General features: G+C 40.1%; 2 protein-coding genes and 1 long non-coding RNA gene across 6 annotated transcripts; 2 read left to right on the top strand and 1 right to left on the bottom strand.

Moving 5' to 3' along the window:
• Positions 1 to 32,591: 32,591 nt before the first annotated feature.
• ZC2HC1A (zinc finger C2HC-type containing 1A) lies at positions 32,592 to 69,203 on the top strand. Of its 4 annotated transcripts, none has more exons than XM_075743842.1 (10): positions 32,592 to 32,858; positions 45,403 to 45,476; positions 46,734 to 46,850; positions 47,061 to 47,196; positions 50,532 to 50,680; positions 51,683 to 51,782; positions 52,710 to 52,818; positions 62,084 to 62,203; positions 66,825 to 66,932; positions 67,587 to 69,203. In XM_075743842.1, exons 1-10 carry the CDS (start codon positions 32,675 to 32,677, stop codon positions 67,771 to 67,773), a joined length of 1,284 nt encoding a protein of 427 aa, XP_075599957.1. In that variant the 5' UTR covers positions 32,592 to 32,674; the 3' UTR covers positions 67,774 to 69,203. The 4 variants fall into 4 exon arrangements, with proteins under 4 accessions (XP_075599957.1, XP_075599958.1, XP_075599960.1 ...); XM_075743845.1 differs by lacking the exon at positions 32,592 to 32,858 and adding an exon at positions 33,013 to 33,196; XM_075743843.1 differs by lacking the exon at positions 62,084 to 62,203.
• A 9,289-nt stretch (positions 69,204 to 78,492) lies between these two features.
• IL7 (interleukin 7) lies at positions 78,493 to 89,495 on the bottom strand. Its single transcript, XM_075743841.1, has 5 exons — positions 88,881 to 89,495; positions 85,582 to 85,724; positions 81,959 to 82,045; positions 81,045 to 81,197; positions 78,493 to 79,596 (listed from the first exon to the last, which is right to left on the bottom strand). The coding sequence occupies exons 1-5, from the start codon at positions 88,888 to 88,890 to the stop codon at positions 79,453 to 79,455; spliced, it is 537 nt and encodes a 178-aa protein (XP_075599956.1). The 5' UTR covers positions 88,891 to 89,495; the 3' UTR covers positions 78,493 to 79,452.
• A 6,526-nt stretch (positions 89,496 to 96,021) lies between these two features.
• On the top strand, positions 96,022 to 102,120 carry LOC142600344 (uncharacterized). The gene is made up of 3 exons (XR_012833782.1): positions 96,022 to 98,594; positions 100,837 to 101,007; positions 101,943 to 102,120. It is a non-coding gene; the product is annotated as an uncharacterized LOC142600344 (long non-coding RNA).
• The last annotated feature ends 15,698 nt before the right edge of the window (positions 102,121 to 117,818 follow it).

The raw sequence follows: 117,818 nt of genomic DNA, 5'->3' as shown, positions 1-117,818 counted from the left end.
TCTCTTTATTTGGGGTGTTTCTATAGCATCTATAACCTCACTTTATGTAAATGTGTGGTTAGTCTGTGCCAAATCACAGCACTGTATCTTGAGTACTATTATTACCCAACCAATTACAAAAGAGCTAGTTGAGTATAGTCACACCTTTATTTCTGTGTAATTGCATCATATAACAAGGGACACTGATGGCAGAATCAGACTTTGACTTGGGTTATTTTTGTCTTTGCTAGTTACCTTTTTCAGTAAGCCTGCCACTCTGGTTTCTGTTCCAGTATCTTTATATTTTCTCCTTCTCATGATAGGTAAAATATTTAAATGTTTGTTTAATCCAGGATTATCTTAAAAAAAACCTCTCCAAAAGCTATATAAACTCAACAAAGTTAGGTCTGGACTATCAGCTTAATAGAATACTCTTTAAAGGTTTGGGTTTGGTGGGTGGTTTTTGTTTGTTTTACTGTCTTTTTAGTTGTATGTTTCAGTGCTTCATTCACCCTGCCAGCCCCGTCACTTAAAAAAATAGTCTCTGTACCCATGTTCTTGTTGCCCATAAAGTCTATGACTATGTTCGCAAGCATTGCACTTGCAGGGTTTAGATTCTCCATATATATTTGAAACACAAAGAATATAGAACTGGAATTGGACAGAGATAATGGCATTTCTTTCTTCTGCTTATTTCCCTTAATGTTGTCCATGTGCTTCAAAAAGCTTCTATTAAAATACAGCAGCAAACATGCACATACCATTATTTCATCAAACTATCTTTTTAAGCCAAAAGTTCACTATGACCTTCCATACAACAATTATTAAATATGACAAAATCAGTATACCTGCTATTCGTGCCTGCTATTTCCATTGCCATGTTTTTTCCACAATTGTAAAGTGTGGAAAAGTGTATCCTGGTATGAGTGACAGGTCCTGAGGAGTTAGATTGCATGCAAATGGGTAATGAAATTATCTGGTGTCCAGAAGGAGGGAGCAACTACCCAAGTGGTTAAGCTGGAACTTCTATGCTATGAATGCCTTCCTCAACTAAACAGTGAAGAATTTCAGGTGTGCTTGATGTTTATATTTTATGTTTCAGAAAAATCAATGAATTTTTACAAAGGAAAGGCTGAGAGCTGCTGTTGAGACCGAGCACAGTAATGTAACCTTTACTTTGACAAAGTCTGCCTTACCTCAAGCAGCTATTCCAATGTTAAACTGCTGTATTTTTGCCCCGACTTGTTTCTTTGTTTTGCTCTGCCTCTCTTGCTGGCTGGTTTATTTTCTGTCCTGTGCTTCCCTCATGTAAAATAATACCCCAGAAATATATGGATATGGGGTGCAGTATTGGATTTTCTCTATATTTAACTGACTAAAGTCTTGTAGTGGAAAGGTTGCATCTCTTCATCTTTTTGATCCATGCACAAAGGGGCATCTGCTTCAAAGTTCTCAGCACGAGAGAAGCAATAGAGCCAGGAAGGAAGTGTGAATTCAAGAAGATAGGCCAATAATAGAAGGAGGATAGCTTTTCTTAATAGTAAGGCAGGCGGAGCTCAATGCAGAAAATAGCTTCCCCCATCACATGATGGACAGTCAGGCTCTGCTGGTCTTAGCTAAAAAGAAGAAAAATTGTTCAACTTGGGTGATATTTTGACTTCAGAACCAGCTTCAGGTTTTCAACAAGGCTCTAGAACAGAAACATGCATAAATTAAAGCATAGCCCTTACCCTTGAGACAAATGGGAATCACCAGGTTCCAATGAAAGAGAATGAGAGATTTCTTAGATAACTTAGAGGACACGATAGTCTCTGAAAAGCAGAAACTTTTAACAGCTAGGGAAATGATAGAAATTAAGGTAGCAGCAGGAATGTTCTTACTGTTCTCTGTAGGCTCAGGCTGAACTCTCTTCTTTCCTGCTCTTTTTGTCATGAGCAGGGATACTAAACTGAATGAAAGAGAATAAGGACAGAGATGGTCAATATGAATGTTTGGTACATTTCCACTATTATTTTATTTATGTAATGTACTGCCAATATCTGCCTTGAGAGAAAATAATGGTCAAACAATGATCTGGACAAATAGGATAACAGGGTACTGAATCAGTTCCTATTGTTGTATGTGACTAATAAATCTAATTGTGAGTATGAACATATCTTAAAAGCAGAGAGTAAAGCTAAAGACAAATATAGTGCACTCATGCTGACAAGAAGCATCCTCTGAAAGCAGCAGGACTTCACGCTCTACCCTTCTATATTGATTCTTACATTATGGCTTAGAGGACCTGCTGGTTTAGGATGGAGCGCAGGATAGACTTGTCAACTCATGACATCTGTGTGTACAAATGATCTCTCGATATTTTCAGGCAACACGTTATGCTTCAGTACCCTGAAACCAAGTGTTTATGAAAAGACCAGTGCTAGTGATGACTTGCTGATGAGTACGTAAGTAAGAGTATAGTGTAAGAGGTGATAGCCCGATACAGGCTTGACGAAGGCAGATCCTCTTGACTGCTCCCAAAATGTCTTGAGACAAAAATGTTGGCAAGAAATCCACACTACCTTCTCGCACTAGCAAAGACAGATGATAAGTGTTTTGTATTTGTTAAATAATAAACCCATTTATTGTGGTTTTACCCCAGCCGGCAGCTGAGCACCACGCAGCCGCTCGCCCGCCGCCCCCTCCCATCGGGATGGGGGAGAGAATTGGAAAAGTTAAAGTGAGAAAACTCATGGGTTGAGATAAAGACAGTTTAACAGGTAAAGCAAAAGCTGCACACACAAGCAAAGCAAAGCAAGGAATTCATTCACCACTTCCCATGGGCAGGCAGGTGTTCAGCCATCTCCAGGAAAGCAGGGCTCCGTCACGTGTAACGGTTACTTGGGAAGACAAACGCCATTGCTCCAAACACTGCCCCTCCCCCGCCCCCCCCCCCCCCTTCCCCCCAGCTCCTTATAAACTGAGCATGACGTCATATGGTATGGAATATCCCTTTGGTCAGTTTGGGTCACCTGTCCTGTCTGTGTCTCCTCCCAACTTCTTGTGCACCCCCAGCCATCCCGCTGGCAGGGCAGTGCAAGAAGCAGAAAAGGTCTTGGCCCCGTGTAAACACTGCTCAACAATAGGTCCATGGAACAAAAACATCTCTATATTATCAATGCTGTCTCCAGCACAAATCCAAAACATATCCCCACACTAGCTACTATGAAGAAAATCAACCCTCTCGGCTGAAACCAGGACACCATTGTATCAATGGTTAACCAGTTAATGCTTAAATCTACTTCCATGAAAAAAAACCCTTTTGATCCTGAAAAAATAATCCATTTTTAACATACAAAAGGATGAGAGATGAAATCAAAGTAACTAACTCAGCAGTAATTTATAGGAAATAGTGACGTATCATCTGAGAGCTGGATGGGAGGTATTTGTAGGGAGATCAAATCTTGAGCAGCTCTGCAAACCGCTATCAGGGGATTAAAGCTACCTGTCCTTCAATTAATACTAGTGTGGCCCAAATAATACATTTGTTAGCAGGTGAGTTGATGTATTCTGCATCTCTTTTGTTGCATTAGCATGTAAATTAAGTCTCATTGTGCTCATCAAACATGGATATTGCAAACAGATAACACAGAAGCAGTTTTTAAGTATCAACACATAAATAGTGGCTTCCAAGGCAGCAAAGGAGAAAATAAGATATTTTTTTTTTTTTTTACTATGTAGCATGCTGACAGACCCATTTCATTACTAGTATGTTTACATTTGTATGTCCCTTTTCTCACTAAAAGGAGAACAACACAGGTGTGATTGTGCAAAGAAATTCAGTATTGCAATGTGCACATCAGCAAAACTGTGCAGTTGTCTTAACAGAGTTCTGTTATCGCTTGGGACCTCAAATGACAAGTATCTAGCCAATGTCTTAGCCATATCTTTGACGTGGGAATGTTTTATCATTCATTTTCAGTGGCATTTCACTGTGTTTCCTACTAGTTCAGTTGACTCACCTTTAAAATTATTTCTGCTGTCCGCGTTCTTCTCAGTTCAGTGAGTTAGCTGGCTGCTGATGTAAGAACGTGTACTGTGAATGTTAAAAACTCCTGTACAGTAATGATGCCTATCTGCTGCTGTAATATTTCTCTTTATCAATCAAACAGGACATATATGAGTCATTGGGATCAGAAACTACTTGGAAACATCCTGGGACTGCAGTCACTGGTGGGAACCCAGTAATTGCTCCTGCAGGAGGCCATGCTAGGTTTTTGGTGGAATGGTGTGATAGTTACAGACGAATATAAAAGACCTAGACTACGGGTAAATGGGTGGGGGGAGGTTAAGCTTGCAGTTTTACACAGGTAGCCTGAAAACCATATCCTCAGTGAAATGTGACTACCAAATTAGATTACACAAACTTAAAAATCTCTTAATGTTTTAAGAAATTTGGTCATAACCCATATAACACATCATTGTATTTGGAAATCTTTTTCAGTCAAATGATTTCTCCTCAACAAGGATGGCACAAACTTTATCAAAACACGCATTGACTGCAAGATGCAATAGAAAGCAGAAATAGTCAATCTGACTGTACAGCTATGAAAAAAGTGTCACTCCTGCACATTGCCCTCCCTCACACACAGCATCTGCAGGTGGTGCTTGTGACTGTTGCAGCATACTGAATTTTAATTTGGTTGGAACAGGACTTTCAAGACACCCTACTATTGTACATTATATCACCAGGCGGGACTGATCATGTTTTATCAACTAATTATTTCTTCCTATCTGATGTTCAAATGAAATCAGATTTACTATTCATTCTAATGTATGCTTCTGAATATCCATGTGGTAATAATATACAGTACTACTTTAGGCTGTAGTGTAATAGGATGTCTTGTAGTCATTTATAATGTCCTATGAATCACTATGGATCTGTACATATTTTATGCCTATATTTACACTGAAAATACACTAGATATTTTCCAATTAAATATCACAGACCAAATGGGAATATGCAACATAAAAATACTGTGTGATATTGAGCTTTCTGGAGTATAGGCTTATCTCTTTTTACTAATCCTGGAAGTTATACACAAGTGCAAATAGGACACAACTTACATGTTTCAGTAAAAGATCTTCGTTTCCACAGCCGCCTCTTTGATCCTGCAATGCAGTCAAAATGTAGACTATGTAACATCTCATTATACTCATCATTTCCCTAGCAACAGACTGATATTCTCAATACATTATACAGTATACTTCAGAGAACAGGGCACGCTGTAAGGGAAGAAGATGGATGACTTAACAGGGCTTTTTCATCTATAATTCTTCTCATCCAGGGAAAGAATTAAGAACTCTCTCCGGGCACAATCACAACATCCTCATTTGTTTGGAATTGCAAACACCAACGCTATATAATAATAATGATCTTCTAGAAACTGCTATCACTGTGGTGGTGGTATGGAGCCCTCCCATAAAAAAAAAAAAAACCAAAACAAAACCAAACACCAAGGACCCCGGGAAATAACCGATAAATAGCACACGGACACCTCCTGGTGGCACTGGATAGTATTTTAAATAGAAGAAAAAAAGACCTGTAGAAACAAAGGTCCAAACAGCCACGGTGGATCTGGGCTGATTAAGATGTTGAGAATATTCTTTGGAAATTATGAGAGCAAAGTATTATAAATACATCTTTCACATGATTGAATTACAGGCTTGGCTTTTGTCCTTAATCTCCTAAAATGCCTATTATTTTTCAGAGCTTCCCCAAGATCTGCATCCATGCCTGTGTTGGGTTTGCGTGGGAAGGTTTTGGTAGCGGGGAGGGGCTACAGGGGTGGCTTCTGTGAGAAGCTGCTAGAAGCTTCCCCTGTGTCTGACAGAGCCAATGCCAGCCGGCTCCAAGATGGACCCGCTGCTGGCCAAGGCCGAGCCAATCAGCGCCTCTGTGATAACATATTTAAGTAGGAAAAAAAACCAGTTAGGGAGAGAGCTTTTGCAGCCAGAGAGAGGAGTGAGAAGATGTAAGAAACTCTGCAGACACCAAGGTCAGTGCAGAAGGAGGGGCAGGAGGTGCTCCAGGCGCCGGAGCAAGATCCCCCTGCAGCCCGTGGTGAAGACCATGGTGAAGCAGGCTGTCCCCCTGCAGCCCATGGAGGAAGGATGAGGGGGTGTAGAGATTCCACCTGCAGCCCGTGGAGGACCCCACGCCGGAGCAGGTGGAGGCACCTGAAGGAGGCTGTGGCCCCGTGGGAAGCCCGTGCTGGAGCAAGCTCCTGGCTGGACCTGTGGCCCCGTGGAGAGAGGAGCCCACGCTGGAGCAGGTTTGCTGACAGGACTTGTGACCCCGTGGGGGACCCATGCTGGAGCAGTTTGCTCCTGAAGGTCTGCACCCCATGGAAGAGACCCATGCTGGAGCAGTTCGTGAAAGACTGTAGCCCGTGGGAGAGACTCACGTTGGAGAAGGTCGTGAAGGACTGTCTCCCGTGAGAGGGACTCCATGCTGGAGCAGGGGAATGATGAGAGGAGTCCTCCCCCTGAGGATGAAGAAGCGGCAGAAACACCGTGTGATGAACTGACCGTAACCCCCACTCCCCGTCCCCCTGTGCCGCTGAGGGGGGCGGAGGTTGAAGCTGGGAGTGAAGTTGAGCCCAGGAAGATGGGAGGGGTGGGGGGAGGTGTTTTAAGGTTTGATTTCATTTCTCATTCCTCTACTCTGTTTTGCTTGGTAATAAATCAGATGAATTCCCTCTCTAAGTTTGGTCTGTTTTGCTCGTGACAATAATTAGTGCATGATCTCTCCCTGTCCTTATCTCGATCCATAAGCTTTTTTTTTTCGTTATACCTTTTCTCCCCTGTCTAGTGAATGAGGGGAGTGATAGAGCGGCTCTGGTGGGCACCTGGCCCCCAGCCAGGGTCAACCCACCACAATACTCCACAAATAAGATCTCCATAACTGCTGGAAATGAAACTGAGGTTTTAAAGTGGGCCTTGCAACTAATTCCAGTAGATTAACTGAAATCAGAAATGCATTATTCTCTTGACTTCCTAGAAAATCTGATTGATAAGGATTTACCAGTCTGACAACACAATCAAAACACTGTACCCTCCTGGTGATCTTTACTATCAGAAAATTAAGAACCTGAGTATATCAAATAGGCTTTCAATTAAAATAAGGCATCATAGGAAAACCAAAGAATACTCTTCTGAGGTTGTGGGAAGTTTGTGCTTCCTGGAATTCCTGAAAAAAAACCCAAACAAAAGCAACCAACCCAGAAATGTCATCAAGGCAAATTCAGAGGAAGAAGAAGGGATATTCCAAAGCATTACAGGGTGTTCATGACAGACCTCTCTTTCCTGGTGCTAATCCCGTGATCCGGGCCAAGCAACTAGATGTTAAAGAGACCAATAATGAAGGGATTTGGTGGCCCAAGATGTTTCAAAGAGAAAAGGAACACAAGAGAGCAGCTTTTTGGTGCAGAAAAGAAGAGAACATATGGAAAGGTGGATGATAAACCACTTCATTTTAGTAATCTTTTAAACAAGCCTGCTGCTATTTCCTCACAGAGAGGTTTAGTGTTGGAAGATATGAATGGACACAGTGTGCTACTGAACTGTAACACTAATCCCAGGCACAACACCAGGAAAGGCTGGTAAAACATACTTACGTGTTACTATGCTATACAAGTGCAGAAGTCTCAGAAAGCTGCTTTTCAGAAGATTAACAATACCATGCAGCGATTAGAGTCCTACCACCTCTTCCACCTCGCCTGCCAAATTGTGACCTGTTGCTGACAGACAGACTCACATCTAGGCTTTAGTTTTTAATTTCTTCAAAGAAACACAAGTTTTCAATATGTTTTTTACAAAAGACCTGAAGAGTCCTGAGATAGGATGTCAATCTCAATGCCTAAAATAGATCTGACACTTTAAAAATCTCAGAGAGAACCTTCTTCACTCCACCAACACTTGTGCATGTTTATATACATACAGCTAAGATGGAAGCTTTCTACTGTCTCCAGTCCAAAATAGCGCTCTAGGGGATCACTCTTAATCCATGATATTCTGTTATTGCTTCTCTCTCTGTTTCAGTGCTAATTCCACCACAATTCAGGAAGGTTTGGCAGGTCTTAGAAGCTCTGGAAAAGTCCGCAATCCAAAATACTTGCCTTTATAAAGGCAATACTTGCCAAACTAAAATTTGCCAGTGAAAGGATTGTCCATTCACCTCAACCTTATAATGTTTGCTTATGATAACATGTAATCAATATTGCCACAACTTGGGTGAGTAAACTGAGTTTCTACCTTCTTTCCTGATGTCTGAAAAGTGACCTAGTGCTACAGTGAGTCCCATGTTAGGCAATGTTAGTGTCAGAAATTCCATTTTATATCAACAAATTTCTCATTACACCATGTATAACATCTTCCTTCTTCAAAATCAAGTCTTTAGACCAATCATTTTTAGGATTATGAAATAGTTCTGCATGAGACAAAGCCACACAGAGAAATTACATTCTTTTCAAAGTAGCCTATCTACGCTTTCACAAATTCAGGATCCACATAATATTGGAATATGATTATGCCAGTGACGGTAAGTCCTTGTACAATGGTACTCCCAAACATAGCAAAAATGTTATGCTTTTATCACTCAAAAAGTAGAAATTGCTATTTAACTATTCCAAGCCCAGTGCTGCCACATGCACAGCTCTCTGCAGTGGAGTTACTGGTGTACCTAAATGTGTCTAGCCACTGTGAATCTGTACATTCAGTTTCTTTTGTTTGGGAACACATCCTTCCCTAAAACTTCCTTGTTTTTAAAAGCTGAAAATGATAAATCTCCCTCATGAAAACTATGTACATTCCTGATATATATATATATATACACACGAATATTGAAGGAGTGGAAAAAATAGGCAGACATTCCTTTCTTCAGTATGTTTTGTACTATTTACTGACCCATGAAAATCAAAGCAAACCACGTTCCCATATTTAACATTACAGAAAAATCCACACCCTTTACTAAGTAGCATTCTTCTACCAAATTTTGGCCATAAGAGATCTCATGTTAATGTCAGCTCCTTGCATTGTCCCTTGCATTGGAGACACTGTTGTTTCAAAAGCCAAAGTACCTTATTTATTCTACCGTGGTGGTTTTGCCATCAGTTATGCAGATGCAAAACTTGTACACAGATGCATCAACATAATTTTTTTATCAGCATTTGACCTGCAGGAGACCTGCTTTCATGTCAGCTACCCGCAAGGTGCTTCAACAGCTTCCTAAAAGCTCACAACCTCTTTTTGGTCCCTGTCTCTTCAGGCTTCGTTCTCTGAAGCATTACTCCGTTTCTTTAAAATACTTCAGTGATTGTTACTCATATGTTGTGAAGTTATAAAAAATATTTAGAACTTACTACTTTTATCTCCCATATTGAAACATTGTTATTTTTTCTCTGCTGTTTATATTTCTTTATTTTTTATTTGAAGGCAAGTGAGACTGTTCAGTAGCTATTCCAGTTTCCTAAACATTTTCACAGTAATACTGAATGTTAAGTGAATGAAAAGAACTGAGTAGTTAACTTCAAGCTAGAAAAGAAGCAAGTAACTACTTTGAGGTTTACAACACACTACAAATACACAAATAATTAGACTGTGCTCAGTTCCTTCAGCAAAAATAACTTTTTTTTTTTTTTTTTTTTAAAGGGGGATCTGATTTATACAGATTATAGAGCAACCTCATAAAAACTCACGTCACTGCAGACCATAGACTTGGACGAGTATAAAATTCATGCGAAGGAACACTTGGACTACCAGAAGCAGATTCAGCTGACACATTTTTGGTGACAGTTTCAAGCACAAGGAGAATTAATAGAGTATTTTTTTGCCCTGAGGTTTCATTAAATAAATTGACCCAATTTAAAACCAATGATTCTTATTCCCTATCTAACCAAGTGTACTGCTGGGATAAAGTTAAGTTTCCAGGTGCATAGTCAATACAGAGAGAAGCTTCTCCAGAGGCTGATTAAGACAGACAATCTAGTTTAGATTGTCTGAGTTGCCCTCTATGAAAAGCGTTTAGGGCGACAACCTGGCTTAGTTACACAGACAATTCCCTTCAGTTTCTAGCATGAATATTTCCTTACACCTATACACTGGAGAATCAGAACTCACAAGCCTGTCTTTTCATCTAATTTTCTGTTCATTTTGTCCTTTCTCATGAAATGAGAGAGCAAGGACTCATATCCAAAGTGGATCAACTATTCAAAAAATCTGTTCCAGTTTCACTATAGTCACCATTATGTTTTAGGAACCCCTTGAATTTGTAAAATATTTAAATCAGTAATTTAATCTTAAAAATTTAATCAGTAAACTGATTTCCATTTTTTACTGGTTATGCACCATATACTGACATTTCTCTCTGACCTTTGTTTTGCCACTTTCTAAAGACTGCATACATTGCTTGTTTGAGCCTAAGACATCTACTTTTAATACTTTGAAGATTAGCCCATTTAGGCCTCTTTGAGTAAAATAAAAAAGCTTTTCAAACATTTTTACATAGGACACATGCAGCTTCAGAGAAGCATGTGCACTCTGTAGCTAACAGCTTTGAGGTGAAAATTCAGGTTTTGTTATTTTGCTGGTTTGTCTACAGCAGAGAACAATTAGGAAGGGTTTCAGAAAGATCCTCATGAGGTTTTTTCATAATATGGAGGCATACTGACTAAGAAAATCAATCCATCCCACAACTCAGCCAGAGTAATAGATTTGCCCACTTAAAATCTGAATGAGTTCAGACCAGTGAAAAGCTCTCTTACTACTTGTTTCTTGAATGACGCAGTTCATCAATAAAATAGCTGTATCTATATCTATACCTATACCTATATATATTTATATCTATATCTACATCTAATCATATGAATTAGATATAGCTATATGGAGACACACTAACTACATTTCTGAAGCTATAATCATATAGATATATAGACATAGTATAGATATATATTACATTATTACATATCTCTATATTCTATCATGAGTAGAACAGTACAGTTTCCCCAAGCAGAAAAATCACTTGACTAACCAACTACAATCACATGGCAGTTCAGTCATTATTTTTTTCAGTTTCAGCAACAGGAAAAGCAGAACACTTTTCTTCACGAGCATTGTAATACCTGACTAGTCCAGTGTGTTGGTTTTGCGTGGCAAGGTTTTGGTAGCGGGGGGGCTACAGGGGTGGCTTCTGTGAGAAGCTGCTAGAAGCTACCCCTGTGTCTGATAGAGCCAATGCCAGCCGGCTCCTAGACGGACCCGCCGCTGGCCAAGGCCAAGCCAATCAGCGCCTCTGTGATAACATATTTAAGAAAGACAAAAACAGTTAGAGAGCGCTTTTTGCAGCCAGAGAGAGGAGTGAGAAGATGTAAGAACATCTGCAGACACCAAGGTCAGTGAAGAAGGAGGGGGAGGAGGTGCTCCAGGCGCCGGAGCAAGATCCCCCTGCAGCCCATGGTGAAGACCATGGTGAAGCAGGCTGTTCCCCTGCAGCCCATGGAGGGAGGATGAGGGGGTGTAGAGATTCCACCTGCAGCCCGTGGAGGACCCCACGCCGGAGCAGGTGGAGACACCTGAAGGAGGCTGTGACCCCGTGGGAAGCCCGCGCTGGAGCAAGCTCCTGGCAGGACCTGTGGATCCGTGGAGAGAGGAGCCCACGCCAGAGCAGGTTTGCTGGCAGGACTTGTGACCCCGTGGGGGACCCACGCTGGAGCAGTTTGCTCCTGAAGGTCTGCACCCCGTGGAGGAGACTCACGTTGGAGAAGGCCGTGAAGGACTGTCTCCCGTGAGAGGGACTCCATGCTGGAGCAGGGGAATGATGAGAGGAGTCCTCCCCCTGAGGATGAAGAAGCGGCAGAAACACCGCATGATGAACTGACCGTAACCCCCACTCCCCGTCCCCCTGTGCCGCTGAGGGGGGCGGAGGTTGAAGCCGGGAGTGAAGTTGAGCCCGGGAAGATGGGAGGGGTGGGGGGAGGTGTTTTTAAGATTTGGTTTTATTTCTCATTCCTCTACTCTGTTTTGCTTAGTAATAAATAAGATGAATTCCCTCTCTAAGTTCGGTCTGTTTTGCTCATGATGATAATTAGAGAATGATCTCTCCCTGTCCTTATCTCGACCCGTAAGTTTTTTTTCATTGTACCTTTTCTCCCCTGTCTAATGAAAGAGGGGAGTGATAGAGCGGCTCTGGTGGGCACCTGGCCCTCAGCCAGGGTCAACCCACCACATCCAGGCAGGCTGAGATTATGTTTGTCTTTGTTCAAATAGATGAACTATTTAATTCAAAGCTCTGTGCTTGATCACATGTACATTATGGAGATGTAATGGCACGTTAGCATTTAAATTCTAGTAAAGATAGTACACCAGGCCTTTTGCAGATACATTACAGGAAAAGTAAGCAATTTGATCTTAAAAGCTTTCATGCTTTAGTTTGACAGCTTGGGCTTTGAGATCTGTGATTTCTATGAACCAGTCTGTCAAGCTGCATCACAAGGAAGTGCAACTACACTGTACATGAAGCAAAGGTGCAGCACACAATCTTGAAGCTTCACACATGAAAAAGGTTAGCCCTTTCTTTCAGTTATCATCTTTTAGCTGTAAGCTGATATGCTCACTCATCCTTACCAGAAGGCTGAAATAAATGTTGGAGAGAAGGGTTGTCCCACAGAGATTGCTTTTGACTAAGCTCATTTATGGCTCTGAATATGACAGCCACTGAGTATGAGTACTGAGGCCAGAACTGCCTCCTAAAGCCTTCATTCTTCCAGAATGTTGGGTTCCTTCTCTTACAGACAGCTATTCATCACTTTTGCCAGCTGATCTTTTAAAGTCAAAACTCAAAACCTTAAATAAGAGACCTAAATATAGCTCAGGGTCTAGATGTTGTGCCCTGTTGTGGTTGAAGGTGAGATCTCTTCCCCTTTCCTGTTGAAAGCCACAGAAACTTTGGGGCATTTTATTCTTTAAAGAAAGTACCTCAAGCATACTTGAAGCAAAACAAGGGCCAGATGATCATGACAGTACACTGTGTCTTTGTCTAACATCTAGTCTTCCCAGGACACCACTTTATCAAAGGATGTAACAACAGCACCTGTTTCCCCAACAGTCTGAAGATTAAAGCTTTGATCCATGACATCAAAGGTTCAAAATAAATCCCATCCTTTGTCTGAGGCTTTGAATCTCCATCATCTACCTTCTAGGCAAGAAAGTATTCTGGTGCTGAGACTCTCAAGCCTTCCTTTTAAAGTGTTTCCCCACTGTGTAAAAAGAAATTGAAGGGCTTACCTTCTCCCAGGTGAATGCCCTAACCACTAGAGGACTTGACAATGGGTCCAAAACTACTCTGTTTTCTTTAAGGAAAAGTAGTAGGATTGATAAGCTCATCTTCAAAGGAAACTACTCAAAGGAATTTACATGCTTAATAAGAGCAGTCAAGCCAAAGAAGAGAAAGGTACCCCCTAGCCCAAAGGGAGAGATTTACCCCCTTGACAAGCAGGTCTTAAACACCACCTTGTGCTATTCTTTACAGGCTTATGTACAGGCACATGACTTCTGTAGATCCCATTTCTATGCCCATAACCCAGATCAGTCTAGGCATCCTCAAAGGACAGACAATTGCAACAGTTGCATCCTCCTCATGAACGCAGTCCAACGTTTATGAACTCTCTTCAGCTCTCACACAAGAGATCACAAACCATGACTGATCTGAAATCTAGATATAACCAACATTTTCTATCCAACAAGAAGAATAATAAAACCTCCTTGAACTATAACTATTCAACCAATCAGCAGCACCTAGGAGCATATTTCATTCTGGCATTAATATTCCAGGCTAATTTTGGGAGAGGCTAGTGACAAACAGCTGCTTTTGAAGCTGTCGGTTAACCACTGCTTCCCCATCCTAGAGTCTTTGCATTTAGCACACAACCTGCCTTTCTCATGTATGACGTTGCTAGTTCATAAAAAATCCCAAACCATCATTTATCAAGAGACGCGTACAACTGGGTGAATATAATTTGGGGATGGAGGAAGAAAAAAACCTACAAAATCATTGGAGTTAGTCCTTTCCTGACCTGGGGAGTTGCTTTTACAGTATTCTGAACAAATAACTTGACAAGACATTTATAAATAAAGACCTATTCTTCACTAAGAAAATATACTTCAAACAAACAGAAAAAACCAATAGAGCTTATACTGCTGCGTTTAACAGAAAAGTGTATCTGGTGTGCATAGAAATAGGAATCTATATGACAGAAAAGTACATCATAAATCTATAACTATGACTAGAGAAATTGATGAAGTCAGACACTGAAATTGAGTGGTCATCTGAAAAAGAAAATTACAAGTGGGAGTTTTCCCTTGACTCCAACTCTCTGTAATGCATTGTCCCTGAGTAGATGTGAGACTGCTGGGGCAAATTCAGTTCCTATGATATAAATCTAGAGTTACAGTGCTGAAGTGAATATTACACTTATTTATAAGCTTTGAGAGCAGGAATCAACTGTACCCTATAATTTCTGCATCAAGCCCATGCTGTAAATCAGCATCATATTTTAGCGATTTAAATCTCTGTATAGATGTATTTATTTCTAGGGCATGTTTGCTGCATAATTGCTAGTCCAGGTCCACCGGGGGGGTTACATCATTGGACTGGAGTTCCTTTTATGCAAAATGTCTTTATCCTAAAAAATGATCCTTAACGGAATCCAGCAAAGATATTTCAGAGCTCGGCTCTTTCTTTGAGCATATGAATACATTATTGTTACTCCTTATAGCGTTAGAGCCTGTGTTGGTTTTGCGTGGGAAGGTTTTGGTAGCAGGGGGGGCTACAGGGGTGGCTTCTGTGAGAAGCTGCTAGAAGCTTCCCCTGTGCCTGACAGAGCCAATGCCAGCCGGCTCCAAGACGGACCTGCCGCTGGCCAAGGCCAAGCCCATCAGCGCCTCTGTGATAACATATTTAAGTAGGAAAAAAAACCAGTTAGGGAGAGAGCTTTTGCAGCCAGAGAGAGGAGTGAGAAGATGTAAGAAACTCTGCAGACACCAAGGTCAGTGCAGAAGGAGGGGGAGGAGGTGCTCCAGGCGCCAGAGCAAGATTCCCCTGCAGCCCGTGGTGAAGACCATGGTGAGGCAGGCTGTTCCCCTGCAGCCCATGGAGGAAGGATGAGGGGGTGTAGAGATTCCACCTGCAGCCCGTGGAGGACCCCACGCTGGAGCAGGTGGAGGCACCTGAAGGAGGCTGTGACCCTGTGGGAAGCCCATGGTGGAGCAAGCTCCTGGCAGGACCTGTGGCCCCGTGGAGAGAGGAGCCCACGCCAGAGCAGGTTTGCTGACAGGACTTGTGACCCCGTGGGGGACCCCACGCTGGAGCAGTTTGCTCCTGAAGGTCTGCACCCCATGGGAGAGACCCACGCTGGAGCAGTTCATGAAGGACTGTAGCCCGTGGGAAGGACTCACGTTGGAGAAGGTCGTGAAGGACTGTCCCCCGTGAGAGGGACCCCACGCTGGAGCAGGGGAACGATGAGAGGAGTCCTCCCCCTGAGGATGAAGAAGCGGCAGAAACACCGTGTGATGAACTGACCGTAACCCCCACTCCCCGTCCCCCTGTGCCGCTGAGGGGGGCGGAGGTTGAAGCCGGGAGTGAAGTTGAGCCCGGGAAGATGGGAGGGGTGGGGGGAGGTGTTTTAAGATTTGGGTTTATTTCTCATTCCTCTACTCTGTTTTGCTTAGTAATAAATAAGATGAATTCCCTCTCTAAGTTCAGTCTGTTTTGCTCGTGATGATAATTAGAGAATGATCACTCCCTGTCCTTATCTCGACCCATAAGTTTTTTTTTTGTTGTACCTTTTCTCCCCTGTCTAATGAAAGAGGGGAGTGATAGAGCAGCTCTGGTGGGCACCTGGCCCCCAGCCAGGGTCAACCCACCACAGAGCCGCATGGCACTGTCTGAGGATAGCATATGGTTTTGAAAGTCCAGAAGACCAAACAATAAATTGGAAACACAAACAAAAAAGCAATCCTTCAGACAAAACCTTGATTATTTTTATCCCCCTCATATTTATTTGCCATTCAGCTTTAAGACTTTATTTGAGGAGTCATGAAGAGGGAAAATAATAATAATAATAATAATAATAATAATAACAACAACAACAACAACAACAACAACAACAGCAACAACATGGAGGTATAAAAATAAAATACTGATTTCATTTTTTTTCATCATAGCTTGACTTTGCAAGACTTTCTTACAAAATAGTCACCCAAATAGAAACATGATGTCATCCATATAAGGGTAAAAAATAAAATCACTGCATGTATATATTTAATACATGGCAAGTAATTAATTGAATGATCTCTCCCTGTCCTTTGTCTCGACCCACAAGCTTTTCGTTATACTTTTTCTCCCATCTAGTGAATGAGGGGAGTGATAGAGCGGCTCGGTGGGCACCTGGCCTCCAGCCAGGGTCAACCCACCACAGCAGTACACCTGATTTTCTCATTGTCCAAAACAGAAACTTTTTAGGCCAGCAGATGCAATTTCCTTCTCATGGAAATCATTAGAGTGGGTGGGAACAGTGAGTTGATACAATTTTTAGTTCCCTGTGGGGCTGAGGGGCACAAGGGCACAAGCGTGGGTCGTCCAATTTAGATGTTTGGTGCTGTATTCTTGGAGGGTTCATCCCATGCTTGCTAGACCCTACAGACCAGATCCTCTCTAAGATATGATGCCTGGTACATTGTGGAACATTTTTTCTTCACTCAAAGTATGTAAAGAGAAAGGTAACTTTGTCAATACCGTACACTGCACAATTAAACATAATTATAGTAATACGTGTGAGATCTGCTGGAGGAATTCTTCATGGTTTAAATGCTTTCAGAGAGATGACAGAGGATGTTTGGAAATTAAAACATTTACAAGGGCAGAGAACACAGTAGACAGCATGCACAGTGATCTGGAAAACCTGATGCTCACCACGCTTCTGGTTCCATTTACAGCAGTATTTTTAAGGGTAGAGTAGGACAGTTAGATTTCTTCTGCAAGGAAATGTCTTATTCACCTATAATACCTTTCCTCAGACTTTCCCAGCTGGTTCTTCTTCTTGAAGTGTGTCATTAGCAACTCCAGTTCTAGAAATGCTGAGCTTTATCTCCAGCCCTGCCGGTCACAGAATGCACAAACAATGTAGGAACAGAAGACTGTGGCAATCCCTTCATGCACTACTAAAAATCTCTGGAGTGAATGCCTTTGTTGTTTAATATAATAGTATAATAGCTTGCATAAGAAGGAAAAGGAGTACTGTACCAGGGCCTGCCTAGAATTTTAGGAGAGTTGTTAGGTAAATAGCATTAATATTTTCAAAATGGCATTTGACCACATCACTATGTTTCACTCTCTACTCTTACTTATAATTATGTTTCCTAACTGACCTGAACCTTCAGAACTTTAGGAATTCATCTCTGAATAAAGCATAGGGCATTTTTGCACAACTCCTTCAGGCAAAATCCTCTTTGAAATGAAGGAGACGTTGCATAGTAACTATAAGAAGAAAGAATAATGTAAGAAACTGTAAGAATGTGAGGTCAGATCTTAGGCTGATGGTTTTGGATGCACATACTGAACACATGAAAGGATAAAAGAGCTTTAGCATCTACTAATAACAAAGGATCGCATTTTTTCTACACCAATTACGTGGGTGTAACCTCCTTTAGCTAGAAAGTCAAGCACTGAGGTCAACACCTTTTAAAGAACAATATCACCCTTTCAGTTATTAATAAGAGGAAAAAAAGATCACATCTTGCAAAATTAAAGGCAGAGCCAAATAATAGATCAATATTCTCATTCACCTCTTTAGAAAGTGAAATTAAAAAAACCCCTCTAACAAATATATTTACCAAACTCCACAGCATTTCTGTATCAGTCACAATATGTATATAAACATACTTGGTTCTTTTGTACAGAGCTAACATAATGCCATTACAAAAAGAGCTAATTTTATGAAAAAAAAAATTATTTTTCAGTCTGTTTTTCTGCCTTGTAGTAGATAGATGAATAGCCGTAAACAGAAAGATCAAACCATATAAAACTGGCATTTCTCACCTAGTCTCAAGCATGGAGAAAAATCTACATCCTTTTATTATTAATATTCCAGAAATTATGGAGTTGCTGTGAGAAAAAGGCAGGATAAGCTTGTTTTGTTGTTCTGATATTCAATGACAGTGCTTGCCCATATGGAGTCCCTAGTGTTGCTTCATAGTTGGACAGTATTTTTCAGTCTTTATTATTTAGCATCCAGCTGGACTAGGAAGTGCTTCCATTCACAAAAAAAGAACTTCCATTCACATTTAAAAGAACTGTAGCTAAAAATGAGTACTGGAAAAGGAAGAATCTATCTTTCTGAAAATGAAGCCAAAACAGTTTCCTTGCCAAGTCCTACAGTCAGATCCTCTTGCATGGTTTCCTACACCTGTAGAAGACCTTGTTTCTGTCAAAATAACTCCCCAAAGAATTACTGATAGCGGGATAAGGACATCAGTCTCCTGTTACACAGCAGCAAACAAATACAGCCTCTCTGCTCTTTTCGTACTGTTTCAATCACCTGTAGGAGTACTGTGGATGTTTCATAACTAAACAACATTTTCTATTAAAATGGTGTTTGCTCAAACTAGGAACGGCTGGAGTTTTAGAGCTGCAAACACAAACCTTGTGATGGGACCTGGAAAGAAATATGTTCTCTTAAGCAAACAAAAATGGGGAGAATTTGCCTTGCAAGGTGTGCATATGCTATTTTGACAGCAAGCACAGGTGTCCGAATTCACAGTGCAAATAGGAAAAATGCAGAGATCCTGTAAATTACTGTATCAAGTAGAATACTGCATGCTGATCCACATCTCCATAGATATGAAACAGGGACCTCAGCCCTTCTACTAGAACTGAAAAATCTGTTATATACAAAAATAGCATACAGTAATTGTACATCATTGGCAAGAAAAAACCAATTACCTCAAAGAATGTCAGTGGCAACATTTGCTTCTAATTTTTGTTTCTGTTTATGGAAAAAATAATAATCATTTTGTTAGAAATTACCAGATGTTTATGCATCAAGCATATTAACTGAACTGGCATATACACAACTATAGGATAAAATACACAAAAGATGACTGATTACGAAAATGGACGATTAAACACATAGAATCATAGAATGGTTTGGGTTGGAAGGGACCTCAAAGACCATCTAGTTCCAACCCCACTGCCATGGGCAGGGACACCCTCCACTAGACCAGGTTGCCCAAAGCCCCATCCAACCTGGCCTTGAACACTTCCAGGGATGGGGCATCCACAGCTTCTCTGGGCAACCTGTGCCAGTGCCTCACCACTCTCACAGTAAAGAGTTTCTTGCTAATATCTAATCTACATCTACCCTCCTTCAGTTTAAAGCCATTACCCCTTGTCCTATCAAAGGATATACCCTTGTAAACAGTCCCTCTCCAGCTTTTAATCAGCTGATGGAAATTACATTTGAGATTTCTATGGAGGACTTACAGGGGAGCACAGAACTGGGAAGAGCTAAAATGGTAGTTCAAATCCAACCCAAGGTCCAAAAAGTTTGGGGTCTGAATGTAGGGAAACTGAAAGACCTAAGAAAAATCTCTTCATGCATAATACATTGTAGTTCTAACATGGAAATAATAGTGCAAGGGGATGTTCAGACTCTGCCAGGAACTGTGCTGAACTTGTATGTTTGGAATGAATTACAGAATCACAGAATGGTAGGAAGGGACCTCTGCAGGTCATCTGATCCAACCTCCTGCTGAAGCAGGGCCACCTAGAGCCAATTGCCCAGGACTGTATCCAGATGGCTTTCCAAGATCTCCAAGGACTGAGACTCCGCAACCTCCCTGGACAGCCTGTGCCAGTGCTCCGTCACCCTCACAGAGAAAAAAGTGTTTCCTGATGCTCAGAGGGAACATCCTGTGTTTCAGTGTGTGTCTGTTGCCTCTGGTCCTGTCACTGGACACCACTGAGAAGAGCCTGGTTTCACCCTCTTTGTACCCTCCTTTCAGGTATTTCTACACATTGATGAGATCCCCTGAGCCTTGTCTTCTCCAGGCTGAACAATCCCAGCTCTCTCAGCTTCTCCTCATAGGAAAGGTGCTTCAGCCCCTTCATGTCCCAGTATGTGCAGTATGTCCATGTCTCTCCTGTACTGGGGTGTCCAGAACTGGACACAGCACTTCAGGTGTGACCTCACCAGTGCTGAATAGAGCAGCAGTATTACCTTCCTTGACCTGCTGGCAATGCTTTGTCTCATGCAGCCCAGGACATCATTTGCCTTCTTTGCTGCAAGAACAAATGCACCAAGCCTTAAGGTAACTTGAGGTTGTAGGTCTGGTCAGTAGGGAGGGTATGTCTGTGTTTAAATATGGGCTAAAGGCTAAATTCAGCAGGTACACAGATTGCTGACTTGTAAGACACAAATGGGGCTTGCTTTACAGTGACTCAGCCGTCATGCCCTAAGGAAAACTCCGCGTTTGTCTGCATACGCTGCATTTAGTCACATATTTATCTGAAGTGCAAAGAGCCCTAGCTCTCAAAGCCTGGCTGAACGGCTTCCATCTATCCCAACTGCATACGGTGATTTATTTCTGATACTGGACAGACATAAGATCCTGGAGTACTTTGAGGTGCCCAAGAATCTCCTTTTACAAAGTCTAATCACATTTGTATGCAGCTTTAGCTTACGCATGCAGGAAAAAGGAGGTACAAGCAGTCACGTCTCTACTGACTCTGCTTTCTCGAATTTTGTTTATGGTGTATAAATTGTGTACAAGGGATAATATAGACATAGTCATCCAAGCCAGATCAGAGATGCAAATGAGGAGCTGGCCTCATTTGGTTCTACTTACAGCACAGAAATCAGTGAGGGGGAATAAGAACCAGAGGGAGGCAATAACCAGGAACAGAAACTGAGGTGGCAGAAGGAATTCTTGTAAGCAAAGCTTTGGAGGAAAAGGACAGAGGACATCATAGGAAATAGCACAGTCTGAAAGATTCAGAGAAAGTCAAGCCAATACAAGAGATTGATTTTAAGGTATTCAAAGGAGTAATAGAATTCAATGGGGCTTCTTCCTGAACTGCTGGTTACAAGACATTGCTAAGCAGTGTCTATTCTGTTCTATTGCTAAAGAATATAGGCCCACAAAAAGCAAGAAGTTAATTCTGGTGGAAAATGGATGAAGTGGTCCCCACATCAGAGGGAGGCAGCTGAAGCTGCACCAAAGAGAATACTGTATTGCGAACATTTGAGGAGCTGCAACAAGTCAGTATCCTAGAGCTGTAAAAGATTTGTGCTGGCTTAGTGCCAGTTGGATGCACACAAAAATCATATTCAAAAATGTCAATTTTGGCTTGAAGGTCAGTTTGATTTCCTTGTTTCTCCTTTTCAGTTTTAACCAGACCTTTCAAAGAATCAGTTCTCCAAAAGCATGTAAAGAAAAAGCAAAGGAAGGAATCAACAAGGAGGGGGAAAACCAGCAGTGCCTGCCAGCAAAACACCCATTTTTTTTCTCTCATTACTGTTTATGGTTGACCTCTGAGAAACTCCTTTGCATTTTAGTTGACAATACTTGTCACCATATGATACATTTAAGTTCTAAATGGCCTTCCCAAATGGACATAAAAAGCTACTAAACAGGGTACTTAAAATATGTTCATTGGCTAAAGACTAAGAAGAGTCACATAAGACATGTGGATGTACATACACACACAAAAAAATTTTATTTGAGGAATTTGCCATTTTATCTTAACCTTATTTTATATATTATTTGTTGAGAAAATGAAATTGAATCACATTTAAAATCAACAAACTCCTCAAAAATTGCATGAAAGTGGTATAAGGAAAACAAAAAAACCCCAAATGCATACTGCAGTCATAAAGAGTGTTGTAATCAGTGTGGAATACTGTCTTCTCAAAATCTCCTTTGGTACCCAGTATGAATTGAAAGCCAAACTCACATATTTAAATTTTTATTTTGCAAGTATTTATCTTCCTTTGTGCAAAAGGAAGGTGGTTGTGAGTAAGAGTCAGGGGACATAATTTCAACTCTTCATTCTGCTTGTGATTTTTTGTGTGATTTCACTTCCCCCTTCCATGTCTTACACTGCCAGTGTCAGTAACAGTTTGAGATCAAAAGATTTCCTTAGTTGCTGGCCATTATTTTCATAAGTAATAGCTTCTCTCTCCAAATAGGTTTTTTCAGGCTGAGTCTCTTAGAGCAAAGATCAGCTTAATTCAGGCTCTGAGTTCAAAGTGGGTCTCATACTATTGGATAAAAACAGAAACCTTCAATTTCAGTTTTAAGACAATGTATGTAAATCTTTTAAATCAATATGAAATTTCACAATTAACCAAAGAAGAGATTGAAACATTAAGGTATATCTAATTAAATACGCTCCAGTGAATCAAATAATCAAAGATTTTCACACTTCTAAATTCTACAGTTTGATCAAATAACACAAAATACGTAAGTATATATTGTGAGAATTATTCTGAACTAGCATGTGTCCCCTGTATTTTTGATTTCTGTGATTAAAAAAAGGAAGTATGCCACAGCCCAACTGTTGAATTAGTTCAGTATGATGCCATCAGTATGACAGGCCCATTGCTCAAAGTGAAAGCATTGACTAATATTTCTGTGTTTCTTGTTGGAGCCCATATATATTTGGTGACTTTTTATAAAGACGTGGAAAAGAAAACTTCACGCCAGATGGTAAATCCAAATTAAAAATAAAATGCAGCATTGTATTAGTTCTTTATATTAGAACTTACAGTAATTACTGAAGTCACTCATGAGCAACTATTCATCACCATGAATAAGGATTTACAATCTAGCCTGTGCCAAATGTGTCATGACTCTTCCGTAAGTATTCACATGAATCAGGAAGTATCAGTGGAGTTGTATCTTACGGCAAAATTACTTTTTTCTCTAATTACACAGCAAAGCCAACTTGTACAGAGAAAGCCATCTCAGAGTTGCTCAGACTGAGAGCCACCACATTTACCACAATAACTTTCAGTTTGTTGGTAATGTTCGGTACAGTGATCTATACCTAAGATGGCATTTATTGCAGTACCCTGTTGAGTTGGGTGTTAGAGAGGCTGAAGAGCCAATTTTCACCCCGCACCATACATAGGTGTAATCACTGATATTTCTTTGTACTGCAAAATCAACATGGGGCATGCAGATATCTGGCATTTAGAAAAAAAAAAAAAATCACAAATCATTACGAGACTGAGGGAATTCTCACCATGGCCATGCATTGCTGGTAAGAGGAGATAGAAGGAGAAAGGGCAAAGACATACAGAGTGAGGTTGTGGCTTTGGAAGGAAAAATACTGAAAGACAGTCACTGGGAGATCAGCTACAACTAGAACAGGCCTGAGGAATCCACTGACTGGGCTCTTTTTGTTTAACTTAAGGAAAACACATCCAATTTAATGGCACTTGGATCAGATGAAACTAAATGTTCATATAAAACTAGATGAAACTTTAACGTTTCCGTTCTTTGCTATGTAAAATATGCACTGTACTATATAAAATGCTTTGTTTTAAGAAGGGGTTTTACCACCATATCCATGACTACATATTCCCAAAGAGAACTGCAAATGTGCAAATTTAGTCACATATTGCAAGGTGGTAAGAGATGATACACACTGCATAATCTGTCTAGGTTTTTGTCTAAGAATAGAAGAATCACAAGATCACATTCTGGGACACAAAATGCCAAGAATCTGAGTATCTTAAGTAGTAAATAAAAAGAAAACCAATATATCAAAATATTTTATTCTTAAACAAAATCTAAGTTCAGTCAATAAATTCTACTCTTTCTACAATTTAATATAACCTTTTCCTCTGCATAGTGAAGAAAATCACTAAAAAATTACAAATTAGTATAAATGTAAATTAAATTGCAATGCCATTTTAATTTCTCAATTAAAGAAAAAAATCTCCTAGAAGGGTGAAATCACATCACCTCATCCCCAGGACCACAGTACATATGAAGAATTTTAATTTTAATTGCCATACAAGGCATTTGGAGAATTCCAGACGAGTAGAATATTTCACCAGCTGTGTGGCCAATTTGTACAATACACAGATGCAACCAATTTTTACATGCCTACCCAGCAAAGTCCATCTTCTAAGCAAGCGCTTAGGGAAAAGAAACACATAAAGTGCTTTGTGGAACTCCCTCATATAAAACGGCTCTGCAAAATCAGCTTTGTAGCATTGCTTTGTTTCTCAGTAATCTCTCAGCTCTGGTTTGTGCCATGCCTTAGAAAACAAGATCACGTCCTAAACCAACAAGCTGAAGAGTGTAAGTGTGTTGGAAATGAAACACAAACAGTGCAGGGGATTTACTAAACGTCAGTCTGTTTGGCTGACATACTCTGTACTGTGACTTTCCCACTCAGTTTTAAGAACTACCCTGCTAGTAGAACTGTGAAAACCAACACCCCAACATTTGAAGACTGTTATATAGGTTGCAGATGCCAATATATGGAAATAAGAAAGCAGCAGAGGTACTACATGATGTAGTACTACTTTATGTCTCTAATCAGGACTTGGAAGATTATATAGAAAAATTATGCGTATTGTGTAATTTGACTCCACCATAAAAATGTGGAGTCAGAAAAGACCAGAATTTCATGCTCAATGCATAAATTTGGAATTATCAAATTGGTCTTGCAAAGTAAATAAAGCTTCTTCAGATAGAAAGGTGCAGCTGGGGCAGTGTGGGGGTGATACACAGGCAATCCTGTTTTAAAAGAGAAAATGTAAGCAAATATGTAAAATGTAAGGAATATGTAAGCAAAGAACTTAATAAGCCTCCTGTTTTTTCAATCCTGAAACTTCAGCTTATCAGTACTGGCTTTACAGATACCACAAGCATACCTCAGTTTGCAGAAGCAAGCTGTTATCCTAACGAGAGGAGACTGACACCATACCCTGAACAAGAAGGATTCAGTCTCACTCTCTTCTAGAGCTCTGGTTTCTCCCTTCTGCTGCAGTACGGGCAGTACGGTGAACTTTGGCGGGTGGAAAAAAGCTGCTGGGAGAACATGTCTGGCAGAAGCACAAACAATTTGGGAAAACAACTTCTCCAGCAGTTCCTACTGTTCCAACAGTTTAGCGTTTTCCACAGCTGCTATTTTGGTCCAGTCTCTAAATATTCATCTATCTGAGGGAGAAAAATGTCAGGATTTCTTGAAAACACAAGGAAGAAGAAAGGGTAACAGGCAACAGTTCATATTTCAGCCAGACTGAAAAGCAACAACCAGGATTGCCAGCTTTCCTTGTTTTGTCCCTTCTATTTTTGAAATGGCTGCTACAAAATCATGAAAGGATTTGAGCTCATTCAAAGAATAAACAAAATTTGCTCCTGTGAGACTTGCGTAATGGACCCATTAGGGTTTCACATAGCACCTTAGAGACAGCACAACCCAATCCTGCATACTGGGCTGTATTTTAAGTGCCAGGGTTTTGCCCTTCTGGATCAGAAAAAGACGAGGCATTTTAATAGGCATGGAATATTAAAACAAAAGAAAACAAAACAACAAAAAACCCCAACCCAACAACAAAAAAACAAAATCAGAGATCAGGGAGGATATTTAACATCAAAGATGGGAGATTAGAAGCCTGCAATCTTTTTGCAAATCTTCAGGTTTATTGCTGGAGAAAAACCTCCATATTTTGTCATTGTGTCCAACAGGCTGAGCTGAATTGACTCTCAATTTTATCTGCTCTTTAAACCAACACAATCTACCAATGGAAGTGTCCGTTCTGTCTTCCTCAAAGACTCTGGCTACTCAGTCTGATTCTGATGCAGACATCCTTCCCTGTGCTGGCACACAGCTGCTCACATAGCCAGAAAGATGCACAGATCAGATAGGGGGATGCTGGAGCTGGGAAGTCCCCAAACCACCTGAGCACGTGAACATCTAGGCCAGCACAACGAGGAGGAGAAGCATGTCAGAGTGAAGAACTGAGAAACCATGGTCATCAGAGAAAGACAACTGGGTTTGGTGGTGATGATGATGATCATGATCAAAAAGGTATAGCATCGCTCCAGCAGTAGAGTATCATCTGATGATGGAAAAAATAGTCTTTCTTTTGTTGTTTGTGTGTTGGTTTTGCGTGGCAAAGTTTTGGTAGCGGGGGGGGCTACAGGGGTGGCTTCTGTGAGAAGCTGCTAGAAGCTTCCCCTGTGTCTGACAGAGCCAATGCCAGCCGGCTCCAAGATGGACCCGCTGCTGGCCAAGGCCAAGCCAATCAGCGCCTCTGTGATAACATATTTAAGAAAGAGAAAAACCAGTTAGGGAGAGAGCTTTTGCAGCCAGAGAGAGGAGTGAGAAGATGTAAGAACATCTGCAGACACCAAGGTCAGTGCAGAAGGAGGGGCAGGAGGTGCTCCAGGCACCCCAGAGCAGAGATCCCCCTGCAGCCCGTGGTGAAGACCATGGTGAAGCAGGCTGTCCCCCTGCAGCCCATGGAGGAAGGATGAGGGGGTGTAGAGATTCCACCTGCAGCCCGTGGAGGACCCCACGCCGGAGCAGGTGGAGGCACCTGAAGGAGGCTGTGGCCCCATGGGAAGCCCGCGCTGGAGCAAGCTCCTGGCAGGACCTGTGGCCCCGTGGAGAGAGGAGCCCATGCCAGAGCAGGTTTGCTGGCAGGACTTGTGACCCTGTGGGGGACCCACGCTGGAGCAGTTTGCTCCTGAAGGTCTGCACCCCGTGGAGGAGACTCACATTGGAGAAGGTCGTGAAGGACTGTCCCCCATGAGAGGGACTCCACGCTGGAGCAGGGGAACGATGAGAGGAGTCCTCCCCCTGAGGATGAAGAAGCGGCAGAAACACCGTGTGATGAACTGACCGTAACCCCCACTCCCCGTCCCCCTGTGCCGCTGAGGGGGGCGGAGGTTGAAGCCGGGAGTGAAGTTGAGCCCGGGAAGATGGGAGGGGTGGGGGGAGGTATTTTTAAGATTTGGGTTTATTTCTCATTCCTCTACTCTGTTTTGCTTAGTAATAAATTAGATGAATTCCCTCTCTAAGTTTGGTCTGTTTTGCTCGTGATGATAATTAGAGAATGATCTCTCCCTGTCCTTATCTCGACCCACAAGCTTTTCGTTGTACCTTTTCTCCCCTGTCTAATGAAAGAGGGGAGTGATAGAGCGGCTCTGGTGGGCACCTGGCCCTCAGCCAGCGTCAACCCACCACAGTTTGATATCCAGCTGAAGAATTACAGCCTTAGATAAAGTCACAGTCCCTGGCTGCCTCCTATTACTGGCTACTTGGCTTGAGAAAATATATCTAACAGCATCCTAGAATTTAAACTATTCTTTTATCTGTGTTTTGGACATTATTACATCACATTTGCTCTAATACTTCCAGTTTAGACTCAGCTTTATAAATTGAGCAATTCATGTTTGGAGAAAACAAAAACTGTTCACACCAGCAGTGCTCACCAATTTTCATCGTGGTCTGTCTAACTCGGGAGTCCCACAGCAAACAAAACTGTAAAAGTGTATTGAAAAAAAGCTGGGTTGCTAAAAAGATTGATAGCAAAATCACAATACTCCAGTCCTGAATATAAATCAGGACTGTAACCCACAAAAGAACAAAAGGCACTCAAGTAGTAATTCAATTGAGGAATTATTTTAGTAGGAGAGTAATCATTCTTGTCTGTAGTCCTCAATTAGTGTTAATTGTAAGAAAAAGCTTATTAGGAATATTTAAATTTTAAAGTCTCCCTGTGCAAGCATATCTGAATTCCCAGAAGATAGTTATAGTGCAAAGCGTATTAATTAAAATGCCACTTTGGGAAATCCTTCTTTATCCAATGTTCATTGTTAACATGAAAGATAGTGAACAGGTTTTGATTTTCTAGAAAGTTTTTAGTCACCGTGACAGGGATTCAAATGGCGAAGAACATTAGAAACGTTAATGAAATTCTTATCATTTCACAGGACTTAGTCCTTTTATGACACTTCTGCCCCAAATGAAGGATTTGCTCAGCTTTGCAAAGTTCCCAGGCAATGTATTGTCAAACTCTGGATCCCAGAGTCACTTCCTAAAATGACTAATGATTTGGAGTGCTTCAGTTTAGGGGGTCTTCTATATTGATATACACAGTAAGCCATATTTATTCCACAGCTCCTATTGGCCTGTCTGAACTGTTTATAATATCCATTTCCCACTTCAGCCCTCCTTACCTGAGATGCCTGTTGGCCTTATTAAAATTTCATAAATGCCAGAATCCTCACCCCATTGCATTAAACAAAATATATCCTGTGATCAACATGTGCCTTTCAGATGATGCAAATCCAGGTATATCTCTGTCACATGAGGAGCTGCACAACAAACAGGGCTCACACGTAGGAGATGGCTTGAGTTCGTTGTGTGACCAGTCATTCTCTGCTAGTCCTGAGCATCATGCCCAGGGAAAGAGACAAACCCTATGTATCAGTACTACACCTGGGACCTGTAAGTACAATCCTTCAGTTCTTCTGCAAAGGCTTTGACAGATTCTGGCAGAAAGGTTTGGTATTGCTGCTTCCCTGCGTTTTGAAATTCAGGACCCTTTCAAATCTTAGACCACAATTCCGCATCTCTAGGCACTTTTGAAAATGCTAATTTACGCAACCCAGACTAAGCTGTAACTTTTATCTATGCACACAAACCGTAAGGAAAATGGGTCTTCACAATTTGTCACAAACTCATTACTTACCACTCACAACTTAACCTTGTGGGCAGACTCCTCTTTTTTACCAACTAAAACTGAAAAAAGTCTCTTTATTGGCCAGCAGAAAGAGACCTGAGTCTTTTTAGAAACTGCATCTGAATTTAGGTGGCATCTCTATACTCCTGCTTAATGTCTGAGATATTACTGCAGGTTACCTTTTACCTCTCTCCTTTGGAATTCCTTCTGGAATTTGGTCACAGGTAGTCATATCTATGTTAGTGTTTGTATTTCAATTCTTTAAAAGAAGGGCGAGCGAGGAAGATGGGACTTTTGCATTCAGGGCCGTATTTTCTTGGTCCTTCTCAGAGATACTGAAGATTCTGAACAGAAAGTGTTCAGACTGTGTTACTCTTTAGAGGCAAAAATTCCTATCATCATTGCTGCCTCTGCAAAACAACTGATATGGAAAAGGAGCTAAATATATACTGGTGCCTACAAGCTTACCATAACACAGCACATGTAACCTAAGATGAATTAGCAGAAATACTCCCAGCAGAGGTGAAGAACTCTAAGCAATGCAGTTAAGATCACCTCTGAGGGACAGTTTAGGATTCTGAACTAACACGCAATAGGTGCAAATAAAGGGTACCATGATGATCATGGAAATGGAAAGCATAGTTTCTGAGAACAGGTCAGAAAAGACCTATTTTGTTTAGGCTAACAAGCCAAATACTGAAACAATGCATGATAATTGCCTATAAATACATCAAAGAGGTAAACAATAATGAAAATATTTAAGCCAGAAATCAATGTTGGCAGAAGCATACATGGTACAAACTAGTAATTAATAAATTTAGCATAGAATTTGGAAAAAAAATCCTAAATGTTATAGGAATGTCATTGCAGAACAGGCTTGCAGTTGAAGTAGTAGGTCTACAGCAGAATTAAACAGGCTTAGGGTTTTTTCAGCATGGAGCTAAGGTAAATTTATGAAGGCATTCATGTGGCACAGTGGCTATGATAACAGAGGACTAGTGCCCTGTTCCTCACATGGACACCACAATTAAAAGACAGGTACTTTTCAGCATCAGGGGTCTTTTAAGGTATGCTGTCCATATGCATAGTTACACAACGAATGTTTACACCCCAGCCACAAGAGCCAGGAGAAACTTTTAGCTTTGCAGCAGAATGGCCACTTGCCCATTTGTTTTGTAAGCCAGCTCTTAGTTCTTTCACTTCTTAGATGAGTAATGGGATGATAAAGTCAAGCAATGGCACCTTTGCAGAGCAAAACTAAGCATTAAGTCTGTTTTCAGTACAAGATTCAGCCTGAAGCCTAGAGTAGCATTTGACTACTCTAATGCAGGTGTTGACTATTTACTTGTCTCTTATCCGGAAACAGGCGTTACATTTGGCCAGGCAGATTGCACCCTCAATCCCGTAGAGAATATTAACTACAAAGACAAATGTCTATAGATTTTATTGGGGAATGTGACAGGTAGCTCAGATGTGAGCACCAAGTTGTAGACAAAGACGAGTGAGCTAAAGTTATCTCCTGCCCCAGTTTTGAACAAAAATAAACACAAATTTCAAAGAGAAACAACAAACCAAACAAAGAAAATGCTCCTTTAATATAGAATCATCGAATAGTTTCGGTTGGAAGGGACCTCAAAGATCACCTAGTTCCAACCCCCCTGCCACGGGCAGGGACACCCTCCACTAGACCACGTTGCCCAAAGCCTCATCCAACCTGGCCTTGAACACTTCCAGGGAGGGGGCATCCACAGCTCCTCTGGGCAACCTGTTCCAGTGCCTCACCACCCTCACAGTGAAGAATTTCTTTCTAACATCTAATCTAAATCGACCCTCCTTCAGCTTAAACCCATTCCCCCTTGTCCTGTCACTACATGGCCTTGTAAAAAGTCCCTCTCCAGCTTTCCTGTAGGCCCCCTTCAGGTACTGGAAGGCTGCTATAAGGTTTCCCCAGAGACCTTCTCTTCTCCAGGCTGAACAATCCCAACTCTCTCAGCCTGTCTTCATAGGAGAAGTGCTCCAGCCCTCTAATCAGCTTTGTGGCCCTCCTCTGGACTCTCTCCAACAGCTCCATGTCTCTCCTGTACTGGGGCCCCCAGAGCTGGACGCAGTACTCCAGGTGGGGTCTCACAAGAGCGGAGTAGAGGGGCAGGATCACCTCCCTTGACCTGCTGGTCACAACTCTTTGGATGCAGCCCAGGACACGGTTTGCTTTCAGGGCTGCAAACGCACATTCCTGGCTCGTGTTGAACTTGTCAATCAACACCCCCAAGTCCTTTTCCTCAGGGCTGCTTTCAATCCATTCCTCACCCAGCCTATAGTCGTGCTTGAGATTGCACCGACCCACGTGCAGGACCTTGCACTTGGCCTTGCTGAACTTCATGTGGTTTGTACGGGCCCACCTCTCCAGGCTGTCAAGGTCCCTCTGGATGGCATCCCTTCCCTCCAGCGTGTCGACCACACCACACAGCTTGGTGTCATCAGCAAACTTGCTGAGGGTGCAGTTGATCCCACTGTCCATGTCACCAACAAAGATGTTAAACTGCCGGTCCCAGTATCGACCCCTGAGGAACACCTCTCATCACCACTTGGACATTGAAACCCTTCACTAAATTGAGAACATAAGATAAAAATTACATTTGTGTTATAAAGGATTCGCCTGCTGAAAGATGAAATTATCCTAGGCCTCTGGTTTTGAGTTTGCAGTTCAAGTGCTGACATACCATGCAAAGAAGTGCACTTCTGATACACTACCCTAATGGTGAGTTAAACAGCAAATGCGTGCTAGCTATGGGCTCATTTAAGTTTTATGTCAAAGACTTAAGGAATAATTTGCAAACTTTAGGACTCTGCAACATGGTGGCAAACTAGTTCCTTCTGGCATGGCCTGTAATTTTATAAGCATAAACTCTATAGATCAAAGGCAAACCTGAAACGCATTTTTAGTATGGTTCTAAACTACCTAGAAAAATTGCAGCTAGAATTACCATATATATTCAAGCTTTTGGTCTCAAAGGATGATTTTAATCATATATTAATCATGGTTTACATGCTGGCTGTTTGGCATGTAGCATCTGGATCTATTTGTCCTGTGCTAAGGGGATACAGAGAAGACTACATGATCATAATCTCCGATTTAATTTATGGGCTATGTATTTGTTTTGCTTCCTTTGAGCTGCATTCCCAGCTGTACCATGATTGGGACAGTAAGTGTGATTCTATGGACAAGCAAATCTGTATCAACCAACTTGTCTAGAATAAGAAATCATTTGCATGTGCCTGTAAAGACAGTAGTAATTTCTATAAGATTTATTGTAGTTTATATAGAAAAAAATTATTAGTTGCTCATGGCATATTGCCACAAGACAGACAAATAAAAGATCTTAAGAATTAATTCTAAAATCATGTCTTGAAGAAAAAAATCTTGAAATGCTTTTGTAGCTAAAAATGTGGAGAGCTCTTGTAAAAGGAACAGAATTTCAATATGTATCAAGCATTATTCATATTCATTAGTCAACAGCTATTTAGTAGTACTCTTTGCCAAAAACATCCATTACTCAAATGTTATCCTGTAGCAGGAGATACTCTCTGATATTAATTTGATATTAGCATCTCTTTCAGTTAAGGAAACATCAGGAGGAAAAAAGGGGGAGGAATCCATTGCCTGCAATTATTTTCAGGACATGAACCAGAAAGCCATTTTTTGTGTTTTTCCTGTGATTGTCCACGGTTTTCCTGCGAGCAAGGGGAACCCGTTCCAGCCTCACACTGCGCTGCACCCCAGCACCCCTCAGTTCGGCCCTCGCACGCCGTGTGCGCCCAGGGACGGCCTGCTCTCCTGCTTTTTCAACAGCACGGTTATTTCTTCCCTGCGTTTTACTTCGGCCTTCTTCATGTATAAGCGCTGCTCTTGGAAGAAAAAGACCCTGATTGCAGTGTCACCTCAACGTTACGGACTAAACGACACGCCAGATTGTACCAGAGTCGGGTTAAGACTGGTTTTTGCAGACAGACGCTCAGCCCTGGTGCCCTGCTCCCTTGGGAAGACCAACCAAGCGGGGCGCAGCCGAAGGGCGGGTGGCACCCCCTGGGCCTGGCGGGGCGGAGCGGGACTCGGGACTCCCTGCGTCGGGCGGCTGCCGGGGGGCGGTGGGTGTCTCGGCTGGTAAGGTGGGGTGGGGCGGGCTAGGGGGCCGGAACGCAGAGGTAGGGCGGGCTCGCAGAGGAGCGGGACAGCGGCGCTAGCGCACCGCGGGAGAGGCCTGCCCGCCCCGGGGCTGTGGCCGTCAGGGCCCGCCCGAACGCGCCGCCCGACCAATGGGAGCGGCGGTTGTTAGCGTGCCGGGAGGTGGCGGCGTTGCCACAGCAGCGTCGGGGCCGGTGGCGGTCGGGGTGCGCTATGGAAGGGCTGGAAGGTGAGGGGCGGCGGTGGGGGGGGGGTCTCTTCCCTTCGCTGGGGGCAGCCGGCGGGTGCCTGGGGTGAGCCGGGAGGGGCGGGACGGGGCCGGGCCGGGGCGGGCCAGGTCGCGCCGCGCCTTTGTGCTTTGGCGGGGCGTGCTTGGGCAGCGGGAGCTGCGGGGCTCGGCCGCCACCTTCCCCGTTCTCGGAGGCCCCTGAGGCGACGCGGCGGCCTCGCCTCGCTCCGCCGCGAGTGCTGGAGGCCGACGGGGCTGAGGTGGGGGAGTGCCACAGAAAGGGGTCAGCGTCCTTTCGGGGTGGCAAATAAAGATGGGAGGCAGCGGGCCCCTGCGCGGAGCTCGGCGGGCTGGGGGGGCCCTGCCGGGCGAGGAGGCAAGCAGGCGCGGCGGGCAGGGCCGGCCTGGCGTGGCCTGGCCTCGCTCCGCTTTGTCTCGGGCGCTGCTCGGCTCTCGCAGCCGAGCTGCGGGGTTGGGGCCGTTCCCCGCCGGGCCCTTTCCTGCCGCAGCCGAACTCGGATGGTGGTGAGGCGGCTCGGTGATACGCCGCAGGCGGCGGGTGCCCCGGGGTGGGAATGGCATCGAGTCATGCGGGCATCTTTGTCAGGCATCGGGGTTTTTTCTGCAAACAGATGGCTAAAGTGGGTGTTAGGATACTCTTATAATGCTAAGGAAGCATTCAGTGCGGTGAAGACTAGGTGTGTATTTGCTGACAGAGTATTTGCAACTTCGTCCTGTGCCAGTTACGTTAATGAAGATATCATCACCCTCCAGAGTATCCATCATAGCATAGATATCAGCTTGGTATTTATGAAGTTACAGGTTGTTATCTGAGCATTTTGGTAGCCCTGTCGTTACTGTGTTTTGCAAGCAGCTTTAACCATATTACTTAAGAAAAAAATACAGGCCTGTTCTGAGTAACTATCACAAAGCAGTCATTAAGTCTTCCGTGTTCTGCTTCACTAGAGGTAACTTGAGTACTTAAATAGAGGTGAGCCCAAACTGCCCTTTGTTCTTTATCACTTCTAGCACAGTTGGACAAGGGAAGTAATTCTTACTGAATACCTGTCTTCTGTTTTTAGTAGATTTTGTAGTCATCAGACTCAGTTCTGATACCTAGTGACTTCATCAAGACTATAAATTTTGACAACATGATTTGACATCAACATCTCAAGAGGTTCTCTTTTATTTGATTTGCTCTCCTTGCTTTGATGACTATTAATGCCTTTTAAATTTGAAAGGTGGTGTCCAGTGCCTTATGCAATAATGCTTTATCAGGTATTCCCAACTCTCATGGCATTCCTGTGACAATCATATGTTGGCTGTCCAGAAGGGGGAAGCTTGCTTTAATTTTGAGTCAGCTACGTGCTTGACTGCAGTTGGGACTGCATATCATCTGCAGCCCATCCATCAATTGATTTGACTGTGAGCTAACTTAGCAAGGCCAGTTATGCCAGCTGTGTTGTATAAGCTCTTGCACCTTCATAACAGAGGGTGGGAAGAAAGCAGATTTACAGATAACAGCAGAAGCCTGCAAAACTGTGTCATTCTTGCAGTAGAATTTGTCCAACTTATGACTGCTGGAAATGGTTTACATTTTGTTTGTATTTCAGTAGGTACAGGGAGGGATGGGAGGAAGAATTGCTAAATCATAGATGAAATCTCATGTTTGTGAACCATTTCTTGAAAGTACTTTCAAAATTTAGAGCTTATCAAAATATTTTTCAATGATATGAAATATTCTTTCTGAACACTCAAGATTAATTTGAGAATAGCATGGGTATTTCAAAAACTTCAGATATCCCTGCATTGTGAACACTCACATTCCACACTGTTATCCAGTATCCTTGAATGCTAAAGTTCTTGAAACTGAAAAAAATAATGGGTTTAATTTTTGTGGGTCACTGTGTGCTATGTTTTCCTTTCTCTAAACAAATTGCCACAACATAAAATACTTCCCTTTTTGCTTCAAAACATTTGAAGCAAGTAGTTTTATTTACAGTTTTTCATTTTAAGCTGTCTCTCTTGATGTGCATTAGGTTAGGCTGAGATGAAGTTTGTGTAGAAAGGTGTCCCCAAGACAGGAAAAATGTAGGCAAACACAATAACAAGAATAAATTATTTCTTTGGGTATTATGCTTTTTTCCAGTCATTGCTCCACTGGCAACTCAGAAGAATGTTGCTGGTTGCCATTTTAGATTAAAGTTCTGTTTAGAAGCACAGTTGCAGAGTCATATCCATCCAACATGGAAGTATGGACTGCTTCTGAAATCTGGCTCAGCCTGCTCCCTCTCTGTGTTAGTGCTTAGCAAAATCATTTCCCAGAGCTGATTTCTACAGCAGGTCGTGGCAGTTGTGTGCGTGAGGGACGTGGTTGTGGTGGAGGGCAGGATTTTGTCCTTGGCAGCAGTCTGCTGGTGTGTTTGTACGACAGTGGAAGACCCCTCAGGCTCAGAACACTTGGCCTGGACTTTCTGCCCTCAGAAGCTGGTGCTTTGCTTTTCTGAAGCTCAGTACTATAGATGCAAGGTCTGTTTTATTTCTGTTTGTTTAAGCATGCTATTAATAAAAAAAAGAACTCTACCCAGTTTATAATGATACTTTCCATAATGCAGAGAGTTGAGTGTGTATTAGCTGGCTTGTGGAGCTGCATTAGTGACATTTAAAAGGATAAATAATATTTCCAGTGTTGCAGTTGCATTTTCTCACTATGTGCAACTTTAAACGTTCAGTGGAATGGCAAAGTAGGTTTCTGTGTGACTTGGAAGTTTCTTCTGAAAATTACGTTTGTTTTTTAAGTCTGCTGCTTTATTATTTTATTTGTATATCAGTATTGTTATATTACTAGATTGAAACTGAAGATCAAATTTATAACTTTAAAGTTTTGTACACGGAATAAGTGCACACTTGTAATGACAAGTAACAATTTTGATGTTAAATCTAAAATCACTAGCTCAGCATTTGTTACTTTGCAGCCTGTGTGCCGTTTGGCTGGTTTTCAATTTTCATTTAATTCACTGGTGAAAATACTTAGAGCAATAGGTTGACTGTGCCTGAAAATGTAGTGATCTCTAAGGTGAGTTTAAAAATCCTTTCCTGAGTAGTCCACCACGTGCTGAATCTCAGTACCATTTTTGATGGGTTAACATGTGCTTGTTGCTTTCACTGCTGGATAGCAAGCAAAAAGCTGTCACATCGGCATGTTTGTTGCTCTGTGTTTTGCTTGAAGGAGGTGGAGGAGGGGATCCAAGCGCTGAATTCCTGACTTGATTTAAGCCGGAGCAGTCCAATGGTAGCGTTTGATCAGCTTCTCTCCAGTCTGTTGCTTTTTCTGGGAGGATGCCGGCAACAGCTGCTTGAGCCGACTAAATGCCGCTTCCCACGCTTGTTCACAGCCCATCCCAGCAGGTCGGGACTACTCCTGCCTGAGGAGTAAAGAGCAGAGGGGCAGCTGTGTCCAAGGCCAAGAGTCCAGCTCTCTGTGGTAGGTAATGGCAGTGCTGACCCAGCCCCTGCATTCTCCTTCAGCCTGGGCTCCTGCAGCCGGGGAAGGCCGGTTGTGGCTGGCAGGGAATGGGTGGCTGCTTGCTCAGGAAACAGCCTGCAGTCTCAAACCGAGAGCTTTCCCTTGCAGATGCCAAATAGGGACTACTGTGATTAAGCATTTAGACTCCGAGCAGTTTGGGTGTGCCCTCGAGGTCTCATAAGAATAAGGCTGGCTGTATAGCATCTTCTGCTGAGAGCTGAGATCTGTGCTGTCATAGCATTTGTCCCTGGACCCTTCACTGGCACTGTTAATGTCTGAGACACCCCACTCCACCCCAAACAGTGCAAGCTTTCTAGTTTGTGTTAGTAACGTGACTGTTGAAAGCAAGTGCTTGTGGTTGCTTTGACAGAATTTCTGAATGAGCTAGTGCCTAGTCTTATTTTTTTTTTCCTCTAATAGTGTAGAAAATTTCTGTTTTGAAAACAAAAATTAATGTGCATTTCCCTTTAGTGTTCACCTTTGTCTTGCCGCACTGGATGCATGCAGCAGCTTCCTTACTTTGGCAGCCATTTTCTTAAGCTCCGTTTGAGAGAGGCTCCTGCCTTTTTGGAACACTTCAGCTTTTTTTTTGCCTCTTCTTTTTTATTCAAGGTATTTTATCTGTCCAACAGAAGGAAGAATTAATTTTATAATACTGTTTTTAAATCAGCAAGCTGGAAACTATTCAAAATTGAAATGCAAAACCAGTATTAATATATATTCTTTATAAGAAGTTAAAAAGTATCCTTTAAAACACAATGATAAATATGGCTTTGCATTGAACTGCTATGTTTCACTAGGCATACTTGCACCTCTGTTAAGCGATCTGATTTTGATACTTAATACCCTATAATTGTGGTCAATGTATTTACTTTTTCTAAGACAATTATGTTTTTATTTTTTATTAATGTTCATGTTTTGGGGAAGAAATTGAAATTAAATGTTTTACTTAAGGAAAAATTCTGAAAGCTAAGTTTAGGCTGATATGATAGGGGAAGTGCGCTATCAGAATATGTTTCACCTTTAAAGGAAATGTAGTAATATGTGTAGACGGGAGTTTGAGTATTTCAGATTAGTTTCTCCATCTTAGAACTGATAGGTTTTACACCCTTTTCTGTACTTTTCGTAAAATTCTTACTTTTTTAACTTAAATTGCAGAAACTAGATTGATCTAGTAATTGAATTCAATTGGTTGCATGTAGTGGGAAGATGAATTTATTTTACCTGTACGTACACCCCCCATGATGTGGTGGTTATCAAAAGCAGTTGTTACATTTCAGTAAAATCTAGTTCCAGGAGTATGTTAAACAGTTGACTAGAGGAGGTGACGAGCGGGCTTACTTTTTAAAGAAATTCCAAGGGGGGGGCAAACTAGGAATCAATATATTATAAATGAAGTTTATTATAAAAATTGTTTTTAACACATTATTGTTAGCCAAGTAATATTCTGATAAGCAAGTAGACTTAAATTGGGATTGCTCTGTCCAATTATGTTTGGGTAGTAGCGTATGTAAGTCCAGAGTTGCTTTTAGGGCCACTGGTGTAAAGCAGTCTTCATTTAAGGCTAGTGTGAGAAGGCTGGTCTTCACTTGGCTGCCTGCTTACAGTCATCATGGTCCTTGTAGCCTTATACAGGAGAATAGTGAGATTATGATGCCAAAGCAGAATTGTGTAACACATACATAGATTTTGCAGGTCACGTGCTTTCTAGTGGCTTTAGTTGATCTTAAAGCTCGTTAATAGAAGATCAGATAACTTATTTGGAAGCCAGGTCTATCAAATAGTGATGTGTATTTGCCTTTGATTTTGTTGTGTTTCCATACGCATTACAGGGGAAGCTCTCATAGATTTTTCTGGATAATTACCACATCTGAGTGCCTCTCTAAAGTGCCTGTATATCAACACTCACAGTGTGGGAACAAATGGGAGGAATTGGGGGGCTGCATGCAGTTGCAGGGCTTCGATCTTGTTAGGATCATGCGTAGGTGGTAGGACAGCTCACAGAACTGCAGTGTTGTGGTGGATGAATACAGGCTCTTCAGGAAGAACCAGCTGGACAGCAAGGGGGTAAGTTGCCCTTCATGTGAGATTGCAGCGAGAATGCATAGAGCTTTGATGTGGAGCCTCGTTGGAGCTTATGGATCAGGGTTAGTGGGCAGACCAATGTGGTAAGTGTTGTGGGGTACAAACCACCTGATCAGGAAGATGATGAGGCCTCCTTCAGGTAATTGGAAGCAGCCTCATACTCACAGGCTCTGGTCCTCATGAGGGACTGTAACCACCTGATACCTGCTAGAGGGACAAATCAGCAAGGCACAAGCAATCTAGGAGACTTCTGGTATGCGTTGATGACAAATTCCTGACCCAGGTGGTTGAAGAGCTGACAAGGGGAAGTATTCCTGCTGGACTTCACACCTATAAACACGTGAGATGTGAAGGTCAGGGCAGTCTTACCTGCAGTGACCATGGGATGATTGAACTGAGAATTCTGAGAGGAGGAGGCTGAGTATATAGCAGGATCTCAAGCCTGGATTTCAGGAAAGCAAGCTTTCACTTGTTTAGGGATCTGCTTGGAAGACTCCTGTGAGATACAGCCCTAGAAGAGGAGTCCAGGAGAGCTGGTTATTTTTAAGGGTGTGTAGTGTGAAATTGACATGTTTTCAGATTAAAAGTTACGCTCGAGTGAGGAAGGGAGGAAAGAAGGACAGTTACAGAAAAGGGGAGTACACCGCAATGAGAGTTCTGCATATGCTGCCATTATAACCATTCTTGAATGCGTGCAATTCATTTTTCAGTCACAAAAAACCTTCACAGCATCCTCCTCCAGGTTGTCACTTAGAGGCAGTGGGGCTCTCCTTGATACGTTATTCACAAGGAAGTGATGCAGAACTCACCGTCATCAGTCTCATGTTCCATGCAATAGCTAATTTTGGCAAATGTAGTGCACTTGCATTGTCAGACTGAAGAGCTGGTATAAAAACATGCAGAGGTACTATGAAAATCTGAAGCTTTTCAGCTTGAAGGAATGGAAGTTATGCTGCTTTTTGTTATCTTTTGGAAACAGAAGTGACAGGTTTATACAAGATCAGACTGCATTGTCAATACAGAAGTAGAAAAGAATTTATGAGGCTTTCCTCTAAAATTAGGGGTAGATAGCTAAAAGCAGATTGGTTTGCTGTTTCTTACACAATTGCAGATAACCTAATTGTGTAAAAATTTCAAAGTATGTGAAAGGTTGAATACTAAGAAACAGAACTTACTATGATTTCCTCTTCCTTTCTCTAACTCGTCCTGCAAACTGCCGAATAGCATAGGTGAGAAGGGATCTGCTTGGTGGGGTAAATCATGCACACCAGCCGTTATCAAGCAGACTTTACCAAAGTATGGCAAGTACAGCCTGTTGTTAAGCAGTATGACATATTTGTCTGACTTTCATTTGCATTTCAGAATTCCTTTTGGCAAAATAATGAAAACTTGCAAAATTTACACCATTATTGGTATACTTTTTTCTACTTTTATACATTCACCTTTTCATTATTTTATTTGATGGTCTTTAAAATTACTTTTTAAAAGTTAATGCTCTAAATTGTATTTGGCTGTTCAAAGAAGTGTTCCCTACCTATGTCACTGCAGCGGTGTCATTTTTAGGTGACTCTTGTTTATGGTATTTGTCATTAGTCTTTTCCACTGTTGTTACTGAATGTGCTGATTGAAAAATATAACCCAGTCAGTACTGATTAGTGGACATATGTTGGAGACTGACAGTCCCCAAAGAACTAGATGCTGTGGCTTGATGATATAGATTCCAATTAATGTGGGGAATGCACTGTGCTTTTTTCTACTTGAAGTATATACATGGAGCTCTTAAGTGGAAAATACCCTGTTTGGGGGGATGAGGGGGGAGCTATGCTAAAAGCAATAAATACAGTTTTGCAGAAGAATTTGGCAAGCACATTTCAGGTAATAGCTTTCAACAGTTACAGATGACTTGCTGGTTTCAAATAGATACTTAATCTCAAGGCTGGAAATCATACCAGAGTGTTTCTGCAAGTTTGAATTCAGTGAGGCTTGATGGTTCTGATTATTGCAGTTGTCCGGCCAAAGTTGTTTAGTACTGTCACTACTGTGACAGTAAATACAAATAAAAGGTTTTGAAGGGCAGTCAAACAGATTTTACAACACAAAAAAATACTAAATGCAGTTTTGTTTCTTTAAAGCATTCTGTACTTTATATCTAGTGCAGACACGTACTTGGATATACAAAGCTCACCAAAAGAGAAAACTGTAACAAAACTTCAATTCCTAGCTGTTTAGTAACACTGAAGACTTCTGCTCCCTCTAGGTGTGGGGTCTATTTGCACAACTGCTTAATTTGTAAACATGACAGCAAGAGCTAGCATTATGCCTGTGAATGTGTCAGATCAAAATTGTATGTATTGATGGGTCCACACATTGTACTGAGAGAGAGAAATCTGAGGACTGACAGATTGCACTTTGCACTGTAATCAGTTGCTGTATTTGAATGTCAGAGGAGAGAAAGAAAAAAAAGTTGTTCTCTGGAAACCTGGGTTTCAAGGAAGTCTAAACTCATCTATAAGAGTATTGAAAGCACTATGCTACATCTGGGAGACTGTCAGACTTTGAGGTCCATCCGAACTTCACAACTAAACTTCAAGAACAGAAAGTATGGGTACTTGAACTGTGATCATATTCAAAAGGAATGTGTGCAATAACTTAGTCATTTGCAGGTAGAAAAAAAAATTTGAAGATGATTGTACTCTGCAAGTAGCTGGAGGAGGAAGAGCTCTGACAGGGACAGTTTAGAAACAAAAGTGGTGAGATTATTGTAGTGCTGCTAATAAAACTCCCAATCTAGTTGTTTAATTCAGATGCCCAGCATCTTACCAGGTTGAACTCTGTGTATTTATTTGAGACCTGGTCTCAGGCAGACAGTAGAAATATAGAGTGTAAAGCTGTATATCATAGTTTTGGCATCATTTCAACTCAAATACTTCTTCCTTTGGTATTCACATAACCATCTTGAACATACTTCTCTTTTCCCTAACTGTGTTTAGATTAGATAAACAGTAATAATTACTGGTTTTCTGTCTTTTTTAAGCTAACTATAGTCATTCATGTTTAATACAGGCATGTGAACTGCTGATGATTAGTGGTATTAAAGATGGTAAAAGGAAAAAGAAGTGTTGCTGCTGGATCTTGTCTTCTGTGATTGTATAACCAAAGCGAGGGCAATCCCTGCATTGTTGCTAGACTTCAAGAAGACTGAAAAAATTGCTATGACACCGTCTTACTACCCATTTCTATTCTCAGACACATTTGCAAGCACATCCTTATTCTGTTTCTTGATTTGAGTGTTCCCTGTTTTTTACCTCCTCACCCCCTGCCCAGTACATCCCTATTTAGTAACGCATTTCTGTTAAATTTTGATCAGAGGAACAAGATTCAGTCAGTCCATGACTTTTTTTTTTAAGAAATCCAAAAGTTTTTGAAAGTGAGACTTTGCTTTTGTTTGTTCTGCTTTAATTTTATCAGACTAAAATCATTTAGGTGGGGTGACTTATCAGACCAAGGGGGTTTTTTTTCCATTTTTACTGAATTTTATAGTCATTATGCTGGAAAACCACAGCCAAAATAATTTCATTGAAAAAAGTTATCCTATTTATTGCTGGCGTTAGAAATACTAAGTTTTTACATTACTACTAAAAATGTAAGAATTCCTCTGCCTTTGTTCATTTTTGCAGAAGCTATGTAAATAACAGGTTTACTGAGGGCATTAGATATCATGCATGAATGCCTTTTTTTAAAAAAAAAAAACCAACAAATAAAAAAACCCCAAACCAACTCCTTTCCAACTTTCACAATTTTATTCCCATGCTTTATTTTAAAATTACCAGATTTCATGTTAATGACATTGCTAATCCTTCCGTAAAGGAAGGCTCATGGGCTCCTAGAGAGAAACATTAAGATTTTGTGGTTTTGTGTTGTTTGTGGTGGGGTGTTTTGTGGTGGGTTTTGTTTTATGTTGTTGGCTGTTTTGTTTTGGGTTTTTTTTTTTGGGGGGGGGCGGTTGCCTTAAAGGAAAGGAAATTCACAGAGGACTGGTTAAGAGATTGAAGGGATAAGTGTGCAAATATAAAAGGCTGTAGGCTTCCTATTTTCAACAAAACTTAATGAACTTTCATTTTTTAAACTAACGATTTTGTGTTTTGGGTCAGTGATTTGTATTGGGGGAAGGAGGCCTTTGCAGTAGAAATAGCTCTTGGCAAATGTGATTGAGTACCTGCCAGCAGCAGAGGAGGGTTAGGAATGCTGTAAGGAAATCCAGCTCTGTAACTGTGGCTACAGTGAGTGCTAATTGGCATTTGTTATGCATTGGTATGTCATATGTAAATACTGCTCTATCAGGTGAGCATCTATCAAGTCTACTTCTTTTAATGGTGAATTTAAACACAAGCTCGAATTCCAGAGTTCAGCAAACAGAAGAATATGGTGGAAAATGTAGCTTTTCTTCCTTTACTAAGGCAGATATTTGAAAGAATTCTTGTTTCAGTCAAATTCTTAATCTTACGCTATACAACTGATTTCAAGATCACTAGTTCTGACTTATTTCAGCTAATTTCTTAGACACAAACAGCGTCACTTTGTGTTTCCATGGAATGCTTCTCTTGCTTGTTTCTGCAAAGCTGAGTTTTATTAGAATAACGTCATAAAAATTGAATTCTTTAGCAGAAGTGAGTTTGCAGTGATGTCTGTTAGCATTATTAAGAGTGCTGAGAACACTGAAGAATGAAGTAATGAACCAAATAAAAAAATAATTTGTGCATACCTTGTATTTTTGAGTGGGATAATTGAGAAGAGCTTACAACCATTGCTGCTTACCCTTGAGGAAAATGGTGAGGTGCCAGCCATCTAAGTTATGTATAACCCGTGTGCCCGTTATTACTTGTGATTAACGTTATGTTCAGGCATGTGGATTTAAGAAAACAGGCCTATGGAAAAAAAATCAGACATGATTGCTTAAAATAAGGATTGAAAAAATACAGTTAACAATAAAAAAAAAAATCCTAGTAAATGTTGATAACATGCAAGTATAATTCAGATGCAAGAATAGAAGAAAACCAAGATTTATCTGTGTTTTCTATCTTTCCTACTTCCCCCCTACATGTGTGCATCTAAACACACATACATTTAGATGACAGAAAAGGAAGCTTGATTATGGCTTCAGTTGTACAACTCAGTTACTGTCAATACAGTCCTGCTATACCGTGACACGGGCCTATTCATGTCTATGTGGACCAGGTGTATAAATATGAACATACGAATAGATGTGAACATAAATGTTTTAAACTGCAGAATGCTTTGCATATGATTTGTGATTCTCAAAATCGATTGTGCTCTGTAGTATATTTACACAAAAACAATTTAAAAATACAGAAATAGACCTAATAGTTACATATTGGTACTAGAAATCTCACTCAATTTTAATCTTTACATTTGGAAAAAAGTTTTTCAGTGCGAACTATGGCTACCTGAATCTACATTGGTTTGCCATGAAACATTTTGTTCAATTATTCATCTCCTTTAGGACTGGTCCTACAGTTAATTGACAAGTATGTATGTTTAGATGGAAGATTGTTTTCCACTGGGGAACTGGGAACAAAACCTGATCAAGTCATCGAACGTTGCTATGTTCATAACTTCATTAGTTTAAGCTGCTGGTTTGCCTAAAATGCAAGTCAATTCAAAGTGGATTTGTTTTAACTTTGTATAAATAGAGGGAGCTCTATTGTCTGCAATAGTCAGACTGAATACAGAGAAAGCAACTAATAAGTCTCAAACTTAATACAAACTTCCTGCTGCTTTATTGATGTGTATGTGATGCAAAAATATCCCTGTATCTCTGGTACAGTACTAAATAGAATAGATGCCTGTTATTGGGAAACCCTGTGGAGTTTTTCATCTCCACCATGACTCCACTGCCTCATGTGTACTATAGGAACATGTTTGCTTGTGTAGGCTTGGATACCTTGATTTGTTGGTCTCTTTTGGTTCTGTGAATCTGTTGTATGTAAAGTATACCATTTACATTTTTGTTATTAATGCTTGAATAGCAACATCAGAACTGCTTTTGTAAACTGTCAGTAATAATCTGAATAAAATATGTAGTTAAAATAGCAGTAAAGATTTTTTCTTTACAAGGGAAAGTGGAATAGTTTAACTTAGTAGAGAAAAATGTGATGGAATGTGACTTATATTTGATGCTGTAACAGGTGATTCTCTTCCAAAGACACAGAAATGCCCACTAAATATCATTTTTCTTGGTGTGTGTTTGGGCTGTCATTGTGACTTACAGTGAATCCGTCATTTGCATGCTGACATATAGGCATCACTTTAAAGGTGCAGAATTTCATATTGTAAATTATCAGAATTGATGCTTACGTGTTAATGGGCCTGACTGCTTCCACAAGTATGTAAGGACTTGTATACAACTTTTCCTTTGTGATCTGTACAATCTCTGCATAGTTCAAAGAATGTATACTTTTACAGTAACAACTTTTAGTATTGCTAAGTAAATGAGATTAGCAATCTAGGAAGACATTTTTATCACAAATGGAAATGAATTTTCTTATAGAAGTATGTTTGTGGGGTTTTTTTTCAGGTGAGGTTACAGTGCAAACTGGAGATCTGTTGCCATGTAGGATTTGTGGAAGGACTTTCTTTCCAGCAGCACTGGTAAGTGGTATGAGCACTGTTGGCTTTTAGATCTGATAAGTTGGTATGAGAGTTGAGCAGTGGTAACTATAGCTAACTAAAGTAGATCTAGATGCTTGGTTTTGGTGGGGGTTTTTTTGCGGGTTGTTCCCCCCCTGCCCCCCAAATAATTATAAATTCCAGTTGTCTCAGTTTTGAAGCTCCTTAGAAGGAGGTTAATTTTGTTTCAGTATACCATCACTTTCTGAAATTACATGTTCTAAAAGTATATTCTCTGGGCTCACAGAGTCATTCTTTACCTCTGCAGATGTAAGCCTTAGCATCATGCAGTCTCAGCTAGTAAATGAGGTGTTTTATTAGCCATCTTCAAAATACTGTTTTTTCCAGTCCTAATAGAAATTGGTCTGTCCTTAAATATGAAAAGGGTTTCAGACACTTCTGATTTGTCTCACCACTCAATGCAAATGCTGCCTATTTATCATCAAATTTTTATTTTCAAGAAGCAAATGCAGATGCCTCCTATTTTTCTTCCTCGTTGCCCAAGTTTTTGTGATCATATATATGCATTTATGAATTCCTGTAGTTCCATTCTAAAAGTATAGCATAAATATTTGAGTGAGAGCAGTCTGATCATACTCCATCAAGAGTTTGACCTTGTTTGCTGATTGGGATATCAAGAAAGAGGGAAATAACATGGTAATAACTTATGTTTTCAAAACGGTCGTGGTTTAACCCCAGCCGGTACCTGAGCATCACACAGCTGCTTGCTCACACCTTCCCCTCCAAGGGAATGGGGAGGAGAATGGAGAAGAAAAAACCTCACAGGCTGAAATAAAGACAGTTTAATTGTATAACAAAGGAAGAGAATAATAATAATATATATGAAACAAGTGATGCATAAATACAATTGCTCACCACCCATGAAAAAAACCCACACCTGGTGCCCAGTCTGTTCCTAAGCAGTGATCCTGCCTCCGGCTAGCTTCCCCAGTTATATAGGGAGCATGACGTTCTATGGCAGGGAATATCCCTTTGGCCAGTCTGGGTCAGCTGTCCTGGCTGTGCTCTCCCAGCTTCTTGTGCACCTGGCAGGGTGTGAGAAGCTGAAAAGGCCTTGACTTAGTGTAGACACTAGAGCTGCCTAGCAACAACTGAAAACATTGGTGTGTTACCAACATTATTCTCATACTAAATCCAAAACACAGCACTATACCAGCTACTAGAAAGAAAATTAACTCTAAGTTCTGTATTCTCCGTTTGTTTTTCTTCTACTTGTAGAAAAAGCATGGACCCATTTGCCAAAAAACTTCTGCCAAGAAAAGGAAGACATTTGATTCCAGCCGACAGAGAGCAGAAGGAACTGACATTCCCACAGTAAAGCCTCTTAAGCCACGGGTATGTTATAATTTAATCTCCATATGAACATTTTAAGCAAACTGTGTATGCATTATAATAAGGCTTATTTCTGCTGGTAACTCGTGATCATTAGATCGACTAGGATCTGGAAGAAATCTAACTATAATGTTGTCTACTAAAATAAGGCACATACTTAGCTTGAAATAAGAGCTTCAAACGCATAAAGCTCTTTCTTTTTTGGCTTTGTAGCCAGAACCACCCAAAAAACCTTCCAACTGGAGACGAAAGCACGAAGAATTTATAGCAACTATACGAGCAGCCAAAGGACTTAATCTTAAAGATGGTGGAAAACTCCCTCCACCACCTCCGCCATCATATGACCCTGGTATGTAAAACAGTGGAGTTCTGTAGAGATTTTTCTTTAAACTTAATTTGTAAAAATTTGAATTGGAAAGGAAGTTATTGGAATACAATATTCATAAGTTCTTGAAGATGACTATCTGATTATCCCTATGTAGATGCTGGTTTGTGACTGTGGGTCTGGCTGGGCAGCATCCAGTGTAGATTTCAAAGCCCATGACTTTGTTTTTAATGCATCCAAAGACAGTTGTGGCCAACTTGCAGCTTGCTACCCTCTTAGAAACCATAGGCTGGGCACATTGTTTCAACACCTTGTTTCCGTCCACAACAGTGGAACTGCTCAGAAAGAGCAGACTACTTTTGTAATTAGCTGCCAGTGCTGGACACCCACAACCTATTTACACTGTAGGGATGCATGTTGACTATGTTCTTCAAATGTAGTCTCTTCCATTTCTTGCTGAATTCATGTTTAGTTTCATGTATGCTGTGTATGCTTTAGTGTGCATGTGATCCTTCCTCATGGAGGGGGGTACTTGCGTTTTGGGTATGAGACGTGGGATTTGTATTAAGAAGGGAGTAACAGTCCTTGGGTGCCTTGAGAACTGAAGCTGGGTAAAGTGTTCAAGCAGTCTGATGTTAGTGAGAAGGAAATACAGTTTTCAGTGAACTTCTGTGATGTGATAATAGGTTGGAGAATATATTTCTTTCTCTTGTCCTAAGAACTAAACCATTCGATCAGCTCAGTGGCTATTTTCAGAAAGATTGGAAAAATGGAAAAAATCATCTGTTTGCTTCTGCCTATCTGTGGTCAAACGAGGTTGTGAATGTTCCCTACCTTGTTTCTCTACAGGAAACATGTCAGGATTGTAGTTGTGCATTCATAGTAAGAAGAGAAGTCATATTATTCAGCGTTCAGTACACTCTATCTTGAAATGCCATATGCATTTTAAAGTGAAATAAAACCAGTAGGTAATGCTGTGGATAGGAAACATAAGGCTTACTCATGGAAAGGATCGTTAATACTCTAGTTGTGTAGATTCTGAATTACGAGCAGAAGAGCCCAGAACTAAATCTAGCTTGAAGAGCGACTAAAATGGTTCTCCCTTGGTTCCAGAGACCGCAAATGAGTTTGAAGTGAAGGAAGTAACTCTATTCAGCCTGCTTGAAAGCAGATAGGAGGTAAAGGGAAGAGAAAGATACTGTTCCTCTGTTTCTCTTCTTTGCATTTTTTACTGTTCCAAGCTGAGTTTTACTGTTTGTAATCTCCTGGCTTCATTCTGCTGCAGTGGGTAAGACTTAGAAGGAGGGAACCAGGAATGAAAAGGCATGAATTAACCAATGGATTGTCTTCCCACAAATAGAACAGAACAAAGGGTAGCGGGGGAGCTACCCTTGCTCCTTTTCCACTTTACGTGTAGGAGAGAGGGAGAATTATGCATGGTATCATGGTGTGTATCCATCCTCTCCTACTCAGCTCTGTCTTTGCATGCCTGTTTCTACCTAGGTGCTAGTCATTTTCTTCTAAAGGAAAAGAGTTCTGTATTAATATTTGCTACTTAATTGCATGCTTTGAGCTTGCAAACAATCAGTATTGCTGGTTCTTTGATCTCCTGTTCCACCTTTTCCCTAGAAGTAGTGCAGAATAGCCTCATTATACTAAGAAGGACCTGAAGTCACCCCATTTGCGTTGAACTTGACTGCATATGTGTACTGCCCACTTATTTCGATTACTTTGTATTTTATAAAGCTTACATCGAATCCTAACAGTTCTTCTGGACAGTACAGACAGTATTTCCACGTAGCTAGGTGGCTGACTGGTGCTAAGCATTTTGCAAAAGGATGAAGATACAATTCCTGATTCTTAAAAGAATGTACATTAATCCTACAGTCTGATCCATTTACTTTAGTGGGATTTGAAAGTCTTCTGCGGGAACTGAGCTGTGCACCAGCTAGAAATATCTTTTCGTATCTTCTAGGGGCTTCCATAGCTGCTTTATTTTGCTGCTTTTTTTATTTTGCTTTTTTTTTTAACTTTCTTTGGGCCGATCTTGGTTTGACCATATAGAAACTCAGAAGAAAAGAACTGTAATATCTGTCTCTTAAGATACAGTTTGAGTATTCTGACAGTAGTAAAGTTTATGTAAAATAAATGAAAAGTCATTGTTGTTATAAGACTTCCATGCTGTTGCTTCTGTGAAGGATTCCTATGTTCTTCCTGTGTCCTTTGCTCACACTTCTTGGGTCAAAGTTTATGGTTTGGTGGCCATCATTTGACTTACTCAAAATTGTTTGTTAATTTAAAGGGATAACTGCTTAAGCCAATCTTCTGCATTTGGAGTAGTCACATATAATCCAAATCTTACTTTGGATTTTATAGTATCTAACTGTGATCTTGGAAGCGGTGACGTGACGTTTGAATCTCTCCTCACTTTCTTCAGTACATTTCTAAAATCATGGCGGAACATACTTATTTAACCTGCTTTACCAGAGTTCACCTCTCCTGAAGTTGATGTTTACATGGTTTTGAATACTGAAGTCTGGGGAATTTAACATCCATGTCTCTAGACACTAAAATGTCTGTCTGAAGCTGCAGTCCAAAGATTTTACTTTCCAAGGGCAGTGTATTTTAAGGGGTATATTTCCAGCATACAGATGAGGGATCTTTTAGTATTTTAAATGTTTACATAGCCTTTCTGGTTTTTTTCCCCAATGTTAGTAATAATATTTTCTGCAAGTAGTATTGTTTGTAATGTGACTAAATTAATCTTGAAAAATAATACACCCACCAATTGTCCTGTTTTGCGTGTCTCTATTGATATCTCCTAATTTCGGCTGGATTTCCTCAGATCCTTTTTTGTTGGTTAAATTTCTGATATTTTTTTTTTTAAAATGCTTGTTTGCAGTATTGCATTTAGTATTTCTCAGTCATTTCAAAACTGCCAGAGGAAATAGATTTTGTCGTCTCTTGCTATTTGTATGGGAAAGGCTTTAATGCATTTTCATGTTTTGAACAAACCGAACTGTGTCGTTTAGCCTCTTCTCCATTTCCTTCCATCTGATATCCCTGCCATGTCCCTATACTCTTTGGCCACCTTCTTTGCTGAATAGTGCATCTCAAGGTGTTTGTGATTTCACTTAGGTTATTTCTGATACTCAACCACTCTTCTCATTATCATCTGTCAAACAAGAAACATTTTTTATATTACATGTGAACAATGTTGTTTTCCCCAGAAATATGTATTTCATTTTCAGATTCAAGAGGCATTAATTTTTTGGGGGGTGGGGCTGGTCTTTGAAAGACTTTAAAACATTTGATTTTTTTTAAAAAAAGGTTATTAATGTTAGGTTTTTCTGTTTAAGATTACATTCAGTGTCCGTATTGTCAGAGGAGATTTAATGAAAATGCAGCTGATAGACACATCAATTTCTGTAAGGAACAAGCAGCACGTATTACTAATAAGGGGAAACTGGCAGCTGATACCAAAGGGAAGCTTCCTACTCGAACACAGGTGAAGTACAACATTTTTCTTAATTTGTAACTTCAATTCAACATCAAATCAAGCTTGTTAAAGTGTGTTGCTCTTAAATTGAATTAATGATTTTATTCTTTAATTTTATTATTTGTGCTAGACTGAAATTAAACACTAAGCATGGAAGAGGTTTTTGCATTCTTACAAGAGTTGCAGAGATCCATAAATCAAATAGCAGCAATTGCAAAGCCAAAAACCGTCATAAACATAATCCAGAGATTTGTGAAAATGACAGGTAAGGGTAGCAGCAGGAAGTAGAGATGCAGTGTTTGTAAAGAAAGTTGGATTTCTTTTGCACAAGTTTTCTGAATCCAATTCAAGACCATTCCTTTAGTGGACAAACAAAGGTGCATGACTACAGAACAACTGACAGCAATGTTTGGGCTTAAAGGAATTCAGGCATATTAAGGTAAGAGCTGCAGCAGTTAACCTACAATGGAAACAAATGCAGGATTAAAGTGTAGGAGTGTTTTCATTGGGTAGTAACGTTCTCTTTTCTGGAAGCTGTGAAGAGTTAAACAGACACAAGCAGTTACTTAGTGATTCTTGCACTGTATTCTGAATCAGTGTTGGGACTTTTCCAGAGCACACAGGTGAAAAGTAAAATTTGAAAGAAAAAAAAATGATCCTACCCTTGAATATTCTTTTTAAAATTAACTGGTAATGAGGTGATAATGTTAAGCTCACAAGACAACTATGGAAAAAGATGAGAAAAGCTATAGAAAAGCAGAAAATACAAAAAGACATACAGCTAAATGAAAAAACAAAACCACCAAGTAAAGTTAGATAATCCTTCCTACTGGAATCATCTGCATGTATAAGAAAGTAGACTAGTGGAGACCATTGATATGATTCCATACCAGAAACAGTTTCCCTAGTAGGCAATAATTGTTTTCCCACAGTACCTGAGATAATTGCCTCTCATGTTATATAGATAGTTTGATTTAATTGCTTAAATTTCTAGGTTGTATTTTGTTACAGTACAAACCTGCTGCACTTAAGAAGATGCCTTCTGTAGGATCAACACCATCATCATCATCACGCTTACCACAGCCAAGTGGTGTTAGCAAAACTGTTGTAGGTATGAAATGAGTGTTATGAATTTTCCATTTCCTTTCTAAATATTAGTTCTCAAACTATACAGTAAAAGTAGTATAATTTTAATGGCTGGAAGGGTTTCTACAGCATTGCACACTGATTTAAACTGATGAAGTAAAAAAACTATAGGAGGAGCTCCAAGTTACATGAGTGGACAAGATGACGTCTGGTTTTCGTAATACAATTTTTTTTAAAAAAAAATTGTATTATGAAATTAAATTGATTTTGTGACCTGATTTTTTTGACTTGTATATATGATGGCTATGTACTTTATTGTTGAAATTGATAATAGTGGTTTGTAAAAATTCATTTAAAGCACAGTTGAAGGAGGCACTGATTAGCAGCCAATAAAACTCTTTAGCACATAGAATCCTTTTGTGGTTTATGTATCAGGTCAAACTAGGGGGTTTTTTCAGAGTTGAATCTGCAGAATCATTCTGCGTGATTATGCAAAATGCAAAATTGTATCTAATACTGTTCTCTCACCTGAGATTTTTCTGTTGCTTAATTCTGTAACAATTTGTATGAATATGATCATGAATTGGTGAAAAAACATAGTCAAGCCATGTCTATTATAATTACGCAAGCACTGGTCTTACCTCATTTCAGATATCAAATGTATTCTGTTTGTTACATACTTTGCCATTCTAGACTTCTTTTCTTTCCTTTTTCTTTCTGAAGTAATTGAGAACCAGTGTTTTTTACTAGAATAGAACGGTTTCAATTGTTTCCAGAAATGTACAGAAAATATGCATACTTGCTTTTTCATAGGATCTTGACGCTTTTTCATATCTTGATATTTCTAAAACTCATTTTGAATTTCACTACTAAAAATATATAATGAATTGTATCATTCCAACAGCAAAATCTTACGTTTTCTTACATTTCCATGCTTGCTTTCAACTGCAAGGTGCCTCTTCAAATAAAGCACTATCTTCGTCTGGATCGAGTGGGAGCAAAATTCAGTCATTATCTCCAGCTCATAAAAACTCATTGGGGATGGTGAACCCACAGGCAGGGTAAGTTTCCATTTAATGTTGTTATTTATACTTTATTTCATGTTTATGTTGTGCTTGTTCTATAAGTCTCTGGTCTGTTTCACCTGCTTTTTTTTTTTTTCTGTAAGCTTTGGAAGTGCATTGTTTTGAATTCATCCTTTATTTATAAACACAATTAATGTTTAAGGAACATCAGAGTAGGCAAGGATGCATTTTCTAATGTTAAAGTAACAGCAAAGGAGGTAAAGTGATAAAACTAGATATCAAGTAGATTAAAAAGTTACAGAATATGCAGAAGTGGTTGCAACCATATTTTTTTTCTTTGTAAAAGTGAAAAGACTTAAAGGATTAAAACATTAGGCATGATTTCCTGCAGTTTGTGGAAATAAAAGAAAGAGGCCTCTGCCACAGACCACAAGCCAATTGTGATAGGATGTTCCCTCTTAGCACAAAAGGCTGAATAGTTTCGCCTCTTCCCTTTGCTGTCTTAAAATACTCAAGAGACAACAAATTAATGAGTACAAATAAGGCAACAGAAACCACTGCTCTACAACAGCAACAAGCAGCAGTAGATGTAGATATGTTTTAGATATCATTGGTGATTGAAGAAGGCTTCTTCCTATAAAAATGAGTATCAGATTGGATGACAGCTGTATAAGGTGAAGAAAAACTATGGCTTAAGTTTGTGAGGAAGAAGGAGATTCTGAAAGAACTCATGGGGATGGATGGCTTTTTTAGTGACACAAAACTAGTGATTTTTAGTTTTTCACTCTTAAGTCTTACAAGTTATGCACAAGTATGAATTACAGCTCTGTCACACCTCCCTCCTAACACCATGTAGCATGAGAATGCAGTTCTGTCCCTCCTTGCTCGACCCACTCGTACTAAGCCTTTCAGACACTGTTTACAACCTCACGGACTTTACCTCTAGTCAATTTCACCACCACCTTCCCCCGCTGCTCAAGTCTCCTAGTAGTCTTTGGTGTACGAATCAGCTTCGCTACTGCTTGTAGGCATCTATGCTTCTACTGTCAGAAAATCCCACTCCCTGTTAATCACTGACTGATTTTTTTTTTTTTTAATCACTTTTCTCCGTTTTCCTCCCAACCTCTCCTGCTCCATTTTCTGGGCCTGTTTTCATCACTCTTCTGCCCACTTAACTCCCAAATAAGCAACCTGCCTCTAATTTTTTCTCCATTGGTCCCTGTTTTCTCTTTTTGTAACTAAATTTGATGCTTCTGATAGAGTTATCTAGGTAACTTCAGCTGTATATGGCGTTACTGGTATGGTTACCTAGGTATAGGTTGCCCTAAATGGTTCTAACCCACAAAAGATCTCAAACTCCCCTTGGGTTATCTAGTCACATTGATTATATATTGCTTACCTTACATGCTTCCTAAGTCAAATAATTTGACTTTAACCTTTATAGCTCTTCTTAGTTCAAATTAAGCAAGTACTTGCTTATCTTCTAAGCAAATGCTTTGCATACCAAAGCAGCATGTTTTGTTATACTCTGCTATTGTGCTCACACAGCACCCATCTCTCTCTTACCTGACTAAGTACAAGTCATTGGCCTTGATGTGTTCTTTAGACAGTCTCCAGGTTTCTTGTGGAGGCTCTCTCAGTATGGGCCTAGCAGGACCTGTTGATCACACAAGGATTATTAGGATTTTTCAGATGGAAGAGGTTATAGTATGGTTATAGACTTAAGAGATGGAGCTGGAAAAACCTGTTTTAGGGGAATCGAAAGGGTTGGCAAGAATGTGAAGGAGGTAAAGAATGTGATGTGAAGTTGGTGAAACAACTGGAATTTGAAGAGAATGGGCACTTCAGTCTCCAATGTTAAGGACAAGACCATACAAGGAGTAGGAAGGTAAGTTGAGAGGACAAAGATAGTCTTTCTATTAGTAAAAAACAAATTTTCTATGGAGGGAAAGGAGGGAATGACTTGAGGAAACCAACAAAAAATGGCTGGGTTGTGGGAGTTAAACAACCATTGGAATTCTTTAATTGTGAGATGACACAATCGAAAGAGAAAATACATGCAGTAGAGAAGCTTTGTTTGATTAAAAGATTTCTGATAAAGATCCTCTGCAGTTTAAGAGCAAAAATTAAATGAAGCAGGGGCTGAAGGGAATGTGCTGGACAAAATAGTGTATTTGGAAGAAAGAAAGGATGATTGTGAACCAACAAACTTAAAGATGGAACAGAACCAACTAGAAGTTGCCAGTGTTGTTGTGTTGCATGTGTTGTATGTGGGGGGTCAGTCGTAATGCTTTTTTTTTTTTTAATGTGTTTTATTAAAAGAAAAGTTTATGTAAATATGGACTTCTAATGCTTGGAGGAGTTCCCAGCAGCAGCGCTGGTACGGAGCAGCACATGGTGAAGACTAAGTAAATTGAAACTCTGTGAACATTGGAACTCTGAAAAATGAACAAAAGGAGTTGAGAGGTCAAGATGAAAACCTTAGAAATCACAGAATGGTTTCATTTGGAAGGGACCTTTAAAGATCATCCAGTCCAGCCCTCCCCTGCCATGGGCAGGGACATTTTTCACTAGATCACATTGCTCAAAACCCCATTCAGCCTGGCCTTGAACACTGCCAGTGATGGGGCCTGTTGCTACAGGCCTTGGTAAGAAGCCTCTCTCCATTATCTTATAAGTCGTCTTTAGGTATTGAAAGGCTGCTATAAGGTCTCCCTGGAGCCTTCTTTTCTCCAAGCTGAAAAACATAACTCTCTTAGCCTTTCCTTACAAGGAGGGGTGTTCCAGCCCCGTGACCATTTTCATGGCCCCCCTCTGGACCTGCTTTAACAGGTTCGTGTCTGCCTTGTGCTGGGGCCCCCAGAGCTGGATGCAGTACTCCAGGTGGGGGTCTCACAAGAGCAGAGTAGAGGGGCAGAATCACCTCCCTCAACCTGCTGGCCACAATTCTTTGTAGGCAGCCCAGGACACAGTTGGCTTTCTGGGCTACAAGTGCACATTGCTGGCTCATAGCCAATTTTTCATCCACCAGTATCCCCAAGTCCTTCTCCACAGGGCTGTTCTCAATCCACTCATCCCCCAGTCTATTGATATTGGGGATTGCTGTGACCCGGGCGCAGGACCTTGCATTTGGCCTTTTTGAACTTCGTGAGGTTCATCTAGGCCCACTTCATAAGCCTGTCAAGGTCCTTCTGGATTACATCCCTTTTTTTCAAGCATGTCAGCTGCACCACTCAGCTTGGTATCATCTGCAAACCTGCTGAGGGTGCTCTCAGGCCCACTATCTAGATATTAAATAGTATTGGTCCCAGTACAGACTGTTGAGGGGCACCACTCATTATTGGCTTCCACTGAGCCGTTGACCATTAACTCTTGGACGTGGCCATGCAGTCAATTCCTTATCTAAGTCCATCCATCAAATCCGTATCTCTCCAACTTAGTGGCAAGACTGTTGCGGGGGACTGTATCAAAGCCTTGCAGAAGTCCAAGTAGATGACATCAGTAGTTCTTCCCTTGTCCACTGATGCAGTCACTCCATCGTAGAAGGTCACTAGGTTAGTCAGGCACGATTTGCCATTGGTGAAGCTATGTTGGCTGTCTCTAATCACATCCCTGCCTTCCATATGTTTCAATAAATCAGAGGAATGTTACTCATGGTGTTAGGTGAAGAAACATGTTGTAATGGAAAATAGAAAAGGAAAAGGGTCGCTGTGCTGCCCTGTGTGTTAAAGACCTTTGCTTTTCTTTGCCTTATATCAGACTTCAGCTTTTCTGTTCCTGCTGCTTTCTTTTCCTGTGTTTTCTCAGAATTGTAAAATCTGGTAATAGTGATCTAGGTCATTGTGAGAGATGAGAGCCTTAGAGAATAATCAAGTTATGGGTGTGTTGTAGCTAATTTTGATGTAATCAGAGACAATATTTCAGAAGCAACAAATGGATGGGGTGCAAGAATAAAGGAATGAGTCATCTTGTGCAGTTCTGGAAAATTGCATAAGATGAATGTAAGCAAAAGCCAATTATTTTTAAGCAAGGAGGATTGGGTTGGATAGGGGTAACATGATTACAAGTGAATGTTACCACAGGCAAAGAGGTGGTTTAGTATGTGAAACTTAGATCAGTGTGAGAGAGGAATGGTCATATGGGGAAGAAAGAAGAGGTGGAAATGCTGGGTACAGAAGGGTGTCCTTTCCCTGGGAAAAGGAAGTAATAGAATTCAAAACAATGTGGAGAAGGCACACAATGGCTGAGATGCCCAAGTTTAATTAACACATACTGATGAGCGGCAAACAAGTAGGTCTGCAAACCACAGTAAAACAAGTCAGCTGAGATAATTTGAAGGCATGTTTCTGACCTCAGTGATGAGTCCCAGCTGACTGGAAAAGTCTTTTTCCTGTTGATAGAGTTTCTAATTGCAGTCTGTATTGGTTTGTGAGGGGGTACAGATTTTGGTCTTCCCTTCTTAACAAGGAAGTTTTGTTTAATTTTACCAGTCAGTTGCTTACTGGACTTACTATCTTGTATTCTGTAGTCTTCCACTTCCTCTTCTGAAGCTTGGAGGAAGACTTGTGATGTGACCAAGCCAAATAACAGTTAATACATGGAGAGATGTTTGCACAGGTTCTCTCTGTTCACACATGCTGTTAACTGCAAATAAATGACTTGTGATTAGCATAGCTTTCAGATAATTATCTCTGTTGAGAGGCAGTGAATGTTAGCTTGGCTCATAACCTCACTTAATTGCCTACACAATTTCCAGTTTTTAAGAGTATGGATGTGATGAGTGTGTTTATTCCTGCAGTCCTCACTTCTCTCTTCTTAAAAATATGTTCTCTTCTTGACTTTGCCAAACAGTCCTTATGATTTCTTGCTGGTCTTACTAACCAGTCTTCTCACAGATGGCAGTGTCTCTTTTTCTGAGAGTTCTACCTGAGATCCAGCAATTCTTTTTCTTTTGACTACTTTGCGTTCACTTCTGAGAACAAGTTTGTCAGGAGCTACATTGAATCAAAGAGTACAACATGGAACAGCTAAGTGCCTCAGAGTGGTCACTAGTGACACTTTTACCCTTAATCATCTCAGCCTCAGCATTGGGGTATGAGGGGAAGATATGTAGGGTTCTGGTGAAATGCCTACAAAATTATATCAGAGCACGGACTGAGACACTAACAGTCAACAAACGAAGTCAGAGAGTAAGAATAGTTAATATTATGGTGACACAGATTTTGAACACTAAAACATCTTACAATTTAGGCTATAACTAATTGCAGTTAGAATTATTTTATAAAATAAAAGCACTTCTAAAATTTTATAAAAATAACCTTCATTACAAGGAAACAAGATGCATTTCTTTTGCTAGATTTGTGATTTAACCAGTAAAATGACAAGCTATAGCATGAGATCTGGAATTCTGTTGTACCTAAATCAGAGCTCATGCTGTAAGATGTTATGTCCTTCCTTCTGAGTTATTAGTGAACTGATTTACTGAGCATAGTGTTGTGCATGTATTGTTTTAAAGGCAGGCTTTCAAATGGAATGTTAAAGAGATCATGTGATTATTTTTTTGCTTGGCAAATATTTAAGAGCCTGCACACTTTTTTGACCAGGTGAAATTCCAATTTTTGCTGCAAGAAATAAGCTCCTGCAGTTTACTCTAAGGCAAGCTGTAATTTTTTTGGCTTTTTGCATATTAATTCAGTAAAACCTTCCATTTTTGCATAGATTGTTGTAATTCCAGTTTTGACAGAGAGTTAGGGAGGCTTAGTAGTAGAATTGCAATTATATTGTGCAATATCAAGGATGAATGTTATGTATATTAGAGGGGAGGAATTTAATAAGACACTGCTGCTTTCTGTAGAGTCATGGTACCTGTTCTCTGTGATGTATATGGGAAGGGGCAAGTAAAGACTATCTGGGGGCTAATGTTACAGTTAGAAGTGATTAAAATATACAGGCATGCAGTTTCCTTCTTGCTCTTTAGGTGGCACTCTTGAACTGCTGGTTCGTGCATTTGTGTTCAACGTGAAGGCTAAAACGAACTGGGTCTCTAAAGTGGTCGGTTCTGTAAAGGAAAGATTCTTGAACTTCATTTCATCCAAAGTTCAACTTCAATATTGCAGTATAATTTTTTATTTTATATGAGGAGAAATGCAACCAAATTTTATGAACTCCTTTAAAGTAATTTTTGTTACACTATTTCTTTTTTAATTTGAATTCTCCTCTTCTGCTCCTCAAGTAAAGGACTACTGAGAGAGCACACCACAGCATTATCAATATAAGCTAGGTTAGTGTTGGTGAGGCTAACTTTGTACACACAGATCATGATGTGTCAGCCGAGCTCTGCTGTGAGAGTCTTCTTGTTATGCCTGGACACAGTAAGAGCACAGCCAGTTACGCTACACTTCCACTAATACTTGTAAAGGTATCATTTCTGAGTCCTACAGAATCAAGTGAAAGTGCAAGAGTAGCATGTGACCCTATTGTAGTCAGTAGGAAAACCCTCATTCGCTTGCATGAAAATAGGATTTAATCTTTTTTGGCCTTGAAGAACTGAGAAAAGGAAAATAAGTTCTACAGAAATTGTAGTTAGGCTTATATTTCATAGTGAATCATGTTAAGATCCTAAGTTTGATACATTTTTTTGTAAGAGTACAGAGTTTACACTATCTTACATTTTTTAGGGATAAGGCAGTTCTAGTAACCTGTGAGAAGTAACCAGATCTTCAGGAGAAAAAATGGCGTAGGTTCTTCTTCCTATCTTAAGGCTAAGCGAACAGGCTAAGTCCACCACCACAGGCAAACTGTTTTGCCCAGCAGAACTTGATACCACTGTTTGTGGCTAGCCAGGGATCTTTTGCATGTACAGATTAATTGTGTATGCATGTTTTATTTATGTACAGTATTTATTTTTTTTTAACTGAGACTTGGAAAATTATGTGATGTTTTTCAACATTGCAAATGAACCCTTAGAAATTACGTTGTCATTTTTATTTTGGGGATAAAAAGTACTATTTAATGTTAAGCTGATCAAAGTTATGCCTCCTGGCAATCATGTCTGTTAGTGACACATCCAGTACCATCTTACAGCTGAAAAGCAATATGAATGGCACACCTAACCAGTATCAGTAAATTTTAAATTCCATTTACGTATTTGCCATACACCATGTGCAGCCTTTAAAAACATTATATTTTGAAAATAGCTTTTTCCTTTCATTAAGACTCTAATTTACCTAGCTTTGTTCAGTGAAATCAAGGTAAATAAGAATTTGTCTTGGTGATATTTGCATTTCAGAAGATTCTTATGATTATGCTTTTTTTTCATTAGTACATGAAAGGGCTGTCACCTTTGGGTTTTTTGGTTTTGTTTAAGTGTGGAAGAATACTGTAGTTCTTTATTTGGGCAGTATCATGACTGCTTTCAGGTTATTGTCTTTGGTATTCTATGAGATTCTGTAGTTTGCAGATGATGTTAATAAATTCTTAAAGGTTCAGAAAAGAGCTAAGAAAACCATGATGCATTGGAATGTGTGTCTTGCGGTGTCAAAAACTCAGTCTTGCTTCTCGGCCCTTGGGAAATATGTAAAGAGCATGTATTTGGTCAAACAGGAATTGATTAAGCATTTCCTGAGTTAATTAATTTGAACTAAAAAATTTGTTTGGGAGGAGGAGTGGGAAGAGGAACTCTAGGGCAACTGATCTTACAGCCTTCATTATTAGGGGCTAAATTGTCAGGACTAAAATCTTGGTGTTCCCTGCTGACTTTATAATGAATTAACATCAATTAGCATTGTTGATTTTTATTTTTTTTTCCTTAAGGAGAGATTTCCTTTGCTTTGCAGATGTAATGTGGATTGTAAGGTTCACACCACAAGCTTCCTAAAAAAATCCAAATTATGTCACAAACTTCATAGGTTCTGTGCCTTTTAATATGATGTATGAAAAGCAGTATGATATAGGTGTTGGAGATACATCAGAGGTTTTTTTTTTTTCCTATATTAAAAGCTATATTGAAAATATTGTGCTTCCTTGACAGCAATTAGCTGTTTAGTAATATTCCTGGCATTGTAATTTATTAAGGTTGTATGACAAGAATCAGAAAACTGCACAGTAATTTTAAGAACGTATTTCTCTGTGTGAGGGTGTGTTTTGTTGGTTTTGTTTGTTTGTTTTTTTTCCTGATGACATCCCTTTAGGGGTAGAAAGCTTACAGAAGAGCTAAGTTTCAGCTACCCAGACATTTCCATAAATCTTGCTTGGTTTGTTTCTTTATAGTTCTTTAATGTCAGATCAATAAAAATATTCTAAGTGTCGTCATTTTCCAGTTAAGGCTTAAGTTACTAGGCTTTTCTTGAGAATAAGAAGAAACTTCTGTTACATTATTGACATAGGGATGGAGGTATAATGGTCTTTTTGCAGATGTTACTGTATGGTATAACATGATAACAATGCAGAACTTGAAGACCTAATTTTTCTAATATAAGTTGTGATTTCACAAAAGCTGCAATTCTCTTTATGATATGTGGGAGGGAGGATTGCTGGTGTGTTTTATTTTGTTGTTTGGTTGTTTTTTTAAATTTAATGGGTTTAAAATTTGATTTTTGGTTTATTATTTTTTGGTTTGGAAATGTTATCTATAATAGTAAAAAAGTATTAAAGTCTTGCCTGTGTGTATAGTACTGTCTCTTGTGAGTGGGGTTTTTTTATATTAAAACAGTCATTTTTCTTTCAGGCTTTACTCTCTTCTTTTCTCATTTCCATTAAAAAAAAAAAAAAGAGAATGGAAGGCATGTTATTCTCTGTGGGCACAATGTTCAGCCTTTACAAGAAAAAAAGTGAAAAAGGAAAAATTTTCCTTCTTGCTAATTCTTAAGGAGGCTTGTACTTACATCTCTGTTATTTTCTACCATCTTAATAAAGTTACTATGACTTGTAATTATGAGTCCCCTTTTCTAGATGTGATAAGTTTGACATTATGAATGCCATTCTTAAAAGACAGAAGGCCAAATGTGAGTGCATTGTGCAGATTGTGAGGATAACTGACATTTGGTTTTGGGTTTTTTTTAAAAGAATAAAAAAAGGCATTGGAAACCTAATCCAAATATAAGTCTATAAAGTCCTTTCCTATTTAAAGTAAGAACCCTTTTGTTTGCTGGATTATTGAAGTCTGATTTGTACATTTTTTGTTTAGTCAATGGGAATTCTTTGGGAATATAACTATTTAATTGTAATTTTTTTTTTTTTTTGCAATTACTTAAATAGCAATCTAGCAATCTCCTTATGAGTACCCCTTTATATATTTTAATAGTAAGATGGACAAGTTAGGCCCACCACTGCGAACTGGAAGAGATGTGCAAAGGTTTTATGACACTGATACAAAACCAGACAGTACCATCAAAAGACCAAATGAGTTGTTGCCTATGAAGAAGTAAGTATTACAAATCAGTGTGGTTTATCTGTTTTGCAGAAATGTTCCTCCAAAGCACTGGAATAGTAAAGTGTGACCTTGTCAGACATCTGCTGCTCAGTATGTCAATATAAATGCTGTGGGAAAAGAGTATATAATATAATTAGTATAAGTGTCTGGTTTATGCTAGCTAAACAGCTTCATAATAGGACAGGAAAGGTGAAGACTTCTCAGATTTTATTTCTTCTGTCACTGACTCGTTATGGACTAGGAGTAATTAACTTCTACCTTTGTAAACCTGAGTTAATACTGAATTTGCATGGTGTAAAGCTGAAGCAAGCATTTAAGCCTGATAACTACAAATATCTGCCTTATAGGCAAATGTTCTATGACAAAGTAATTTTATTCTCTTAAAGTCAATTATTATATGTCTCCTACTTCTGTAAGAGAGCTGTGGTGATCCAAGAATGTAAGCAAAGCAGACTTTGTAATGAGAGGTAAAGTCCAACTTATCTCATACAAAGACTTTGAATATTCAGCAAGCTTAAGATCTAAGTTTGGAAGAAAGGGTATTCCAATCTTTTAAAGAGGAGATAGATAGTATATTATAGTTAACCCTGTGCTATAATTTGGAAGATGCCAAATTCAAATGGGCTGATTTTTCATAAACAATACCTTAAAGCATATTGCAAAAGAGAAATTAAAAATTAATTATGTGGCATATGCATGGAATGTAATGGTTTAAATAGTAGAAATGTTTCTAAATCTCTTAATGCTGTTTTAGTGGTGTAACCAGAGCTAAAGTAACTTGAACTTCGGTTTCTATTTCAAGAAGCAAAAGGAATGAAGGAAGGGGAAGCTCTTCTTAGACAAACAGATTTGGATTTTTGTTCCTTTGTATGCTTCATTAGAGTTATAAATCCTGTGAACCATCAAAAATTAGATCTGTTTTTGATTTTATAATACACTACTAAGATATTGAAAATTTGGCTTAGTGAGTTACTACACATGCTTACAGTAGCCCCTATCCATAGAGCAGTGATTTTCTTTTTTTTTTTTTTTCCTCTTGAGAGAACTTCTTTAAGAGTATAGGCACTTATTCTGTTCTTCATAACATCACTGTTGTTCATATTCAGATGTCCACTGGGTTTGTGAATTAAATCTGCATTCCTTGCAGGAGGTTGCTCAACGTGTTATCCGCCAACAGCACTGGACAAATCTGAATAGCTACTAGCCGTTGTTAAATTCAACACAGCTATGTGGATGGTTACAGTTTACGGCAAAGGTTTCTGGACATTGGCATGCATGCCATTAGTCATAAGGAACTTATTTATGATTTTGCACAGAACTATGAGCTGTTGTGGGTGACAGTGACAGCTGTCAAGAATATCTGAAAACGCCCTGTCTAGGAAGCAAGCTTGATAGTTCAGTATTGTATAGCAAAATCCAACCAAATTGTGAATACATGAATAGAAAAAGGCAAGCTTCTTTTACAAATTTCTTTCAGTTTTTCATTTTGCAAGCAGTGGTAATACAACTAGATGTACAACGTGAGCTGCTTTAGGAATCAATCCTAAATCACCCTTATTTTGAAATTGAGACTGGATAATAAACATCTTTAAATGTATGTCCAGGTTTTAAGAGTTTAAGGTGGTATTGGTAAACAGCCTTATCTGCTGTTAGGCTCCATTAATACTTAACATGATACAACTTAGAACAGGGATTTATATGCCTTTGCAAAAGCAAAACAAATGAAAGAATCCAACCAAACAAAAAAAAAACCCAGAACTGGACAACTAGATAGAAGTGGCAGAGGTTGGACAGATGGGAAGAGACCAAGCTGTGGTGACAAACGTTGAGATAGTCAAGAACATCTGACTTCATTGGAAGACATCTGTGTCTAGAGCTCAGATTACAACTTAAGGATGTAATTTCAAGATTTGTCATCAAATATACACGACACCTGATGCTAATTATGTGTCTAGATCTGGGATGAATAAAGTTGTAGACAGTGGCAGCCTGCTAGTGTTGATGTAGTCGTCAAAATGGCAGAAGTCATTGCAGTTGATTGATATGATAAGACTCATATGAAAGTTTCTAGTCTTAAAATAGATTTTTTTCTGATTTTTACAGGAAAATTGGTAAAAAAAAATCTACAGAAATTTTGCAGAAAACTATGATTAAACACTTCAGAATTAAGATGTTCTGTTAAACCTTTAATGAATAATGTTTTATGTGTTCATGGAACTCTGCCTCCCTCAATACACAGGATAGTGCACTTGCAATGTGGCTTTTCAGAACTTTTTTTTTTCCTGGTTCAATCAGTGGTCTGTATGCTGTACTAGACATCGTACAAATCATGTTTTTAAGACACTGATTTCTGGGAAATTAGTATATACCTAGTATTAAAGTATGAGGTGAATTTTCACAGTACCTAGTAGGATGAGAGTGTAATATACATATTTTAGAGAAGTGAACAGTTGAAATACAGGAAAGAGTAGTGGACAATTTTTCATGTTAATTTCTTTCATATATCTAAGTCTCCTAGCATTATGTTAAAAAATTATTGATTCAAAGTACACCCTGAAGAGATGTTAGTAAAAAAAATAATGCTGTTAGTTTTGAAAAAGTAGTATGTTGGTCCCAAGTTGAAAATACAGACAAAACTAAATCAGTCATACTTTTGAAAAATTTGTTTTAAATTACTTGTAGTCATGTAAACAGGAATTGAGACACAATTCTGTTCTTTGCATAATTGTCTGTTCATCCCTGGTCCATGATGATCCATACCATTTCTGTGTCTACAGTTGAATTTTTCTTTATATGTTTTTTCCAAGTTTCCATAACAAGTAAAGTAACAGTCCAGTATGTTTTTTCCACTATTAAGCTCTAATGAACTTTACTCAATTATCAGGGAAGGTCTCTCTTCAGTGTGAAACGAGATGGGGGAAATAACACACGATAGAGTATGTAGCATCTGTACTGTTGTGCATACTTGTAACAGCATAATTTAGGTTACACTTGGAACTTTTATCCTGGAATTCTGTAACTTTTGAAAGACTGACATAACTTTTAATAGGTTTTAATTCTGATATAACTTATGTAGTGCTTTTCATTTTGCACAGCACTTTTTTAAAATAAAATAATCTTTAGAATCTCCTTGCCAAATAAGAGGACGGACAGGAAAACTAATGGAGAAGGTTGGTGTTCTGTCCAGTAAGCCAGAATCTTTGATGGTTCCACTCCACCTGTTGCATGTAGAAGCCATTCTTGTTAAATTTGAATACCTTAGTTAGATACAATTTCACTTGATTTAATCTTAAATTTAGTTCCTGATTTCTGCTTTTGTGCTCAGTATTTCTCCACTGAAGTGTTAAGTGATGGAAGGCACTGAAAAGCCATCTTTAGCCTGTGCTCATCACATGAAGGAAGAACATGTCTAAAAATCAGGAGTTATTACATTGTTCCTCAGTTGTGTCAGTGTTGCATTTGAAGTTACTGGAGTTGCATGCATTTCCTTATATGTGCTTTGAAAACCAAATCAGGACTAAGTTGTTTATAATTCTGAAAGGAGCAGTTAGGTGCATCTGAAAGGAAGGGAAAAAAAAAATAAATCACTTTTTGGTTTTTGTTGCTGATTGGGTTCTTGGTGACCAATTTTTTAAATGGAGTCTTGTTTTAATTTTTTTTTTTTTAATTTAATGTCCATGAGCTAGTCCCAACTTAAATTTCATTTATGCATCAATGTTCAAGAATGAGAACAGAAAAACTTGTTGGGTCATGCACAAGATATGAGTCACTCAAGTTTTGCCAAAGAAGAAATAATCCCAGTGAATGGTAATTCTTTTGAGCAATGAAGAAAAATTCTGTCCTTGGTCACTGATGATAAAAGGATGCCCCTTCCTATCTCTCTCTCTCTTAGTGTTACTCACATTTTTCAGGGGATTCTGATGTTTCCCTACTCATCAAAGCAAGCAGAGAGATGTTCTGTATGTTTAGGATGTGCAATTCCTTGCATACTACCTTCTCATAAAACCTGTAAGTCTTGAGGAAAGCAGCTTTCACACCTATGAGGTCATGCTATCAAAGCCAACTTTAAGAACGCTGTGACATGCTAGAAAAAATGTAGGCCGTAATGCCCAGCTGAATAGACTTTCCTTCCTCTTGTGAGTCTTGTGACTCACTTCATATTGGTCACAAAGTATTGAGAATATGGTATCCTTTCTACATTTTTTTAAAACTATTAAAACCTGCAGTCAGCTGCTCTCTATTTCTCTGAAAGACCTGCCAGTCTTAAAAAGCGACTTGTGGTCTGTCGAAGTAGACTTTAGAACATACTAAACAACCAGTAGTGCAGTATCTACCTGTATTTTGGTGTGACAGCAAGTGAAACATGAACAGAAAGGGACTTGCTGTTTCATTTAGGTTGTTAATTCTAAGATCCAAGTCCTATTCAGTCTGAAGCAAGCAAATCATGCCAAAGCTCTTCTGTCTGCTCTTGGTAAGAAAGAAGTTATATTTTTTTCATATAGTTAATTGATGCGTAGATTGTTGAACTCATTTTTTTGTATCATTTGTAAATGCAAATTTTTGTATATAATTCTGTGTGTATGTAATTCATCAGACATTTATTCTTTTTTAGAGGCGCAACAAAAACACGGACGTCAACCCCTCCTAGTGTGGCAAGAACCATGAGCACAGGTGCTCTAACAAACAAAAGAAAAACTAGCAATTCAGACAGTTACTCAAGGTAGCTTATGACTTTGTGGATTTTGTCAGCAATAGAACCTTCATTAAAGGTTCCCAATGAAAGAAGTTGGGGAAAATATTATTCTCTGCAGTTAATAGATAACTCATGGCCAATATGATTTGGCATGTATTTTGCATATTTATCATCTAACAGAACACCTTTGTCATCAGCTGTCTCAGATATGCACAGAAGATGGTGTTAAAAATGTCAAAAACATCTTAGAAGCTGTTGAAAAAATAAGTAAATGGTCTTTCAAATGGGAAGTGAGTGGTTCAGTTGGAATGAGATTTGCATGCAAAGCACACAAAGAAATTCTCTGGTGTCTTCCCTTTTAAAGGGGAGGAGAAAAATATTGCTGTTTTAGCCTTTCTTGTTTTGACAAGATAAATTTTAAGTTTTCAAACACTGTAGTTAATCTAACTAGTGACTCAAATATTTGATCCTGCTCCTAAAATTTTGGCATTTTTTGTTTTCTTGCAGAGAAAGGGGTTATCTGGAGATAAGTAGGGGAGTCTAGTAGAGTTATAAATAGGAAGTGTAAGCATGAAAATTAGAGTAACAATGGCAGTAATTCACTGCAAGGATTAAAATAATTTTGCATGAAGTTATACTGAACTGAGTTACAGAGAATGTTCTGTATCTGGGGATTTTCAGGTCTGACAGTAAAATCGGGTATGACAGTGGAGACTGCCCATCCTCAGTCAACGGAGGAAGTTCGAAAAGCAGCGAAGGAAATTCACCTGTACAGTTATCAAAGTTCTGCCATGAATGTGGAACAAGGTATCCAGTGGAATGGGCGAAGTTTTGCTGTGAGTGTGGAATTCGAAGAATGGTTGTGTGAACACATTCTTAAAAGCGAAAAGAAAATGAGAAATTGGAAGCATCTGCTATGTACTGCTGCATGGAAAGCTAGAGCACTCCTTCCAGTTAAACTTCATGCTGCAAACATGTTGAAACATCATATTGTAATTTTCTGAGTGCAATCTTCTGGTTACACAGTTATTTATAAACAAATATATATACTGTATATAAAAATAGCAGGTACCTAAAACTGTGCCATTCAAGGAAATACTCTTTAATCTCTGTTGGAAATATTTAAGGTTAAAATGTGTTAAGTAACTTAGGTAGCAGAAGTGGTTCAATGTTCTTTTTCTTGTAAATCCTACTAGATAAAGGATTGTCTAAATCACTTATGTAGGAAGATACTTACCCATAGGGAATTAGCCATGAAGAACTTGGGCTTCAAAAGTTTCTCTGTGGAGGCATTTCCTTCATATGTGATAGTAACTTAGACACTGTGTTCTAAGTGAAAACAACATGAGCTACTCCCTATAAATTCCTAGTTAAAAGTGTAAAAAGACTGGATTTGTTTAAATTCTTTTAACAGTAATATCCTAATTGGACTTTCCAGTCCAATTTTCTTTTTTAAAGAATCAAAGTAGAAAAACCATCTGAAAATTCTGTTTGCATATAAGAAGAAAAGCAAGATTTATGTTTGTGGCTTTCTATGTTCTGTTTTCCATAAGAACTTGTTAATACTTTAATGTATTTATAAGTACAAATATGGTATCCTCATTTTATTGTTCCTTTTATTCAGAAGTACTTGTCTTCTTTCTCCTGTGCTCCACCATAACTAGCATATGTAAAGTTCTATGCTTTTTATCTTTAAAGGTCTGCAATGGTCCTGTTCTTTTTTTACCTATTTCTCATTTTCTGAAGGAGAGACAAAATCTATACTTACCGTACCTAAATGTTGAACTCTTATTTTGAAAACAGCCTTCTTGATGTATCCAATACAAAAAAAGACTTCCATAAAAATGTATGTTATTAGAGCAGTAGAACTTGATGTAAGTAGTGACTGGTTTTTATTCTTATTCCTGTGCAAATAGCACAGATTACATATAAGTGCATAATGGAGCAACTGTGGTCCACAGGTTTATGTGTCTATACCTTATATGATTTTTTGGCAATTCTGTGCATTCTTGGGCTCTGAACAGCAGCCTCTTCAAGTTAGTAACAGACTTCACATTAATTCATTGGGAAGAAGAGTCAGGCCCTGGAAGTTGTTGTTTTTTATAAATTACACAGGATATTAAAACTATTCACAAGCTGAATCACTTGTATCTGAATGTAATAATTTGTTTTGTGAAGTTTTGTTTTGAAGTACTGGCACTATCTTAGTTACACGTAGAAGAACAATCTGAAAGAACTTAATCGTGCCTTTCCCACAATACATACACTCTTTTTGTCAGAAATGGTTACTTTCAGCTCTCAAACACCATTAATATCAATTTATGTAATTTCATTGTAACTTATGCAAAATATAATGTAGTATTCCATCATAGTATTACAATCATTGTTTGCATTTTCAAAACTTGTGATTACTATCACTGGGGCCAATTATGAAGAAAACACGATTGAAGAAAAGCATCTCCAAAGCAAGTACTAGTCTTGGAAGATGAGAGATTTAAGAGACTTGATGTAGTCATGTTGCAGGCCACAAACTATTGATGTTTTAGAATTAGTTCAATGGCATGGAATTGTCTTATACTTTTTATACAAAATTATTTTTAGAAATTGTCCTCTTAGTCAGTGTGGTCTTATTTTATTATAATTTGCATAACTTGGCTACTGAGCATGGTAGGATGGATGACTGGTAATGATAGAACTGGCAAATCTTAGCCAAATTATCTTCTAGGTAGTTTAGGTTCTAGGATCCATATTTTGGCACATTCATATCTGTACTTGGAAAGATTGGAATCCTGCATCCTTTGCATAGAAAAGCCTGGTTTAGAAAATTTGCCCTGGACTTGGGCCAGGGAGGGCTGCAGACTGAACTACTGCAAGCTGAGTGCCCATCAGCAAAGATACATGTCCAGAATAGGTTTGATCAGTTAGTGAATTTGCTGAGGAATCAATTCCTTTGTCTGACTTGATCAATTTCCAGTTCTTGTTTCTGCTGGAAAAATGCATTTTACCATGTGTTGAGAGCGCTTTCTACAAAGGGAAAGTTTAGTAAGGAAATAAATGTCTTCCAGGTTTTCCAGGATTGCTGTAATTGTAGAAAAAACATATTGGCTGTTTCTCCTTGGAATTGTAGGTGACAGGTTTCCTAGTTTTGAATCAATCCACATACAGTTACCATAACTTTTGCTTTTTGAGCTGTTTGTGTAACTCTGCTTCCAATGCACCATTTAGTAAATTACTTGAGTGACACATCATTCACTTTATTTACATTTCTATGATTTATAGCAAGAACTAGACCAAGGTATTAACCTAAACTGAAAGAAGAATTTTAAAAATATTTCCTTAGCTTTTCACTTGGCCTTACAAGAAGGTCCATTGAACATAAATGACTGCTAACAGTAACATTGGATAATGTGTATGAGTTTGATTCTATAATAAAGATAAGTAGACAATGAAAATATAATTGACTATGCAGTTTATTACTGTATAGTGAGACTATCAAGAGGTGTAATATGTTTCCGCTTCAACAACTGTTTTTGTTACTGAATGACACAGGTTTCTAAAGTCTTTGATGTTACCGACAGTCAATTGTATCACAGAGGTTATCAGCACAGATCACTGTAATCCCATCTCAGTGGAATGTTTGTTAGGAAGTAGTAGATTTGTTTTCATAATGCCCCTGCTGAACTGAATAGGGGAAGCATTTTTTTTTTATATTTAAAGAAAAAATAAACTATTAAGGGAGATGGACCTTGAATTTTGAATCTTCAAGTATGTTACATGTGTAGACAGTTCCTGAATTTAATTTATGAATGACTTGGGTCCAAACTCTCTTGCCCTAGTCTTCCCCCCTACCTTTATGCCTTGGTTTGCAGGGGAGGATACATATACTGAAAGAGGAAGGTTCCAAAGTGTCTCAAGAATCAAAATATATATAGTTGTGAAGATAAAACTCCTACATGAACTATGCACTGCTGATTCACTACACTGATTGATGATCCTCAACTCAGCTAGTGTCATTCCCTGGATGCCTTGTTGACAGATACTTAACTTAAAAGTCTAAATTCCTTAGAGTTTATGTGTAAAATTAGGATTATATGATTACTACATTTAGCATCTGTCTTTGCAGTTTTCTGTGTGTGTGTGTATATAGTGTGTGCATGTGAGCACACACATGTATTTTCTGAGAACTCATAAGTTACAAAAATGTAGAAGTTGCTTTGTGAAAGCAGAGTTGGTACAAAACAGGACTGAATGCTACTGGAGGAGTGTGAAGCCTCAGACAGCGGACTAATGTAGTTACTATCCATTTAAAGTGAAATCTATTGTTGTGATTTTTTTTATGATTTCTATACCAATGTCTGACCCTATGACAGACATTATTTTACCGTCTGCCACTGTATCTTCTTAATGTGCTTACTGAAGTTCTTCTATTCAATTAAAGAGACAAAAAAAGTAAGAAAAAAAATTTAAAATTCCATCTAAAGAAACAAGAAGGCTGGTTTTGAGGTGTTTACATTCCCATTCTGTTGTGGATATCTGTTATCCAAGGGACAACTCTATGCCAGAAAGGCACTACGCTTATTTAAGCAAGCAATGGAGTTACGAGAAATGCCAGCTTCAGTAGTAAAAACAACATAGTATAAGGCTTGCTCTTTAGATGATATATCTTACACAGGTGTATATTTATGCATGATACTCACAGCCTAGGTAGTTTCAGAACTGGAATCTCTAAATATACAGCAACTTCTATATGTGGTTATATCGATAGTTATACCCTCAGTCTTACACGCCACTCTAGGGAAGCAGGCAGGGGGAGGTGCTTTACCACTCTTTCAGCTTGTACCTATGAAATGAACATTTCGGCAGAGTTTTTCAAATTTGCCAAAGAGACTCCAAAGAGCCCTTAGCCTCCTGAGTGGCTCTGAAGAGCTCAACGCAAAGAGTTGGTTCCTTGGCCGGGAAAGGAGATGGTGGTGGTTGAGGAGCTCTCTGTGCGGGGAGCTTTCCGGTTGGGGAGCTCTCCATGGTGCTCTGGCACTCACCCTCTCTCCGCGGTGCCTCGGGTAGCGAGGTCCTCAGGCTTGTAACTCCACAATGTGTTTTAAAACCTGGCCCGATCTTCCAGTGTCATGGAAGCTCTCTGTCATCTGAGAGAGACTAGCTCCTGATTCATCATTGCAACTGAGAGTGTGCACCTGAAATGCAGTGTGCAAAGAGAACATTTTTATGATGCATGCTTATCAAATCAGTGGAAGGAGGTACGACTGCAGTAGTGTAAATGCTTATAAACAAGGCACGTAGCAGTGCGCACTGATGTAGGCTATGTAATTAGTCTGAGTATAAAATGAAATGGTATTGTCTGTGTATTGCAAAGTTCTCAAGAAGTGCTAGCTTCCATCACATAGACTTTGTATTCTGCAAAGAACAAACTTGTTACGAGGTTTTTTTTTTAATCTTGGCTGACAAATTTGTGTTTTGTAAGAGCGTCTTTTGCAACTTCAATTCTTTTCAGTTTGACTAAGCTGTGAATAATTGTATGGGTTGTATGACAGGGTAGAATTTTTGGTGAAATTTGTTTTGGTGACTGGTGAAAATAGTTTTATTGCCTTTCAAGTATAGCTCATTCCAACTTGTGATGGTTTTGTTGCTTTTTTTTTTTTCTTCAACTCACTGTGTAAGGTTTGAGTTACCTAATTGTGTTGTTGAAAGAAATGTTAGGTAAAAGATTCTCTAGCTGTATTCAGCAGTTACTTGGTCGATATTTTCTTTCTGATAGTCACAATATAAGAGATTACTCTTGCATACTAGTTCAGGGTTGTTGTTGGATTTTTGTTATGTCATTCCAGAATGCACATTTCTGGAGGATCCTACTTAACCCCATTCCATTTCATGTTGCCAGAAAACACCTTATTCAGCTTTTCTCTTAATTAGTGTTTCTTCTTTAGTCAGCAAATCAAATATTCAGTTTAATATAGCTGAATATTGAACTTGAGATCTAAATAGTAGTGGATGGTTTACCATAGCTCTACATTTGTATTTGGATTTCTGGCAGAAGCGTGAATGGATTTGGGTCTGATCTTTAAAGTGCTGAGTATTCTATGACTGTTACAATACCTACTTTACATGATTGCTCTAACTCTTGGTGTTCATCCTTAATATGATATTTAGTATGTATCTTCATAAGTTTATTTATTGATGTTCTATGGTTTTAAATGAAGTGTTCATTCATGTGTTTGAGGTGATTAATTTTGTCAGCATTGCATTTATTATGTTTGCCTTGCCCCTCAGTACATTGAATATTTTTGTTTGTGACCATCCGATGTTTTTTTGCAGAATTCCTGGGTTTGTTTGCATCTTATTTCGTATACTATGTTTATTTTAAAGTGTCAGTTCTGTTTAATAAATGTAAATCACCACCCAATGCTTATTTGCCACTTGTTAACAATAAAGCAAATATGCCAATAAAATTTTTTGTGATGGACACATTTTTGTAGCCAAACGTGAAATTGTCTTAAATAAAGTAGCATAGGAATAGGTAGCATCATTTCAACCTTATGAATATCGTGATATCTTTGGTCTCAAGTACACCAGACCTGATGTGAGGACCATCCACTGTATTCTAGTGGTTAGGAGAGAAACACTTAGTTATTATTTTCAAAGGACAGGAATTTTTAATTGACTTGTGAGATGAGATTTAGATTCCTCAGTCACCTTGAAAAATACTGTATACCAGACATTTAAATCAGTGTGATCCATGTATATGAGTTTAACTCTGTATCTGTTCTTTTTCCCAACTATATGGAGAGTTTAGTTTATATAGAGCCTATCACTGTGATACCTGTAGTAAATAATTCTTTTTTTTTCTTTTTTTTAATAAGGCTGTAAGGTATAATATATAACCTAAGCTTGATCTGGGTTTGTTCTCCTTCATGTGGCTAGAGCACTGTTTTGTTGATGAAATGTTTAAGCAGGAAAAAAGGCAGAAGTTATATTTTTCCTGTAAAGGAAATGCTCACAGGGGTTAGTCACCCATTTCTGCTTTCTCCTAATCCCTTGCAACAACAGTGCTAAAATTCTTTTTACTAATTTAAATACCTAAGATGTTTTCCCGTGACACCTTCCCATAAATTCCACACATTTCTAAAACATGGTGTTGACTTACTCATATTCCTTCTTTCCTGTGGCCAAATATTTAAATAAATATGTAAATGAAAGTGGCAGGGAGGGATGCATGGTAGCGATACCCTCCAACATTTTCATCCCTTCGTCCATTCCTGCAGAGCAGTTTATTGTTGTCGCATTTGTAATTTCAGGAGGAGGTTCTCAAACGGAAGGAAAAAATCCAAGAGCACAAGTCACTGAGTTTAGCAGTTAGTCTTTGCATTTAAGTGGTGACTCAGGAAATTTGGCAATAAGATTCAAAGAATCAGGCAGGCAGGGTATTTATTAAGAGGCAATCAGAAAAACTCCACAATTTCATAATTACTCAATTTAAATTTCTGCTCTGGTCTTTTCTGCAGGATAGCCCTGAAACTGCTTGATTTGCCTCAAGATTTAAGTTGTGGGCTGCTGCTTAAGTTAGTTAAGCTGACAGCTTTCGGTTTTGTAGTAGCTAATATTGCATCTGTGTGTTTTTCTTTTAATTCCCACTGGCCTTTCCTTGCCAAGTGGTTATTAGGAAAATCTTGGCATTCAACTGTTCCTGAATTTCCAAAGAAAAGCAACTGGTCTTCAGTCTCAGAGACAAACTTAGTCCTCAGTCTGCTGGGACTTCTTTGAGTAGAAAGGATTTCCAGAGAAGTCCTTAATACAGCAGTTACATTCTCTTATGCAGTATGATATTGGGAAATCTGTTTCCATTTCCTATTATTCAAAAAAGTTATGGGTTGGGTTTGGTCAGGGTTTTTTTTCCCCCACCATTTGGAGTTAAAGTGGCAATCTGACATCAAGAGCTAGAGAATATGTGAAAGTCTCAAATACAGAGATACTACTCCTACCTCAAGAAGTCTCTTCACCAAAAATGATGGGGGGCTGAGGTGAGTGTATTCCAGAACAGCGTAACAATATATTATCTTTGCTCTTAACCTCTTCCCTCTCTATTACCAGTAGGGTACACTGGGTTTCATGGATCCATTACAGCAGATCTTATTCTAGTCAAAGGAGATCCATACAGTTCTGTGAAGCACATCCCAGCATTTTTCAGGTCTTGGTTCTGAATACAAAAAATTTTTCAGAGTAGTTCCATGGAAAATGTATTTTAGCACAGATAAAAATACATGTTACCATATTCTGAACCAGGAAACAACAGGCTGACTTAACTAAAGCTTTCCACAAATATTTAGTCACAGAATCAGAACAGTAGGGGTTGGAAGGGACCTCTTGGCGATCATGTAGTCCAACCCCCCTGCTAAAGCAGGATCATCTAGATCAGGTTGCACAGGATTGCATCCAGGTGGGTTTTTAATGTCTCCAGAGAAGGAGACTCCACAGCCTCTCTGGGCAGACTGTGCCAAGCACTGGCTTGGTCACCCTCAAAAGTGAAGAAGTTTTTCCTCATATTGAGACAGAACTTCCTGCGTTCCAGTTCGTGCCCATTGTCCTGTCACTGGGCACCACTGAAAAGAGCCTGGCCCCATCCTCTTGGCATCCACCCTTTAGATATTTATAAGCATTGATAAGATCCCCTCTTGGTCTTCTCTTCTTCAGACTAAACAGACCCAGCTCTCTCAGCCTTTCCTCATGAGAGAGATGCTCCAGTCCCCTCATCATCCTTGTAGCCCTCCACTGGACTCTCTCCAGTAGTTCCCTGTCTTTCTTGAACTGGGGAGCCCAGAACTGGACACAGTACTCCAGATGTGGCCTCCCCAGGGCAGAGTAGAGGGGCAGGATAACCTCCCTCGACCTGCTGGCCAACACTCTTCTTAATGTACCCCAGGATACTATGGGCCTTCTTGGCCATGAGGGCACACTGCTGGCTCACGGAGAGCTGCTTGTCCACCAGGACTCCCAGGTCCTCTCCACAGTGCTGCTTCCCAGCAAGTCAACCCTTGACCTGTACTGGTGCTTGGGGTTATTCCTCCCTAGGTGCAGGACCCTACGCTTGCCCTTGTTAAATTGCATTTGGTTCCTCTCTGCCCAACTCTCCAGCTTGTCCAGATCTTGCTGAATGGCAGCGCAGCCTTCTGGTGTGTCGGCCACTCCTCCCAGTTTTGTACTGTCAGCAAACTTGCTGAGGGTACACTCTGTCCCTTCATCCGGGTCATTGATGAATATGTTGAACAAGACAGGACCCAGTACTGACCCCTGAGGCACACCGCTAGCTACAGGCCTCCACCTAGACTCTGTGCTGCTTATCACAACCCCCTGAGCTCTGCCGTTCAGCCAGTTCTCAATCCACCTCACTGTCCACTCATCTAGCCCACACTTCCTAAGCTTGCCAATGAGGATGTTATGGGAGACAGTGTCAAAAGCCTTACTGAAGTCGAGGTAGACAACATCCACTGCTCTCCCCTCATCCACCCAACCGGTCATGCCATCACAGAAGGCTATCAGATTGATCAAGCATGATTTCCCTTGGTGAATCCATGATGACCACTCCCAATAACCTTCTTTTCCTCCACATGCTTAGAGATGACAACCAGAATGAGCTGTTCCATCACCTTTCCAGGGATGGAGGTGAGGCTGACTGTCCTGTAGTTTTCTGAGTCCTCCTTCTTACCTTTTTTGAAGACTGGAGTGACACTGGCTTTCCTTGAGTCCTCAGGCACCTCTGCTGTTCTCCATGACCTTTAAAAGATGATGGAGAGTGGCTTAGCAATAACATCTGCCCGCTCCCTGAGCACTCGTGGGTCCATCCCATCGGGGCCCATGGATTTGTGGATGTGGAATTTGCCTAGATGTTCTCTAACCCAATCCTCCTTGACCAAGGGAAAGTCTTCCTTTCTCCAGACTTTCTCTCTTATCTCCAGGGTCTGGGTTTCTTGAGGGCCGGCCTTAGCAGTAAAGACTGAAGCAAAGAAGGCATTCAGTAACTCCGCCTTCTCTGTATCCTCCATCACCAGGGCACCCACCTCATTCAGCAGTGGGCCCACATTTTCCCTGGTCTTCCTTTTGCTGCTGATGCACTTGAAGACCTTCTTGTTGTCCTTGACAATCCTTGCCAGATTTAATTCCAAGTGGGCCTTAGCCTTCCTCACTGCATCCCTGCATACTCTGACAGGGTTCACATATTCCTCCCAAGTGGCCGGTCCCTTTTTCCATGTTCTGTAAACTTCCTTCCCTCTTTTTCCAGAAGCATGTTGCTCATCCATGCAGGTCTCCTCCCTCCTTTGCTTGATTTCTTACTCATAGGGATGCACTGATCTTGAGCTTGGAGGAAGCGGTGCTTGAATACTGACCAGTTCTCTTGACCCCCCCTACCTTCTAGAGCCCTAACCCATGGTATTCTCCCAAGTAGGTCTTTGAAGAGGACAAAGTTAGCTCTCCTGAAGCCCAGGGTCGTAATCCTACTTATTGCACTGCTCCCTCCACGCAAGATCTTAAACTCTACCATCTCATGGTCACTGTAGCCAAGGTTGCTCCCAACCCCACATCCCCAACCAATTCTTCTTTGTTTGTTAGTACAAGGTCTGGCAGCACACCTCTCCTTATTGGCTCCTCTACCACCTATGTCAAAAAGTTATCATCAGTGCTCTGAAGGAACCTCCTGGACTGTACGTGCCATGTTGCCTTTCCAGCAAATATCAGGGTGGTTAAAGTCCCCCATGAGGACCAGGGCCTGCGATCGTGAGGCTACTTCCAGCTGTCAGTAGAAGGCTTCGTCAACTTCCTCCTCCTGATCAGGTGGCCTGTAGTAAACAGCCACAACAGTGTCACCCATATTAGCCTGCCCCTTGATTCTTACCCATAAGCTGTTGACACGTTCATAATCCACCCCGAGGCAGAGCTTGATACATTCCAGTTGCTCTCTCACATAAAGAACAACTCCACTACCTCCCCTTGCTGGACTCTCTTTCCTAAAATGTACGTAGCCACCCATGACAGCATTCCAGTCATGCAAGCTATCCCATCAATTCTCTGTAACTGCAATGAGATCACGACCCTGTGACCACAGACAGACCTCTAGTTCTTCCTGTTTATTCCCCATGCTGTGTGCGTGGGTGTACAGGCATTTCAGAGAGCTAATGGAGCACGGAGGTTTCCCTGGAGGGGTGCAAGAGGATCCATCATAGCCATACACACCCTTGAGGCGGTTTGCCTTCTGGTTCTCATCTTGGGAGGCAGGTAAGGAGCATTTGTTGCTGCTCTGCTTGTCCTGCCTTATTCCCAAGCTGGATGCAACGGCACAAGCATTGCCACTTTGGACCCTGCAGTCCAAGGCAGATACCTGGGATGGAAGTGTCTACCTAAACTGGCCAGGTTATAAGCAACTAAGAAATAGGTATTTCATAATGGGAAGTCCCAAGCAGCAGGAGGTTACATTGCCAGCTGTGCTTTTAATGACTAGCTGTGAAAAAAAGCTTAAAAAGGAGTAATGACACCCAAAAATTCAACAGCCCAATTCCATAGTAGACAAATATTTTATTACCAAAGGAGTTATAATATCAAAGTAAGAAACTGCAAAAGAGTTATAAACAACTATAAAAATACTTCTATTTATCCAAAATTAAATATGAACACTTTATTAGTTAAATGCCAATATATTATTCTCTGAAAATATTAACACATTTTAAGTCAACGTTTGTCTAACATGTTGAACACGTTATATAAAATAATTGCATATAAGAAATCACAATCTGAAGGTAAGAAATTCTAGCTCCTCCTGCAGCTAACTCTAGGACAACCAAATACATAAGGTTAGTGCTGTTTCCAGTCAGCTGAACAAACTTGCATTCAGGCATCTCCTTTTCCGCCTTCCATAGGTCTTGCTGTCTTGCCTCTACTTCAGCCAGTAGGTGTGTGCTACATCTCTCAAAAATCAGTATTCTTCCTAATTTTTTCAAAAAGTTAACCTTTTCCCTGTTTTTCCAAACCTAACTCAGTTTGCAGACCCATTAGATACCCATGCTGAAAACTTTATTGCATCAGCAGAACAGACCCAAGATCAGATGATTGGTAAATTGTTTTGGTCCTTGATGCATTTTATATAAAGAAACCAGCTACTTTTCCATTCTGTTTTCTTCACCTGCAGCTTGTAAGATGTTTTTATAAATTGCAGTAGACATGTAAGTAGATTGCTTTCATATGATGGTATTATAAAGTTACACAAAAGATCAGAAAATTCAACGTAGTTTCCAGAGCACAAAGGTGGGACACAGCCTTCTGCAGAGTTCTTTGTTTCAAACACTGGTCTTTTATTTCCACTTCTTGGATTTCGGCAGCTTGGTTTAGCTGTTTCTGTTTACTCCATCTCCAGGAACAAGGTACAGTAGCTTTCCAACAGAATTCTGGCATAAAGCGTTCATATAAGTGAGCAGAGTTACTCAAAGAATGCATATAAAATGCAAAGATACCAAGTAATGCCACTTCAAAAGAAAAGAGCGAGCAGGATTCACCTGGAAATTATTTTTTCAAATTTATTCCAGCAGGATCGAAGGCTAGATATATTTTCTTTCAGTTCACAAAATTCTTGGTTACATTTCTTTTTGGACTGTTCTGTATCTTCTTTATTATGCATATTTACCTGCATGCATACCTGAAAAAGAATAGTTTGTATTGTTAAATGAGAACTGCTTAATCTTTTCATACAGACATCTTTTAAAATAGATACCATGACATCTCAATAAATAATGGAGGTACCTTACACGGTAATTAAGCCAGAAGGTTGGGCTACTCACAAAACGTGCCATGGCAGCACACAGCCTACATCACTCTGATGTTCTCACTCTGAGCACAGCCCTGCTGCCACCCCTGCCCCTCATGTTTTAACACGCAGCAAGTAGGGACAGCTGAAACCAGTGTGTGTATGTCTTCTGTCAGTGGTTTAAAATTTACTCTCCATTATTTGAAGGACTGGAAAAATAAAGCCAATTAAATTGCGAGCCAAACTTCCAAAGATATGACTACATGTGTGGTACCCTGAGACTGGTGGAACAAGACAGACCTGTTCCCAGGGGTTGGTGCTGAGGCCTAGTGTTCAGGATCTCACCCAGAGACAAGACAACCGTGGTATGTCTTGTGGTCCATATCCAATGACTGTTCATGATTTTTACCAAATTATTTTAATTGGTCTTTATATAAAACCAGGCAACCACAAGGTTAGGAAGAACTTTCAAGGGTGACACTCTTTGACTTCTATGACTTCACTGGGATACCTTTTATGGCAAGAGAAATGTTGGATTCACCACAGGTGGCTACACAAAATACAGACACCGACATTACTTTGAAGATCTGGTCCTAGATTATAAGAGTGTCTTCATTTCAAGGAGAAAAAAAAGGAGTTAAATGCAGCCTTCAATCTGACTGTTTAAGCCAGTCATAAAGAATTATATCCCTTGGTGCCTATGGAGAGGCTTTTTGATGTTGGTCAATATTTTTGTGTTCAATAGGTAACTGTAAGCCACATTTAAAAGAAGGCTCTTCCTTTGCTAAAGTAATGTAGAGATCATTGTGCTAGATTTGAGTGACAAAACCAAGGACCAGATTCTGCCAACGACTAAAAATCCAAATCTTTTCATATCTAACTGTTCTTGTTAAGTTTGAGATATTGTAGTTAAAATAAAGATCAAAGGGAATAAGGAAAGGAGAGAAATTCCCACTACTTGTTGAAACAAACCAAATTAATCTTAGGGTAGAACCCCAATGACAAGTAACAGCTATGATTTTATACGCTAGAGAAGTTCAAGGCCCTCTTTGCACAAGTGTGGTCTTTGTCTTCTACTGGAGAATTAATTCAGGTATTTCAGTACTGAACGAGAGCATAAAACTTTACTATAGACTTCCAGATCACTGTCTTTCTCAGTCTTTGCGCTGGGCTTAATGTCTATTACAAGACATATGCTCTACAGAGCAAAATTCATCATGCATATAACATGTGCATGGTACTTGTACCTTTGAGAGGTAGATAATGATAGTCTGTGTTGAAGAGCTCTAAGGAGTAAGTCACATATGTCCAATAAACTGTAGACCATCACTACCACTCACCTTTTCTTTTTTATGTCTTTCACATTTGCACTGTAGAACCTGTAATGTCCCACATGAGACTAATGCTGCTTTCCATCTAAACTCTTTGCTGATTTTTTGCTTATGAAAGAATCTGAGCATGTTGCATGCCATACTCTGTAGTGATTCTATTTCCTGTAAAGAAAGCAAGAAAAAATATGTCCTGAAAAGTCTGTGCACCATTAATTCTTTATAATGTTGGTTTGTCTTTAAAAAAAAGCTCCATCAGTTACCGTTAGTTTCTTTTGCTTTCACCATAGCACCATTCTTTTCCAACAAAATACATGACTAATCTGACCTACCTGCCATCTCTTCAAAATATTTAAAGTATCAATTTGTAGTAGTAGTAATAATAATAGTGAAAGGATGTTAGGGAGAAATCTTAGTTGTAATGAAATCAGCTGATCCAGTCAGGAAAACAGTGCATGATTTTTGGAGTCAGTCCTTTTATCAAGTGACAATTAAATCTGCAGCAACGGCTGACAACTGTGTTTTCCATCATTTGAGATCTGCCCGAACTATTATTTTTAAAGCTTTCAGATCTGAAGTGAAAAGCTTAGCTAATATGATTTTCTGCAGAAAACTGAAAACAGATGTTGGGAAATTTTTATGTTTACTTCCATTGGCAAAATAAAATAAGTTTTCTGTACGATTTTGGATTAAAAATATAAAAGAATCTTTATAGTAGGAAAAAAAAAAAAAGATTTCTGGGATATGGAATTGCTTAATAATTTAATTTTAAAATACCAATTTACTGCTGAATATTATCATTTGATTACTAAAAGGTAATATTACTCTCTATCACTATCACAATATGTTATTCAGGGACTAGACTGTACAAAGAACTCATTTGAGTTTGTATTCTTTAAAGTAAATTCTGAGAAGTTAAATTTTACCTGAGTATCATTGCAGAAAAACACTTTGCTATTTTCATGTTTTTTATTCTTGCAGCACCTGTCACGATATTCTGCAGATATATTTACCTGTAAAATATCATATATGTTTTAACATGGAAGTACTTTTAATCAAGTGAGCCAAATTTCTAACAGCTGGTAATGCCAATGCTAAATTGTTCTGTAGCATCTCCTCAGGTGTAGCAAGGTCAATGTACAATTCTGAGCTTTTCATTGGCAAGCAGGCAAAGAAAACCCCAATCCAGCTACAGTTTCTAAGGGTATTCACAGTATCACCTAGAATCACAGCATAGCTGAGGTTGGAAGTGACCTCTGGAGGTCATCTGGTCCAACCCCCTTGCTCAAGCAGGGCCACCTACAGCCAGTTGCCCAGGACCATGTCCAGCTGGCTTTTGAGTATCTCCAAGGGTGGAGATTCCACAACCTCTCTGGGCAACCTGTGCCAGTGCTCGGTCACCCTCACAGTGAAAAACTTTCAGGATATTCAGAGGGAACCTCCTGTGTTTCAGTCTGTGCCTATTGCCCCAAGTCCTGTCACTGGGGACCACTGAGAAAAGCCTGGCTCTGTCCTCTTTGCACCCTCCCTTCAGGTATGTATAGACGTTAGTAAGATCCACCCCCGTCCGAGCCTCCTCTTCTCCATGCTAAACAGTCCCAGCTCCCTCAGCCTTTCTTTACTGGGCTGATGCTCCAGTCCCTTAATTATCTTCTTGGACCTTTGCTGGACTCTTTCCAATAGCTCCATATTTCTCTCATACTGGGGATCCCAGAACTGTACACAAACCTATTCATTTTAAAGCTTCATATTCTATCAAATTACTTGGTTCTTTGGCATTTTAAAACATACAGAAATATTTAAATCTTACATAGACATCAAACAATGTTTGTCAATGTTTGTCTCAATAAATACATGCCCCACACATCTAAACACATTGTAGCACTCACTTCACATATGCACTAACAGAAGATGTCCTAAGCAGTATCACTTGCTTCCTTTGCATGACCATAACCTTTTATCAATGGTTTATTATGGGGTTTTTTTCCTTCTACTTTCATGTTTGTCATCAAGATGACAACTAAACCCAACTTAACAAAATTCTTCACTTTCTTCTTCAGCCTGTCTCCAGATAACCAAATATCACCAGTATGGCTTTAAAAAAAAGGCAGCTCATGACGATATTGTGTTATAACTCCTCATTTAGGCATGCATATGAAGTCGACAACTTAATTCTTAAAGTCATTCTGCAGATTTTTGTGTAACATTGCCTGTATTTCAGAATTTCACCCATGATGAATAGAACTTCACCCAGGAAGTGTTTTCAAAACCAAGAGTTTAGGGAGTCAAATATTCACTGACAAAATCCCCAGCATCTGGAAGATAATACACATCTCTGCTTGTACCATAACAGAATGAAGTTTTTCTGCAGTCCCACAGCATCAAGATGTAACAATCAATCAATCAATCAATCAATCGTCACCCTAAAACCTATATATCTGTGTCTTCATTTGCTAACTGCTAAGGGATTTACCCATTCTCACTGACTTTCTCAGATCATCCTTAGTATAACGTAGAGTAACCATTTCTGAAGGCAGTTACTGGCCTAACCTAAGGGAAATCCTGGCCTCAGAAAAGGCATTAGTGAAAATCAAATTAACTTATGGAGTTCCTGTATATAACCCACTAGTCATCTCCATAACTGCCTCCAAACATTAGGCTGAGGGACTGACAGTTACTGACTTTGGCTCTGCAATGCAGGAAAGTGCCTACTGGCAGCTGCTATCACCCAAACAGCACTGTCCATAGTATCTGCTGTAAAGTTATAGTGACAAGACTATACACTGATTTTACATAGAAGACAAATGACTCTCTTGGCCAGGTTGGATGGGGCTTTGGGCAACCCGGTCTAGTGAAGGGTGTCCCTGCCCACGGCAGGGGGGTTGGAACTAGATGGTCTTTGAGGTCCCTTGCAACCCAAACCATTCTATGATTCTATGATTCTCTTAAACTGGGAAAAATAAAGATAGAAAAATGAAGAAAACTTGCACAGTAGTTGCTTGTGCATGCCTGTTCTAGGAAGTAAAAGCTTCAGAGTTCAGTACATCCCTATTAACTTTCACAAACATTAATTCATTAAGGTTTTATTTAATTAATTAATTGATTGGATAGCAGTTTTAGTTCTTATACAGTCTCTTAAAAAACTGTAATATATATTACAATAAAAAAGACAAAGACTTTCAAAACCTTCACTGACCCTGCAGCTCCAGCAGAGCTGGGATGTGCCTCATGGTTCCCCATCACAGGAAGACAGCAGGATCTGCCTCCCAGAGGCTGCTGTTCCTGTCGTATTGTTTTCTCTTATAGGTCAGCTATCTTATAACTGCTCACCTAGAGGGTTTATTTTTTTTTTCTCTAGGAAACACTTGTCTTTGTCAGAAATAAGATGAGAAACTAAACTGGCTACTTATCTGTTCTAATATGGCCATGAATATTTTCTCCAACTTTGGTGCCTTGTTCAGGACAAGGTCATTTATCTATGGAGAAGTACCCTTCTCCATAATCTCAACAAACACAACATGATCAGAATGTTTTTGAAGATTAAATGATCATTCCCTGACCCTAAAGGTATTTTATTTCGAGATGAGGGCTGATGTGTCTTGGTAGAGAAAGGTTGGAAACCACTGGCATAATGCTCTGAAGGATAGTGGTGGATCATAACAAGAAATACAATGGCTCCTGATGCCACCTTTGGAAAAGCACTGTGTATCACTTGTATTTCATGCAAATAGGTCTTGATTTAAGACTGCAACAGAATGGTGGGTTCTCATTTAGTGACAAACGGCCAGAAAAATCCCATTTTCATAGAAATGCTCTGCTAATCCAACTATGGAAAGTGCTTTCTCCCATGAAAGTGTTCTTGACAGATGAATTTAATTGTTAATAATTCATGATGAAGAGTTGGAAGGTAGGTTTTGGGCATGGATCAGTAAACTGTTATGATACTGTTTTGCAAAGCTGTAATAAATCTAGCTGATAAAGCCATAATGGAGGAGATTTACAACTGAGAAAGTTAAGTTTTTCCCTGCTGCCATCTAAAAAAGTTCATTCTTTGTTGGCTGAACAAGACATATTAACAGAAACATTTATTGCTGTATGAATTTTGTGCCTCTGTGCATTTGTATTCAATGGACAACACAAAACTTCAGTCAAGAAGTCTACAATTAGTAGAACAGATGACAGGTTGTGTAATGATTTCTTCTCTCGATAAGAAGATATAAACAGAAGTAGTCATGAAATTACTTCAGAAAAGAGTACTTATTAATGTAATATATTATACTATTTAGGGCCAAATGGTACATGTGTCTAACCACATGGTGCACGGGCACAAAAATGCGTATCACAGTATTTGTACATGCAAATATGCAATATCCACAGATTTCAGAGATTTTAAAGAGACGGAATTGTCGCACTCCGTCAAATAAAGCCACCATTTGAGGTCAATGTGTGATTGGTCTTTTATTGCATGTTAACATTAGAGTTTTTATTATTATTTGCTATCATCTAAAAATAATCAACATTTTTTGAAAGCCCAAGAGCTATTACCTACCAGCTCATCGATGTCATGGCTTAGTATATTCTCATACTTCACACGGATTTCAGTTGTTTTATTTCCCATTGCACAACTAGATGAATTCACTGGAGACAGAACAAGGAGCAGTGGCAGAACGCGAAAGATAGATCTAAAAAAGGCTGGATTACAACAAGAGTAGTTAAATACATATTAAATGCCATGGAATGTGTGCTGTATTAACAAATACATGCTGTAATCTGTTAAAATAGTTTAAAAGAGATCTTTGTACAACCAAATGACTTGTACCTTGAGGGAAGGATTCAGCTCCAGATTAAGACACTATTTGGTGTCTAAACTCCCTCATACTCAAGGATGATTTAGCCAGCATAGTTAAGAGCCTACGGCTATTGAGCTGATCAGCCACTTGGTGTTTACTTGGGCTGAATTCATCTCCAGGATTCACTGCAAGCATTGACGAGGTCTCTCCATTGACCATAATTGGACCATAACCACCTAGTACATATGTAGACAAGTAAGTGTCAGATAGGTATAGACATTCAAGTGTCTTAATCTGCAGCTGAATCTCATCCTAATTGTCCATTTTTCATACGATAAATTCTACAAATGCCCACGACCACTTTTTTACATCAAAAGGGTGTTTAAACACATTTTTGGGCTGACCGAATGTACAAATTCATACTAGTGGCCATAACATGAGATAAGGCGGCAACACACCCTTCTCTGCAAGATTTTTGCAATCTTTTGGAGCAAATCTCACTGCCCCTCACTTTGTTTCTCCCTTCAGTGGACCATCTTGCTTTGCTCAGACCTCTGGTCTTCTGTCCTTGCATGACATCCAGGAAAATATGAGTTCTGTGAGAAAAGACCAAAATATCAAAAGACCCTAAAGGTACTTACAGGGTAACTGGAGGCTGCAGGTGACCAGCCTGATGCTGGGAATGGGGGAGACTGGGTACAGGACAATATCAGGATTAGACAGCTCATAATTGAACTCTGGCCTACAGCTAGACTGACTAGGATGACATTTAAATGGAAGATTTTGGAAAAAAAAACAGAGCTAGATATTTAGGTTGGAGGATTAGCAAAGATCACAGAACATTCATGGACTAGTATGAGCTGTTTCTACCCATCTCTTCTACTCAGTAAGAACAACAACCGCATACAGAGTAACTGTGGAGTTGCAGCCAGGAAAAGCAGAAGGGATGCCCTGACCCTAGCTGCTACTTTCCTTTCTCTCTGGCGAGGATGGGAGCATTGGGTACAGCCAGTCCAGCACTCAGAGACGGGCGTCTCTCGACTTGGGGGTCACTAGTAAATCCCAGCCTCAGAGAGGAATCTTGAATAACTAAGAAGAAAGCAATGAAACTTGACCATAATCTTTACCGAGCCACCTAAGCCCCGTGATGCAAGACCCACAGTCACACCATGAGCTCATCTACCATTCAGAGAAAGACAGTCCCTCACAGCCCATCCTAGCTGACTCCCACCGCACACTGCTGCTTCCAAGCAGAATGCATATCACTTTTCCTGACTACCAAAGCCTTTTTTTTTTTTTTTTCCTGATAGATTACTCATGAACATGCTGCGATGTACACCCCTGTCCTAGAAACAGGACTGGAAGATTTTTACCTGTACAAGCTGAATTCCAAAATTATTCTTGTGGCAAGCTGCCTGCCAAATTTTAGTGAGAAAAAAAATCTGTCCCAAGTAAATTATCAGTTTGCAAGACGGAGATTTAATATCTTAAAAGAAGTTTACAAAAAACTGCAAGAACTCAATTACAGGACAACATTTTTCCAATATACCATTGCACCTCTTGATTCCAGTGCAAAAAAAAGAACTGCAGCGCTTGTTTTCAAATAGCAATGGTACAAGCAACTTGGATATGCTGCTTCAAAAGACACAAATAACAATCTGAATCAGTCTAACAGATTCCATCACTTAAAACTTGGTTCGTCCAGCAACAAGTAGAGATAATAGGTGAAAAATGTAAAGTTACTTCTTTTATATTTACTTTTTATATTTACTTTTTCAGATTGTGAATCTTTTTTAAATGAGGAAATTGCAGAATCAAAGCAGATAATTCTGAAAGAGATATTGCACACTCATAAGGTCCCTTGACCCTTTGCAGGATTGCGATGAAACCCATTCAGATGTTCCTACATGAGTCCTCCAGAACTCATTAGACAAGTGTCATGAAAAGTTCCAGGAGCTTTAGACTGAAAATTTATAGGATTTTTCTTAAAGTTAGGTAACTTTAAAAGAAGCAGAATTGATAGTGCTCCATACGAGCGGCAATTCAAAAGAAAGGGAGCGTGTATTACTGGTAATACCCCATCCTTTCAGTAAACTCCCAAAAACTCCTATCTGGAAAGCCCCAAAAAATTCTCTGAGAAAAGCCAGGAAGAGTTAGCATTCCAGTATTTCCAAATGGAAAAAAAGCCCCTCTTGTGGTTTTTTTTTTTTTTTAATTAAAAAAACCCACCCGTGCAGGCAGCCTGAAAGTGGCACTGCAGGCGTACCCCCACCTAGGGCGTGTTCCCGGCCGGACCCCGCGAGTTCCCCGCAGCAGCCTGCCTGCGGGCTCACCCGGCCCCCCACAAACCGCCCACATCTCCGCGGGCGGTAACCTCTGTCCCCCGGCCCCGGCCGCCCAGCCCCGCTCCGCAGCCCGCAGTCCCCGAGGGGAGCGGTTAAGGGCGGCTGCTTCTCCCTCTGCCTCGCTCAGCCCTGCAAAGGTGCGGACGGGCGCGCCGCGGCTCTGCGGGTCACTCCTGCCGCCCGCCGGGCGATGACACGGGGCTCCGCCGGCCCGAGGGCGAGGCATCCCCGGCGCTGCGCGGCACCTGCTCCGGGCGAGCCCCGCGGGGCGGCAGGTGCCCGCGGTGCAGCGCGGAGCGGCGCAGAGGAACGCTTCCCCGCAGCTCCTCCGCCCCGCACCGTCCCGCTGCCTCCGCCACTCCCTGGCCCCGCTTCCCGGCAGCGGACGGGATGGGAAGCGGGCGCTTTTACTTTCATTCTATGGGGAGAGGGGAAAAAAAAAGCAAAACCGGGAATTTCCCCGGCCGTCACCGCGTGTTTAAAAGGGCACCGAACGGCACCGCGCCGCCACAGCGGACGAAGCGGCGGGGCCGGGAGCGCGGAGACAGCGGAGCCGGTGAGAAGCCAGCGCGGCCGGGGACGCGGAGCGTGGCGGAGCGTCGCGGCGGAGCCCAGCCCAGCCCGGTGGAGCGGGGCGCCCCGCGCGGCTCTGCCCGCCGCCGTCTGCGGAGCGGCGCGGTGCGGTGCGGTGCGGTGCGGTGCGCGCTCCTTACCATGGAACATGGTCCGCGGGGGGGGTGTCAGGGAGCTGCGCCGGCGGCTCCGCGGTCATGGTGGCGGCGCCGTCTCGCCCATGGTGCCTGCAGCCCGCGGAGCGCCGCGCAGGGGGGGCGAGAGGAGCCGCGGCGGCCGGGCGGGGCTCAGCAGCCCCCCGCCGCCCGCCTGTCCTGGGGGCGCACGGCGCTGTCAGACGCGGTTGCGGGACGGCCGGGCTTGGCTTTTCCCATGGGGCTTCCGCCGGCGGCAGGTACTTTCACTTTCTGCTCCGCCGGCGGCCGCGGTGCTCCCCGCCGCTGTGCCGGGCTCCGCGGCCTCAGCGCGGCGAGGCGGGAGCGGGCGGCTGGCCGGTCGCCAGGGGAGGAGGCATCCCCGCTCCGCCACGGGGGGAGGTGGGCAAGCGTCCCGGGACGGGCGGAGAGGACCGGCGTCGGGCAGGGGCCGGGGCGCGCCCGGAGGAGGGCGACAGCGGCGAGCGCCGTCGGGATCCCCGCGGGCGGCCCGGAGCGGCTGTGGCGGGGCCGTGCCGTGCCGGCGGGGGTTACATAGAGCCCCGGCTACACGCCCAGTGCCGTGTGCGCGGCCAGGGAGTGAAGGATGGACCTTGGCAGTGTGCGTGGAAAGAGCCGCTCATCCGCGGGGAGGAAATCCTTTAAAAAAAACCAAAAACCAAACAAAAAAAACCCCAACAAACCAAATACCAAAACCCAACCGTGATCTGGAGTCGCTCTTTTGGAGGCAAGAGACTTGGTGTCTGAGCTGCTCCGCAGCGCCCTGTGGCCCGCTCCGTTGTCCCTGGGTGGGTCGCGGAGGCGGGACTGCCATGAGGGCTCCGTCTCAGGCCGAGGGTTACCCCAGGCTGCTGACATCAGGTCGAAAGTGCAAAGTGGATGATTTTCTGCACGCATCCCCCCCTCCTCTTCTCCGTGTCCCGTACACCCCACCCCCCACACCCCCCCACCCCCCCCCCCCCCCCCGACAGCTCATCGTGAGAAATCTGAGAGGATTAAGAAAAGATGGTGAATGGCTCAGGAAGGTGTTTTCGTGTAGAAGAAGCTCAAGTTCTAAAAGACAGAGCTGTCGTGACGTGTTTTTCTAGGTAAATTCAGAATGCAAAAATTGATGTTTTGGTGCAGGTGAAAATGCTTGGAATAAAACTGGGTAGGAAATGTCTTTATAGCAGCCCCTTCACATCTCCCGCCCAACACACTTTTTGAGTTCTGTATCACTTTTCCTGCTCCACATGAACACAGAGCTGATTCCATAACCCCTCTCCCTTCTCATAAGAGTGCTTATCTAAGAGTGGATAGATACCGAGGTGTGAATATCAAGGAGCAAATATATGGAGTTGACTAAGGTGTAGATGGCTCAGGATGGTTTCCCCCGCCCCGTTCTCTCATACTGGCATCGTGCCACTTCATTCAGGTACGAGGAGGTACTTAGCCCTCTTTACTTGTCTCTGGGCTACACTCTGCTTTGGATTCGGTATACATTTCTCATGAGTTTTTCTTTGGAAAAAAAAGAAATTAATCCTTCTTCAGAAGTATTGTGACAAGATTCAAGAGTGAGAGTGTTTTCCACCCCTTCGGCTTTGAGCAGGTTGACTTAAGTAATAATTTCAGATCACTACCGTACTGTTTGGACAAGGGATAGTGATCGATATCAACACAGCTCCATAGAAAGATCAAGCACCTGTCTTTGCTTGATCCCTTAATGTGTGCCAGGCTGGATGTGACAGATGGTTCAGATCTTGAATTTGGACAAGGCTTTTGCCTCACTAATGGCTACATTATCTAGTTCTTAGACGTGTGTTAAGTTGTCACTCTTTTTTTCATTTATTGTCCTTTTTTTCCCTCTTCTGCCAAGTATTGTCTGAAAACTTCCCTTCATGCACATTTGAATCTGCTGATGTATGCAGGTCAGAGAATGCCACAGAACTCTTCTTTTTGGGGGGAACAGTACCTGGTGTCATGCAAGCAAATTTATGACTAGCTCTTTCTAGAGTCTGGCACTTAGAGACTGGCGCTTTCAAAACTCAAAGGTTTTGAAAAAGCTGCACTATAAAGCTCCAGTCATGCAAAACCATATCCGCAGGATCAACTTTCCTTCTACGCAAGTAGTTCTTCCAATTTCTTGTGATAATGCATGTATGCTCAGAAAATGAGGTATTTTATGCAGATGCTAGTAAATTGTCAGGGTGTAAAATATAAAGGAAAACTTCTTTAGCTGCTTTGGTTATGCTAGTTTTCTGGCTGAAACATCAGGAAGACTGACAATTGCCTCAATTTACATTTTTTTTTAAATAATATGGTTGATGGCAAAAGTAAGTGCAGTAGTTTTACACGTTGGTGGGAACATGACTCTGAAAGGTGATGTTGGAGTGTTAATAGGAGTTTTGCTCTTTTCTTTGGTAGTGGCACGGTCTCGTCTGCTGTTTTTTAAGAAGATAAGAGTCTGTTTGGTCAATATGTATGGAACTTTTTTCTTTAGTCAAAGTGACAAATAGATGGTGTGATCTGTACTTTGTCCCTAATTGTATATTTAGATCCCAATCAATCCCTGTTACATGATCTAACCCTGAACTGTGGCATACAATTTCGATATAAATGTTATTTGATGTATTTGTGTGTGGAGGGTGCTTAAATATTCAAGCTTTGACTGTAACTTTTTTGTGCTTTTTAAAATATTTTGAATCATTATATGCACTTTGTTTTCAAAGTAATTATTTCAGTGATTTAGCAGTGATTTTTTTCTGAAAAGATGACATAGTAAGAAGACTATGTGCAGCAGACATAACTGCCTATTTTTTAAAGAAAGAACAGACACCAACGAGTTGAAATATTAAAGAATTTAAGACTGATTATATGAATATCATCTTAACAGTCTATTTTAATCAAGAACTCATGAAAGGAGTCTGGAAGGTGTAAAAGTTTATCCCATCCGAGACTTACCTAGTCTAAATGACTGATACCGGTTTGCCCGTTTTGGAAAATGCAGTTGGTGCCGAGCTGTAAATAGAGAGCTCTCCCTCTGGACTTGAATTAAGCTGCGGCTGTGGGTAAAACCTTTGGAGAGAGAATAAAACTGAAATATTTTTGTAGAATTTCCCAGGCGTTAGGTGTCCCACTTCTCTTTAATACCTTGACGATTTATAGGGCTGTCTGTTTTAATAAGAGATATATTAGCTTTACTATATAAATAATTTGACTAAATAAAATTACAAATAAGCGACTTCTGGAAAGATGTAGTCTAATGCAGGGCATTAGTGCAAATGTATGTAGTTTTCTCTTTCACACTGCTTTCAAAAATAACTTTTAAAACTGTAAAGGAAGATACGGCAAATTGCATAGCTAACAACTGAAAGACACTGTTCATGGATGAACCTATTCCGTGATTCTATTCAGTAGGTTTTCTGAGGATAGTTTCTCTAAACAACTTTAAATTTAAAGATCCAATTGTCTCCTGACCTGGTCAAATTTATTGGAAGAGCAGCTATTTTGGCATTACATATTAACCTTCACTGGCATATCAATATTCCTGGGTAGCGACATGATCGCAAAGCACATGATTTCTGGTTAAGATTCAATTCTCGAAAAACTAAGTACTTCTGGGAACGTTGCTGTCTTTCTCCAGCTGTTGCTTGTCAGCTTGAAAAGATCTTTTGCTTATGACTTTAGATTTGACTTTAAGCTGCTACCATTAGTTAATGATTGTATTATTGGATAAAATTAGTGGAAAATTAATACTTTTTAAATTTTATTTTGGAGTAAAACTTACATGCTGCAGTTGTCACAAACTGCTGGAACTCAGGAAAGCATGGCCACTATTATCGATGTTCTTATTTTTAAGAATAAATGTGTCTGGTACTTAAAGTATTCTCATCTAACTATGGGGGACAGGGAGAAGAAGAGACATATTCCCTCCTACCCCGAAACCCAAAACCACAAGAGGATCCCTGCTTAGCTGGGATTTGGAGTTACGTTTATTGTGCACCCAAAACTCCCATTGATACTCAGGTCTGGGAGGTTCTAATCTTCTGTTATATTTAAGCAAGACCAAGGGATGTAATTTTGTCATTGCACCAGAACACCCATTTTGTTGAATTACCGTTGCTACTTTTTCTGCACAAATCATTTGTCCTGTCATTGGGGTATGTGCTGAAAAAAGCATGAACTGACTGACACGCTGCTTTTTAATGCAGGATTATATCTTACAGTCATTAAAATGTAATGTGTGTATATATATATATATATTTAGTGAGAATTCAAAGTAATTTACCAGGTTAGGAAGGAAAAATATTTCTGGAAAACTATGAAGAGAAGAATTCTGGAAGTGTGGGAAGTTCACAGGAAATTTTTGTTATCAAGCTGTGGAAAAGCTTATTCCTCCAATAGAAAGTGGTAATTATTTTATCTTCCTGTCTTGCAGTACAGGAAGATGCCAATAAAGATTTTATTAGGAACAACATGCCAAATAAAGGGATTTTGATAAACTATCACTGGGAAGGGGGAGTTTCCTAAGAGCAGCACTACTAACGTTGAGGAGGTAGTGTGGTGTAAGGCAGTGGTAGTGGGAATCAGGCTCCTCACTCCTGGCTGCCAGAGGCACTACCCACGTCCCCAGCCGTGAATCCACCCCAGAGCCCAGTGCATAAGTCAGGCTTTGTCTGTGCCGGTCCGGTGGCGTGAGGAGACTTGTACCCCTCTGGGCTTCCAGCCTGTGGGTCAGCACGCTCAACCTGAGGAGCAAGAAACTGCCCTCGCCACCACCTCCTGTGCTCTCACTGCCCCTCCTGTTAAAGCTCTCCTACTTGCTGTTGAATTATTGTAAACTGAGGTTTGATTGCACGTAGGAGGAGGGGTGCTAGTTCAGTTCACAGAGGAGAAGGCTCGGTTTCAGAAATGCACTCTTAAACATCTATCTTTAAATGAAGCAGAGCAGCCTCAACACTTTCTCCAAGAGCTCCGGTCCCCGCTCACCCAGCGGTGCGACAGGCTGCACGGAGCCCAGCGATGGCTGGGCATTGAGCGCAGGACGTGGCCCTTCTCCTCCCGGCCATGCTGCGGGCGAGGCATTCGGCAGGAGGCACCTGGGGACCGTCTGTCGGGCACGAGAACCGGTCCCGGTCTCCGTTTGTTGGTGCCCGGGATGTGTTGGCAATCCAGCCCTTACTGTGCCCGTGGGCCACGTCAGCTGCTTACATCAGCGCCATGGCACCGAGAGGCTTTTGTGGGGTTGTCCTCTTCACCGAGGGGAGGGTTTCAAGCCAGTTGTTGTCTGTTGCGGTGGGACGAGGCTCTCAAATGTGGGAGAAATGAATATTTCCTCCAGGGCAAATTACGAAAATCCCGCTTCTGCTTTAGTGAGCTGCAGAAGAAAGAAGGGTTTGGGGGGGTGGTGGTGGTGGGGTGATGTAAGTTTCCATCAATATATTTTTCTCTTGCTTTTCCTACTTTCAGAAGTGCAGTTTCAGGGAGGGGAGGAGGTTTGGTAGCAGCAACGGTCATTGCAGATACTCACCCGTATTGAAATTATGAAAATTTAATTGCATTTCAGGGTTTTGGACGTTCATTTGGTTTTAGTGTTGTGCTTTTAAAAGCATTTTTCAAAAATCATAATAAAATATATTTTATGATTTGTGTAAACTTATGTGTCTTTTAGTGGTAGCTCTTTTTCATAATGTTACATTTACAGGTACAAAAAAGGCATTTATTGAAGTTTTCTTTCTAATTTTCTCCTCTCTTCTCCCCTCCTCTCCTCTCTTTCATTGCCCCTTATTATTTTTTTCTCTTTTTTCTTTTTCTTTTTTTTTTCCCCTCTCTTTTTTTAAGAGGACTGGGAGTCTTCCTCCCCGTTTTAAAAGCAGGCAGAGGGTCACTCTGGAAAGTGACAGCAACTTTGGTGGAGCCACTCTGCCAGGGAGTAAAATTAAATATCTGCAATTTTGTAGAACCAGAGTCTATGCAAGGCATAAGTTTCAGGTCTTAAATCTTGGAAATATATTGCAAGGTGCTAACAGTTATTTTCTCTTTGCTTTGGATGTATAATAACAAATATATGTGTCCCATTACAACTACTCTGATAAAGAGTTTAGGTGTATTACTAAATTCATTGAAAGACATTTCTTTCCATCTGAAAGATGGTTTTTTTTTTTGTAAAATCCCTTCTCTGAATAAATGCTTGTTTTAGGAAAGGATATTCTGTGTCTTTCATACATAACAAAAGGCTGACTAATTTCTCCAAGTGTGAAAATAAACTTAAATGTGACGGTGTCTTTGAACTTCAGGGTTTTTTTTTTTATTTTGCTAACCATGCCTTCCCAGTCTTGACAACTTTTACCTTAATTGTTTGGTCCAGCACCGTGTTTAAATCCATGCACTTAAAAAAATCTTATGAAATTCACTGTTCGCTACCAAGGAGCTGCATTTATTGCATGGTAGTAAACTATCTTGAAGAGGAAGTCTGTTCTTAAAATTGGTTTACAAAAAAAATAAATCAATGGATACAAAGAAATTGTTTAAAACAGAGATCACTTACTTATTGTAAATGTGGACTTTGTGGGCCTAATCCTGCAAGCATGTGCCCGCTTAGCCCTGATTTCAGCATGCCGAACTTACATTTTTGAGCAAAAGATTAGTTTGCAGATTTGAAGCTCAGCTGAAAACAGAGTATCTTCACTTTAAAGCTTTGACTTATTTCTTCTTACATTTATTTTGCTGCTGTCTGGAATTACCCTAAAATAATTCCAAACACATCTCTGTCTTTGATGATCCCCATTGCAAATGTGCCTTTCTGCCTTGTTTGCAATGAGCGTGAGATCCATGCATGGTTAGAGTGGGAGGGGGCAGTTAAGAAGGAAGCAAAATTACAATTAAAATCTGGTGTGCTAATACAATTTACCTAATAAACATCGCTTGGCGAATCAAAACAGTTGGTGCATGCTAAGACTTGAATTTATTTTTTTTTTACAGAGAAAGGACGCATATATTACATGAAGACCTAGCAAATATGTGTTATGGTTTAACCTAGCAGGCAGCTCAACTACACAGCTGGTCACTCACTTCCTCCCTCAGTGGGATGGGGGAGAGAATCGAAAAGAAAAAAAAAAGGTAAAACTCATGGGTTGAGATGAAGACAGTTTAATAGAACAGAAAAGTAAAATAATAATAATAATAATATAATAATAATAATAGAACATACAAGTGATGCACAGCACAGTTTGTCACCACCCAAAGCCAATACTCAGCCCACTCCCAGCCCACCCCCCAGCTATATAAGTACGGGGCATGACATCATATGGTATGGAATATCCCTTTGGCCAGTTGGGGTCAGCTGTCCTTGCCGTGCCCCCTCCCAGCTTCTTGGGCACCCCCCGCCTACTCACTGGCAGGCCAGTATGAGAAGCTGAAAAGTCCTTGACTTCTTAGCAACAACTGAAAACGCCAGTGTGTTATCGACATTATTCTCATCCTAAATCCAAAACACAGCACTATACCAGCTGCTAGGAAGAAAATTAACTCTATCATCTCAGCTGAAACCAGGACAGAATTTCCTAAGAACAGTGTGCAGATTCTGTGGGTTTTGTTTTATCATAACCATTTTAAAGGGCTGACTTTGAAGCAGTGAATGGATATGTGTGTGCTTGTTCTGTGGTGTTTGAGCCTTTCAGTGTCTTTGATTTATGTTCTCTCCTTCAGCGGAAGCAACACCACCGGCTCTCAAACGTGGCAAGTGACCTGAAATGAAAATATAGGAAGAGCTATAAATTGTTCTAACCTACAAAAATGGATCAAATAATGATGTAAACTAAAAGGAAGAAATGATTGAGCAGTCAATAGTAGCTTTTTTATTGTTTTAAATGACATTCAGAAATTGTTCTCAAAATATTCAACAGTTGCTTTTTTCAAAATGATGGTGAGGGACGAAACACAGTTGTCCAGACTCTCTTTGCCTCGCACCACAATTACTACAGTCTAATTAGTCAGTCTTTAATAAGCTGTTGTGATTTCACAAACATATTATAGAATGCCCCACTTTGCATTGAAGATTTGAGTCTCTTTCAAGGTAGATTCCTATAAAAAGACATTTAATTTTAAAGGAATTACAACAATAGCAGATGCAGCTAATGAAGGTTAGTAAAGCAATAGTAAATGTTTCCTGACTCAGCAGTTTTTAGCTCCTTCCTCTGTATTGAAGAAATATACCATACATCTCTCATTTGTTATCCCTGGCTTATTTGTTTGATTTCTGAGCCATACAGTTTTGAAAGGAAAAGTAATTCGCCAGTAATTAACAGGCCATTATATAGGCAGAGTTCCATTTTGCCACCTGTTTTATTTGATGTGTTTTTATATGGGTACTGAGAAGCTGTGGCATTTTCAGCGTGTGTCACACCCAGTGTTGTCTGTTATCTTGTCTGGCCCAGATGATACAATTTAGTGCCTTTTTCTCTGTGTATGGTTAAGATTAGGGCACGGCTGTGAGCAAGGCAGCTAAGACATGTCTAGGTAAGACTGTGTCACTGGGACATTTAAGGAGATGAATGGAGGTTGCAGTAGGGGGAAATGAGCCTCTTTTTGGGAGTGCTAGTCCATTACTGGCAACCTGGCCCCCTAAATTAGGAGTGGATTTACAAGGTGGTAGAACTGCCACATGTTCTTCCATAGAGGCAGAGTCTTGCAGACAACATAGCATCATTTCTCTTATGATCCCTTAAGGCACTTCTGGTACTGCTGGTGCACCCATACTTGGGGTACTCACTGGGGAAAAGGAGCGTTGTGTATTTTTAGGAAAAGAGACTCTGGGGATGTGAGTCTCTAGGAGACAAGATACAAAGATAGTACCAATTATTCTAATTCTGGTAAAAGGAAAAAAAAATCTTTCCTGTTGTATAAACCAAGACACCTTGGCTCTTAGCACTTGGAGATGGTAAATAGAGACTGTACTCATAAAAAGTAGGACTCAAGTGTGGTATGGAGCACTCCCTCAGCCCCATGGCAGCCAGTGACCATGAACCTCTTGACAGCAGCAGGCTCTTCTGCTGCCTCACCCTAGCTGAGTAAAATAGCAGAAACAAAGCTATGCTATGTGTGCAGGTTGCAAAATTGTTAATAAGCCAAGTCTGTCTCACAAGCAGCACTTCAGTTGGTACAGCGGTGCATATATGACTGCAAAGCTAACATTGTAAAAAGAGTTTGGACTGAAATATCAGGAGTATTTTCCCTTGAAACTTCATTGCATAAAGAACAATACAAAGGTATAATGGTGCATGGGCACAACTGTCATCCCCACCAGTTAGACTCCAGCTCCCAAGGACCGATCTCTCTTGGGCTAGGTTCTCAGTGCACTTCAGCATGTGGACATGAGTGTGCATATATGTTACCAACAGATGTCTAGTGTATGGAAGTGCTAACAATTATCAGGTTTTCCACTTTTGTTCCTTGAAAGGATATCAGCCTTTTCCTATTCTGTCCTGCCTGTTCACACTGATTGGAGTCCGTGTGTGGCACAACGCCATGTTCCCCATGAAACAAGTGTCCTCTGTTCATCCAGAGGAAACCTGAGAAAGGATCCTGGAATAACCTTTAATCAGGTGCTGGAATCAGGCTTAAGCTGCTGGAAACCCGCCTCTCACTGACTTTGTTGAAAGAGATCTTCTCAGCCATTGCCTTGGGAAAAAAAAAATAATAAAAATTTGTCAGTAACTTTTGGTAAGCAAATTATCTAGGAGCCCACCAAGGAATCTTACATCATACAATGACCTTTAAACTTGTCAAAATCCAAGATGGAGATCTACCCAGGCAGTCAAGAAATTGCTGCGGTCAGAACAAGACAGGGTAGCCCCATTAGGGAGGGGGAACAGGAGGACATCCTTCTGCTCCCTGCCCAGGAGGTGTTTCAAACATGAGCTTCAGAAAGTGATCAAGGCATTTTCCCCAAGGCACATCTGCAGAGAATCCAATGGGATGCCTGCTTCCATCCCTTGGCTCTCTGAATTCAGTGGGATACCTACCTCCCAGGTCCTTCTGATGCCAACAGTGTGACAACCTTCCCAGGTTTTCCGCACAGTCGAGGGGCACAGGGGCGTAGAAGGCTACAGCATTTTGCGTTTCCCTCCAGAAACGCTTTGTGAGAATACTTTGTGATTATCTTGCGCCACCACAGACAGGAATTGAAGATCATAAATATGGCAGATTGATATTTCTTTTAAAATAGTGTTTAAAAAAAAAAAAAGCCCAAATAGCAAGAAGGTGAAGTGGGCATGATTTTCCCCATGCAACACTAATTACGAAAATGTTGGAGATCCTCTTTGAATAAACTCAAGGGCTAGCCTGTTTCTTATTCCCTAGTCAGCTCTCCTAGCTGTCCCCAGGAAGCCTGCCAGAAAAAATCAGCCTGGTGAGAAACTCCTTCTGCAGAGGTAGCCTGAGACACAGGTGAGAGCCTGGCTATCATGGCAGGAGATGAGCTGATGGTTGGGTGGGACAAAGGTGGGGTCAGTTTATGACTTGCCTGTGCTGAAAGCCCCAGGGGTAACAGCTGGGATGAAGCTCTGCTCACATCCTGGGCTGTGTGTCTGTCAGGGACTGAGCCACTGCTCAGCACCTTGACCTCTTGCAGCGTATTGGCATCACTGCACTCAGAGCAAACAAGGAAAGTAGTTGTTTAATAATAAAATGACAAAACCATGCATATGTTTGCAGAGCTAGCTGGCACCATGGGTGTCAGCCACAGCCAGCTCCCACGTAGGTTTTTGCCTGTTAAATGACATCATCATATTTGACTGGTCCTGATTGAACAGGGTTACCAGACAAACGGGAGAAGGAGGAGGGGAAAAAGTGGGTAGGCTGGAAAACACCCTTATCTTTCACCCAGGCAGTTCTCTGCATGTTGCTCCGGAGGCGAGACAGACTTTGGTTGTGCTACGTTTGAAACAACTACCACATGCTGCATGTCAACCCAACAGAGTCAGCAGCTGAAGAAAATGCTATGTCAGGTGTGAGATGTTCCTGAAAAAGGGGCAGGCTGGAAAGGGATTGCTGACATGTATGACATGAGAAGGTGCAGCTTGTGCTGCACTATTTTATGGACCACGTGGAGATTTCTGGCACACGGCTATAAGCTAGACAGTCTGGAAGAGCTAAAGGTGCAATCAGGAATGCAGCTTTGGCAGCAAGAGAATTAAATTGCTTATGTGATGGATGACTTGCTTACTAAGGGAGATCTGGCTGCTGGTGCTCCCCACAGTGTTCATGCTTTTTAAAATTAAATTGTCCGTTTTTTACAGTTTGGAAGTACTCCTGGAAGTGACCACTGGGATTCACATATAGCTCTTATTTTTCACTATCTCTGTAACAAGTGCTGAAGAGTTAGGAGATTAAACAAATTTACACAATACAGGCATGGGGAAAGTGAGTAAAGCATACTTCACTAAGACATCTCTAGCTTCTAGTATTATCGGGATATCTTGCAAATAATTCTTTACTAAAAATATCTTCACCAAAAAAATGGTTGAAGGTCTTTGTTTCCCTTCCAAAGCTATTTGGAGGGAAGGAAGTGGGCTAGAGTAGATTTTTTAAGCTGGAAAAAGCCCCTAGGATGACTGTAATGCTTAGTTTTAATTATATGTAAAATTGATGATCCAACAGCTTCTTGGCTGCTGCTTTATTCTAGCATCCCTTTACTTTTATACTGAAGAAAAGCATGTCTGATCCCAGCCTGACAATATTATTGATGGATCATTCTAGGAAAAGTTAAGTAAAAACAGGCTGGTTGACTTGTGAAAGGAAATGCTGAAGAAAAATACTTGTTAAATGGCATGTAACTTGTTGACTCTAGCTGCCCACAAGCAGAAGAAAATGTGGCATGGCTCACACAAAGCATTTTTAATGTTCCCGTTAAGATTTGATACGAGATGTCAGCTATAGCAAATGTCTGTGCTGGCTTTTGCAGATATCTGTCAGTGTTTGCTGGCTCTGCCTGTGCATGCAAATGGTAAAGGGTGCCCTTCCCTTGCTGTTTGAGGGTGCCTGCAGTAGGCTGGGAAAGAAGGACCGCTACTCTGGAGCAGCGTGGAGAGCACATGGCAAAGGCTGGTGGAAAGCACTTCATTGCTCCACGTAGGTAGGGCCAAAATAAAAGGTTTTGCATATGATGGAAACATTTGCATGCTGTTTCTCATGTAATTTATTATTTGTTTTGTCCTTTATCAAAAAGCAATCTTCCTCCTTTTCAATAACCAATGAAGATTTTGTTTGCTTTCCCTTTTCTGTGCCATCTGTAAGACAATCAACTTTTTGCCTTTATAGGGGCATGAATACAGATTGATTTGAGACATACATACTTCTGAATAAAATATGCAAAAAAAAGCATTATCGGTAGAAATGCCAAGGCAAATGTTTTTTTCCTGATGGAAATATTTGCATTTATTTGATTTGTAGAGTGGTAAACTGATAAACTAGTAAGTGTGATGCTAACTGAATCCAGTGCCATGCACCACAGTGATTATTATGCAGTTAACTGCTTCAGCTAAGTGCCACTGTCACTCAGTAGTGTCATTAAAATTAACGGGTGGCTGCAGCACTCAGAACTACCACTACTAAGTGTCCTCCTGATTGCTCCTTTGACATGGAAAAAGAAGCATGCAGATAGTAGTATTTTTTATCTGATAGGTCATTTGCCTCTTGCCCTGAAGAAAATGACACATTAGGTAGAAGTAATGCTCTATGGTTTCACAAAGTAGAAGATAATTATTGCATATGAAGACCTGTTAGAAACCAGAAGAATTAGTTATGATACACATATATTATCTCTGGTGGAGCTTCAAGTCAAACGGGTCAGTAAGCCAAAAACTTCTGAACTGTACTACTTAAGTATTGAGTAATACTGATAGTCATAAAGCTCCTGATATTTTTTAATTGAAGTGAATAATTGTACATCTCAACATGCCATGTTATTTCAGACGTTTCTGTAGAATAAAAACTGTTCGAGCTCTGATTAAAAAAGACTTATTCAACAAATATGCTTTTTTGGTTTTGACTACCCCCCTTTTATGATAGAGGTGAATGCAGTTTTGACCTTACCTGAAATCACATTTGAGAATTCTGAGTAGATCTTTAACAAAGAAAAATGCCTAAATTCAGCAGCTTGCAAAAATGAGAATATATCTCTTCAGTCTCATCTCCAAAGCCAGAAACGCCCAACAGTCGTTTGGAGTCCTTGTCTTCTGTCTACTACTTTAGGTGAGTGGAGCCCAGCCCAGAGGTTGGGAGAGACATGTTACGCAATGCTTGTTTAGTGTAACAGATTTTGGCCGACATATACCAACTGAGACTTGGCAGTCTAGGTAGACGGCGAAGTTAAATTCTGTGTAGACGTGTTTACCTTTTTGTTAGCTACAAAACATGCTTGGGGGATTACATCAAATACTGTGCTCTGATAACAGGAGCTGTAGTCTCACCGGTTTGGAAATGTAAGTGGCTGACGTTTTTACACATTGAATTTGTACACTGCAGTGGTTATGAAACTTTCCCTGTAGCTTGTTTCTGGCTTAGGCCATATCTTTAATGGATGCCAGTTTAATAGGGTCAGATATGGTGTGTACTTCCAGAAGTTTTAATAAGTATTCCTATAGCTGCTGGTTTATTTGAGATTATAACATTCTGACCTCCTGTTGTATGTAGCTATCTGAAATTGTATGTGCATCATAAATGGATTAGATGACTTTTCATAGTAGTTTAGCTTCTACTAATTCCTTCCAAATACACCAAACTTTCCTAATGTGCCACATTCTACAGGTGTCTCCTTCTCGATCTAGATTCTGCATTCTTGGAAAGAATGCAATTAGAAAAAATAAACAAAAAGACCTGTGCAGAAGTGGGTCAGTTTCTGGAATACCTGTTGTCTTCCTAATTAATCTTAAAGTTCTATTCAGGCTCCTATTCTGAGAAGTGGTGCCCTAATGATTTTATTTTTTTTACATGTTTTGATATGTGAGGATGTGAAGTGTTGACAGTGAAGGATGTAACTTTTGTTTTACAAACTTTAGTGATTCAAACATTTATTAAATAATTGACTTCCTTGTAGCACTAGGTCATGCTATAATGCAGTAGTTTTTGGACATAGGTCTGGTAAGACCACAAACAATACCTAATGTCTGAATATCACAAAGGTGTCCTTTTAAAAGCACAGGTTTTACTTTCTTATTTGATAGAATCTCGTTATGGATTTTATATATGTAATGTATTTTAAAGTTATTCTACAGTTGGTTTTAAACCAATTACCAATGTGCAACCAAAACTGTCAGAGTACTAATATTTTGTGTGTAGTCTCAGACTATAAAACATCTATATTTACTTTTTCCCTTAGAGCTTCTTCCTTTTTAGTAAGAGGATTATATAAGAATTAGACAATCCTCATTATCAACCCTTTTCCCTGCCAAAAATAAATAAGATGTTAATTCTTGTGGTCAGGAGAAAAAATTTCAAAGGTTCAGTAGAATAAATAAGTTTGTTAGAACCAAGATTTCCAAACCTTAGAACTATAATCAACTTAAAACAATTTTGGAAATGTTTAATTGTAGTCAGTACTTTACTAAAGAGAGCTTATTTAGAGCCAGTTAGTACTTGGCTTGTGAGCAAATACGTTGTGCAAGGAGTCCCTCCCTACTCACTATATTGTCACTGCAGCCTCCTCCTCTTAGCCTAACGCTACCTTTCCAGCAGTGCTTTCACTGAATTTGTACCTTCTTATCCCAAAATGCTGGTTTCATTGGTTAATGCAAGCAGCCAGTCAGCAATCATGAAGATACGCAATTCCTCCAGGTTCTGTGAAAATTGGCAGCTGGGTGGAAGAAACCCAGTGCCTTGACTGAAGGAGTAGCTTCAATATAAAATTGCACTTTGTTGCAATACTAATCAACATGAGAGAAAGAATTATGAAACCTTGCAGTTTGCAGCCAACTTGATAGGCAAAGCTAGAGAAAACCAAGCATGATTTGGTCCTGGTGCATTTGCAGCTGGGTTTTTTACAGTACGTGGTGCTGTACTACCACCACTCTGTGCAGGAGCAGGGCTTAGGCGTAAATCTGAAGTGTCCTAACACAGCTGTATGGTTCTTCACGATGGTTTTTTTCCTAATGGAGCAGAACCAGAATTTGTTTGCCCTTTTCTAAACAGGAAATGTCAAAAGTGAATGACACTACAGTGTGCTCATGGTTTTGTCCCCAGGTTTGTGTTGCCCTGACAAATTATGATAGAGTACATTTATGAGCATGTATGAGTTTGTGTGAGCATGCATGTGTGCGTTTTGCAGAGCTTAAAAGGAGTACTGCTGTTGAAATGGTGTTTGCTGGAGGCCTTTTGCCACCTTTACATCTCTCTGAAGATTATTCTGTGGGTTTGGAAAATGTAGTAAGAAAACATTTTTGCAGACATAGATGCTCTAAATATTTGTTCATTGAAGAGTTTTGGAATTGCTGGTCTGCAGAACACTTGCTGGTTGCCTTAAGACAGTTGGCTGATCATGTTGTGCAGGCACTGCTCCAGACACTAAGTGTTTACAGGATGGTATCTCATGCCGTTCTGCAGGGTAGATACAGATCTGGACTGTGAATGGAAGTAGTGAGCTCTGTATATCCATTGAGATACAGCCCTGTGATAAAAGCATTTGAGAACTGCCATTCTAATATTAAATAAGGGTAACACCCCCTGCAATAAAATTACAGCCACCCAAGACTTCCCTCTCAATTAAAAAAAACCCAACAAACAACTAAACAAACTTGAACAAGCCATTCATTTTATATGATTTTATGTGCTCTTTTGCATATCCACTCTATTCTCAGATATTTTTTTTTATTTGTTAGACGACTTCTTCTTCAGAGGTATGACATGGCATTATGGTGGTCTAGTACATGAGATATATTTAAAATTGATTTTTCCCCAGCCTAATTAATGAGGATTATTTTATATGAGTAAAACTCCAAGATGCTGAGTCTTTGCCTCTATTGTCATGATTTCAGGTATAGGCATGTCTGAATGATGTGGAATTTTTTAACAACTCTTCAGGCTTGAAAACTGGTGAGAATATAAACCCAGAGTTTCTGTAGGCTAGCTCTTTATTTCTGAACCCGTCACTGGAGAAAGAAGGAGGAACTGCAAAATGACTCTGAGGGACTTTCTCCTGAGAGGAGGTCAAACACTGCTGTTAGAAGTAACAGGAAGAAGTAGTGTAACCCCGTTAGGGTTCTGTGTATTGCACCAGCTTTGCAAAACAGGGTTCCAGGTAGGCATGCTTGGGCTGGGGGAGGATGGGTCCTTGTCCTTCTGACCCTGAGCTTGAATTCTCCAAGTTCTTCTCAAACAGGAAAGGATTTTTCTGACAAGCTTCTTTTAAATAAAGGATTAAAAAATAGAGAATTGTGCTCAGAAGAAAGAGGAATAAACAGAAATTAATTTCAGTACTTCACTGCAACCTCATGTACCAGAGCTGTTTATATATTTTAGCTTATTAAGCAAAAACCAAAAGCAGATTCTTTCAATCTTGGATATACCACAAGATCAGCATCTCTCGGTATGAATTCTTGGGAGAAAGATGACAAGCTGTCAGCACTCAGTAAAAATTATGTTCCTGTTCAAAAGATATATGAGCGAAGGGTGCGACACCGAGTAGCTAAGACTTCCAGGAAGGAGAGAGTCAAGAAATGAATCAGCAAGCATGAAGAAAGAGTACTGAAAGTGTCAAAGACTAGACATCTCTTATGAGATATGGATTTCTTTCTTGTCTTTGATTTCAGCCAAGACTCTCCTTTCTCAGGATACTCTAGTTTACTTTGGGGAATGTAGTGATTAGAAGTATCTGCCTATTCAAGTAGTTTCATTCAGAAATGAGGAGAGAAAACAAATATGCCATGAAATAAATTAAATAGTATCCAGTATTTTTATGACCTTCATTAGCGTTAACATAATATTGTAATATATTAATCTTTTTCACTTCATGTTCCCAGTTTTCTTTCTTTCCATTTTTTTAAACTAGGATATCTGATGCACCCTTACATAAAAGATAATCAGAATTTTTGTGGATTATTTTAACATATTCCTGTTAATTTTTTACTTTATGTGAAGTGCAGACTTCTAGGCTTCATACCAACAGTCTTAATTTCAACAGGGGGTTGTTCGTTTGCCTCTGATTCTACCTCTGATTCTGAGCTATTTGGAAATATTCTTTGTAGGGAGGCTTGTCTGTAATTTATACTATAAGAGCTATTGTCCTTCTTCAGTAATAGAATTCATAACAGTAATGAAGACGCAGGATGTTGCATCAGCCAACATTTTAGGCACCCCCAAATTAAAATTTTTTGAGATGATTGTTTGAAAATCAGAGCTGCTTGCACTGTCTGCAAACTTGGAAGACAGAGAAGGTACTGAGAAAACAGATGTGGTACTTATTTTTAGTAGGGAAGAGGGGGAAGGGAAGGAAAGGGATGGGTGGGAGGTTGTAGACAAGTCAACTAACTCCAATTTCCAGATAAATTCTGGAATAAAATATTCCAAATACATGTAAGTACTTGAAAGATCAAATTGAGATGAATTATAATCAGTAAGTTGTGTCGAGCCAGTATTACTTCTTTCTTTGATAGGATAGCGTGTCTTTTGGACAGAGAGGAAGCAGTACATTTAATCTATCTCGGCATTATTAGGGCTTTTGATACTGTTATTTATGACATGCTTGCACAGTGAATAAGCTAGAGAAATATGGCCAAGGCAATGTATAACTAGCTGGGTGCAAGGCTTAGAATTCAGATTTCAAACAAGCCTGTCATTGGAAGATGTGAAAGATCTGCAGCTGGTAAGAGTAAGTCAATACAAAACCAAACTACAAATGTGTGAATCTGACTCTAAAGTAGACAATGAATAAACATTACCTTTTTCCGTGCCATCTCTTTCTGTGCTTTTCGCCTTAGAATGTGTGTGGATATGTGTGGACAGAGTGTTTGCTTCTGTCCTTTATGACCTTTGCCCGTTGGATCCGACTTTGTGCCTTGGACAGCCTCATTCTGTCCTTCATGCTTGAAAAAATTTTTTGCTCCTCATTCATTTCCTGTTGTATACTTTCTTCTTGAGTTTAGATTATTGAGGACCCACAACTTTGTCAAGCTGATCTCTTAAGTTTCCTTATTCTGTTTTTTCAGATGGTGCAATTGCTTTAATTTTTCTCTGAAGGAATGTACTATTTTTCTGCCAGTGAAATATAATTATTTCTTTGAAACTGGTGTCTTCTGTCTTGGTGTCCACTGTTCTTTTTCTGCCTCTTTTTTTCCTAGAAATGCTAAACTAGCATGTAATGATTCTGCTACTTGACCTGCCTATGTATGCAAAGCTGATTCTCCTAGAAGCACTGCTGACGATTAGAAGTCTCCTTCTCTCACTCCTTTCTTCACCTTCTCTGTCAAACTGCACCCACACCCACACATACCCCCACCCTCACACACCCACACCCAAATCATTAATAGAGTTTGCTTTTCTTTCCCAACACTAGGAGACAGATTTTTGGACAACTATATGGGTCAGTCTCCTGACAGGGTGCTGGGTCTCCTAACCTTTACCTGGTCACTTCCAGTGTAACATCTTGCACTACCCCTGCGCTTAGGGGGTACCCCCGGCACGCGGTGACGGCATGTCTCTTCCCCCACTCCAGCTGTCTTCCTGAACAGGCTTAGTCTGCTGCACATCCAGCCTGCACGAATTACCCCATCCATTCTCAGTTATGCTAACTGGCACAGATAATCACACTTAATATTTGACATGTTCAGGGTCTTCTGTTCAGTTTCCTACATTTCTTTCTCTGGTACAGATGTCTGAAGTGTTCTGTAGAAGGACTGTTTGTTTTTGTCTCCTTGCCACCTTGTATGACTTATTTTAAGGAATAATCATGCCGGATCAGTTCTTCACTTCTAGGCAGATACAACTGGTAGGTCATCCAGAAATACACCTTCCGTGAAGAGAGGAAATAGTGGTAAGGCATTGTTGGAAAACAGATCTGGAAGAAGGGGACGGGAAGATACTCAAGAGAGATAAAAATTGACAAGAACTGGATAGTAAGGGGGCAGAGATCCTCTGGTACAAAAGGAAGCTAACAGGCTGATCTCTTTTGCCTACCAAAGACAGAGAATGGGATTGTAACTTATGGGTAAATCTGGAGACTGAGCACAACGGGAAACAGCTAGATAACTAACAGGTGCCTGATGCCAGAACAAATGCACATAAATAGGTTACAAATAACTTCAGGCTAAACAGCTAACCAAGGGAGAAAACACATTTCTGGAGCAGTTTCCATTAGAAGAAGTGCTTAGGGTATACTGTGGCAGAGGTAAAAAGAGACCCAAAAAAAAAAAAAAGTGTATTAACAATATGAAAATACTCTTCCTAGGAGGTTGTAGGAGACACAGTCAAATGGCCCAATAGTACCTTTTAGCCCTGAGCTTTAGAAAAGATTTACAACACACTAAAGTCCATCTCACTTACTTTCATTTTCTTTTTTGGTACAGTTTTATATCCCCTACATAATTAAAAGCAGGGATTGATTTAGCAAAACCACACAAATGTACCTGCTGTGATTCTTTGAAGCTGTGAGTTAAAAAGAGTAGTTTTCTGGGGAGAGAAAAGAGTGATTCTTTGGTTTTAATGATTATTTAAAAGGCTGGTAACTCCTGGTTATGTTTACCTTATTCTTTATCCTCGAGAACTGATCACTTAAAATCAATGGTTGCCTAGTGACGAGCAATTAAGATATAATTTGATTACTTGTGCACAAATAAAATATTGCCTTGGCCTATAATGATGGTAACAAGCCTAAAGTTATGATTTTATCAGAGTTTTGGAGGTTTTAACAAGACACATACATAGTTTTTTTTGCATGATATACTTTGTGTTTATGTTCAAAGGTAGAATGAGGAGGCACACTTGGGGTTTTTGGGGTTTGGTTTTTTTTTTCAATCCTGTAATATATTTAAAAAAATATTTTTGCCAGAAAAAAAATACTCTGTGCAAGTCTTCTTTGCTGGGAGCTCTGGCTGTCTGAGCACCACCAACACTGGCAGAATCAGTGTTTGCCATTGATTTCTTCCAGTTCATCTGAGTAGGAGGGTAAATTCCTGGTGGATGTGAATTTGCTGATTGTGAGTTGCCTCAAAATACTGAAATAAGACATTGCAAAGACCAGTCACAAGAACCATAATGAAAGTATGTTGTGCTTTTTTACTAAGCTTCATTTGTGCAGATTGATGGTGTTGCAAATTACATTCTTTACGGGGGTAATTGTTTTTCTGAAAATTAAATTGAAAAGAAGACACATAACAAATTTATGAGAAGATAGATACATTAACACTGTATATCAGACTCAATTTATGAGGAGCATGAATTTGCAAAAGATGTTGTTGTGGTTTAGACCCAGCCTGCAGCTGAGCACCACGTGGCGGTTCGCTTGCCCCTGCCCCCAGTGGGATGGGGAGGAGAATCGGAAGAAAAAGGTAAAACGGGTGAGTTGGGATAAGAACAGTTTAGTGGGGCAGCAAAGGGGGAGGGAAATAACAACAAAAGTGCTTTTAACAGAATATACAAAGCAGGTGATACACAATGAAATTTGCTCACCCGGCCAGACACCCAGCCTGTCCCTGAGCTACTGACTCCTTTCCAGCCAGACCCCTTTATATGCTGAGCATGATGTCATATGGTATGGAATACCCCTCTGGCTAGTTTGGGTCACCTGTCCTGGCTGTATCCCCTCCCAGCTTCTTGTGAATATTAACTGTCCTAGCTGAAAACCAGGACAGATATTTATTGTTCTCTCAGATTTCAGTAGTACAGAAGTTTCAAATCAAAATTATTAAATTCTCTCAAGGGAGATTGTACTCAGCATTATTATTATTATTATTATTTATTATTTATTGCTGGCATGAGTGTTCAGACAGTAAGAAGGATTAGGCTAGCCAAACAGTTGAACCTGGGATAATTAAGTAGCCTGCTGTGGATTGGATCAGGACTACACAGACATTTTCAAGCCTAGAATACCTGTGGGAGGCTAGGAGGTGTCCACTGTTTCTCCAGGAGCATCCATATTACTTATTTTGGCTGCACTTTCCTAGGAAGCAGCTGTTGTATTTGTTCTCTTTGCAGCCATGGAGATGAAATTCAACATTTTGCTGTGCTGGAACCATTTCACTGCTTCAGTGGAGGCCAGTGGAGGCTGGAACAAATGCAAGTAACCCTTTTCTGAAGGATGCTTCTGTGTAAAATCATCCACCTCTCTTATTACAATCTTGTGGGTAATTTTTTCATTTTTTTTTTAACTTAGCAGTTGCAATATCTATTACCAATACAGACAAAAATAAAACACATCATATAAAAATTGCTTGGTTTAGTTTATTAATGAACAGCAGGAGTAGTGAATGGCATCTTAAGTGCTACAGAACACTACTGTTATGCAATCACTTTCCTTTTTGTATCTATAAGGCTGTACAACTTCCTTTTTAAAAAACAGTTTTCATACAAAAAATTGACTTCTTGCATGTGGCCTGTACTTTAAGTGCAGTGATGACCATGACACGTGGTGGAATTCTGACCTTAACAAAATATTGTTTATTTGATATGCCATATCAATTAATTCCTTATATAAATAGCACATAGAAAACTTCATGTAAAAATGTAACAGCAAGGTACTTTCTCACCAGTCAGACACAATGTGGGAGCATCTTGTAAGGATTTAAGTCTAGATGATGCTTTTTTCCTCCTGGGTTCTTGTTTCACTTTGCTTTTTCTCTTCTGTTTAATGAAGGAAAGGAAGGTCTTCAGATCATGAAGGACCATCAAATAAACGTGAGCATTTAGTAAGATGATGTCATCTTCATATTTTATGCATCCATGGAGAACTGAGTGGAAATACGAAGGAAGAACAGGGAAACGGGTATTACTTCTGTATATGGCATCAGCTGTTCTGTTACCAGACTGCAATGTCACTTTTTATATCACTGCTATGAAAGAGACACCGTAAAAATTTTTTGAAACAGCTCAGAAAACAACCACAAGAACGAAGTATAAATATTGTCTTCAAAAAGAGCTGGGTCGGTTCAGTTTATCCTAGAGGTAGTCGTCATTTGGCGTGATGCTGAGTGCTGAAGGAGAGCTCTGGCAAGAAGAGCATCTTCCATCTTGGGGTACGATGCAAGCAGGAGCTAGAGGTTGGCCGGCAAGGTGGGTATCACACAGACGGAGCCAGGGAAGCGCTGAGGAGAGAAAGGAGCCTTGTGAAGCTTTGCTGAAGTCAGATGAAGTAATGTATTGTGTTGATGAATGGGGTGCTTCAGTGTAGGCAGGTAGTGCAGATAAAGTAAATATGTTTTTTAGAAATTAGAGTGTGAGGTCTTTTTAATCTGGTTAATAATACAGTTTATCTTATTAGTATATAAACTTTAGGGACAGGAATATGTAAATGTGTAACCAGTACGTCCTGTTCATAGGGAAAACGTTGCCTGTGGCTAATCCTCCACGAGAGGGAGCTAGAACTGTCTTTAAAATGTTCGCAATAAAGCCTGTCAAGTAACAGCCTAAACTCGACCTGAGGCGCTTACGTTATCTTCTGACAAAGCCCATGATTTAGCTCAAATGCCTTACACAACCAGCTGCTCCTGTACGGGCTTTGCCCACCCTCACGTCAGAGCAGCAAAGCGAGGGAACTGCTCTCATCCGCTCCAACTGCAATCGCCACCACCTCCTCCTTTTTTTTTTTTTTTTTTCCCCCTCTATATCTGATGTGTACAGTGCCAAGGAATTATTAGTAATGCAAAGAAATTCTGCTGTGTCTCACTGCTATTAGCTCTGTTCGGATAATTAGCAAAAAAATGCCATTCCTTATCTGAAAGTGTAGTTTATTGTGCTGCGTATCTGAGGCAATAAATTCAGGAGGCAAACTGGGGGGGTGAAACTGGAAATAAAATATGCAGTGCCTTGCTGTGCAATAAAAGGTAAGAAAAGTTTTTGGATCATTGAGCTAGATATGTAAAGCTGTACTTCCTACTGACTTAAACACAAACAAAACAACCAAACCACTAGTTGGAACCTTCTTGTAGGAGTATGCGTGCTACATGGGAAAAACCAGACTTTTAAAATCAGTTAGTGGATGATAATGGATTTCAGAATGACCCCGAGTTTTGAAATCGACTGCAGTAAAAAATAACTGCTCTGAAGGAAGAGTCAGGGATCCTAAAAAATACTACAGCTAAAAAAAACTTCCTCTGGCAAGTAAATGTCCCTTAAGAAGGTCAGCTGGAACTGCTGGTTGAACAGATGACACTCAAGCTGAATTCTGCACTGGAAATGCAGAGCTAACTGAGCAAGGGTGTATGCTGAGGGAGGCCTGTGAAGAAGCCTTCTCAAGGAAATTCCTGGGTCAGAGAAGTGTCCAACATCAAAGAGCATGAAGACTAGAGGTACATAAAGAAAATTAGAATTACGGAAAACTTCGAAATTGACAAAGTATAGGAATACTTTTGTTGTCAAGTCAACAACATTTAGCAACAACGGTCTCATTTCTGCAGTGAAAACTATTGGTTATTGCATCATTGGATGTTACAGACAAAAAACCACTCTTCTTCAGGCATGAGGCAGAAGGATTGCAGAATTTGGCATATACGCGTGCATGAAAGAGAGGGAAGGTACAACACTTCTCGTTCACTCAAGAGGCAAAACACCTCGATTACTGCGCGCACTAACTGGTCGATGGCTACTTAAACTAGTGTGCAAAGCAAGCTGCCTCATCACTAGGATCCGTGGTGGGTTTACCTCTGCGTGCAGTCAGTCTTGTTGGCCTGAGCTTGGTGTCTGATGGACCCGATGGCCAGCCTTGAGGGGCAGTAAAGGCTGGTTAAAAGAATGAATGAAAAAAATTTACTTAAGGCAGGGCATATGTTCTGGATTGTAAAGTATTATTTTCATTTATTTGGGGAGGGAGTGTGCGTATGTGTGTGGATGTACGAACACTTGCTGTATCACACTCTAGAGTGGAATTGTTAGTGTGTCTTCCTCTTACTTGTGCTGAGAGTAATAGAGGCTGCGGGAGGAGGGTGAAGTGCTAGGCAGTATCTATCTCATTTGTTTGACTCCTGAAAACTTCACTTGACATATGTACAACTGACCTACTCATAACCAAAGACTAAATTTGGTAACTTTGGTTTTGCCAAGGCCAAAAAACCTTTTTTTTTTGTTCAAAGGCTTCTCGTAATATACGTTACTGTTGGTCTCTCCAGCACTTTGCCCTTTGGTCTGCTAGAAGCAGCCAAATACTGAAACATGATACTCTTGAGGATTATGCAAACAAAGGGAATATTTGCATATAGAGAATAATATTGACATTTGCATGTGGCTTACAGGACCACTTCAAATTACACTGAGCGAGATTATAATTCAGGCTTCTTTTTTTTAGCTTTGCATGCTGTATAAATTGTGGCTGATTCTTAAAACTACAAAGTGCATTATTAGAGACCTCAGAACTAAAGTAATGGGTGGCTAAAACTTATAATCAAGGCTAATATTAACAGCTAACGCAAACAACTGGAACATTGTATAGCACCAAAATGCATTAAGAAGTATCTAGTGCCTAACAATTGAAGCTGCACTCTGATTTTTCTTCAGCCAGCTTGTTTTATTGAAAACATCCCTTGAAGAATCAGTGCAGTACAATTACACTCTTTTTGATGTTAGTCATATGACAGAATAGTTGTGTTGGAAGAAATATCTTTGAGGAAGCATCTTAGCAAGGGCCTTAATTGTTAAGTAAAAATAACTTTATGTCTGGCAAAGGAAGAAATACTTGCCAAATACCAATATGAGTTTCTTTTGAAGATTGCTTTTATATAAATATTACGAAATCATAAAGCAAACATTTTCAATGAGAAATATCTTTCTCTCATTTGTTCTTTTTTAAAAAAAATAAAAATGCAATCTATTCAGTGTACATCTTTAAAAAAGAAGGGCAAAAAAAAACCCCTAGGAACTCAAGGGTTAGGAAATATACCGGTATACTTAACTGGTTTCTTTTTTGTTTTAAGTGACGAAGGTAAAGTAGAGGGTCTGCTGACCTTTATGAAAGAACAGATCCATGGGGAAAGAAGGTTTTTAATGCCAGACAGGAAGCTATCCTACTCAACAGTTAAGGGGAGGGAAGGAGGATGTTTAATTCATCTGTTACCCCAGTGAGTGAAGTGCAGCCTCAGGGATGTTGTTTCTCTGAGGCTAAAGGCATAGTTACACAGAACATCCCATTTACTGAAACTATAAAATACTCTACTGCAATTAGTTTAATCCAATAAGCTAGCTACCTGTTAGTGTTTGAAACTAATCTTTTAGTTTAAAATACTGTTTTTCTTTCAATATTTATTTTTCTTACTGTGCACATAATCCCAAATTTCATATTCTCATTATTATACTACATAAATCTCCATGTCTGTTTTGTATTTCAAGGCTCTCTGTTAATCATTGTATTACATTTCTAAAATCTTAAGTAAACTTTTTGTCTGCTTATGCAAAAAGATCTTCTGGTTCCCAACACATATCTGGATATCAAAAGTAGTTACAGATAATCAATGTTTGCTAAACCAAAGAGTGAAAAATAGGAATCTCCAATGGATATAGGTATAATCACAATACAGACAATAGTACTATAGCAACTCACTGTGGAAATGCAAATGATTGTAACGTATGATAGGTGATTAACCTACAAAATATAGGAACCCCAAACTCAGCATGTTACATATATATATATAAAAAGAAAAAGAATACACGTATCAAAAAGAAAAGGCATCCTGACTTTATTCGATGAGAGAGAAAACTTCCAGAGTAGTAGGTACCTGTTAGCAGCTTGTGTATCTTCCTTGGTTTTCCTTACAATAGATTGTGTGACTACAGATTTTCTCTTTTAGTCGTTAAAATTTCTCTTATAAAGCCAGCCAAAACACCATGGTTGCAAAAAGTTATTATTGAGTATTACTGAGACCATGGCTTCATTTGTGTTATGCAGTGCTGTCATTCAGAGGAATTCAAATGAAATTCATGTGAAACTGAAGGGGGAAGAAGAATGTGGCTACATAATATGAGAACTCCCAATAAAATAGCTGAATCAACATAAAAATGAAATTGCAATGCATAAATACCCAGCACAGTGGATAGTGAGCAGAATACAAAGAGGGAAGGTAGCCTAGCTCTCCCAGACTGACTTTGAAATCTCACTAAACAGTGCATTCTTCTGTGAAACTACAGTGTAGAGTTAAAAATACTCCAGTTAAGCAATTTAAGTTAAAAGAGTTTTGGTATCATTCTGATGTTTGTAGAGCATCCCATGTGTCACACATCTGGTAACTGAGAGCTCAGTCTAGTTCACATGTTGTCACTTCTCTGTTGCCGTCAGGTTGGGGATGGGGTAGGTGGGACGTGCTGTTCCTCCCCCCGAAGCAAGGCCCCGCAGTGCATGGTTCTCCTGGTGGTGCTGCTTCTGGTCACCAGTGGCTGGGGAGCCTGCTGCTGCAGGAGCCTGGGCACCGCCAGCCAGTGTCACAGCCAGAGAAAACAAATTAGGCAAAAATCAAAGAGGAGTCAGAGGCTGAGAATGCGGCTGCTGAATATTGGCAGAGTGCTGTGAAGTGCTAATGTCCTGGTGGTTGGATAGTAGCAACATAACTTCCCCAAGCGGTGGCAGCCACCAAGCAAGTCCTTCGGAGCCTTTGCCATGTGCTAATGCTCTTCAAAGTCTTCAGACATAGCCAATGTGAAGGTTGCATCATAGCTTTCAGAGGGTGGTCTGTAACGAAAGTGTAGTTCCCAACCTGCTTATCACCAGTTGTGTAGCAGAACTAAAGTCCAGTTTGTAGAATGGGGCAGCTCCATGGTTTTCTAAGACAAACGGGAGGCTTCAAGTTGCTAAGGAGTATCTTAAGTCTTTCTTTCATGTGTGTAGGCTCCTCAGGGTATGAGTTGTACTTAGATTAGGAGTTTCCAATACAATGAAATATTGTGGAGCCTGTAATCACTGCCACAATATATTTCATGCTAAGTATAAAGTGTCTTAGGTTCCCTCAGTGGTGCTGCATGTAGATAATGTTGGGCAAACATCGATTTGCTGGTTATCTGTATGATGGATACAGTTCATCATGATTTGCATAGCACATGGGTGATCAAACCAGATCAAATGGTACCTAAAGTTTGGGCTGAGTGGCAACATGATTGCCTGTGCCAGTTCTGCCCAGGCTTGCTAAGCAGGTTGATGGTTGTTCAGAAGTCTCCAGAGCATCGTCTGGTTAGGTGTCTGCTGAATTTACAGAACCAGACTTACTTAATTTAGAGAATCTTTAAATTACACTTGGTCATCATGGCCTCCAGTTAAGACTGTGGCAAGGACTGGCAGCTTATACAAATCTGATGGAGTGTTAACTGTAGGAGTTTTAATCCAGATCAGGCCAAGAGCATATATGAAAAAAAATCTACATTATTCTCCTTATTCTTGAGTTAATATGACTTGACCTCCATTATAATATCTGCTGTAATATATTGGCATCTACTGGAAAGCCAGGGTAACTGCAGTGTAAATTTTGAGTATTACTGTATGGAGCCTTACATCATAGCCACCAGTGTATCTCATTGCTAGAATAAGATGTGTTGCTGCACATAGTCCTGTGGCGATACGGATTTGCAAAGAGCATACATAGCTGAAGCTCCATATTTCCTAAAAAAAATAAAAATATACTGTTACAAATAGATTTCATGGTGGTGCCTGGGGATGGTGTAAATTCAGTGCCTTTTAGCAATTAGAATTTAGGAACTGACTGTTCAGAGCCCGTACATCTAGTTTACCACAAGCAAATTATTTGACAGGGGAAACGTCATTACTGTCTAAAAATAGATAAATTATTACAAAATATTTATCTCAGTTTACCTTCCAGGGAAATAAATGTACTAACAAACAGTTGCATTGTAGTACAGAGTTGTATGGTTATATGAAATAAGAGAAATTCAAGATTTGAAGTAAAATAATCTATCTTCTTTATATATTAGTAATAACCAAATAGCAAGAAATGTCTGTATATACTATTTATGAACATGTATATACACACCCACATAAAATCAGATGCTAACTCACAGAACCACAGGAAGTAAGGCTGAAAGGGAGTTGAAGAGAATATCTTGTCTGTACACTGAAACTGGTGAACTCTTCCAAAAATACCCTTGATCTGCAGCAGAAAAGCCCCTCTCTTTTCTCTGGGAATAGGAACAAAAAAATCTGGGCTCCTTCCAGGAATTTTCACAGGAATAGTACAAACTAATAATGATCATTGTGATCATACCTGCCAACGGTGTTGATACAATGAAAACTTTCCAAAATTACTGGGGTTTTAATGCGCGGGATAAAAGTACATGAAAACTGAATGCAGGTAATAACACTGAATACAAGTAATCTGAAAAATTGAAATGAACAAGTAAAGTAAACTTAAAAAAAAATATCTCAATTTAATATTAAAAGGGTAAGGAAAACAAGTTTTTATCCAAAAGGAGATAAAGGAGTGCAAGCTGTTCTGGAATGTATGAACAATGACTCAAGATTGCTTTGATATATTCAGGAATAAAGAGGACTAATAGGCAAAATTTTAATAGGATAATGAAAACTGAAGCTGAATATTCTTTGTTAATCTTGAATTCATTGATGTACATATTAATATGCATTATTGAAAAGCATGGTTTTAAATAAATTTCCCAATAAACATTCCCTAGAAAACTCTAAAGTACATATTTAGTGAATAGCTTCTTAGGTAGGATGACATTTGTTAATGATTAGTGAAAACAATCTTAAGCTAGAAAGCTGCCTTTACCAATGCATATAACAAAAGAAGATAGCTGGTA

This window comes from Balearica regulorum, chromosome 2, assembly GCF_011004875.1.
Source record: "Balearica regulorum gibbericeps isolate bBalReg1 chromosome 2, bBalReg1.pri, whole genome shotgun sequence".
Taxonomy (NCBI): Eukaryota; Metazoa; Chordata; class Aves; order Gruiformes; family Gruidae; genus Balearica; species Balearica regulorum.
This window is presented reverse-complemented; position numbering and strand designations above follow the sequence as displayed.

Coding starts and splice junctions, on each gene's coding strand:
- IL7 (XM_075743841.1), bottom strand. Junction 82,046..85,581: donor GCCATGACATCGATGAGCTG/GTAGGTAATAGC, acceptor GATATTTTACAG/GTAAATATATCTGCAGAATA. Junction 81,198..81,958: donor TTTTCTGCAATGATACTCAG/GTAAAATTTAAC, acceptor CTTTCTTTACAG/GAAATAGAATCACTACAGAG.
- ZC2HC1A (XM_075743842.1), top strand. CDS start 32,675: ATGTATAAGCGCTGCTCTTGGAAGAAAAAGACCCTGATTGCAGTGTCA. Junction 32,859..45,402: donor GGGGCGCAGCCGAAGGGCGG/GTGGCACCCCCT, acceptor GTTTTTTTTCAG/GTGAGGTTACAGTGCAAACT. Junction 62,204..66,824: donor GAGTTGTTGCCTATGAAGAA/GTAAGTATTACA, acceptor ATTCTTTTTTAG/AGGCGCAACAAAAACACGGA.